This window comes from Mustelus asterias, chromosome 9 (assembly GCF_964213995.1).
Source record: "Mustelus asterias chromosome 9, sMusAst1.hap1.1, whole genome shotgun sequence".
Lineage (NCBI taxonomy): Eukaryota > Metazoa > Chordata > Chondrichthyes > Carcharhiniformes > Triakidae > Mustelus > Mustelus asterias.
In genome coordinates this window covers 100,251,303-100,395,481 of record NC_135809.1, presented here as the reverse complement: position 1 = coordinate 100,395,481, position 144,179 = coordinate 100,251,303, and the positions used below count along the sequence as shown (strand labels likewise).

The 144,179-nt window shown below is 42.7% G+C and overlaps 1 protein-coding gene and 1 non-coding gene across 4 annotated transcripts; both read left to right on the top strand.

Moving 5' to 3' along the window:
* The first annotated feature begins 58,219 nt into the window (after nucleotides 1-58,219).
* Nucleotides 58,220-111,584, top strand: kmt5b (lysine methyltransferase 5B). 3 transcript variants are annotated; one of them, XR_013498768.1, is made up of 11 exons: nucleotides 58,220-58,699; nucleotides 76,314-76,556; nucleotides 81,236-81,389; nucleotides 85,615-85,780; nucleotides 87,697-87,806; nucleotides 90,598-90,764; nucleotides 97,813-97,832; nucleotides 97,938-98,074; nucleotides 98,578-98,765; nucleotides 108,421-108,504; nucleotides 108,605-110,346. XR_013498768.1 is itself a non-coding variant. In XM_078220674.1 (10 exons), exons 2-10 carry the CDS (start codon nucleotides 76,397-76,399, stop codon nucleotides 110,221-110,223), a joined length of 2,721 nt encoding a protein of 906 aa, XP_078076800.1. In that variant the 5' UTR covers nucleotides 58,220-58,699; nucleotides 76,314-76,396; the 3' UTR covers nucleotides 110,224-111,584. The 3 variants fall into 3 exon arrangements, 2 of the variants coding, with proteins under 2 accessions (XP_078076800.1, XP_078076801.1); XM_078220674.1 differs by lacking the exon at nucleotides 108,421-108,504 and having other exon boundaries at nucleotides 108,605-111,584; XM_078220675.1 differs by lacking the exon at nucleotides 108,421-108,504 and having other exon boundaries at nucleotides 58,267-58,699; nucleotides 81,236-81,380; nucleotides 108,605-111,584.
* On the top strand, nucleotides 101,902-101,974 carry trnaa-agc (transfer RNA alanine (anticodon AGC)). The gene has a single exon. It is a non-coding gene; the product is annotated as a tRNA-Ala (tRNA).
* Nucleotides 111,585-144,179: the final 32,595 nt, after the last annotated feature.

Here is a 144,179-nt window from a genome sequence, read left to right as displayed (position 1 = left end):
TTTATCTATGTTTGATCATGGTTTGAGGTCTCAGTGGAAACCACAAAAGCACTTCTCAGAGGCCTTTACCGGTGGTGTACTGGGCAGAACTCCCAGGACAGCCAAGGAATTCCATAAATGCTATTTTGAGAGATTATGGGCAGAAAATCAGCCCATTCGCCCTCACTGGGATGAACAAAATGAGCAAAACAGGGTTCCACCTCAAATTCTGGATGTGCCTCACCTGCTGTCTGCTGCTGGGGTACTATCTTGTTTTTTTATCTTTCGGAAGAGGGTGAATACTACAAAGTAGGAAACAAAGCTACGTCTGCAAGCTGCATTGTAGGGAAATTATGGCTCTCAGCTGCTCCTTTTCTCTAAATCTCCTGTTTCACTTATCCCTTAATTCCTAGCAAGTCCCCTATTATTTAACCTTATTATGACCTAACCCTATCCCTACCACCCTCACCATCACCTATCACCATCCACGCCTCTTCCCATTGTTATGACCCCCGTAGGGATTTTAAAATAAATCCAAACTTCCAGTTAATAACAGAAAGAATTACACAAGATTTCATGTTTTAAGCTGTTTACTGTAACAAACAGACTAAAAGTACTATTAACTAAACACCATGGGCGGGATTTTACGGCCTCGCTCGAGCGAGACTGGGTATTCCTGCCTGAGGTCAACGGACATTTCCGTTGTCCGCCTCTCACCCACTCCGATTCCATGGAGGGCAAGGCGGTAGAATTCCCGCGTATGGCCAGAATTTTCTGGCCATTAACGCCAGCGGGATTTTCCCATCCCGCTGCAATGAATGGAGATTTGGCTTGCCGCCAAATTTTTAAAATTCATTTGAGGGACATTTGCATCGCTGGCTGGCCAGCATTTATTGTCCATCCTTAGTTACCCTTGAGAAGGTGGTGGTGAACTGCCTTCTTAACTCGCTGCAGTCCACATGCTGGGGGTTGACCCACAATGCCATTCGGGAGGAAGTTCCAAGATTTTGACCCAGCGACTGCGAAGGAAAGGCGATGTATTTCCAAGTCAGGATGGTGAGTGACTTGGAGGGGAATTTGCAGGTGGTGGTGTTCCCATGTATCTGTTGCATTTGTCCTTCTAGATGGAAGTGGTCATGGGTTTGAAAGGTGCTGTCTAAGGATCTTTGGTGAATTGCTGCAGTGCATCTTGTAGATAGTACACACTGCTGCTACTGAGCGTCGGTGGTGGAGGGAGTGGATGTTTGTGGATGTGGTGCCAATCAAGCGGGCTGTTTTGTCCTGGGTGGTATCAAGCTTCTTGAGTGTTGTTGAAGTTGCACCCATCCAGGCAAGTGGGAAGTATTCCATCACACTCCCGACTTGTGCCTTGTAGATGGTGGACAGGTTTTGGGGAGTCAGGAGGTGAGTTGCTCGCCGCAGTAGTCCTAGCCTCTGACCTGCTCTTGTAGCCACTGTGTTTATGTGGTGAGTCCAGTTGAGTTTCTACTTAATGGTAACCCCAAGGATGTTGACAATGGGGGAATTCAGTAATGATAACACCATTGAATGTCAAGGGGCAGTGATTAGAGTGTCCCTTGTTGGTGGTGGTCATTGACTGGCATTTGTGTGGCGCGAATGTTACTTGCCAATTCTCCGACTTCGTTGCAACGGAAGTGTGATGTGAACAGCCAGTAAGATTGCGCCCTATATTTGTAGTCGACTTATACTTCAAACTACAGAACAGAACTTTTAACACAACTGAACAAGAAAATCTATCAGATACATGTCACAGAGTCTTTTAAGTAGATATTCAATTATCCCAGAATCAATCCAAAATGATCCTTAGCTCTCAAAGGTTTACTTCTGATCTTTTCCTTTTCCAACCTGGAAACTTTTAACTCCAGAACTGTCTTTCATGGCATAAGTTTTCCTGGAGACTTCTCCTTTGACCTAAAGCTAGGCAAATCTTCCAGCTTCATTTAATTGCCTGTGTATTTGGCCTTTCTAATCCAAGCACCAGCTTCCACTTGCGTTCTGGTGTGGTGAACCATAAAGACTTTTGGCCACTAGCTGCTCTATCTTGGACCTGGCAGGCCAACTGGCAATGATAGTGATATTTTGGGAGAGTCTGTAACCCGATATCACAATGTCTTCTTATGTACCAACCGACACAAGAACAGCTTCTTCCCTGCTGCCATCAGACTTTTGAATGGACCTACCCTCCATTACGTTGATCTTTCTCTACACCCTAGCTATAACTGTAACACTATATTCTGCACTCTCTCGTTTCCTTCTCTATGAACATTATGCTTTGTATAGCACGCAAGAAACAATACTTTTCACTGTATGCTCATAAATGTGACAATAATAAATCAAATCAAATCAAAATGTACCCTTCCCATCTCAAAGCCTATCGCTTTGTGAATCATATGTGCGTTGTATCCAGATGCTGATTAGTTATCCTTGAGAGCTCAACTTTAATTATTTGAACTTAAATGGACAGTTTAAAGTACAACTGTTCACAACCTGACATTCTCAACACTTTTCTGGGATTTTAGAGACTTGCATTCTATCCACTACAAGCACATAGGCTCAGTAGCCTGAAAACCTTGCACTTTCCTCCCAGTAAAACAATCTGGGCCCCCATTAATCTCTAACAATCAAACCACCCAGCCTTGCTGTCAGGCAGACTTCAAAATAGGTCAAATGCCTCCTTTCATTTTACCCAAAACATAGTAATCTTACAAACCTCACAATTGTATCACCATTGAACTACCCGCTCAACTTCTGTATACTCTTCTCCCTGTTGCTCTGCTGCACATTGCAATTGGGAATTCCTGTTTTTGGGTGAATGCCTGTCTATAGTATACTGAATAACATGCAATAGGAGCAACATCTAGGTCGGACAGTCTGAACACTTGTTGATTGTTGTCACCAGACACTGACCTTCCCCCGTCGAAATCCTGATTGCCAGCATGAAACACGGATGATTGGCATGCGTGCACTGTCCATAACCCAATATGTAACTCAGCAGACCTGGTTTGCAATCTGTATTTCTAGCTGTACTAAAGATAAGCACGAATGAAAATTCCTCTGAGGTAGTTGCCTTTGATAGGTTTTTTGCAGACATGCTGTCTCCAGCGTGGAAGGGGGCTACCTCCTTTGGGGAGTACCCTGTGTTCAGTGGGGGCACCCACCCCAGATATTAGCCCACCTTTGTGATTCCACCCTGCCCTCTCCAGCAGCCTTCAAAACCCAACCCTTACTCCCCCCACCCCCATGTCCCCGATCCCTCCCCAACCAAGAACTTTGCTAGCTTCATTCTAAGTCCGCTCGACATGGATCTTCTTCTTGGAACTGCTTCTGGTTGCAGCAGCAATTAGGAAATCCCCTAATCACCTTGCTAAGGCCATCCTCAGTATATTACCGCTGTAGGGGAGCTTTTATAAAAGTCGGTCAGCTCTCAATTAACTTTTCTACCGGAGGGGGTAAGCAATACCCTCCCCTGTGAAATTCAGCTCCAAGTCCTGAACACCCATCACCACTGTGCTGACTGACCCAGGTTGGCTCCCGATCCAACTAGTTGATAAATTGGTGATAGAAGGTAGCATTTGAAAATTTTAATTTTATATTTTAACATTTTCATTCTTGTTTTCAAATACTTTCCTATCTTTGTATCCTCATCCAGCCATGTAATTCTTCATTTCCTGAATTCTGGTCTCTGGTACACCACCAATGTTAATCACTTTACAACTGGCAACTATACCTTCAGCTCCCTGGACCTTCAGCTCCAAATTTCTCTCCCAACCTCTAATTTCTCCTTTAAGATGTTTGCTTAAAACCTACCGCTTTGACGAGGGTTTGGTCATCTGATCTAATATTCCTTTTATGTAGTTTAGTGTTTTAATAACAAACCTATGAAATGTCGTGGGATGTCTGCTAAAAACATATATTAATATTGCCATTGTTAATGTGGTAGCTTCAGTGCGAGAGAATTGGAATCCTGACTTTTACTTTATTCAGCTTATAAATAGGCCAGTACATTCTTACACAAATTCATATAAATCCAGAACAATTTATTTTAATGAAAATTTCTAAATTAATCTCAAAATTGGTCTGATTTTACCATTATGTGACAACTGAACGAACAAAGACTAACCAACTTGGATTTTGTTTTAGAGTTTTCCACAGCCAAACAAATTGAAGTGCCTGTAAAAGGAAAGAACAAATTATGACTTTTTGGTGTGTACATTTCATCAGAATCTGAATTTGTCATTATCTGCCTTTTCGTGTTATAGATACAGATGACTTGTTGTACATTTCAACCATTATCTTTTTAAATTGTAGATTCCCACTATTTTCAATCTTTCCTTTTTAATTTACTGTGTCCCTCACATGGGAGTTTCAGCACAATTTGTCTCACTGGCCCATCAGAGATTTTAGCAACTGATAATGTATTTTAGGCACGCAAGATGAGTAAGTAAGAATTATTTTGATTATCCCACTTCAAAAAAGTGTTCCTATATGCCAAAAAAATTATGAAAACAGAAAATGAAAATGTATCGATAAAGTTTTTCAAATCAGTTCTGCTTTGTGTGCCTGTGCAGACTCAGTCCTGCGGAGGGCGAAAGAGATCAGTACAAAATCATACAAATGCTCAAGAATTGATACAGCATTAAGATTGGTGTGGTGGATATGAAACAAAAAGCAATCGCAACCTGAGTCAAAATAACCAATTTGCACGTCAGTAATAATGGCATCGTTAGTTATATCATAGGATCATGTGAATATTTTCCACTGTTGCCACCTAGACATAGAGTCTAGCCTGGGCAGAATGCCAAGAGGAAAATCACAAGACGAGGATTTCATATCTGTAACAGATCCCACCCAATGGACAAAAACCTGCCCTGTGGAATCTTGAAATTACAGCAAAGCAGAAACATTTGACTCATTTGTTGCAGCTAGTTCTTTAATTGAAACTCTAATTGCGTTGTCCTGCCATTTCTCTGTAATTCCTTACGGCCTTGTGCCTTCAAATGTTTATCTGATTCTCTTTCAAATGAAGTTGTAGTAAAAATGTTCTTCAACACTTCCATGTAAAGTGAGCAATATTCTAACTCTCCTTTCATCATTCTGGTAATGATGTTACCTTTTGTCACCAATTCACCAAACAATGGTAACAATCTCTCATTATTTATTCTCTCAAAATTCTTCATGATTTCAAAAATCTGTCTTTCAAAGTACCTTAGCCTCTATTCCAGTGAAAAAAAGCACAAACTTCTAAAACTTTTCCTCATGGTTACAACCTTTTTGATAGAATCATAGAATCACTGCAGTGCAGAAGAGCCTATTCAGCCCATTGAGTCTGCACCGACTCTCCAACAGAACATCTTACCCAGGCCCTAACCTCCACCCTATCCTTGTAACTCCACACATTTCCCATGGCTAATCCACTAAAGTACACATCTTGGGACATTAAGGGAAAATTTAGCATGGCCAATCCACCTAACCTGCACATCTTTGGATTGTGGGAGGAAACCGGAGCACCTGGAGGAAACCCACACAGACACGGGGAGAACGTGCAAACTCCACACAGACAGTCACCCAAGGCTGGAATTGAACCCAGGTCCCTGTGAGGCAGCAGTGCTAACCACTGTGCCGCCCATAATTCCAATTTTATTTTTGGAATTTTGTTCCGACTGCAATATCTGAATTGTGGCTTAACTTGGGTTTCAGCTGCGTAGAGAATTGCTTACGTTGACCAATCCATAGTGTAATGCTGTTCATGGAAGTTATGAATAAGGTTTTGATTACATTCAGGCGATATATTTATTATTCATATCCTTGAAAAGGAAAGTTAGGTGATTATGTGACAATGTACCTTCTAATTATGTTTGGAGCATGTGGGTAATATATTTAAATGAGCAACTGGTTTAAATGTTCCTGTGCTGCTGCACAAACACAGTAACTTGAAGGATCTGACTTGTGCCTGATCAGCGAGGAAATGTTCAGGTTGTTGCACAGCTGCATGGCTGCTCAGATTACAGGGAACATTGCTGTGCAACACAACTGCCCTTTTATAGGCTCCTGCCAAAGTTGAATTTCACATTCATCTTCTCCGAGAACCTGTGTTACCATTCAGTTACGGCTGGGGGGCTAGAAAAATTAAAAACAAAAATCAATCATGTGTCCGCAATATTCCCTAAACCATGAGAGGACTACACACATTTAATCACACACAAACACACACATTTGTACAGAAACGTATGTTCATACACACCTATTTCCATGCTTTTTTGTATTTCTCCCAAATTACTTTTCATTTGTAAGATGTTTATTTTGTTTTTTAATGCCACACATCATTGCACCAAAAATGGCCTGGTACATGGTTTGCTGCTTGGCTTCTTTCTCATTAACAACCCAGAAGGCCATGGCAGAGGTACTGGGGGGGCCAGATAATACACCTATCTATTTTACTCCATGCCTAAGATCAGAAAAGCACAGCTTGAGACTGTCACAAACACGTTAATCACTACACATTGGTCAATTAATTCTGGGCCTGTGCTAATAATTCATTATGAGCAAGACATGATCTAGCTATTGCAATTTTAGTTTTACAAATCTTAAATCTATTGTTTGCTATACCATTAATAATTACCTGAATCATTGGAGTCAACACCAAGCACATCCCCATAAATGCACAATGGCTGGGGGGGTGGGGTAATGGTGTTAAATATGTAAAATCATGTAAGAAGATCCTCTGCTGTATGTACCAACTGACATGTTTACAGTGGCGGGTTGTGCAGGGTTCTATGACTGGCTTTCGAGAGGCAGGATACTTTATAATGACATTAAAATTAGATTTCCACAGATGCATTTAGAAGCCAGGTTTAACAGCAGATAGCCAGGAAAATGGCAGCTGAATGGAGACGAGAGCAATTGGATGAAGTAGTTGATGTGGGACCGTTTTAAGGGACTAAGTGAAAAGTTACTGAAGACAGTGATGACAAGTCTCACATGACCTGGACATAGACCGACATAGTAACAGGTGTATAAATGTGCTCCTATACTTGTTTTTTTATATGTGCTAATTCCAGTTACAATAAATAACCTAACATTAATCATATATTGTTTGTATTCTTGTGATTCCTATAGCACAGTAAAGGATCAAATTAGTTCGTGCTTTTTCTAGCACTATTGATGAGTTTGGAAGAGCGCGAGTTCTCCCCTCCCTTCACTTTCTACTGATTCTGATCTTTCTCCGTAAAACCCAACACTGCTTCCCTCTCGATTACCATTCTGCAAGCCCACCCCAACATGCCCGATTATCAGGGACCATCCAAGGATACCCTGGTCATGACATTTTTCAATCTGTTGGGTGGGGAAACGGAATTAAAAATGTTAGAGGCCCAATGTTAAATTTGGCAGAACCTGAGCTTTCACGAAATCTCTGGGTATCAACTCCCGCAACTGCACTCCATTGCCACCCTGTGAATGCTGGGGCCATTGTACTTCAGACCTTATTGAATACATACACAATTTAACATTCAAATTAATTAGCTAAATGCGTCAATCAACAGCATTTTTTGAAAGAATCTGCAAAGCTCTGCTTCTCCACAAATCTGACTGGAAGTCCCAACACTAATTACCTGAATGTAGGTCTGGGTTTTCAAGAGCTAAAGGTTTTGGTATCTAGGTTTCTGAGCCTAATGGCATTCTCTTGTTATTCCATAATCCGAATTCCACAATAATTATTTTGCTGGAGGCCACCCTGTAACCATAAAATTAATCATGCGTATTTTTAATTTCACATCATTTGTCTTTGGAACAAGATGATAAAATAATGCAGTGGATTTCTTAGGGCTGAATTGTGCTTGTATCTGTGCATTGACACATATAGCAATAGCCTTTAAAGCATTAAAATTATATTGTTTCATGGAATGCTGCATTGTGCCGCAGGCAGCTGTGGCAATTGGGTCAGTTTTAAAGGGATGAAGATTAACTGAATGATACCTGGATCCAGTATTAAGTCAATTCCACCCTGTACAGTGGAACGAGCTGTTGGCTCAGAGTCAGAATTTGGTTTGGATTTGGATTTGATTTATTATTGTCACATGTATTAGTATACAGTGAAAAGTATTGTTTCTTGCGTGCTATACAAACAAAGCGTACCATTCATAGAGAAGGAAACGAGAGAGTGCAGAATGTAGTGTTACAGTCACAGCTAGAGTGCAGAGAAAGATCAACTTAATGCGAGGTAGGTCCATTCAAAAGTCTGATGGCAGCAGGAAGAAGCTGTTCTTGAGTCGGTTGGTGCGTGATTTCAGACTTCAGTATCTTTTTCCCGATGGAAGAAGGTGGAATGTCCGGGGTGCATGGGGTCCTTAATTATGCTGGCTGTTTTTCCAAGGCAGCGGGAAGTGTAGACAGAGTCTATTGATGGGAGGCTGGTTTGCATGATGGATTGGGCTACATTCACGACCTTTTGTAGTTTCCTGCGGTCTTGGGCAGGGCAGGAGCCATACCAAGCTGTGATACAATCAGAAAGAATGCTTTCTATGGTGCATCTGTAAAAGTTGGTCAGAGTCGTAGCTGACATGCCAAACGTCCTTAGACTTCTGAGAAAGTAGAAGTGTTGTGCACTTTTTTAACTATAGTATTGGCATGGGGGGACCAGGACAGGTTGTTGATGATCTGGACACCTAAAAACATGAAGCTTGCAAGATTTGAACTCTACTCCAGACCAGTCCAGGCAACTATTCACCCATATTCTGAATTTTAGGTTGACATCTAGCTGGATACTCACATTGAGTGGGTGTGGAAGCCCCCACCATGCTTTTTATGGGTTGTGACAGTCCATTAGACTCTGTGGGCGGGTATTAAGGTGGTTACAGCCTTGAAGAAGCAATCATGTTACAGACCGTGTAACTGTTAATCAGCTTGCAGATCCTTCCTAGCACTTGCCACTTTTCCCCAAAGGAAGTATATATTTTAAAACATCCAACCCATTCTTTGTATGAAACAACCAAATCCGCAAAAATTGCAGAAAGACACGTTTATGTCACAGAATGTAATAAAAACATTATTTTTAATGTGATCCTAGCATAAAATAAATGTCATTTGTTGGTCAGAGTTGACAGCAATTAAGAATGCAACAGGAATATGATCCAAAAATAACAAATAGTATTGTTACTGGCATACTAAATAATCTCAACATATCAAGCAGTGAATTCAAATTAATAGCTCTACAGTTACTAAATAATAAACCCAGATGTAACAGCAATTGTCCACTCATGCATATCTCACTTTTCAGAGGTGTATTTGAAATTCAGGGACAAAATATTTTTGCATTCCAATTTACTTTATCCTGATTTTAAATACCAAATGTAAAATAACATTTTAATCCATTCCTTAAAATTGGAACTTCTAACTGATGTGATCTTTTCATTTAACACAGCTTCTAACTGGAATTTAATATTAGTGGTTAAGACTTTGTGCACAGAAAAGGCTAAATTCGACAAGTTTTTACATTTTGATCAATGTGCATGTGTTCAGCTGTTATTTAGGTCACAAAATGTTTGCATCTACATCATTATCCAGTTTTAATATTCTCCCCCATGGGCAGGATTTTTGAAACTTTTAGTGTTTCCTGCCCCGCCGCCTGATGAGTTTTGGTGGGGAACATATCCCACTGATCGCAGCAGTCATGCAGCAACTAATGCTCCAAGGAGTGTTAACTGGCTGGGGATGGGGCTTCCACCCCTCCCTTGGGCTGAATTCCCACCTCAGCCAGCATCTGGCCAATCTGATAGGCCGGCAGCTCTGTAGTCCCAGCAGTGCCAGAAGATGCACCTGCAGCAATGATACGAGGTAGCTCTGGGTCATATTGAGCTAAATTATCAGGTGATATCAATTCATGATATCGGGCACAATCTTACCGGCTCGTTGATTGGCATAGGGAGCCAGTAAGAAAGACTGAGAGGCGAAAGATCGGGTTTGTGCCCAGTTTCTCACCTCTTGCGATGTTGCCGGCCCCATTTTGCCAGAAAGGGTGCCCAGAAAAGATGCGGGGCTGATTTAAATATTAATTAAATGATTCACATGTCATTAAAGAGCCCCGGATACTGTTGTCCGCATTCACTTGCCTTAGCCGCCTCGCTAGTCGAGGTCCTCACTGGCAAGGATCACAGACAGTCCCCACCAATGGGGACCAGATGTGATGTCCTTGTCAGTGGGACCAGAGGCCATGAAGCCCTCGGGTGTAAGGGGCAGGGCTGGGCAGTGCCAGCTTGGCACCCTGATACTGCCAGCCTGGCACCAGGCAGTGCCAAGGGGGCGGGGTCTGAGGGGGAAGAAGGGGGGGGGGAGGAACAGGGCGAACTCTGAAGAGGGGTTGGGCTGATTGGTGGGTCGGCGATCGTGGGGATTGGGGTGGCAAGCAAGTGGCGGGAGGTGATGTCTGAGGCCGCAATGGATTGGGGGCAATCAATAGGGGCGGTGATTGGCTGGAGTGGTGATCCGGGAGGGGGGGGGGGGGGGGGGTGCGGGGCGGGGCGGGGGGCGGCAATCGGCCAGGGTGATTCCACCCATCAACTCTCCGGCCATTCACGTCCCACCACCACTGCCAGCGAGAATGGAGAATTTGGCGCTCGGCCAAATCTCCTTCACTGCAGCAGGACCGGAGAATCCCAGCTGCGGGTGAGATCAGAGAATCTGGCCCCTAGAGTTTCATTGCAGATAGCTAGGTTGGGCAGGAATTTTCCAGTTTCTGCTCAAGAGTGAGCAACTCTGGTTCTGAATTACATGTAATGGGCAGGATTTTCCACCTCTCCCACGCAGCATGTTTTGCGGCAGCAGGGGTGGCCTGCCAGTGGCTGGCAGTGGGATCTTTTGATCCCGCCAATGTCAATGGCTATTTCTGTGGCTCATACCTTCCACCCACCAGGGAACCCACTGCGGGGATTTGCCATCTGTGGAACCTTTAGATCCCGTCAGTGGGAAGGGCTGGAAAATTTCGGCCACTGTTTCTGTGATTTATTTCTTTTAATATTGGAGGGTAGATTTCTATGATCTTGAGTTCTATCCTTCCCAGTCCAAACACCTTTTTGCATGACGGCTGAAGAGAACCTATCTCCAACTACAGTTTAGCATCAGGAAGATCTAAAAATGTTGCACCTGTTTCTAACTCAGAGGTTCCCAACTGGTGTGCTGTGGCACACTTGGTGTGCCACGAAGGCCTCACAAGTGTGGTGCAAAATAAGATTTAAAATGATTAAACATTAATGTAAATAAACTAAATCTAATCTTATTTTTTCAGCTTTGTGGTTGGGATCTCCAGTTCAGATGAATCTTGGGCCTCCCACGAATGCGTCAGCTGGAATGGGCCACACATACACAGTTCGGATCCATCGGTCAGGCCCATGCGCATGACCAATGTGAAAAATCAGAACTGCGCATGCATGGCCCTTTCCTGGCCGGCACACACACGTTTCAGATTCCCAATATAAAACATTCCAAATTGGGCCTGTGAAGCTCTTTCTTGGCCGACGCATGACCAGGAGATCCCATGTTCTGCAGGAATTGGAGATGCCGACCACAGGGTTGAAGTCAAAGGCCCCGTGTGCCTGCACAAAAACACAAAAAGGGTGCAAAAGTCTGGGAGGGGAAAGGGAGTAAGAAGTCTCACAACACCAGGTTAAAGTCAATGTGAGTATTGTCTGTACCTTTAAGACTTGATTAGCTGTAAGTATTCGCATTCCAATCATTATTCTGTAAATTGAGTTTGTGTCTTTATATGCCCTGTTTGTGAACAGAACTCCCACTCACCTGACGAAGGAGCAGTGCTCCGAAAGCTAGTGGCTTTTGCTACCAAATAAACCTGTTGGACTTTAACCTGGTGTTGTGAGACTTCTTACTGTGTTTACCCCAGTCCAACGCCGGCATCTCCACGTCAGGGGCAAGGGAGACAGGGAAAGGCTGAAAATAAACAGGAGAGAAGAGAGGGAGAAATTTTAATAAGTCCCCAGTAAGGGAAGAGTGATGTGGAGTTGCCGGTGTTGGACTGGGGTAAACACAGTAAGAAGTCTCACAACACCAGGTTAAAGCCCAACAGGTTTATTTGATAGCACAGGCTTTTGGAGTGCTGCTCCTTCATCAGGTGAGTGCAGAATTTGTTTCACAAACAAGGTATATATTGACACAAACTCAATTACAAGATAATGGTTGGAATGGGAAGAAGACAGAGGGAAGAAACAGGAACTAATAAAGTTAAGAAAAGGAGAAACAGGCTATTGTATTTGATATGCAAATTGTGATAAGGTTTTCATTGCAAACTACTTAAACTCATGAAAGTTGTATTAACTGGTGGTTTGACATGTTTTTAGGAAGTTTTAGAGATAGAAGGCTTTTGTGAGAAGCAGTCCAGTTGGAGAAAATAGAGCGTCTCAAAATTTTTTATAGTATAAAAATGTCATGACATAAAAATGGTTGGGAACAGCTGGTCTCACTTAAAGTGCAATTTGCTTCCCTCTACTATGATATCAGCATTCCACTTGGTTCCTGGATCTCTCTAAGGAAAGGTATCTCATTATCATGGATATCATTAACTTTATAGATCTTGCCAATTTTTGAAGCCTTCCTTTTGTGTGTATTCTGTACCAAGCTCCTTACTACAGCACACAGCCTAGAAGTCACCCATCTTTCTGCATAAATGAAATTTGGCTTTTCTGGCAGGGCGTATTCACACTGCGAGGGATGGGGGTCCCAAACCATGAATTGAGGCCACCAGGAATATCCTGGTGTCCTGACTACAAGCTTGGGGATAGGGGTCTCTCCTGTTTACACATCCCATGCCCACAGAGGGCCCCCCAATGGTGAGGGCTGCCCCCATTTGAAGAACCCTTCCCTCTATCCCAACCCTTTCTAATGTTCATCCTCTTAACCCCACCAGGGCCTACCTGACTGGCCCCAGCGAGCCCATCCCACTTACCTTTACTTCCAGCTCAGCACTACTCATGCTTTGGGGGCCTACTGCAGTCTCACTCCCTGAGGCACTTTAAGTTGCACAGTTGTGAGTTTTAATTTTTTTCTACAGCCTTGATGAGGCGTTATCAACATATGAGGGTTTGTCAAGGCTGGCACCGAGATAAACAGGGTGAATGTTTGGGCTTTGAAACGTAATCAGTCTGATGTCACATCTGGCTTTCTGTAGTCATGGTGACTGTGCCATGAGGCTATTTCTCTGGAGGGAGACAACTTAAGAGTCAGTTCAATGAAGCCATTGATAGAAGCACTGCTATTCTAGTGTCAAGAAGTGGAGATAAAACAGATTTCTGAATCCTACAAATGTTGCAGAGAAGATATTGAGAAACCCAGGCACATGGAAATGTTTGAATCTGCAAAAATGTTTTTGAAAAAGGACAGAGGGAAAGCAAACACTGTAACTGTAGGCTGTAAATAAAATGCTGGCTGCAGAAGAATGTGGATTTGGATAGGTAAAAATGATCCGATTAAAGAGAGATTCGTTTTAGACGTGCAAGACCCCTCAGTGAGTCCCTTCCCAGCAGCGTTCGGAGTCTTAACTATTGAAAAAGGACAAAGGAAAAGAAAACACGAAAGAAATCAAACACATAACGAAGGCTGCAAGTAAATACCGGGTGAGTGAACATGGCAAAATTTGTAAATTTTCCAACCACATCTCCAGTAAAATTGAAAGGTGAAAAATGGCAGAATTGGCAGTTTTTCCACTTACAATGGCAAAACTATGAGACTGCAAAAGACTTAATGAACTGATAAGAATAGGCACACTCCGAATGCTGCTGGGTGGGGGGGGGGGCGGGGGGGGAACTGCATGCAAGACCCCCTCGGGGATCAACTGAAAGATTAGAAACAAATGTTAAAGAAAGTGATAGACATGTGTCAAAACATGGAGATTGTGAAATATCAACTCGAACTACGTATGGGAGAGCAGGAGTTACATTTTGTTAAGATACATTCCAGGCCGAGAGAACAGAGCAATCACAGATAAAGGGCAGGATGCAAATACTACAGAGGTCATCATACAAAGGAAAAGAAGAATTGCCCAGGATAGGGAAAACAGTATTTTAAATACAAGAAGCCAAATCATTTTGCACACAGGTATTTGTCTAGAAAGAAACAACATAAGCCTATACAGGTGGCCACTGGAGAGATATCAGTGGAAGAGTCTGATGAAGAACCAAACACCATACAACAGTTGGTTCAGTCAAGTCTATCAGAGATAAATGGTTTGTGACTGTTACAATGATGATCCTAGGAGGAGAGTATTAAGCAACCATGAATTGTCAGATAGACACTGGTTCATCATGCAACATGATGACGTTCACAGACCTGTGTGAAGTAGCTCAACATGCTGCTCCAAAAATTAAACCCTTGAAAGTAATGTTGCAGCTGCATGATAGCACAATGTTCATACCGAGAGGACAAATTAGTCTGAGAGCCGAATGCAATGGCAAGAATGCAGATAAAGAGTTTCAGATCATGGATGGGACATAATGGCCACTCCTCTCAGCTGGAACAAATCTAAAACTTGGGCTGGTAATCCTAAATGTGCTAACTGAGATTTACAATGTGTCGCAGCACACAAAATCATTGACTGCGAGCAGATGTCAGCGGAGTACAAAAATGTGCTTACAGAGTTGGGATGTCTACCTGGAGTATATCATCTGGAAGTAGATGAGAGTGTAAGACCAGTTCAGCATCTGCTGAGAAGAGTTCCAGCTGCCCTCAAGCCTAAAAAACAAGCTGGAAAAGAGGGGCGTAATCAAGAAAGTGCCATCTCCCACAGTCTATATTAGCAACATGGCAGCAGTAAAACAACCTGGAAAGTTGACAGTATGCTTAGATCAAAAGTATCTAAGTAAAGCGCAGAAGAGATCTTACCACCCCATGCCGACCATCGAAGGAATTTAGCCACAACTTGCCAAGGCAAAGATCTTTACTTTCCAAGATACAAAGAATAGTTACTGGCAAATGAAGCTGAATGAAAGCCGTCGCTTTTATAATGATATTCTGGGTGTCATTCAGGAGGTACAGATGGTTCCGTATTCTGTTTGACATTTCCAGATAAGTATGAACACAGACAGCATGAGATAGTCAGTGATCTTCTCGGAGTAGAAGCCATACTGGATGATCTATTAGTCTATGGATGTGGAGACACAATGGAAGAAACCATGGTGGACAATGATCAGAATTTAATACAACTGCTCGCGAGATAAATCTGAAGCTGAACAAGCAAAAAATTGCATCTGAAGATGCCTGAAGCTATGTATTGATAGTTAAAGATCTCTGCCGAGATCCTGACAGCTGAGAGATGTAGCGGTGATGCAACTGCCAAAAGATGTGAAAGCAGTGCAACGAATTGTTGGGTTCGTGAACGACTTCACAAAATCTTTGCCTAATTTCTCAGTGCGAACCATTATGCAAACTCATTGTGAAGGAGGTGCTGTGGTTTTGGAGAACAGAACAAGAAACAGCGTTCACTAAAATCAAGCAACTAATGACGACAATGCCAGTACTGATGGTACCATGATGTCAATGCTGAAGTCACCCTGCAGCGTGACGTTAGTGAGAGAGGTCTGAGAGCAACTCTAATGCAGCAAAGACAACCATCTGGGAGAGGAAAGTCTTCTCCTCTCTGTCCTACATGGGAGATTCCGTATTTTAAACTGTGCCCCTGAATTCTAGATTCCCCTACCAAAGGAAACATCCTCTTTGCAGCAAGCCCCTTCAGAACCTTTAATGTTTCAATAAGATCACATCATATTCTTCTGAACTCTAATGGGGATAGGCCCAACCTGCTCAATCTTTCCTCATAAGACAACCCCTTCATCCCAGGAACTTTCTCTGAACTACTTCATATGTAAATATATCCCTCCTTAAGTAAGGAGACCAACACTGTATAAAGTACTTCAGGTGTAATCTCACCAATGCCCTGTAGAGTTGTAGCAAAGTTTCCCCACAATTATACTCCATCCACCTTGCCTTGATCAAACTTCAGTGTTGTCTCATCAAAGAATTTACTCAGTTTAGTCAGAGTTTTCTTTTATTCTTTCATGGGAGGTGGGCATTATTGCCAAGCCCAGAGTTTTTTGTCCATCTCTAATTGTTCTTGAGCTGAGTGGCTTGCTCAGCCATTTCAGAGGGTGGTTAAGAGTCAACCACATTGCATTTGTAGGCCAGATCAGTTAAGGATGGCAGATTTCCTTTCATAATGGATATCAATGAACCAGAGTCGTTTTTATGACAGGTGATAATAGTTTCATGGTCACCATTACTAAAACTAGCTTTATATTCCAGGTTTATTAATTGAATTTAAATTCCATCAGTTGGCATGATGGAATTAGAAATGTCATGCCCAGAGGATTAGTCTGGCCTCTAGATTATTGGTTCAGTGACTTTACCATTATGTCACCGTCTCCCTTATAGAATCATAGAATCCCTACAGTGCAGAAGGAGACCATTTGACCCATCAAGTCTGTACCGACCACAACCCCATCCAGGCCCCATCCCCACAACCCCATGCATTTACCCTGCTAATCCCCCTAACACTAGGGTCAATTTAGCATGGCCAATCCACCTAACCCGCACATCTTTGGACTGTGGGAGGAAACCAGAGCACCCGGAGGAAACCCAGGCAGACATGGGGAGAATGTGCAAACTCCACACAGACAGTGACCCAAGGCTGGAATTGAACCTGGGACCCTGACGCTGTGAGGCAGCATTGCTAACCACTGTGTTATATATACAAATCCAAGCTGTCTCTCTTTGATTAACTCATACCTTTCCAAATACAAATTTATTTTATTCCTGTTGATAACTTGATTTATTCCTCTCCTCTTTCTTGAATAGTGGCATGACAATTAGCAATCCTCAATTCCTCCAGCACCATTCCCATATCCAATATGGATTGAAATATTGTTTCCCATGCCTCTGCTATTTCTCCCTTTGCTTCATTCAACAACCTGGGATGCAAACAGGCTGAATGGCCTCCTTCTGTTTTGTGTGTTTCTATGATTCTATGAAGCAGGCTGACAAATCAGAAACAGTGGAAGGGTCAAGAGAGAATTGTGCTGAGGTAAAGGTGGGTATTGTCAAAATATATGTGGACCAAGTGTTTCTTGGATGTTGTCGCTGAGCAGCAGCAAGTAGATGAGAACTAGGAAAGGGTCAAGGATGGACCAAATCAACATTCAGATCAAGGTTTTCTCAAATAATGGCCACGGTCCTACCATTTCACCCGTCAGCCGATGGGTCAGACCAATTTCTTGTCTCCGCGATCTTACTGGCACCGGATATCCGGCGTGTTATAATCCAGGTCAGAAACTCCAAAGTGTTTGATGAACTTAGATCATAAGTTTTACATTCTGAATTTGGCATGGATAAGCTTAAGATGTTTGACTCCAGGTATGAAGCTTTTATCAAACAAAGTTTATTTAAGAATGCAGTTAACATATAACAAGAAAATTAACAATAACTTTTACCAATTACAAAAACACAACTGTAATATTGTGTAAACCTTAACTGCTAAGAATACTGTTCCAAGCTAAACAAATCCCACAGACACTCCGTTCAAGGCTTAGCGCAGCAAGCAAGTATGCTCACGTGATGCTGGAGTTTGCAGCTTTGCAACACCTGCTGTGAATTAGTCCTTTGGATATGGAATTGAAATGCTGAGGCTTTCCGGTCCTGAAACTTTCAGCACATCTCAAGAGACAGAGACACCACTTGCCTCGAGCTTTGAGCTAGCCAGCCACTGACAGCAGAATTTCCAATACCAGGAAGAGAGACAAGAACACAGCTTTCAGCCTGCAGTCCAAACAGTTTCTGCCAAAATGAAATTAAAGACCTTTGGATTTCTCCTGTGAGGAACAAAAAAATTATCCAAAAGCACCTGACCTGCTAATCAGTCACAAATCAAACAATTCCCAAAAGGGTCATAAAACTCCAGGACACTGCATTAGGGCCAGATTAAAAATAAATAAATTTGCCAGAGCAAAAATAAATATATTGCTTCAGCAACAATAAAAGATACCAATTCACAGACAGTTTGGTGCCAAAATCAAAAAGGAAAGGCCTGCTTAAAAAAATTACAGAGAACACATGATTAAAATACATTTCTTAAAGGCACAGTAGCATCACAGGTGAGATCAGCCTTGCGCCCTTTTCAGGCGCGAGGCTGATTGTAATATTAAATCCTATGTTAAATAGTGAGCCCAGGATTCAGTCATTCAGGCTCATTTGCCTCTGCGGCCTTGACGAAGAAGGTCCTCACTGGCCATGATCACGTACGATCCCAATCAATGGGGACCTGTTGTGATGACCTCACCGATAGGAACGAAGGCCTTTAAGGCCTCCCCGGGATGTTGGAGCAAAGGAGGATGCCCCTTGGGTGGTGCCAACCTGGCACTGCCAGCCTCGCACCCTGGCAGTGGCCACCAGGCATTGGGCAGTGTCAAGGGAATGGGGCCTGAGGTTGTGGGGCCAATTGGGAGTGGGGCTTGAAGGGGTGGGCCGACTGGTTTGGGGGGGGGGGAAACACAGCATATGCTGCAATCAGCAAACGGTCAATCCATGTACGTGGGTGTTGGGGGGACTGGCCACAGAACTCCGCGATAGTGGGGAGTGGTGTGTGCGAGGGCAGTGGGAGGGGCAGTCGGTCCGGGAGTGGGGGAGTGGGAAGGAAAACAGGAGGGCAACAATAGCCAGGGGAGGGGGGTGATCGGCCATGAAGGCCAGCTGTAGCTGGGAGAGGTAGTGAATGGCAGATCTCTATGTCCACAGAACACAGAGAATTGAGCATGTGCAATGGTGCCCTCTGCTGCGACATGCCGGCTTTTGGCAAGTTTAAGCCCCACCTCCTCCCCCTGCTGGTGGGAAACAGAGCTTGCATGTTTTTTCACAGAGTGAGTAAGATTCCGTTTTTGACTCACCCAAAAAACAGCACGATTCTCTCCCGTTTTCATGCTAGTTTGACACTTGAATTTTTTTAGCGAGATCGCCCCCAATGATTCCCCTGAAATAATCAAAAGTGTTTATTGGGATTTCTCCTTGTGTTGACTTTTTTCACTTTTATTTCAGTACTGCTAGAATCTATATGTAAGTTGTTAATACATTACATGTGATATTTCTCAAGGATCAATTACAGACAAACTGGGTGCAGTGTTCTTCATGAATGAAAATTGATAAACTAAGAACAATGGAAACTCCAGTTGTTAATTGGTTGCTGTATTAAGGATTTTAGTCAATGTTTGAAGATCGCCTATATTCAATATCACCAAATAGCTGTTTAGTTCAATTTAATTGTACAAGGTATATCATCTGCTGCCTTTGTCCAAGGATCTGCTGGATATTTTCATAATCCCCCAATAATTGCTTAAAGGGTACATCTGACTTTGGCCAGTGAGTTTAATTGAAATCATTGATTGGATTGGCTGGAGGCTTCTGTAATTAGCAATTGGTAGGATGAAACATAACAAAGCCAACACCTCAAAGGTATACTAGCTGGGGCCATCAAAGCTGGTGAGCCTTCGCTAATATCAAGATTTCATGCACTCAACCTACGAAGAACTATCAAGGTATTTTCTTCTTGTCTATAGCAGGGACAACCCTGATATGCATTCTCCCGAATCACCTACTTCCGGTGGCTGAGAAAATCCCCCAAGAGACTCAGGCCGGAATTTTACCGCCCGGACCAGGAATCGGAGCAGGTGAGGGGCAGACAATGGAAAGGTGTGTTGACCTCGGGCAGGAATTTACGGTTTCAGGACGAGCGAGACTGTAAAATCCCACCCACAGTGTGGCTTTAGATCTTTCAGAGGAACCTCTGACTTGATGGGCATGATTTTACCATCGCGTTGCGCCTGTTTTCGGGCACAAAAACTTGATAATGTCGGGCATGAGGCGAGTACCGTGATCCATGCCCTCCACGCCGGTTTCCCCTTTACCAAGGCCCGAAAATGGACATGATCGGGACCGCGCCTGAAACGGGCACGATGGCCATTTAAATACATTTGAATGCACTTAAATTGAATTAATGGGCTGCACGCCCAACTTTACCAGCACTTCCCCCTTTACCAGCACGTTCGCCAATCCGGAATCGGCACGAAACAGACATGCTCCATAAAAGTCCAATTTGGGCGCTCCATAAGTGAGGGTTAGTGAGGAGGTAAGTGTGTAGCGTCCAACGGTTCTCTGCTGCTCACGGGTGTCCTTTCATTGCACCCATTTTATTTCTCGGGTCGGTGTTGGCTCTGCGAGTGTGTGGGGCGTGGGGGGCTGTTGCTCAGCCGCGTTTCCAATGTCCAACTTGCAGCACTGACCCGGGTCTCAGCAGTGCTGCTGGGTCCTAGCGCACTCAGCTCACTTCCAGCTGAAGGATGTGAACAAAGCCCTTGCAAATTGCACACCTGCAGCCTCTCAACTTTTCAAAGAGCTGTGATTGTGAGGAGCATGTGGCTGGGGGAATTGGGGGGGGGCTGTGATTGTGGGGAGCATGTGGCTGGGGGAATTAGGAGGGGGCTGTGATTGTGGGGAGCATGTGGCTGGGGGAATTAGGGGGGGCTGTGATTGTGGGGAGCATGTGGCTGGGGAATGGGGGGGGGCTGTGATTGTGGGGAGCATGTGGCTGGGGAATTGGAGGGGCTGTGACTGTGAGGAGCATGTGGCTGGGGGAATTGGGGGGCTGTGATTGTGGGGAGCATGTGGCTGGGGGAATTAGGGGGGCTGTGATTGTGGGGAGCATGTGGCTGGGGAATTGGAGGGGCTGTGATTGTGGGGAGCATGTGACTGGGGGAATTGGGGGGGTATGGACAGTGACTGTTGATGTGCTAGGGGCAAGCAGCGTTCCTTAACCTCTACATGTGTTTCTCTTCATCTCACCCACCCCTTCAGACTGACGAGATGGCTTTTGTGATACAACCAATCGATCTTGCTGTTCTTTTGGTTGCTGCTGGAGCTGAGGAGGAGGAGCTGGAGGAAGAATTACGGGCACAGGAGGCCTGGGCCTTACCACTTGCAGGAGTAGAGGGAGACGACCACCAGAGGCAGGAGGTGGCTGCCATTCACCCGGAGAGAGGGAGATGGGGAGGGCAGAGAAGAAGGAGGGAGCAGAGACACCGGCAGTTCCGTGCACGAGTGTCATTTGAAAAGGTGTCAGACATCATGTGCCGCCGACATCTTCGCCTCAGAAAGGAGACAGTGCAACACCTGTGCAACCTGTTGCAGGACCTGGCACCTAAAGGCGAGGGGTGGGGCACCCACTCTCGGTGGCTGTCAAATTGACGGCCGCTCTGAACGTTTATGCAACTGGCTCTTCCAGACCCCTAGCGGAGATGTCTGTGGCATTCCCCAATCAGCTCTATAAATCTGTGTCAAGCAGGTCACAGAAGCCCTGTATGCCAGGGGTGGGCGGTACATCAAATTTTACCTGGACCAGGCCCATCAGGAAGCTTGGGCTGCAGGGTTCGCAGCCATTGTGGGGATGCCTAACATACTGGGGGCCATCGATTGCATACACGTCGCCCTCAAGGCCCCCCTACAGAATCCGTGGAGATTCATCAACAGAAAGGGGTTCCACTCCCTGAATGGTCAACTAGTGTGCGACCATAACATGAACATTATGCATGTCTGCGCAAGACACCCAGGTAGTGTGCACAACAGCTTCATTGTCAGGAGCTTGGACATCTTGGAGGCACTTGAGGAGGAGCCCAGGCTGCGGGAGTGGCTCGTGGGTGATATGGGTTACCCGCTTCGGACATGATGAGGCCCATGTAGCCCCTGCTTGATGGTGGAGATGGTGCATTGGGCTCCTCAAAATGCGATTCCGGTGCTTGGACTGATCTGGCGGGGCCCTTCAATACAGCCCTGTAATCTCTTCCCGCTTACTGGTCGTGTGCTGTGCCTTGCACAATCTGGCTCTACAGAGAGGTGACCTATTGAAGGAGGAGGAAGAGGACATGGAGGCTGACCAGCCAAGCGTCGCTGGGGAGGATGACCAGCAGGAGAAGGAGCAAGAGGAGGAGGAGGAAGAAGAGGTAGAGCACGCCGAGAAACACCACCCACAGGCTGGAGTGCTGGCAGCTCAAATGAAGCATGTGAGAGCAGCAAGGGAGGCCCTGATCACCAGGTGGTTCAGTCGCTAGGGGCTTGTGTCTGTCAAACCCCCCCAAATTCCTTCTATATCCTGTAACATTGTCACACCAGAGTGGTGGCCTGGGAACGCTGTGTTAGTGAGTTTTTTGGCAGGTAGGAGGGTGATGACGACTCGCTAAGCACCATTATGATGATGCCTTGGTGCAAACTAGTCTGATTCCTATCTGAGCTCCGCATGCACCCTGACACCCGGGCCCACGTCTGTGTAGTGGGTAAGGTATCTGAAATCCCCATACAGAGCCCTGGGGCAGGTCGGGTGGAGGACGGGAGAGAATCACTTGTGGAGTCTGGGGAACCAATGGCTTCCTTTTCTCAGTGACACAGCATTGAGGGGCCTCCCCATCTGACATCAACATGAAGCATCGTGTCAGCGATCATCAATGGAAGAGGATTCCTATTTGAGACAAATCTGAGACAAATTAGCCACAGGTGGGTGGTGAAAAAATATTTAATTGCAATTAAGGTGCTTAAATAAGACATTCTAACATAAAAACTTGTGAACAGAAAACTTTAAGGAGCTTAAATATCTTTCTAACTAGTGTAGCCCTTCACCCGTGCCATCTCAGTGCAACTACAACTTCCTAACCTTACGTGGCCTACCACTACGTCTCAGTGATTCCCCAGAATGTACATCGGAGGTGGAGGGGGCCAGCTGCCTACCTCGCCCCGTGGCCTGTGATGCACGTGGCGGGCGTCCTCTGGAGGCCCTGGACCCTGAGGGCCCTGGCCTGCTTCCAGGTGTCTGGGATGTTTCCATGACACCCTCTTCATCCCACTGCCCCTGAAATGCCCTGGTGTCAGGAAGGGGGGAGTCAGAAGTTATAGCCATAGCCACAGTTTCTTGGCTGGAAGGCCCCGGCATGGGCTCGAACCCTTCCTCCTCCCTTGGGGTTCCTGTGGGTCCCTGGGCCATTTCATGGGGCGGCGGTGCTTCTGCAGTGAGCTCCAGAAGCTCCGGCGTCACCAGTCCTGGGGACCACCTGTGTCTTACCCATGGTGGTTGAGCCCTCCGCGATGGCCACTTGAGTTGGGGGCCACCTCTCAATGGCTGCAGCCAGTGCACTTTGAGACTGGGCCATGCTCTGCAACCCCTCAGCCATGATCCTCTGCGACTGGGCTGCTGCCGTAGCCCACTGTGTCTCAGCGCTGCCCCGCTGGGTCTTCTGCAAGCTCTCGAGCCTCTTAGCCATGGGCCGCAGGACCTCGAGAATCCTATTCAGTCCCTCAGCTGTGGCCCTCTGGGATTCTACTGTGGCCTGCTGTGCCTTGGCCATCACTTGGCGCCTGCCGCTCATGGTGAGGATCCCCTGCCCCAGGCTTTCCACTGCAGATGGCACCCTTGCAGAGTTGGCCTGGGAAGCACGCAAGACAGGTAATAGCTGGTCCGCTTGAAAGCTTTAGGACTCCCCCCAACAGCCTCGCATTCGGTCCAGTGTGGCCGTCAGCCCAGCCTGCATTCCCTGGCGCTGTTGCTGCAATTCCAGCAGCTGAGAGAGAAGTGATTTAAGAGGCCCAATATGTAGCCTGAGGCCAGCTGAGTCCTCAGCTCCTCCACTTGCCAGAGGCCTTGGACGTTCCCTCCTCCACCCAATGTACATTATCAGATGTATCGTGCTCACCAGAGGGTGACCCAGAAGGTTCACCATTAACGGGACCCACCGACGTGTCAGTACCTGGGATGGTGAGTTGTGAGGTGGAAGCTGACGCCAAAACTGTGCCACCCTCGGAGGTCCCTTCACCCATATCCTCCGAGGACTCGTCCAAGCTATCTGGACCAGGATGGGTGGGAGCTGCAGTATGGGCCTGGAGTCCAGAAGGTCCGGGACATCTGGATGCATCCCTGCAACACAGGACACAAGCGTTAAGTGCAAGGGAGGGAGAGGAATCTGGGATGCCAAACACGTGATTCACATTTCTCTATTGAACACAGAACAAAGCACCAAGAAAATTACATCACAGGAACAAGCCCTTCGGCCCTCCAAGCCTGTAGCGACCAGGCTGCCCATCTGATTTGTCACCCCCTACCCTTCTGGGGACCATATGCCTCTATTCTCATCCCATTCACATAGCTGTAAAGACGCTTCTTAAAGGTCACTATCGTATCTGCATCTGCGACCTCCCCTGGCAGCGAGTTCCGGGCACACACTACCCTCTCTGTGCAAATAAGCACACCTTGTACACCTCCTTTAAACCTCCTCACACCCGAAACTCGTGCCCCCGAGAAGTTGCCTCATAGTGAGTGGAGGAATGACAGGTGCTCATGTCTTAACGGCAACCTGACCATGCTATTGCTGATAGCCTGCATCTCCCCTTCTCTTGAGAGCTCCAGCACCTGCTCCTCAAAGAGGGTGAGGACACATAGGTTTGGCTCACCACCCCCTGTCTTCACCTCTCACGGGTGTTATGGTCGGTCTTCTCCTGTGGAGATAGAAGGAGCCATGAAAGAAATGGTGGCGTGACTCCTGCAGAGTATCAGGTGGTGGCCCTTCGAGGGCAAGCGCAATGGGGCTCTTGGGGAGATAGGAAGGAGGTGCTTGGGGGTCAGGAGCTGGAAGCATTTAGGGTGCTGGAGATGGGAGGATCTGTGGGAGATTTTGGGGAAGATGCAAGATGGGGGGGCGGGGGTCCGCTGCCACTCTGCCTGAGGTCAGCGGCGGAGAAGAGGGGTCCGTTGCCACTCTGCCTGAGATCAGTGGTGGGGAAGGGGGAGGGGCCCGCGATCGGTCTGGGTGGTGGGGGGGCGGGGGGGTGGGTGGTGGATAAGGGGGTCAGTAATGCTGTAGGGATGGGGCAATGTCTGTGAGGTCCAGGGGGAGGCATTATCCAGCCTGGCAGGGGAGCATTATTCTATCCTTTTTTTCTGTGCATACATAGTTGGAGGTGCTGATTGGAGCTGCAGGATTTCGGGTGCAATAAGCCCCACCCACCGGCTTGTGCAGCGCTTTTGCAGGCAGAGTGTGTATGGGGGCGCCTGTGAACGGGTCTAAAAGCCAGATCTGAAACACTCCCAGTTTCAAGTCCACCCAGCACTTAGAATCAAAATAGGGTCCGATGTCTTTGTTACCAGACAAATCCAAGAAAAACATTGGAAACAACACCAGGAACCCTTCATTGCATTCATCAACCTGACCTGGCATTCTACTCGAGACAATAGGGTCCCTACTATAATAGAACTTGATGTTACATTTGGTCACCCTATCCTTCAGGTAGTGTATCCCAGCTCCTTGTCACTGCTGCGTGTGGGGAAAAGATTCTCCTAATTTCCCCTCTATTATTTTACCAACCATTTTAAAGCTATGCCCTCTATTTATGTGAACTTTCAGAAAGTGTTTCACATAAGAGATTTTTAGCGGAAATGAGAGTACATGGAATTAGAAGCAACCTATTGGCTTGAATAGGCAATTGGTTCATGGATAACTTTGATAGATTTGATAGCTGGATAGCTCCTTAACATTTCCTTGATAGCTGGACAATTCCTGGCCAACTGCTTGACAACTTGACATTTCATTGACAGCTGGACAGCTCTTTTACAGTTTAGCAGGTCCAATGAGTTTGTGCATGTTGGTGAGGTTTTCGAGATCAATTATAGATTTTCTTATCAATTACTTCCACCTTGCATTAGCTTTAAATCAATCATCTTCAATATACATAAATCAATGATTATACTTGTTATATACCTTAGCCCATGAGTTCCTCAAGAGGCCACTGCCAAACCAGATTAACACATTACTCCACATCTGGGCATGCAGTCATCTTATCTGGATAGTGAATAAACCCTATTCGTGAAATTTGATTAAGTGTTCTGAATGTTTTTACCATTAGAGACTCTGCTGATAAAACTTGCATATCCCCAAGGCTTTAATATTCCCTTAGAATATGGCTTTGCCCCAGTGCCCTTTAGCATGATGCTTTGCAGCAAACTGCCTTTGGCTAAAGTGAACAATGATTCTTAAAAATACATTAATACATTCCAAATATCAGCATATGTGTTTTTAAATCTCTTGCTGTATTTCATATATGTGTAAATTGCTTTCTTGTTAGCTTATAAATCTGTTTTAAAGTCATTTAACTTAATGCTGGTAGTTCTGTCAGTGTCTTAATGTCTAAATGTCTAATGGTTTCAAAATCTTAGTAACTTATTAGGATTTCCCCCTTACAGTGTGTACAAAGTGGATAATCATGTTCACTTTTATCAGTCCCAAAGGATGGCTTACCTTTCCCAAAGGATGCCCTACCCCTCCCAAAGGGGTACCCTGACTATCTGAATGCTTCCACCAAGATCTGACCTCCTAACTGTTGTAACCTGTACACTCTGGATCCTACACTCCTATTCTTCATAAGTCTCAGTTCAGTGAAGCCAGCTGATGATTTAGAAGGCCAATTGCCTCCGCAAATCATGCATGTGTGAACCCAAACTCAATTCTAGTCCTGCCCCCAGGAGATGGGAATTGTCTGTTTGGGGGTGGGGGTGGTGGTGGAGGATGCGGGGGGGGCAGGACTTAGAATTTTTGGCCATTTCTGGGATTTTCACAATGATGCAGAGGCTCTCTGTCATGGTAAATATCCAGGCCTAAGTTAGATGACACAGTAAGTAGTGTGGATAGAACAGAAAATTGCAAAAGGACATTGATTGATTGGATGAATGGGTAAAAATGTGGCTGATGAACTTTAATGTGCGCAAGTGTGCAGTCATTCATTTTGGATCTAAGAAAGATAAATCAAAGGATTTTCTCAATGACAAGAAGAAAGGAACTGTGAATGAGCAGAGAGATTTAAAGGTCTAAGTACATAAATCACAAAGCTAATAGACAGGTACAAAAAATAATTTAAAAGGCTAATGGAATTTTGGCCTTTATCTCAACAGGATTGGCAGACAAAAGGATGGAAAGTAATGTTACAGCTGTACAGTGCCCTGGTTAGGTTCCTTCTGGCATACTGCATTCAGTTATGTTAGTCTTGGAAAAAGTGCAGTGTAAATTCACCATAATGTTACTAATTCCATAGGGTTAAAATTATAAGTATAGCTTGCATAGACAAGGCTTGTATTTGCTTGAATATAGGAGATCAAGAAGTGATCTAATTGTGGTGATTGAAGAGTTGAAAGAGTAGCTAAAAAGAAACTACTTCCTCTGGTGGGGGACTCCAGAATAAGAGGACACAATATTAGAGTTGGCCCATTGAGGAGTGAGGTCAGTCAGCACTTCTTCATACACACTGTAGTGAAAGTCAGGCACACTTCAAAAAGCTGTTGAGGCGAGATCAATAGGAGATGTCAAAATTGAGATTGATCGATATTTGGTGGACAAGAATATAAGAATTATGGAACCAAGGCTGATAGATAATTAAGATGTAGATCAGTTTGATCTAATTGAATGGCAGAACGGACCCAAGGAGCTGAACTGTCTTTGCCTGTTCCCATATTTCTAATAGTCTATTTAGAGGGAGGTAATATAGCAAATGGTCATCTGTTTAAAGGCCCATAACTGAGAGAGAGAAAGTTTCACTTGTAATGTAAACTGTTTGGTACGATAGATTTTGTAAATAAAACCACTAAAATCTTTGCCTCAAATTGGTAAGAGTGTTTATCCAATTTGCTGTTCAGAGTGAGAGGAGACTTCATGTGGCATATTCCAAGAGCTGGCACTTGCTCCTCATTTGCCCAAATATTGGGCAGTAAAAGACACACTCTGGATTATAGAAGATGTACTTATGGGAGTAACTGCTGATGCTGAACCTGACAGAATGTCTTGTGCAATAACTCAAAACAGGAAAGACTTACATAAACAAGCTTCATGTTCCAGAAGATGTAAGGTATGACAGATGTTCATTTCCTGCTACACACATACAGAAAATGGAAACAAACATTTCTGCAGTCTTGCATTTTCTATTGGAATCACACACTATTTTTCATTACTTGCTGCAGCAATTCATGAATACATCCTCAAATGGAAACTATTCATACCCTGAACAAGCAAAAAAAGTAAGGCAGGTTCTGCTTTATTAGCATGTTCTAACCAATAAAAGGATTAATATTATAAATTTGTGACATGCATCTCTCCCGTGATTTTCCTGCAAAATATGAAATGCTTCTTGTTAATTAAAGGAAATATGGTCTACTTAAAGGGCAGATGACATGAGCCATTGTAATCAGTATTCCCTTTCCCATCAGTTGTATGTCTGTATAGAGTTTACAGTCCTGTGACCTGATAGTAAGAAACATGTATTCACTGTTGTTCTGAGGTAGTTGTGCTTATTTTGGCAAATTCTGAGGATCATTATGGACTGTTGTAAGATCTGTCCATGACGAAGAAAGTGAATTAAGTTCACTGTTTGCTGGTTGAATTTGAACCGGATAACATAGATCAGAAATACCATTATGCCTCTTGATGGCATAATTGTACCCCCTTTTCTCAAACTCCCTTCATCAGAGGCAGCCATGGCTCAGTGATAATACTCTTGTCTTCTTGGTCACTAAGTCATGGATTCAAGCCCCATGCCAAAGACTTCAGCCCATAATCCAGGTTCCAGCGCAGGGAGTTCCAAGAATTTGATGGGAGATGGCGCAAACTTGCATGGGTTGGAACTTGCCTGCCCTGATCAAGTAAATAGCAGAATTGGCTGCCAGGTCTTCAGCAGAGGTCCGTATGACCAGGAAGGGAAGCTTAAGATTTCCTTTTCACAGGTAGTAAGTTAGATATCAAATAAAAGTTAAAACTTCCCATCTCTGATCCTAATCTACATCCTCCTTAGCTTGACTTACGGAGGATCTAACTGTATCTTTCCCCTCAGGCTTCTGTGTTAAGTTGCAGCAGGATCCTAATGACTCCTTGCCATCCAGGTAGGATTGAAATTGTCCCATCATCTGCTCCTATCAATAGTCTCACCTCATTTTGAACAATTCTCTCCTTAGTCATGTTTTTGTATAGTACTTGGTGTTAATACTTCTTGAGATCATCTCCTCATACCCTTAATTTCCTTAATCTTGCTTTCTTATATTCTTGCTTTATAATTTATAATCATTTCATATCAATCGGCTCCATTGGTTCTTTTCATCAATTTAGTTTGTTTCTAACCTTTTTATTAATTCACAGTATCCTGAAATTTAAAGTACTCTGATTTTTATGGTATATATTTATTCTGTGCCTTTGCAATCTCCCTTCTTAAAAATCTGTTTTGATCTATGATCTTGTGTGGCAGTTTCTCTTTCTACCTCATTCCAACCAGCCAAAAGCTAATCTTTCTAGAGTCTGTTGAAAGTCCTTTTTGTCATCACCACTTCCACAATGTTCACCCCCACATTGAACTCTTCTTTCTGATCTACTTTGTCATTCATAAGTAAATCTAGCAACATCTCTCCCCTTGCGTATATATAAATATATTGCTTGAGTAAAGAGTCCTGCACACATTCTAGGAATTCCATTCCCTATTCACTCCCTGTTTTTCATACCAATGAGTAGTTAATTGAAATTTCCTAGAAAAATATTGTTATTCCTCCTCCATCTACAGATTTTTTCTTCTGCATCCATCACACAATAAGAGATCTGTAGTACAGCCATAATGAATGGAACAATTGTATTTTTATCTTTGCTCTCTTAACGTGGTATATCCTCCATGCACCTTGTATTCTCTCTATCATTAAAATTGCTATTGTTCTCCCCTTCTTACCTATTCTCTTCCCTTTTTACATATTCTTTCCGGCATGAAAATATTTGTGAATTTTCTGCCTGATGATCCAGTTAGTGGTCAAGCTGTTATTGGTAATTTTAATATGTTTCGTCTTGTGGCACAACTGTTTCTCATTTCCCCCACTGTAGTTCCCATACTTGCAATTATCTTTTTGTGTGCATACTTATTACTACGCCTTTTCCTTTGTTTGATCCAACCTCATTCCTTTTACCTTCATCTTTTCCCTGCCTGCATCTGGGCAATTTAATTTTCCTCCTCTTATTTCTTGTTCATGCCATTCCTTTTGCTATTTTCTTATTTGTTTATTAATCTCATCTTTTTATACCTTCTTTATTTTTTCGCTCGAATATTTTATTTTCCTCACCTCCCCTTCTTTCCTATTGAAATGCCACTTCACTTTCCCTATTATCTTTGCCAATTTGTTAGCTCCCCTTTCTGTTCCGGAACTTCACATCAAGACAGAATAGCTCTCATCCTCCCTCGAATGCCCGTAAAATGCAAACACTCTTGATGCCAGCTTTAAGTAATCTTACTATCCTTCCCCATCATAGCATGTGAAATCGTGCTCCCTAAAATTCTTTTGCAGAACTTCAAGTCTTTCCTTTCCCATATTGTTTCCGCCAAATGGGCCACAGTGAGGACAACTGCCCTCATCCGTTTCATTATCTTTTGCAGTTTTCCGATATGCAAGTATGACTAGATTGAGATATAGATCAGCATCATCCTGGAGGTGAAGGACAATCCAAAGTTCCTCTTCTCCATGTTTAGCTGTGTCTTCCAATTTTTAAAATACTCAAATACTGGGACAGAAAGTGCAACACAGCCATTGATTAGGGCTGCTATAGAATCATTGTTGTGTGTGAGGGTGAAGTGAATCTATGGAATATTAGGTATGAGTCGCGATTGATAGAGATTAGAATAGAATAGAATTTTATAGAATCCCTACAGTGCAGAAGGAGGCCATTCGGCCCATTGAGCCTGCTCTGACAACAATCCCATCCAGGCCCTATCCCCGTAACCCTACATATTTTTACCCTGCTAATCCCCCTGACAGCAAGGGGCAATTTAGCATGACCAGTCCACCTAACCTGCGCATCTTTGGACTGTGGGAGGAAACTGGAGCATCTGGAGGAAACCCACCCAGGCATGGGGAGAGTGTGCAAATTCCACACAGTCACCCAAGGCCAGAATTGAACCCGGGTTACTGACGCTGTGAGGCAGCAGTGCTAACCACTGTGCCACTGTGCCTGTTTCTACCAGATAAAATCAACCCCCTAATGGTTCTATTTTCCACTAGAGTTTTTGGTTTCTCTAAACATTTTGTTTTCAGTGCTTACATTTCAAGGTCTGTTCTTACAGTAAATTTGTGGTAATTCTGACATAATTTACCTGCTGAATGAGACTTGATGCAATCTCATGATTTTCTCTTGCGCTTTTGTAAAGCTTTTCTAATTGCTTACTGAGTGACCTGCTGTGAATAGTTTTACAGGGAATGGAGCATTATGAATGATTGGTTTACAGACCTGTGCAGTATTCCTAATCTTCAACATTAATTTTCTGTTCTAAAATATTTTTTACCTCTAGAGCTACAGATACCAGGATTGCCCAGTTACTAATTCCATCCCTCTCATTGGCAACTGACTGAGGCTGAACCAGACTATTCGCAACCTTGGTGTCATATTCAACTCCAAGATGCGTTTTCAGTCACTTATTCGAGCCATCACTAATACAGCCTATTTCCATCAATAACATTAATGACACGTAAGCGCCAAGCAATGACCATCTCCAACAAGAGGATCTAACCATTTCTCATAGACATCACCTAATACATCCACCATCCACATTCTGACCAGAAACTTAATTGGAACAGCCCCATCAATACTGCAGCCGCCAGAGCAAGCCAGAGATTGGGAATTCTGCTGAGAGTAACTGACCTTCTAATTCCCCAAAGCATGCCCACAATCCACAGGGTGCAAATCAGGAGTGTGATGGAATACTCTCCATATGCTTTGAGTGTGGCTCCAACCACATTCAAGAAGCTTGATACCATCCAGAACAAAGCAGCCTGCTTGATTAGGCACCTCATCCACCATCTTAAATATTCACTCCCTCCACCACTGATACACGGTGGCAGTAGTGTGTGCCAACATATACAAGCTGAACTGCAGCAACTCACCAAGGTTTCTTCGACAAACTCGCAGCCTTACCACCCAGAAGAACACCATCACCTGACAGTTCCCCGCAAAATCACACAATACCCTAACTTGAAGCACTATCATTGTTCCTTCGGTATTGCTGGATCAATATCCTAGACCTCCCTCCCTAACACTGTGGGTGTACCTACACCTGATGGACTGCTGTAGCTCAAGAAGGCAGCTCACCACTACCTTCTCAAGGGCAATTAGCTATGAGGAATAAATAGGAACAAATGCTGACCTTGCCAACGGCACTCATATCCCATGAAAGAAAAAATGCAACACAGAGACAGTAGCATAAATAGGTGATGCAGGGAAGGTCTTTTAATAGTGTGTGTCGTATGTACTTTGTCCAATTCTGGTCAAGAATCCCTACAATGCAGCAGAAGGCCAGTCAGCCCATCGAGTGTGCACCAACAACAATCCCATCAAGGCCCTATCCCCCGTAACCCTACATATTTACCCTGCTGGTCCTCCTAACACCAAAGGGCAATTTAGCATGGCCAATCCACCTAACCTGCATATCTTTGCAGCGTGGGAGGAAACCGGAGCACCCAGATGAAACCCACGCAGACACAGGCAGAATGTGCAAACTCCACGCAGTCACCCGAGGCCAGAATCAAACCCGGGTCCCTGGTGCTATGAGGCAGCAGTGCTAACCACTGTGTCACCGTGCCACCATGAAATTTTTTATCTGTCATTGAGTTGTTTATTTTGGGATTGTGGAGATGACATTTACTGCTTCAGCCATCTTCTTCAACTGTATTTTTACTGTGACAGAGAATAATCTCTCCTCCCATGTGACAGAATCATACATGTTTTGCCTTTACTGTTTCCATTTCAGCAGCAATGAAGTTTGATGCTTCTCAATCCTGTGGCTCTTTTGGCAGTCATAACTTTTAACACCCTCTGCTCGGCTGTTGTTTAAAGCTGCTAAAATACTCTATATCCTGTAGAAGCACCTCAGTTTCTGCCTCCACATGCAAATACACACAATCACTGGCAGACTTTCAGCAGAAGCCTGCCAATAATTATTTAAATAATTTACCCTGGGAAATTTGCCAATAGCAGCAGGCTCAATGGACAGACAAAATTATACATTCCCTGCACCTCTACCATCTTCACATCACATCAGGAAATCTATCATCAGCCATCTTAGTATATATACTCCAATCATAAAAAAATTCTTGGTCAAAGGGAACTTCCTGTAATTAAATATATGTATATAACTATATACCAATATTATGTTATTCATAAACCTGAGTGGATTTTGATAGGCTTGTGCAACTGGAGATGTCCTTGGATTTTTGATACAATTGGAGAATTCTTTGGAGATCCCCATTCTGAAAAATACCCTTCCACCGCTACTCTTTGTCTTCTATGACCAAGCCAGTTCTGTATCCATCTAGCCAGCCCATCCCGAATCCCATGGGATTTTAGACTTTGTACCAGTCTTCCCTTAGGGACCTTGTCAAACGCCTTACTAAAGTCCATATAAACTATACCCACAGCCCTTCCCTCATCAATTATCTTTGTCACCTCTTCAAAAAACTCAATCAAGTCGTTGAGACATGACCTTCCCCGTACAAAACCATGCTGCCTATCACTAACTAATCCAGTTTCTTCCAAATGTGCATATATCCTGTCCCTCAGTATCTTCTCCAAAAGCTTGCCCACAATTGACCTCAGGCCAACTGGCCTATAATTCTCTGGATTATCCCTGCTTCCTTTCTTAAACAAGGGAACAATATTGTTTATTCTCCAGTCCTCTGGAACCTTGCCTGTGGTCAAAGAGGATGTGAAGATATCTGTTCAGGCCCCAGCTATTTCTTCCCTTGCCTCCCACAGTAAGCTGGGATAGATCTCATCCTGCCCAGGGTCTTGTCTACCATTATGAAATTTAGGCTACCCAACACTTCCTCCTTCGATATATTGATATTTTCTAGAGCGTTCACACACCTATCCCTGACTTCAACTTCCGTCAGGTCCTTCTCCTTGGTGAATACCAATACAAAGTACTCATTAAGGATCTTATCCACTTCCTGTGGCTCCACGCATAACTTCCCTCCATTGTCCTTGAGTGAGCATACTTTTTCTCTTGCTACCCTCTAGCTCCTAATATATACGTGAAAAGCTTTGGGATTCTCCTTGACCTTGTTTGCTAAAGACATTTCATGGCCCCTTTTAGCCCTTCTAATTCCCCGTTTAAGTTCCTTCCCACTTTCACTATTCTTCTTAAGGGCTTCGTCAGTTTTTAGATGCCTAGATCTATTGTATACTTCCTTTTTCCTTTTGGCTAAGCTTACTATTTCCCTTGTCATCCATGGTTCCTGAATCCTGCCATTTCTATCCTTCATTTTTGCAGGGACTTGCCTGGCCTGCAATTCAATCAACTGGCCTTTAAAAGCCTCCCACATGTCAGATGTGGATTTGCCCTCAAATAACTGCTACCAATTCACATTCCCCAGTTGCTGTCAAGTTTGGATGTAATTAGCCCTCTCCAATTAAACACCCTTACCTGAGGGCCACTCTTGTCTTTATCCATGATTACCCGAATTATAGTTGCTAAGCCCAGATGCTCCCCCACTGAAACATTGATCACCTGGCCTGGCTCATACCCCAATACCAAGTCTAGTATGGCCCCATCCCTGGTTGGATTGTCAATATATTGTATTAAAAAGCCTTCCTGGACACATCTAACAAATTGTTCTCCATCCGAGCTGCTGGCTCCAAGGGAGTCTCAGTCAACACTCTCTTAATGAAGGAGCAGCACTCCGAAAGCTCATGATTCCAAATAAACCTGTTGAACTTTAACCTGGTGTTGTGAGACTACTTACTGTGCCCACCCCTGCCCAACGCCGGCATCTCCACATTATGGCCAGTCAATATGGGGGAAGTTAAAGTCACCCACCACAACTACTCTGCTTTTTCACACCTTTCCAGTATCTGACTACACATCTGCTCCTCTGTCTCCTGCGGGCTGTTGGGAGGTCGATGGTAGATTCCCAACATTGTGATTTCACCCTTCCTATTCCTGAGCTCCACCCATAATGCCTCCCTGCAAGATCCCTCCAATGTGTCCTCTCTCAACACAGCTGCTCCCGAATCAGCAATGCAACTCCTCCACCCCTTTTGTTTCGCCGTCTGTCCCATCTAGAACAACAATATCCCAGAATGTTAAGCTGCCAGTCCTGTCCCTCCTTTAACCATGTCTGCATAATTGCAATGAAATATAATTCCATGCTCCCTTACCTCTACCACCTCTGCTGAATGCTCTTCCTCCTGTTTATCACTGGAGGGGTCCTTCCGCTACCCACTGTTCAGTCAAGGTGACAATAGGATAGGAATGGAGAGATATGGTCCCCGGAAGGGTAGGGGCTTTTAGTTCAGTCGGGCAGCATGGTCAGTGCGGGCTTAGAGGGCCGAAGGGCCTGCTCCTGTGCTGTAATTTTCTTTGTTCTTTGTTTGATCAACTTCTCCCAGAATGCTCTTCTGCCGCCTCTGTTGGAGTGGTTGATTATCAATTTTAACAGTTGCAGGACGACCATATATAAGTCATGAAATTTCTGACAGGTGAAGATGATGGCAAAGAATTCCTTTTGATCTGTGCATAATGAGTCTCAGTGTCAGCGAGGGCCCTTGATATAAAGGCTATTGATCTGCCATTCTGAAGACAGACTGCACTGAGTCCCTGCTCAGTCACCTGCTGATGAGTATGGGTTTTTGAAAGTCAAAGTATTGTAGCACCAGAGGGGGCTGAAGTGCCTGTTTGAATCTGTTGAAGACTGCTGTATGGTGATCCTGCCAATACCATTCGACATCTTGGTGGAAGAACTGATGAAGAGGTCAAGTGACCTCACTGTAACAACAAATAAACTTAGAACAACAATTTGTATACCAAGGAAATGCTGTAAAGTGTGCTTGTCCATGGGAATGGCCACCTGTCATATAGTCATTGTCTTATTTGGATTTAGCTTTGTGCTATCGGCTGTGAGCAAGTGATCTGTTTCGGGAATCTGGTTGGCCATGAGTGGCATTTAGTAGGGTTGAGCTTTGCTGTTTGGTTCTGATTCTGTCAAGGACATGATGAAGATGTGCATCACATTCTTGCAAAGTACAACCCCAGATCAGGATGTCATTGACAATGATTTTGCAAAGAGCTGCTCCATGCACTGCTGGAAGACCTTGCTGCCAGTCAAGATCCAATAATGCGTGCGAAGAAGTCAGTTTCTGCCTAAAGGAGACATGAATGTGGTAGGTTTCAACGATTCTTCATCTAGTGAATTTGCCAGAACCCGCATTTTGCATCCAGGATGCTGAATACCTTGGCATTTGGCATGTCAGCTATCACCTGTTCAACTGTCTTCATCGGGTGATGAGATCTGAGCAGCGCCTTGTTTAAGTGCACTGGTCAATGCAAATCCTAACTTGCCATCTTTCTTTAGTGTAGTCACCATTGCTGAAACCCATCTGTGGCCTCTTCAATGGGACACCTGCGTTGGAATTCTACCGCCTCGCCCGCCACAGAATCGGAGCGAGTGAGGGGTGGACAATGGAAATGTTTGTTGACCTCAGGCAGGAATTTCCGGTCTCACTCGAGTGAGGCTGTAAAATCCTGCCCCTGGTGTTGCCATCTCATGCAATTCATTGATTATTTTCTGCTTCATGGCTATTGGTACTCTTCTCATGGCATAGACTATATAGTCTCATGTGGTATACTACTGGCAACTTGCCACTGACAAGACCTTGAAGAGGTCTTTATATTCCATAATTTCTAGGTCCTAGTTTTGCAGAGCATGTACCTTTGGGCCAAGTTGGATGAGCCCCAGTGTGATGTTGTCCTGAATACCTAATAATTACCTTACATTTTTGTCAACTATATGAAACGTGAAGCTGCCCTGTGTGAAATGGAGAGTGACCATACCTTCAGTGCAGATGGTTTGGCTGCCTTGGGCCACAAGGTCCATCTAGGTGTTGGGTCCGGTGCTGCATATGGGTCTAGTTCCCATACAGTGCATAAGCTAAACAAGCTACAGCTTAGGGCCTCACAATCCGCAGGGGCCTCACAAAATTTCAGAAGGTTTACAATGAAGAGAACATTTAAGAGCGGATACCAGAAAAGAAAAAGAAAGCACCAGCTTGAAGAGCAACTCAAAAAATTACCAAAATTACCAAAATCTATGAGAGAGATCAAGCCAGCCAAATGATAAATATGTAATCAGTAAATGCATTCATTTGAAAATAATTTGTATTTTTCACTTTAAATACCTTACTATTAAATAATTAATAGGCATAATTATGTTTTCAATTTTTTTGTGGCGACCCAAGGTCCTGTTTTGGTACGCACCTTTGTGAGACCTTTTAACTTTTTAACAAGGGGCCTCCAAGCTTTATATAGCTTAGGGCCTCACCAAGTCTAAATCCGGCACTGTTCCCAAAGCATTTGTCTGGGCAATACATTACACTTTGCTCCAGTGTCAATCTTTATCTTCAGTGTTATGTTGCTGCAAATCGTGTTCAGGGTGGTGAAGGTCTCACCCTTTTATGTGATGGTTTTCACACCCACAGTAGAGTGTTATTGGGGGTTCAGCTGTTTGATTGCTTTGGCTGATCTCCAGCTCATTCCCCTTGCTGATGCTTCTAACCTTGGAGGACTGACCAGCTGCAATGTGGCTGGGAGCAAAGGAAGGCTGTTGTGGTTTCGAGCTGCAGCATTTAGCAAAATATGTCCACTTGACACATTTATTGCAGCATTTTCCATACACCAAACCCATGCTGTTCTGTTCTGAGAGTGATGACCACTGCAGTTGGGGCAGCGTGCCAGAAATTAAAACTTTTGTTTCCCGCCTAAGGTCTTTGCTGCTTTTTCAGACTGTTCGTTTAACATGCAAATGCTCATGACTGTTTGTCGTGTTAAATCTTTCTCTTGCAGCAGCTGCTTATGGACTAGATCACTATCGACCCCACAAACGATTCGATCCCTAACTAAATCATCACTAAGAGTGCCAAATGCACATTTGTTTGCTAGGATTTTCAAGGTTGCTGGATATGATTGTCTCGATTAATCTGCTCTTTGGTTTGTAGTGTTAAATGTGTGCCTGTCGAATATTATGTTCTTCACGGGCAGGCAAATGTTTTCAAACATTTAAAGATTATTGCAAGGTCTGCTTTCTCCTCCTCCACTTGAAAAAGTCAATTCAACTTCTTGACGACCTCGGGGCCCACTAGATTTAGTAAGGTACCTTTAGCTTGTGCCTTTTTTTGATTTGTCAGATAATCCGGCACTGCAATAGATGTGCCATGTCTTTTCAAATTTGGCACAGTTGTCTGCAATGTTTTGTCAAACACAAGAGGGTGGATGCGACAAAGTCCTTGTGCCATACTGCCAACTCCTGACACCATGTACGAGGGCTGGGTTCCAATGACTGGTGACCAAGGCAAAGTGAAAGTTGATTTATCAGTCACAAGTAGGCTTACATTCACGCTGCAGTGAAGTTACTGTGAAAATCCCCTAGTTGCCACACTCTGGTGCCTGTTTGGGTACACTGAGGGAGAATTTAGCATGGCCAATTCACCTAACCTTTGGACTGTGGGAGGAAACTGGAGCAACCGGAGGAAACCCACGCAGACACACGGAGAATGTGCAAACTCCACACAGACAGGTCTAAGAACAACATTAGATTATTCAGTAGTCTGAGCAACTCTTATATGTTTCTACTCTGCCCGCGCTCTGGGGGAAAACACACAATTCCGTCATGTCACCCTTTAAGTAGCCAGATCATCATGTGATCACGTGAACACTCGGTCTACAATGCCTATGACTGGCAGTTGAATTCTTCCAAGACCATACAGTGGTGTGTCTGCTGTTTGTAACCAAAGGTCTTTTAACCATGGTTTCTGATCCGACAGAACTGTCACACTGGCTCCTGTGTCAAACTTGAAATTCATGAGATGACCACATACAGATTTGTCAGCATTCCAAAATGTAAATCTGTGATTGCTAATTTGTCCCAAGAAGCACTGTTGGACTTTTGCTTGGTCTGGCTCATCTTTGGCATGGACATGTTTAGGATCCTCCACACACCTTGAATTTTGGACTTCCACATCTTTCCAAAGTCATAGTGATAGAATTTTAGTGCACCGAAGAGGTCCTTTGGCACATTGTGTCTGCGCCAGCCATCAAACACCTATCCATTCTAATCCCATTTTCCCATCCCACTTGAAATGCCAAAGCATACAAGGCTATGGACCAAGTGCTGATCTAAATGCTTCTTAAATACTGTGAAGGCTGCCATCTCTACCACCTTTTCAGGCAGTGAGTTTCAGGTTCCCACCACCCTCTGGGTGAAAAAGCTTTTTCTCAAATCCCCTCTAAATCTCCTACCCTTACCTTAAATCTATGCCCCTTGGTTATTGACTCTTCTAAGGGAAAAGATTTCTTCCTATTTACCCTATCTATGTCCCAGGTGGTTGCATTGAAAGCAGTGCACAGCGATTGCTGTACGCTGCTCATGCCTGTGAGGTGTTTTGGCTCCACATGATCTGCCACCATCTTGTGCTTTGCATGGTATTGTTTTTCTTGCTCTGGAACTATTTTGCCCTTTTTTTTGCTTTATGAGTTGGACTGCTGGGGTGCTCACCAGTTTAACTTCACCATACATGCATCGATTTTGTTGGCAGACTTACAATCTGGATGGCTTTTTCCAAAGTTCTGTATGTTGGAGTACATCCAAAAGGGTATCATCAGATTCTCCCTACTATTTGGTCTCGTATGAACTCCAACTTAAGGTCATCATAGTCACAGCCTTCAGCTGTGTAACTTATTTTTGAAAGTGTCTAAGGATTCCCTGGGCTTTTGAACTTTCTTGTCAAATGCTGCTCACAAACTAAGCATCACTGGAATTCATACCCTCTTCCAAGTGGAGATTCATTTGTTCCTTTCTGGCAATTATGTTGTCAGCTATTGGATCCAGTGAATACAATCGCTTTTATTCAAGCCTGATGCTATCATATATCTTAAAATCTTCTTCTCCATAACAACAAGTTTTGCACCTGGCCTGACCCTTCCTTAGTTGTGGTGATTTACCACCATAGCTGTTGAAGCACAGGGAAATACAGTTTTTTTAAAAATGGCTCTGCAATGATCTTTTCTTTCTTCCACTTGTTGGAATTTGCCAGGCTCCCGTCTTGGTCAAGGAGCCGTTTTGAACCTCAGCGCTTCTGCAGAAAGTATTTTGAATGAATCATTTTGGCCGGCAAGTTGCTTTCCTGAGCTTAACAAATTGAATAAAGCCAATATTTTTGCTCTGACTTCTCTTTAAAATGTTTTTTTCCCCCTGTTTGTGCACAGTCGCCACATGTTATGGCGCCGACACTGGATCTGGGCTGCAGTGTTCTTCAAGTCGCTCTTATTAAAACAATCCGTCTGCCAGTGCTATCTGATCATTGTGCCAAATTTAAAAGCTTATTTTAGCCCTTTTATTTGGAGCTTGTTCAGCCTTTTGTGATTTGACTAGGTCCTTTAATTCTGCTTTTAATCGGGCCTTGCAACTAACGTACTCTGGTGGGGTTTCTAATGCTGCACAGTGGATCTGCCTTCCACCCTTCAACCTCCATGCCTGTAGTGTAGCTTCTTAGGCAATCCCTTGCTGTTTATTTGAGGTCTTTAAGTTAGCGCACTTCTCTCAGGTCAGATTGCAGTTTATTTACTTCTTAATTCTTAGGGACTTTGGGGTCCTTCACCTGCTGCCATCATGATATAAGGTTTTATATTGTCTCAGGAAACAGTCTAGAAGCTTGTATGGTTGAACAATGATTATATAAGAACATAACATAAGACCTAGGAGCAGGAGTAGGCAGTTCAGCCCCTCTGGGGTTTTCAATATGATCACCGCTGATCTTGTCTTGGCCTCAACTCCACTTTCCTGCCTGTTTTCCATAACCCCTCAACACATTCCTAATTGAAAATCTGTCTATCTCCTCCTTAAATTTACTCAATGCCCGGCATCCACCGCACTCCATGGGAGTGAATTTCACAGATTCACGAGTCATTGAGAGAAGTAGTTCCTCCTCATTTCTGTTTTAAATCTGCTACACCTTATCCTAAAACTATGACCTCTCATTCTAGATTGCCCCACAGAAGAAAGCATCCACTTGCCGTCTACTTTGTCAATACCATTTATCATCTTATATACCTCGATCCGATCTCCTCTCATTCTTCTAAACTCGAGAGGGTATAGACCTAAACTGCTCAACTTCTCTTCATAAGGCTTGATAGGTATGTCCCTGTCAGGCAGGGAGGAAATGGCCGAGTGAGGGAACCATGGTTCACGAAAGAGGTGGAATGTCTTGTGAAAAGGAAGAGGGAAGCTTATGTAGGGATGAGGAAACAAGGTTCAGATGGCTCGATTGAGGGTTACAAGTTAGCAAGGAATGAGCTGAAAAAGGGGCTTAGGAGAGCTAGGAGGGGACACGAGAAGTCCTTGGCGGGTCGGATCAAGGAAAACCCCAAGGCTTTTTACTCTTATGTGAGGAATAAAAGAATGACCAGGGTGAGGTTAGGGCCGGTCAAGGACAGTAGTGGGAACTTGTGTATGGAGTCAGTAGAGATAGGCGAGGTGATGAATGAATACTTTTCTTCAGTGTTCACCAAGGAGAGGGACCATGTTTTTGAGGAAGAGAAGGTGTTACAGGCTAATAGGCTGGAGGAAATAGATGTCCGGAGGGAGGATGTCCTGGCAGTTTTGAATAAACTGAAGGTCGATAAGTCCCCTGGGCCTGATGAAATGTATCCTAGGATTCTTTTGGAGGCAAGGGATGAGATTGCAGAGCCTTTGGCTTTGATCTTTGGGTCCTCGCTGTCCACGGGGATGGTGCCAGAGGACTGGAGAATGGCGAATGTTGTTCCTCTGTTTAAGAAAGGGAATAGAAATGACCCTGGTAATTATAGACCGGTTAATCTTACTTCGGTGGTTGGTAAGTTGATGGAAAAGGTCCTTAGAGATGGGATTTACGACCATTTAGAAAGATGCGGATTAATCCGGGATAGTCAGCATGGATTCGTGAAGGGCAAGTCGTGCCTCACAAATTTGATAGAATTTTTTGAGGAGATAACTAAGTGTGTTGATGAAGGTAGGGCAGTTGATGTCATATACATGGATTTTAGTAAGGCGTTTGATAAGGTCCCCCATGGTCGGCTTATGATGAAAGTGAGGAGGTGTGGGATAGAGGGAAAGTTGGCCGATTGGATAGGTAACTGGTTGTCTGATCGAAGACAGAGGGTGGTGGTCGATGGAAAATTTTCGGATTGGAGGCAGGTTGCTAGCGGAGTGCCGCAGGGATCAGTGCTTGGTCCTCTGCTCTTTGTGATTTTTATTAATGACTTAGAGGAGGGGGCTGAAGGGTGGATCAGTAAATTTGCTGATGACACCAAGATTGGTGGAGTAGTGGATGAGGTGGAGGGCTGTTGTAGGCTGCAAAGAGACATAGATAGGATGCAAAGCTGGGCTGAAAAATGGCAAATGGAGTTTAACCCTGATAAATGTGAGGTGATTCATTTTGGTAGGACTAATTTAAATGTGGATTACAGGGTCAAAGGTAGGGTTCTGAAGACTGTGGAGGAACAGAGAGATCTTGGGGTTCATATCCACAGATCTCTAAAGGTTGCCACTCAAGTGGATAGAGCTGTGAAGAAGGCCTATAGTGTGTTAGCTTTTATTAACAGGGGGTTGGAGTTTAAGAGCCGTGGGGTTATGCTGCAACTGTACAGGACCTTGGTGAGACCACATTTGGAGTATTGTGTGCAGTTCTGGTCACCTCACTATAGGAAGGATGTGGAAGCGCTGGAAAGAGTGCAGAGGAGATTTACCAGGATGCTGCCTGGTTTGGAGGGTAGGTCTTATGAGGAAAGGTTGCGGGAGCTAGGGCTGTTCTCTCTGGAGCTGGGGAGGCTGAGGGGAGACTTAATAGAGGTTTATAAAATGATGAAGGGGATAGATAGAGTGAACGTTCAAAGACTATTTCCTCGGGTGGATGGAGCTATTACAAGGGGGCATAACTATAGGGTTCGTGGTGGGAGATACAGGAAGGATATCAGAGGTAGGTTCTTTACGCAGAGAGTGGTTGGGGTGTGGAATGGACTGCCTGCAGTGATAGTGGAGTCAGACACTTTAGGAACATTTAAGCGGTTATTGGATAGGCATAGGGAGCACACCAGGATGATAGGGAGTGGGATAGCTTGATCTTGGTTTCAGCTAAAGCTCGGCACAACATCGTGGGCCGAAGGGCCTGTTCTGTGCTGTCATGTTCTATGTTCTATAAGGCAAACCCCTCATCTCTGGAATCAATCCATTGAACTTCCTCTGAACTGCCTCTAATGCCACTACATCCTTTTCAAATAAGGGGGCCAAAACTGTGTGCAATACTCAAGGTGCAGTGTCACCAATGCCTTGTATAGTCACAGCAACACTTCCTTACTTTATGTTCCATTCTTTTGGCTATAAATGCCAAAATTCCATTCAGTTTCCTTATTACTTGCCGTACCTGCATATCAGTTTTCTGAGACTCATGCATGAGGACACTCACATCCCTCTGCACCGAAGCATCCCAAAGTCTCTCTCCATTTAGATAATAAGTTGGCTTTCCATTTTTCCGACAAAAATGGAAAACCCCATACCTATTCACGTTATTCACTCAGTCTGCTACATTTTGGCCACTAACCTAACCTGTTAATTAATTAATTAATTAAGATTACTCTGTTTGTAAATTTCTTATTTCCTCATGACAACTTACTATTCCACCTATTTTAATGCCATCTACAAATTTGGCTATGGTACCTTCTATCCCTTGATCTAAATCGTTATGGATTATAAATAGTCCGGACCCGAGGACCAAACCCAGTGGCACCCCACTAGTTACATCTTGCAACCAGAAAAGATCCATTTATCCCAATTCTTTGCCCTCTGTCAGTTAGCCGATCTTCCATCCAAGCTCATGAATTACACCATACCCCATGTAATCTTACCTTGTATATTAATCTTCAGTGTGGCATCTTAGCAAACGCCTTACTGAAGTCCAGATATACTACATCTACAGGATCTTCATTGTCCATTTGGCTTGTTACATCTTCGAAGAACTCTAGCAAATTAGTCAAACATGATTTACCCTTCATAAAACCATGCTGACTCTTATGGATTGCACTGTGACTTCCAAGTGTCCTGTTATTACTTCCTTAATAATGGATTCTAACAATTTCCCAACAACAGATGCTAAACTAACTGGTCTATTGTTTCCTACTTTCTGCCTCCGACCCTTTTTGAATAAGGGTATTGTATTAGCATTTTTCCAATCCACTCGAACCTTTCCCACATCCAAGGAATATAACCAATAGATCCATTATCTCCAGTGCCACTTCCTTTAGTACCCTCGGATGTAGGCCATCAGGCCCTGCGGACAGTCTGCCATCAATCCCAATTGTTTTTTTCAGGATTATTCCCGATTGATGATGATTTTCTAAGTTCCTCCCTTTCTATTACCTCTGCATTACCTGTACTATGGGATGGTACTAGTATCCCCCACCATAAAAACTGAGGCAAAGTATTGATTCAGCATTTCTGCCATTTCTGTGTTCCCCACTATTAACTCCCTGGTCTCATGATCCAAGGGATCAATATTCACTCTAGCTACTCTCTTCCCTTTTATACACTTATAGAAGCTTTTTAAAAAATATTTTGTGTGAATTCACTTCCATAATTTACCTTTACTCTTTTTATTATTTTTTAGTAACCCTTTGTTGATCTTTAAGTTTCTCAATCTTCCAGCCTACCACTGGCCTTTACAGTAAGGCAGTATGTCTTAGGTTTTGTCTTTATGTTGTCTTTAACTTCCTTGCTTAGCCATGGATTTTTTTTTCCCCCTCATACAATCCTTCTTCCTCTTTGGAATATATTTTAGTTGGCAGGAATTAAATATCTCCTTAAATAACTGTTTATTAATAACACATAACTGTATACATACATACAGGATACAGTCCTGACTAGGTGCTATCTCCATGCTGACTTCTAACAGACTCGTTCCTACACACTACTACTCCCATGTGACTCTCTACATCATAATGTGGATGGAACTGTTTCCTCAGTCCAACATTAACGCTAACAGTCCCAAACATCCTAATATTACAACATCATCTTGCCAACACTTATGTGTACAGTGTTAACCTCTTGTATACTACTCTGTACCAGGACACCTACATAAAAATGCCATAACAGATCAATGTATTCTTCTACAGCCAGAGTTGGAAAGCAGTTCCAGCACAAAGACAGCTCCGAATCATGTCAAGGTTACAGCTGCGTTCAACATTTGTGTAGCAGGCTCCTTCTAGACAAGTGCGGGAAATTTTTGTCACGTCTCCCAACTGTCAGAACGTATTTTCATCAGGCAGGTCACTGGGGCATTGTTTGTCACGGCCAGTGATTTTGTTAATTTTCCTCTGGAAAACAGCCAACAATAGACAGACTCTCCACTTCTACCGTGTAATAGGATTCCAAAATGTACAAGGCATAACTGACTGCAGTTATGTGGCATTACGTATCATAATTCCCAGTACAACTGCAGTTGTGAGTAGAAGGAGCTACTACTCCACAACATCACATGTTCAGTCTAACGCACACCACACATACTCATAGGTTTGATGTACTTAAAGATAATGCACTTTTGCTGATTACAGTTAAGTAAGTGTCTGATTTATGATTCTTCATCTCCCGCATAGCAGGACTATGATTTCCTGAATGGTTTCAATGATTCAAAGTTGAAGTGAGAGTCTTGCAAAGGTAAGGATTCACAGCAGGTTGTGAGGTTTCTTGGAGTTGAATATCTAGGAGGTTGGTTCTCAGTTGAACTTTGAAACTGGAACATGGTTAAATACTTTGGTTGCTTGATGCCTTGTAGCTAGTTTTAGAGTCTGGTCTTCAGACTGGCTGATACTTGAAAGACAAAAATAGCACAGCCTTTTTCTGTGGATGTTGCCTTGTTGGTGTTATTCTGCAGTCTGCCCAGCTCTCTCCTGGGTCTTTGGATTAGAATGGATCTCAGTATGAGAAGCCAGTTTCAGTCGAATGGCCAACATCCCTGTCCACTCCTGTAGGGCTGGAGGAATGTTGTAGGACTTGGGGAAATTACAGAGATAGGGAGAGGTAAGGATTTGCAAACTAGGTTGTAAATTTTAAAATGAGGCTCTGTTTATGTAAGTGTCATTACAGGCAATTTGCCCTTCCTGGCAGTCTTGTTAGCTGATATTGTTAATGGCTTTCTTTCATCAAGTACTGTCCTCCACCTCTTTAAACCTGCTGTCATTGCCACTCTCCCAAACAAAATCAATCCAGATCCCCTCTGTCTTAGCAAACCACCAGCCAATCTCCAACCTTGCTTTCCTCTTGATTTCTTTAACATGCTGTTGCCTTCCAAATCCATGCCCATTTTACTCAGGATTTGATGTTTAAATGCCTTTAATCAGGTTCCCGCCCAGACCGCAGAACCAAAACAATTCTTATCAAAGTCACAAATTACATTCTATGATCCTAAGGCAAAGGCAAACTGCTCCTCCTGTCCTTTTCAAACTGTCTGCAGCAATTGAAACAGTTGACCACACTTCCATTCACCTGGGTGGGATTGAACTCACCTGGAGCCATTCTTATCTATCCAGTCATAACCAGAGAATCAACTGCAATGGCTTCTCTTCCTGTACCCATAACTTCACCTCTGGTGTCCCCCAAAAATCTATCCCTGGCCTCATTCTCATTTGAAAACACAGCAAGAGTTTCCACATGTGCACTAGTGACACTCAGTTCTATGTCACCGCCACCTCTTTCAATTCCACCACTGCCTCTACATTATCATACTGCTTGACCAATGCCTGCACTGAATGAGTATAAATTTCCTCCAACTAAATATTGGACAGGTCCAAGCCGTTGTTTTCAGACCCCTCTCCAAACGCCATCCCTTAGCCACTGACACCATTCCTCTTCCTGGCAACTCTCTGAGACTGAACCAGACTGTATGCAACCTTGAAGTCATACTGAGATGAGCATCCACACCACCTATTTCTACCATTATAATATCTATCATTCTGCCCCGTCACTGCTGATCTGATTCTGAAATGTTGATCCATGCCTTTGTAACCTCTAGGCTTGACTCTCATTGGTCAGACTCCTACACTCCAACCTCTGTAAACATAAGGTCATCCAAAACTCTGCCACTTGTGTCCTAACTTGCGATCACCCATCATCTGCCATTTGCCAGTTGGAGTAACTTTTTAACCCCTTCTGTTCATTTTCTAGTTTATAGCCAGATTGCTATCCATTCTGCTGCTTGTCTCCTGACTCCATATGTTATTATCTTCATTACAAATCCACCATGCTGTATCTTATCAAAGGATTTCCAGATTCCCAATATTTCACATTTACGCTTCTCTACCCTTTCTGTTACTTCTTCAAAGAATTTGTTACTTCTTTAAAGCCTTACAAATACTACTCACTTTCCAGTTGAATATTTGCCAGGACATATCAGCTTCAAGAGAGCATGAATGTAAAGTTAATGCGAGGTCATACAGGAGTGAAACCAGGAAATGGTGTTTCACACAGGTTTAGTGGAAATCTGGAACTCTTGCTTCTTCAGAAAGTTTTGGATGCTGGGTCATTTGAAATTTTCAAGGCTTGTGTGACCACACTTCCATTCACCTGGGTGGGATTGAACTCACCTGGAGCCATTCTTATCTATCCAGTCATAACCAGAGAATCAACTGCAATGGCTTCTCTTCCTGCACCCATAACTTCACCTCTGGTGTCCCCCAAAAATCTATCCCTGGCCTCATTCTCATTTGAAAACACAGCAAGAGTTTCCACATGTGCACTAGTGACACTCAGTTCTATGTCACTTTTGACATAGACTTTTGTTAAATTAGGGTGTCAGTGATATGGGGCAAAGGTGAGTAAATGGAGTTGATGTACAGATCGACTCTGATCAAATTGAATGGTGGAACAGATGCTGCCACACCTGCAGAGTGTTTCCAGCACTTTCTGTTTTTATTAAAGAGATTGTACAGTTCTCCCCATTCCTCATTGATGTCCCAGATGCCCTGTCACCATAGGTTTTAAGATGCAATTTGCAGCAAGTTAAAGCACAAAAATGTTGGGGTTGAAAGGTACAGGAAAATGTCTAACAGCATACAACATGGGAAGCCCTGTTCCAGCAATCTCTGGCTCATTACATCAACCTGCGGGATTAGGACTAAGGGATGAAGGATTAAATCATTAAAAGACAATCTGGGGTCTGATATTAGGAAATATTTATTCATACATGGAGGTGAATTTTCCGCTGGTGGGTGGGAGTCTTACTGGAAGTGGGTTGATCACTGACTCCCTCCCCCAGCTTTGAAGGCTGCCTGATAATTCATCCAATTAATGGTTGTGTAGGAAGCCGGCCAACAGCACAGAGGAAGGATTGTCAGCCTGCCCAATTAAGGATTGAAAGTCAGGACGTCTGGGGGCAGAAGGGTGAGGCTATGAACCAGAAGTCAATGACGGCCACCCATTTAAAGGCACCCTTGGCATGGGACTGTGGCAGCTGCACCAGAAATCATAGATTGGAGGCTGAAGCTTTTTCCCAGCATCTGCCATTTGATGGACAACTCCAGAGGCTCGTCATCAGACTCAGCACTTGAGTTGCCACCAACAATCCCCTGGATGCCTTTTCTATCTCAGTCTCCAACAACTGTGATGTGTTCTCACCATTGTGAATCCCTTCAAGTCAATGTGTGTTTCACCACCGAGGTGTGTATATAAAGAACAAAGAAAATTGCAGCACAGGAACAGGCCCTTCGGCCCTCCAAGCCTGCACCCACCATGCAGCCCGACTGAACTAAAACCCCCTACCCTTCCAGGGACCATATCCCTCCATTCCCATCCTATTCATGTATTTGTCAAGACGCCCCATAAAAGTCACTATCGTACCTGCTTCCACTACCTCCCCCGACAGCAAGTTCCAGGCACCCACCACCCTCTGTGTATCTGCATTATTGCTGGATTCAGAGGAAAAATGTGAAGTTGCACTCTCTGAGGCTCTGTCCTCCTCCTCCTCAGAGGTTAACAAGCATCCCTTAGAGGTGAGTTCGGAGAAATTTGCTTCCTCAGAACACACACTGGCCCCATTAAGAATTGATAGGCAGTGTTTGAACCTTAGACCCTTCCTCATTCAGACAGAATTGTGCAGGCCTCCACAGTCAAAAGCCATCAATGCCACCTTCCCAATAGCCTCCCCACTTTCCTATACAGTTGCCCTCACCTTCCCCCACCCCCATTAAACACAGTTTACAGGAGAGAGCATTGCATCTTTGGGATCTCAACACCCTGGGGCCTTCCTCCAACCTTGCATCAGCCAATGGATTGGCACCAGCGATGGGCCTCCAGCTCCAGGATCTCTTAGTCTAGCGGAGTGAGGCCAAATTGGGCTGACCACCTCAGGTCCTGGCCCTTTGCCTGTCATTGTGCACCCTCTTCTCCTGGAAATGAAAAGGACATTGTAATGTCTATGCTATGCTGCAATAACATATAGCCAACACATACTTTGTCAGAGATCAACAGTTATCAATGCCAGCTAACAGCTGTTGCGCTTGAGGATTCTCATCCCCTTCCCATGCCCCACTGCCCACCTCCCCACCTCCCTTCCCCTTGCCATGCAGAGTGGAATGCTGCCTTTAATGCTTGGGCAATACAGTGGGCAACCCTACATTTTAACCACTTTACCCCCTTTTATCGAGGCCCGTCTCTTAAATGGTTAAATGCTCATCCTGGCAGATCTCAAGAGGTCATTGAGCCCTATCTGGCACAACAGCCAGGTTCTCTGGATGACCTCACGGTTGCTGACCTCCACTGTCACCTCTATCAAGGCTGGTTTTCTCTAGCTGAGAGATCTTCTCTTCCTGTCTTCTGGTATGAGGTCCTCCCGCCTACCACATACAGCCTGGAGGAAGACTCACAGAGAATCATTGTTTAACTGTGGGACCACCCTGATTTCTGGACCCCTGACCAGCAGGTGGGTTCATTCTTTCCTCCACCTGTGGAGATTTACTACCAGCACAAAAGCCATACGTAGAATCATAGAATCATAGAATTCCTACAGTGCAGAAGGAGGCCATTCGGCCCATCAAGTCTGCACTGACAACAATCCCACCCAGGCCCTATGCCCCAACCCCATACATTTTACCTTGCTAATCCCTCTAAACTACACATCCCAGGACACACTGTAGGCAATTTAGCTTGGCCAATCAACCTAACCCGCACTTTGGACTGTGGGAGGAAACTGGAGCATCCGGAGGAAACCCATACAGACACAGGGAGAATGTGCAAACTCCGCACAGACAGTGACCCAAGTCGGGAAGCGAACCCAGGTCCCTGGAGATGTGAGGCAGCAGTGTTAACCACTGTGCCACCGTGTGCCCTATAATAATATGTTTGATATAATAAATTTGCTTTCCATGTTAATTTTGTTTTGGTGAGATAGACAACCACATTTAAAGGTTTAAGTGGGGACACAAATAAAGGCATGCAACAGTCCAGGAGCTAAAAGTACTGCCCAATATTATTACCAAATCACACCTGTATCTCAAGGCTGGAGTAGACATTCTCAAACACTTGGAGAGTTGACAGCCCAAATAATTTAGTGCAAGAAGCTTTAACTGGGCTGAACCACCATACTGTAGGGTAAATTTCCCGCTCCTACATTATCAGTGGGAGCTGCACTTATAGGCTTGAAGAATTAGCCTGACACCCTTTCAAGTGCAACTACTGTTGGAAATGTGAAAACACTTGTATCCCACAAAGCAAGTAGCCCGCTGAAAAGCGGCATGCAACACCAAAACTTGCATTCATATAGTGTCCTCAATGTAAAAAGAACCCCAAGTGCTTCACAGAAAGGAAAGAGACACCAGGCAGTGATGCAATATTTACCAGAGATAACTGAAAGCATGTTTGAATATATAGATTTTTAAGAAAACATCTTTTAAGCTGAGAAGAGAAATGAAATAGGGTTGAAATGGCTGGTTGTACAACACGAAGTACATGGAGATGTGACAGAGATTCCAGAAGGATTGCATGCACTGGCATGGACATTGGAGGAGTATCCAGGCTGTGAGAGCTGTGTTGATCCACTCTTCAGAACATATGGCTTCCTCCAATGAGGCGACTGTCGTGTACGGCCAAACCCAGCAGCTCACTGATGGAAGACTGGGTATATGTGCTGACCTGCACTCCATCACCTTGGCTCTGAGCTCCAGGGTCCAGAGCCAGGGTGAGACAGGGACAAGGAGCCTGGAATCACATTCAGGGTTTGGGTTCCTCTCAGAAAAGTAGGGAAGGCCAAATGGACAGAGAGCCAAAATGATGGTGGATGAGCAGTTGTTGCTGCCATTGGGGATACCTCTCAGGATGTTTTTAATGGGGACAACCCTTCCTACACCACTCTGCCATTGACTCAAATGCCTCTTGAGTGCTGCAGGGACAGATGAACCTCCTGCCTGTGCAGGAGACGCCCACCACACTAGGGTGCTTACAATCTCAGGTGACCAGAAGATGTCCACCAAAGTCCTTACAGGCAAAGCGGCCTATCTCCAAAATAGCTGGTAAAGAGATGGGAGCATTATACATAGCACCTGGAAACTAGTCAAGAAATTACACTGGACACTCATGGGTTCACATTGGTGATTTTCATATATGATTTCTGATGCAATTTGATTATGTTATTAAATGATTTGGATGGACTAGATGGTATTAAAGAAGTTTGTGTTTGTGTGGATCCCTCTCCGTGACATTATTTGTTGACTCTATGTAGCCCTAAGCAGATGCAGCCCCAGCGTTCATGTGAGGGCGATAACACATGAATGTGACAAGGGCCAATAAGGTCCACATTCAGACAGACCATCCACTCTTAATGTGCAAGCCTTCATAGTCAAAAGCCATCAAAGCCACCTTCCCAACAGCCTCCCCAATTTCCAAGACAGTTGCTCTCATCTCTCTCCACCACCCCCCCCCCCCCCCCCCCGCCACCCGCCCCCCCCCCCCCCCCCCCATTAAGCACAGTTTACGAGAGAGAGCAATGTATCTTTGGAACCTTGCCTCAACCAATTGCTAATGGAATCTTCTCATTATAAGTGAATCTCTTGTTTCCCTGACATTCAGACGCTCCAACAGACCGACATGCACACCTGGCTGGCATGGCTCTCCCCTCTTCACTAAAGAGATCACCAGAAAATGGGGCTGTCTCCATCAAATAGTCATCTGCCAAGGCTTCTCCCTCTCTGCAAGGCCAGGATTTGCAACACACAGCATACCATGACCCTAATTAACACTCGTGGAAGTGTATATTGCAGAGTGCCACCTGATCTATCAAGACATTGTAATAACATTTTGAGGAGACCAATGGTCTGCTCAGTGAGAACACTGGAGGGTCTGTGGCTTTCATTGAATCTCCACTCAGGCTCTGTCTGCAGGTTCTGTATTGGTGTCATCAGACATCTCCTTAGGGGGTATCCACTGTTCCCTGGAAATCGCAGTAAGAAGTTTAACAACACCAGGTTAAAGTCCAACAGGTTTATTTGGTAGCAAAAGTTTATTTGGTAACAACCTGGTGTTGTTAAACTTCTTACTGTGTTTACCCCAGTCCAACGCCAGCATCTCCACACCCTGGAAATCGACCATCCAAAGGATGTGGTCCATTGAAAATCCCTGGCACCTGGGAGGGCTTCGGTCTGTAGGTGTCATCCTGCTGCCCAGATAGCATGTGCAAACCTATACCAAAGCCTGTGGTGGCATACCAGCTGCATGTTCATTCTTATATATGAAAGCCCCTGGCTGTCCACAAGGCATTTTAATGACCATGTGCATGCAGTCTGTTATGCCTTGCATCTTTGGAAAACTGGCAATACTGCTGAGGTCTCAAGTTCTTTCAGCCTGACTTGTGTTGTATTTGGTAAATGAAATAAATTCATGGGCGCACATGAGCAGTATCATCTTGATGCAGTGATGCGCAGCCAATGCGAGATCCCGCACAGGTCTCCCGTGGTGAAAAGGCCACAGCCATCAGATGCCCAGCTATACAATGAGATGCAATGTCAGCAGCTAGCATGTCACATGTGACTACCCTGGACAGCTGGAGTCTTCAGAGGCACTGGTTCTCTATCATTTTTAAGTATATGAGCCTTGACCAGTAGAGTCTATTGGCTAGATAGTGCCTTCTCCTCTGTCTGCCTGGCACTGCTGTTACCTCTACCTTACTCAGCATTAAGTAAACCAGCTTGCTGGACCAAAAGGCACGCCTTATCTTGCCCAACTGCCCTCTACCTTCTTTTTCTCCTCCTCTCTTCCTCACTGGAGGTGGAGCCTTCCACAGAATGGACCATTCCCATTGGGTGCAGCAATGTTCACCACAAACCTGCAGTACATGATTTTGCCCACAACACTTCCCGGCTGATTCCCATCCCTCAGGAAATAATCCAATGGTGCTTAAAATTGAAAGAAAAATAAATGTAACTCACTTATTCTGGTAAAGTCAGCCACAGTCTCGCTTTGCAGCTTTAATACCAGCCTGTGCCGCACTTCCTGTTGGAAAACATAACTCCCACTGATCGTGTTTCTCGTGCATTATGGCGTGGACAAAGTATTATTCAGGTCAGTTGGCTTGTTAGCAAGTTCAATTGCCCTTTAATGAGGTTTTTAAAAATGGCGGATGGACTGCCAATATTGGCACCCGCTCAACAGCCATGTTATGGGAAACAAGTCCGTTGCTGTAGGGTGAGTGACCCAACATCATCACAGCGGATGTTATGCATGTGTGCGTTGGCAACAATCCCAATTTCTACATGTAAAATCCAGCCATGGGGAAATCAACATGTGCAATAGACCTCCAGGCAGTGGAGTGAAGGCAAAAACATTGGAATGATTTAAGAAACAATAGGATGCTGCAATATGGTAAATACAAGGAGATCCTGGATGGATAAATGAAGAGTGCCGAAGCTTTCTTCCTCATTTGTGGTCATCTTGTAATCAAAGTTACCTTTAATTGTGTCCATTAAGATCCAAAGTCAAGTGAAATGAATTTAGACAATATAACTGAATTCACAGTGAATGTGAGTCCACCAGCAAAACTACCAATAATTGAGTATAAATGAAAGATATCGGCATTCTCATTTGGAAAGTCTACATGGCTGTTGTGACAAATGAAAATGTTACTTTGATTAAAGAAGTGCTTTTCAGTAGGAATGAAAACACAAAAAGTATGCAAATAATAAACTTAATTTGCACCTTATCATGTGCAACTTAGCCGTTTACAATGAGTTACTTTTGAAATGCAAGTACTGTTTTATAGGCAACTATCGAACTAATCTTTGGACAGTAAATGAGATGGAGGTCTTGTGGCCCAGTGAGTAGTGTCCATACCTTTGAGCCTAAAGCTCAGGGTTCGAGGATTTGATGACCATGGAAGGGGCATTCATAACCTGGCCAAACAGATTTATTATCAGCCCATAACTCCTTCCAATGCATATGGCAAGTGCTAAGAGCGGAAGAGTTTCCTGGTCAGCTGGAATCCTGTGGGAGCTGTAGCACAACAGTCTCCCCATGTTAAAAGACTCCACTTGCAAGCTCTTGTCATGGTACTTCATGGCCAAGTGTCCTACTCGCTTTGAGGGATTGCTAGAGTGATAAATGACCGATTGATCTGATGTTGGTTGAGAAAGGAATATTAGGGAAGATGTAGGTGAACTTCTCATTCTTCATATACTGTCTTGGGATCTTTTATATCCACCTGAGCAGGTAGGTGAGGCATCAATAAAATGTCTCATCTAAAAGATGGTTTTAAAGTACATTGAACTTAAAGGAAGAAGATCTTCCATTCATACAGAACTTTTTATATTTTCAGACTGTCCCAAACCACATATTTTACAGCCAATGTTTTTGAAGTGTTATCACTATTGATTTTATTTAAGCAAACATGGCAGCTAATCTGTACTTAGGAAGGCCTTACAAACATCAGTGAGATGAATGTCCATTTCATTAACCTAACCTTTTTTTACACTGAGGTGCCAATCAGCAGGAGATAAAGTCAATTTCTTCATTTCAGTCTCTACATTGTGCAGTATTTTTCAGTTGAGCAGGGAAATTAAATGCCATACACCCAGATCTATTCAAAATCTAAGCTAAGGCTGAAATTTTATGCCCTCCACCCTGGGAATGGGTTGACAGGTGAGGAGAAGATAAAATTGTGGATGGCAAGGGTGTCCCACAACCCTTGGACCAATTGAGACCCTTAAGTGGCCAATATTGCCATGTGGCAAGGCCATTAGGTCAACCCAGTCCTCCATCCATGCCAATATATTATTCCCAACTCCATGATTTCTTATCTTGCTTAATAACCTTTCATGTGGTACGTTATTGAATGGATTTTGGAAACCAAATTATGATACACCTACTGGCTTTATCTACCCTATACATCATATCCTCAAAAATCGCTAATTGATTTTTCAAAACAAACAAAATTTGCGGATGATACCAAACATGGAGGAGAGTACACGGTGAGAGTAATATCAATTGACTGCAACATTACATAATTAGGTTAGCAGAATGGATAGACAAGTGGCAGATGAAATTTAATGCAGAAAAATGTGAGGTAATGATGCATTTTGAAAAATGGAAAGGGAGATGCTATATAGACTATGTAGCACAGCTCTAAAGAGTTTAGAGGGACAGAGGGACCTGGGTGTTTATGTGAATAAAGAGAATTTAGCAAAGCACATGAGATCTTGGGCTTCATAATTAAAGGTATTATGTAAAAAAAACAGGAAGTCATATTTAATTTTTATAAAACCCTGGGTAGGCCACAACTAGAGTAGTTTATCTAGTCACAACACCTTCTGAAGAAGAGGGTGCAGAGGAAATTTACCAGAATGGTTCTGGGATGAAGGATGTTAGCTGCAAGGGTACATTGGAAAAGATGGGATTGTTCTTCTTGGAGCAAAGGAGATTGAAGGAAGATTTGAGAGTGGCATACAAAATTATGACAGGCTTAGAAAAGCTGTTCCCATTAGCTGATGACAAGGAGACACAGATTTAAGGTTTGGGGCAAGAGACGCAAGGGGATGTGAGGATAAACTTTTTTACACAGCAAATGGGAATGACCTGAAACTTGTTGCTCACCAGGGTGGTAGAAGCAGTGATGTTGAATAATTACAAAAGGAAATTGGATGGGCACTTGAGGGAAATTAACTTACAGGTTTATGGGTATAGAGTAGTGTAATGGGACTAATTGGATTGCTCTACAGAGAGTTGCCATGGGCTGAATGGTCTCCATCTGTGCCGTAATAACTCCATGAATCTATAACATGATTTTCCTTTTGAAAAACCATGTTGACTCTGTATGACCATATTATGAGTTTCTAAGTACACTGTTAAGACTTGCTTAATAATAGATTCCAACATTTAGTTGATGGTTGATGTCAACCTATCTGGGTTGTCGGTTCCTATTTTCTCTCTCTCTTCTTTCTGGAATAGCAGTGTTACATTTTCTAACTTCAAATCTGCTGGGATCATTCTAGAAACTGGAGGATTTTAGAAAATCCATAACCAGTGTACCCATTATCTGTGCAGCTCTCTTTTAGAACTCTTAAGTGTGGCCATCAGAACCTGGGATTTGTTGGTTTCTTGATATTGAATACTTGAAATATCGCATTATTGTTAGCCCATTGGTTACTCTTTATTTCTTGCAAGTAATTTGTGTCTTTTATTGCGAAGATCGACACCAAATATTTGTTCAATTAACATTTCTGCCATATTTTCATTCCCTGTGATAATTTTTTTTGTCGCCTCTAAGGGACAAACATTTACTTTAATTGCTTCCTTTTATATCCTTTTAAAAGCTCTTATGGCCCATTTTTATATTCCTGGCTAGTTTGCTCCCCTCCCTGACCTCCCCCTCCTTTTATCAACTTTTTGGTCACCTTTTTCTGGCTTCTAGATATGCCTCTTCATCACCTGTCTGCCTCAGCCAGATAAATATTGAGCTTTTTTTGTAATGTATGCATTTATTTATTTGGATCAATCTCTCCATTGACTAATATCCTCTAACTTTAATAAGAGTTCCGGTACTAGGAAGGGAAGAAAGAAAAGCTATTCCTTTTCTCTTAAAACACGTTTCATTAACTTCAGGACACATCATGGAAGATATGAATGAAGTGCATTTTTGAAAACTGACAGCAACTTTATAAAGAAAGCATAAAGAGGTAATATTTATTTTAACAATACTACATTATCAATATTAGACCAAACCCATACACCTCGCTCGATGAGGAAATAACTCAATGTCACTTTAAAGCTCACAACAGTGCCCATTCCCTAAGATGTAACAGTGGCACCGATGACTAAGTGTGCGAGCTTCTTCGGTCACAGTAATTGTGTGAGCGTGTCCTAACTTATTTGCAATTTTAATTCGTTTAATAATGTAAGGACAAAACAAACCCCTTGGTTCTGGTGGACTTTCTTTGCTGTGATAATTGATTTCCCCCTTCCTCTAAATCCTGGTTCCCCATGAGACTGCTGCTGCTGATGGGGTTTCGTTTACTTTTGTAACAGTGCAAACCAACAGTGGGTGAGGAAGGAGGGAGAAATAATACCCTAACAGAACATATTAAAAATAGAACATAAGCAGTCTTTATTTGTTGACTCAAGTTTCCAAACGTGGCAATGGGGAGTGTGCTGCTGTAAACACCCCCCCACCCCCAAAATACTTGTGTTTTTAAATATATGGATGGACACATTTGAAGTGAAGGGATGTGTTGATGGGAAAGTGGGGAGAGGAGCTGGAGCTTGACGAGGAGCTGGGGCTTGAGGATGAGCTATCTTGTCATCATGGTGTGCGATGTTAAAGGGAAATGAATTGTTTGGAGAGAGAGAGAGAGGAGAGAGAGAGGGACTTTTTTTTGTATACATCCGCGGCTTGAATGAGAGGGGATTTAAATTGATAATTTAAAAAAAAGACAGGCAAGCCGCGCCCTGGCTTCGAACATCAATCGGTAAAAAAAAGAGAGAAAAAAAACAAATCCCCTTTTTATTTTCTGTGTGTTTGCCGGCCTGGGTATTGTAGAGTTGGAGGTTGTGTTTTTTTTGTGTGGGGTGGAGAGGGTGTGTGGGGTAGTTTGGTGGAGGGAAGGCGGGGGTAAAGAGGGGGGAGAGAGAGGTTGGAGGAGGAGGAGGGGAGAGAGAGAGGAGGGAGGCAGGCAGGCTGGAGGAAGGGGGAGGCTGCGGGATTACTTCGCCACTCGCTGCGGGAGCCGCTGTCAGCCCGCCGGCCGCCACCGCCGCCATGTTGGATTATCATGTTAATTTTCTAGAGATTGCCCCCACAAATTTGGACGGAGATTCCCGGCTCCTCCTGAGGAAAGGGAGGAAGATTTAAGAAGAGAGAGTGAGGAGAGAGAGAAAAAAAAAAGAAACGAGAGGGTTTTTAAAGAAATTTTTTATATAAAATTTTTTACTACACACACACAAGGAGGAAAAAAAAAGACGACTCGGGACTTTTTCTGTGTTGATGTTGGTTTGGCCCCCGTCTGGTCGCAGAAGAGCAGCCAAGTTGGGGTAAGGAAGGTGTGAGAAATGGTGGCCGGGTTTGTGTGTATTTTAAAAAACAACATCATCCTTGTGACTTTTTTTTTGTTTTGGTTTAATTTTGGCTGCCGTTTGAACGGGAGGGGATTGTTTTCGACGCCAGTGTGGAGGGAGGGGAGGGAGCTGCCAGCCTGTTTCCTGGAAATCACTTTACACCGAGGCTTTCCTCTCGGCCTGGATATTTTTTTTCCTCCTCCTGTTCCTCCCTCTTACATTTCTTTTTCATCTCTCTCGCTCCCCTCTTCTCCCCCCTCGCACAAAATGGAACCGCTTTTAACTTCACTTCCCATTCTTTTTTTCCCCCCCCCCCAGCTGTAATTTGTTTCTTCAGCGGTAACTTTTTTTTTGTTTCTCTCCGGCCAATTTTTTTTCCCTTCTTCGCTTCCCCCCCTCTTCTTTTTTTTGCCGTGTGTTTTAGTGACAGATGCAAGTTTAAATTTCTTGCGATCCCTTGTCATAAATATCTATATAATCTTGCCGATTTAAAGAGACTAAGCAATTTTAAAAGAAAGATGCGCCGCCAGGTGGAGGGAGAAGGGAAAGGTTGTCATTCTGGAAAATAGGATTAAATGCCGCTAACTCCGTCTTTTAACTTCTAGCTTTAGTCTTTTTAACATTTTATCTTTTTAAAAAAATCTTAACGTGGCCGTTTGCTTGTAAGCAAATTCCCGTTCAGGGTTTTTTATTCTATCCCCCTGTTTCTTTCCACTTGTTGTGAAGTGTCCAGAAACTAGCTTTGGGTTTTATTGCTGAGGATTCCTTTCCATTTCAGTCGGAAGGGGGCGGTGAGTTATCACAAGGGGGAGAAAAGAGAGAGAGAGAACTGCAAACTCTCAATGTTGGTGCGTCTGTGCTTCGTGCTTGAGGTCAAGGGTAAAACAAAAACCCTGCTGTAGTAAAGAGTACACCAGAGTACACCGGCGTACACCATGTAGCCAGCAATGTTGTCTGATCTGTTAGTATATTTATAAATGCCTACAATGAGTTTTTTTTCTGTCTCCTGCGGTAGGGTCAGCCAACTTTGCGGCTGCTGGAGAGAATTTCCCTGTGACTTTTCATTTTATTTTCTTGCCCAAGTGTTTGGAATATATGTATTGTCCCCTTCTATCCCCGATTATAAAACTGCGAAATGTGGCAGATCTGATCAACTCTTGAAGATGTACTTCAATGTCTTAATGTGTCTAAACTATTTTTAAAACGAAACTTGTAGGTGATAAAGAACATCGAGGTGAAGCATTTAACTAGTGGATTCATTGGTTGGTTCCCAGATAAGTGAATTGTTTGCGATTTCGTACCCGCTTGAGTTAACATTACCTTTTGGGTATGTCATACCCAATTCAACATGGGGATTTTACAATAGTTTGCGAAAGTCACGCTTAAATGTAATGCTTGGTCAGATTACCTTTTGAATGTCGTGTCCTGTAACTGACTGCTTTCAAGAAAAGCAACAAGATTGTTGCTGGCAGAAGACTTAATTGTCAACAAAGACTTGAACGATTTTATTTCTTTTCAACCCTTCAAAAACTCTTCAGAAGCTTGTACGTAAGAGTAAACTATAGAACAAATCTGAACATAGATGGCTACATCCTAAATCATAGGATAATCTTAGATGATGCACTGGTTTTATGAAAATATATTTAGGACTGATCTAGGTGGCATGGTGGCTGCCTCAAGCGCTAGGGACCCAGGTTCAATTCCAGCCTCCGGTCACTGTCTGTGTGGAGTTTGCGCTTTCTCCCTGTGTCTGCGTGGGTTTCCTCCGGGTGCTCCAGTTTCTTGCCACAGTCCAAAGATGTGCAGGTTAGATTGATTGGCCATGCTAAATTGACCCTAGTGTCAGGGTGATTAGCAAGGTAAATGTTTGGGTTTATGGGAATTGGGCCTGGGTGGGATTGTCATCAGTACAGGATCGATGGGCAGAATGGCCTCCTTCTGTACTGTAGGGATTCTTATGATCCTATGATCTCAGGAATTGTTCTGGAGAGTAAGGAATGCATCCAGAGAGTAATTACATGGAATCAACTTTACTGGAACTATTTAAAGAGCAGTTGAATGTTTGTGATGAATGAGTGGTATTCGGATCCTTCAGGATTGATGAGCGGTGATGGACCAAATAGCCTATCTGTATGTTTCTGTCTTGTGAGAACTGGGAATCATTGTCAGCCTTGGCTCAGTGGTAGCATTCTCCTGAAACAGAAAGTTGTAGGTTTAAGACTTTCCTCAGAGACTTCAGATATAATTCAGGCTGACACCCGAGAGCAGTACTGAGGGTGTGTGCTGCACTGTTGAGCCACCTTTCAGATGAGATGTTAAGCCAAGTCCGCTCTCTTAGGTGGAAGTAAGTGATCCATGGCAGTATTTGGAAAACAGCAGGAGTTCTCCTGACATCCTAGGCAACATTTATTCCTCAACTAACATCTCTAAAATAGATTATCTGGTCATTATCAGATTACTTTGTGGGCACTTGTTGAGCACAAATTGGCTACAGCATTTCCTACATTGTAAGAGTGACCACAATACAGCCATGAAGAGTTGTTGAAATGTGCTTTGGGATGTCCTGAGGTGGTGAAAGGCACAATATAAATGAAAGTATCTTTTATTTCTATATAGGTGATGTCATTTTAAAGAGCTGAATCCAGAAATGTTTGAGTTTTAATTATATAGACATTGTGGAAAATTATGCTTTTATTCATTCGTGGGACATGGATGTTGCTGGCTGGCCAGCATTTATTGCCCATCCCTAGTTGCCCTTGAGAAGGTGGTGCTGAGCTGCCTTCTTGAATCGCTGCAGTCCATGTTCCGTGGGTTAACCCACAATGTGGAGATGCCGGCGTTGAACTGGGGTAAACACAGTGAGAAGTCTCACAACACCAGGTTAAAGTCCAACAGGTTTATTTGGTAGCAAAAGCCACTAGCTTTCGGAGCGCTGCTCCTTTGTCAGGTAAGAGGGAGTTCGAACTCCCACTTACCTGACGAAGGAGCAGCGCTCTGAAAGCTAGTGGCTTTTGCTACCAAATAAACCTGTTGGACTTTAACCTGGTGTTGTGAGACTTCTTACTGTGTTAACCCACAGTGCCATTAGGGAGGAAGTTCCAGGAATTTGACCCAGCGGCTGTGAAGGAACGGCAATATATTTCCAAGTCAGGATGGTGAGTGACTTGGAGGGGAACTTGCAGATAGTGGTGTTCCCATGTGTCTGCTGTCCTTCGAGATGGAAGTGGTTGTGTGTTTGGAAGGTGCCGTCTAAGAATCTTTGGTGAATTGCTGCAGTGCATTTTGTAGATGGTGTATACTGCTGCTATTGAGCGTCGGTGGTGGAGGAAGTGGATGTGGTGCCAATTAAGCGGGCTGCTTTGTCCAGGATGGTGTCAAGCTTCCTAAGTATTGTTGGAGCTGCACTCATCCAAGCAAGGGGGGAGTATTCCATCACACTCCTGACTTGTGAGTTGTAGATGGTGGATAGGCTCTGGGGAGTCAGGAGGTGAGTTACTTGCCACAGTGTTCCTCGCTTCTGAGCTGTTCTTGTGGCCACTGTGTTTGTGGTGAGTCCAGTTGAGTTTCTGGTCAATGGTAACCCAAGAATGTTTACAGTGGGGGATTCAGTGATGGTTACACCATTGAATGTTATGGGGCGGTGGTTAGAGTTTCTCTTATTGGTGATGGTCATTGCCTGGCATTTGCTTTGCATGAATGTTACTTGCTACTTGCCAGTCCAAACCTGGATATTGTCTCTTCGTGGTTGTAATGTGCTGTGGGATGTCCTGAGGTGGTGAAAGGCACAATATAAATGAAAGTATCTTTTATTTATATATAGGTGGTGTCATTTTAAAGAGCTGAATCCAGAGTTGTTCAGTAATGGGCTAGTATTTGTTATTCCTTTACGTTGAGTTGGTTAATGATTATGAAATGTGAAACACATGCTTCATGCATTGATTTGGGTAGGGATGCAGATTTGAATGCTAGTTCTATTGGTAGACAACGCAAACTCCCCAGGTAGAATGTCATCTTAATTCAGTTAGCAGCACTCGACTCTGAATTAAAAGATTGTGTGTTCCCACTTTGCAATTGATCACATAGACTGATCTTTCAGGAGCAGTTCTGAGCCATGTATTAATGGTGCTAACTTGCAGATCAGATGTTAAATCAAAAACTAGTGTTCCTGCTTGGGTGGAAATACAAGATTCCATCATATCCAAAGAAGGGTGAATTCTGCCAATGCCCTGGCAAATTTTTCTCCTTTAACCAACACCATCAGAAATGTTGTATGGGTTTGCTATTTGTTGGACTCGTGTGCAAATTCAATAGCTGACACCACATCTATTAAACGCAAAAATTGTAGATGTTTGCTCATTTTAAAATCTGAGATTATTAGATTTTTGTTAGCCAAGTCTATAAAAAGATATGGAGCCAAGGTACATATCAGCTGTGAAAATGGACCAAGCTTGAAGGGCTGGATGGCTTACTCCTGTTCCTATATATTTGTTTATAACTGTTTGTTGAAATAAACTGCTTTCTAGTAAAGAATACATGGTTATTCAGAGCAATGTCCATAAAAAATATCAGTTAATGTTGCTTTAATACTCTGTTTAGCTGCAGTAACTTCAGGTGTGTGCTTAAAAAGTACACTTGGAAGTTAATAGATTGTGCTAATAGCCATCTGAGTTTTAATAGTTTAACCTGCTGGAGTAAAAATGTTATCGGCATCGATGTGTGACTTATGAAGAAGCTTGTATTGCAGCGATGCAAGCTTCTATTTATAATTATTGTTTTTGAAGTAGTTTCTTAGATTGTTCAGTAATACAGTGAACATGCACTGAATCTCTTGTTTCCGTAAAGTTAGAGTTGAAAAAATAAACATTGATTTGCAGTGTATGTTTGTGTAAAACAAGATATCTCATGACGAGGACAGGTATTTTAATGTTGAAAACAGTAATAATATTTCTCAGTTTAAAATAAAACATTGGCTGATTTGTAGAGGTCCTCTGAATCCAAAACTTGACAGGTGTACCAAAAAATGACACTGAATTTGTGCACCAAGTCGTCCCACAAGCAGTGAATGAATGATGTACAGTTTTCTGTTTTTGTTTGTAATTGGTACAAACCCCCACAAACAATGTTGGAGAAACTTCCTCTTCGGTTGTTACTTTTAAAAATGTATAAGCCAAGATTTCAAAAAGCTTCCCTTTTCACCTGGTTTCTGTTTTTTTCTATCCATTTATGGGGTCACTGTTTCGGCCAGCATTTAATTACCATCCCTAGTTGCCCTTGTGAAAGTGGTGGTGAGCTGTATTTTTTGAACTGCTGCAGTCCCTAATGTGTAGGTGCATTCACTGTGCTGTTAGGGAGGGAGTTTCACGATTTTGACCCAGCGACAGTGAAGGAATGGTGATATTTCTGAGTTAGGATGGTGAGGGGAACCTTCAGGTGGTGGTGTTCCCAGTTATCTGCTGCACTTGTCCTTCTAGATGGTAGCAGTCGTGGATTTGGAAGGTGCTGCCTAAGGAGCCTTGGTGAGTTCCTGCAGTGCACCTTGTAGATGGTACACACTGCTGCCACTGTTGGTCGGTGGTGGAGGGAGTGAATATTTAAATTGTAGATGAGGTGCCAATCAGGTGGGCTGCATTGTCCTGGATGGTGTCAAGCTTCTTCCGTGTTTTTGGAGCTGCGCTCATCCAGGCAGATAGAACATAGAACATTACAGCGCAGTACAGGCCCTTCGGCCCTCGATGTTGCGCCGGCCAGTGGAACCAATCTAAAGCCCCTCTAATCTACACTATTCCAATATCATCCATATGTTTATCCAATAACCATTTGAATGCTCTTAATGTTGACGAGTCCACTACTGCTGCAGGCAGGGCATTCCAAGCCCTTACTACTCTCTGAGTGAAGAGCCTACCTCTAACATCTGTCCTATATCTCTCACCCCTCAATTTAAAGCTATGTCCCCTCGTGTTAGCCATCACCACCTGAGGAAAAAGGCTCTCACTATCCACCCTATCTAATCCTCTGATCACCTTGTATGCCTCTATTAAGTCACCTCTTAACCTTCTTCTCTCTAACGAAAACAACCTCAAGCCCCTCAGCCTTTCCTCATACGATTTTCCCACCATACCGGGCAACATCCTGGTAAATCTCCTCTGCACCCTTTCCAACACTTACTTCCACATCTTTCCTATAATACGGCGACCAGAACTGTACGCAATACTCCAAATGCGGCCGCACCAGAGTTTTGTACAGTTGCAGCATGACCTCCTGGCTCCGAAACTCAATCCCTCTACCAATAAAAGCTAACACACCGTACGCCTTCTTAACAACCCTGTCAACCTGGGTACCAACTTTTAGATGGAGAGCATTCCATCACACGCTTGACTTGTGAATTGTAGATGATGGAAAGGCTTTGGAGATTCAGGAGGTGCGTCAATTGCCACAGGATTCCTAGCCTCTGACCTGCTCTTTTATCCACAGTATTTATATCTTTATGACCATACAACTGACCTGTCATGATTTAGTATAGTTAGAAACAACGTTGTGCCGTGAGAAAGCATAATGGTCTCTCTCCTGACCAAATAAGTGTGTGTATATATAGAGATAATTTCAAAAATATAAAATGTATGTAGATCACTTACTGGAGTTTCAGTTGTGTATTCAATAAAATATCTTTGTTGTTGAATAATCTGATAAAAATGTGTTATCACTGGGGGACATGACTGCACTTCAACCACTGCATGTTTAGTTGTCCCATCAGTACGTTCTTTAGTAACACATTGCAACTTCCCACATTACTTTAGCTCCTAAGGAAATATACATTGTGTTTTGAAGTAATTTGATTCTTCCCGGGCTTGCTTGCCTTGTAAAGAAGTTAGATTTTAATACAAGATGCTTAAACTCAAATTCCCTGATGTAAGGTACTAAATTCCTACCCTGTTATTTATGTTGCTTAATTTTAAATCATTGGCTATAAAATTGTTTCAGCTCTTTGAATTTTTGGGAGCAGATTGGTGTATTCCTTAATCTATTGGCAAATTTGAAAGAAGCATTCTGCAATAATAAAGGTCTTTGCAAATAAGAGGGAAAAGTCAGTCTAAGATTTCAAATCTGTATTTAACAGATTGTTGTGTGTACAATAAACATTTAGATTATGATGGGATGAATTTTGCAGTTTTTAAAATGAAAGCCATAGAATGCTAATCACTAGTATCCTGGTAGTGAGAGTGAGGAACTTTGTCTGCTTGTTAAGAAGAATAGTAATCTAGGTAAAGATGGAGTGGTAGCACTGTTAATTAAGGATGGTGTTGGTGTAATAGAGATAAGTTTGGTTCAGCAAATCAGGGTTTGAATTGGTTTGGTAGAGAAAGAAATTGGGTAAAGAAGTCCTTTGTGAGAGTGGTCTACAAGCACCTAATAGTAGCCACAATGTGGGAACTGGAATACAAGAAATAATATTGGGTGCTTCTGATAAAATGATAGCATGGGTGATTTAAATCTGTATATAAACTGCAAAAATTGCATTGGCAGTAGTAGCTTCAAGACAGTGACTTAGAGTCTCTCAATCTGGAACCAACCAGAGAGCAGATTACATTAGACTTGGTAATGCTAAAGGATTAATTCATGACCTCAGTAAAGGTATTCCTGGATGGCAGCGACCGCAATATGATTGAATTTTGCATCCAGTTTGAAAGGGAGAAGGGTGGGACTAAGTCCAATATTTTAAACTTAAATAAGGGCAATTGTGTGGGCATGAAAGCTGAGCTAGCTAAAGTGAACTGGGATGCAAAGTGAGAGGATAGGTCAATAGGAAAGTGGTCGCAGATATTTAAAAGAACACATCAGAATACACTCAATTTTTCTCTCAGTAATATATTTATTCCAAGGGACAAACCCAACATAGGGGATTAACTAAAGTTAAGGAAAGTACCAAACAAGGAAAAAACATAACTGTGCAAAAGATGAGTGGCAGGTCAGATGATCAGAAGAATGGCAGAGAATGACAAAAAGATTAATCAGGAGAAAGAAACTAGAGTATGAGAGAAAGCTAGCTTGAAATGTAAAAACAAATAAGAATTTCTATAGGTATTTAAAAAGGCTAAGTTTAAATAAAGTGAGTGTTGGTCCTCTGGAGAGTGACAATGGGGAATTAAGTCAACAATAAGGAAATGGCAGAATTAACAAATTTATTGCCTCTGTCTTCACTATGGAGGATGCAAAAAATATTCCAGTAATAGCTGTAAACCAGGAGGTGGGAGAGAGAGAGTGGAACGTAGTGAAATTACAATCACTAGAGAAGTGGTACTGAGCAAACTGACAGAGTAGTGGGGCTGACAAGTCCAGATGAACTTCATCCGAGGGTTTAAAAGAAGTGGCTGATGAGATAGATGTGTTGGTGTTCATTTTCCAAAATTTGCTAGATTCTGCAGAGACTCATTAGACTGGAGGGGAGTGATGTTTAAAAAACACAACATAGGCTAGTTAGCTTGATGTGTGTCTTGGGTAAGGTGTTAGAATTGATCATTATTGTGTGTAGCTGGTCAGTTAAAAAAACTCAAGGTAATTAGGAAGATTCTGCATGGTTTTGTGAAAGAGAAGTCATGTTCTTTGGGAAATCATGCGCTGTAAATGAAGGGGAGCCTGTAGATATACTATACTTGGATTTCCAGAAGGCATTTGATAAGATGCCGCATCAAAGGTTAGTGTGGAAAATAAAAGCTCATGCTATCGTGAGTAACATATCATGGAGAGAAGATGGCAGGTTGTCAGAAGAGTTTGCATTATGTGTCTTTTTTTGATTGGTAAGATGTGATGAGTGGAGTCCTGTAGGTGTCTATGCTAGGGCCTCAACATTTTACAGTTTGTATCAATGATTGAGATGAGGGGAGTGAAGGCATGGTAGGTAAATTTGTAGACATCTTGAAGATAGGAGGAATGTATGTTGTGAAGAAACCATGAGGTTGCAGATGGATATGGATGCATTGAGTGAGTGGGCAAAAGCTGGGAGATGGAATATGATGTGGGCAAACGTAAAGTTGATCACTTGGCAGGAAGAATAAAAAAAAGTTACCTATATGGAGAGCGACTGCAGAACTCCAAGGTGCAGAGAAATCTAGGTATTGCATTGCATGAGTCACAAAAGGCTGATATGTCGGTACAGCAAGTAATTATGAAGGTTGATTGAATACTGGCATGGATAGAAGATTGGCTGACTGGCAGAAGGCAGAGAGTAGGGGCCTTGGAGAGGAAAAGGAGGTTGTATATGGTGCAGTCATTTGCAAGGCAAGTGTGGCGAAGGTTTGGCTTTGTGAGGAGAGAGGTGATGATTGCACATTTGAAGGAGAGCGGGACAACTAAAGAGGACAGCTAACATGACTATCAGTGACATGGGAATAGGTTCAGTGGAACAGGTGGTGGGTGCTGTGGGCAAGATGATCTTTTGAAGGTATATAAAAGAAATTAGAAACAAAGATGTGAAATCAGGGAGGCTTAGAGACATTTTGGCTTGATGGGCAAGTGGAAGGAAAAGAAACAGCAAAGGCAGCTGATCGGCTGGCCGGTTTTGATTTTTAGTGACAAAGAAGTCCAAGAGCTCCTTGCATTTATTAATGGAGGTGACTTTGTAGGGGACAGGGGCTTACAAGGGCAGTTGACAGTGCAGATAAAAAGCCCCGGGGGTTACCTTTCAATTCTTGGATGGAAGAGCTAAATCGGTTGTCCACCATATCTCTTCAACTCTTTTCCCCTTGGATTAAGGTAGGGAAAAGAGGGAACCAGTCTGGGTGAGAGATTTTGTTTAGTCTAGGGCACCAAATATGGAGATGAGGATATAGTTGAGCAAATCAGTAGCTTCAGCAATTGCGATCAAAGGCAACACAGTTGGGATGTTGTAAGTGAATTGGAGTCGTTTTTCCAGGGATGACTAACAGAGAAGGTAGAGTTGAAACATGGGAGGAGGAATGTGGGTCGAAAGTGAGACAAGGAAATTACAAAAAGTTTGTCAGTATTGAAACAATACAGAAAAGATAAACCAAAATGATTGAGGTTGAGGGCACTGCGGATGCTGGAATCTGAAACAGAAAATGCTGGAAAACCTCAGCAGGTCTGACAGCATCTGTGGAGAGATGTAGAGACCTGCTAAGCTCATGTTTTCAGTCTGGATGACGCTTCATCAGAGCAAAGATGTTGGTGGGATTGGATATAATGGTAGGAAAAGATATAAACACACTCACAGCAAGGTTAGTTTGTCTCTTCCTTTTTGAATAAGAGTGCCACATTCGCACATTTCCAATCCACCGGGACCTAACCAGAATCCAAGGAATTTTGAAATATCACTAACCATCAATGCCTACATCCCATGAAATAATAAAAAAATTCTACAACTGTGTGCACCACCAATAACTTTTTTCAAGCATTAGCAATAAGTGACACCTTTTTTCTCCCAAGTGACAAACCTCTATAATCGTAATTCCTGCAATGTTACATATTTGCTGCTTTGTAAACATCATAACAGCAGGATTTGAGAAATATAACATTCCTGGAAAATATGTCACTCATAACTAAATCACTTTTTGAATAGAGTACAAAATCCAGGCTGACATTCCAGTGTAGTAGCGAGGGAGCACAACACTATTTTAGGTGCAATATTTTGGGTGAAACATTAAACGAAGGCCTCATTTACACAAGTGTAAAAGATTCTGTGCGCTATTTTGAATAGTTGGGGAACTATCCCTCATGGAGTTGGTATCCTTTCATTCCCATCCTATTCATGTATTTGTCTATATGCCCCTTAAATGCCGCTATCATACCTGCTCCCACCACTTCCCTGGGCAGCGTCTTACAGACATTCACCACCCTCTCTCCTCTAAACTTTTCGCCATGCACCTTAAACCTATGTCCCCCAGTACTTGACTTTTCTATGAAAGGAAAGAGCCTCTGACTATCCACTCTGTCCATTCCACTCAGTCGTGTAAACCTCTATCAGGTCACCCCTCAACCTCCATTGTTCCAGTGAGAACAAACTATTTTATCCAACCTCTCCTCATAGCTAATACCCTCCAGACCAGGCAACATCCTGGTAAACCTCTTCTGTACCCTCTCCAAAGCATCTGCATCCTTCTGGTAGTGTGGCGACCAGAATTGTACACAATATTCCAAATTAGGCCTATCTAAGGTTCTGTACAGCTGTAGCATGACCTGCCAATTTTTATACTCAATGCCCCGAACGCTGAATGCAAACATGCTGTATGCTGCCTTGACTAGCTTATCCACCTGCGTTGCCACTTTCAGTGATCAGTGGACATGTACGCCCAGATCTCTCTGCCTGTCAATACTCCTAAGGGTTCTAGCATTTACTGTATAATTCCTACATGCATTGGACCTTCCAAAATGCACTACCTCACATTTGTCCAGATTAAACTCCATCTGCCATTTCTCCACCCAAGTCTCCAACCGATCTCTATCTTGCTGTATCCTCTGACAATCCTCTTCACTATCCGCAACTCCACCAATTTTTGTCATCTGAAAACTTAATCAGACTTAATCAGGGGGACGTATTTTACACAGAGGGTGGTGGGGGCCTGGAATGCACTGCCAAGCAAGGTGATTGAGGCTGACACGCTGGGATCATTTGAGATTTATCTAGATAGCCACATGAACAGACTGGGAATAGAGGGATACAAACGAATGGTCTAGTTGGGCACATGAGCGGCACAGGCTTGGAGGGCCGAAGGGCCTGTTCCTGTGCTGTATTGTTCTTTAGCTACATTTTCCTCCAGATCATTTATATATACTATGAACAATAATGGTCCCAGAACTGATCCCTGTGGAACACCGCTAATCACGGCCTTCCGTTCAGAAAAGCACCCCTCTGCTGCTATCTTCTGTCTTCTATGCCCAAGCCAGCTCTGTATCCATCTTGTCAGCTTTCCTCTGATCCCGCGTGACTTCACCTTTCATACCAATCTGCCATGACGTACCTTGTCAAAGGCTTTACTGAAGTCCATGTATACAACACCACTGCCTTTCCATCATCTTTGTCACTTCTTCGAAAAACTCGATCAAGTTAGCGAGGCATGACCTCCCCTTCACAAAACCATGCTGTCTATAACTAACAAGTCCATTTGTTTCCAAACGCGAGTAAATCCTGTCCCTAAGAATCTTTTCCACTAATTTCTCTACCACTGACGTAAAGCTCACCAGCCTATAATTTCCTGGATTATCCCTGCTGTTCTTCTTAAACAATGGAGCAACATTGGCTATTCTCCAGTCCTCTGGAACTTCACCTGTAGCCAATGATACAAAGATTTCTGCCAAGGCCCCAGCAATTTCCTCCCTTGCCTCCCTCAGTATTCAGGGGTAGATCCTATCAGGCCCTGGGGACTTATCTACTTTAATGCTTTTTAAGACGCCCAACACCACTACCTTTTTGATTTCGACATGACCAGAATATCCACACACCCCACCCTTGGCTTATCATCCACCAAGTCCTTCTCTTTGGTGAATACTGAGGCAAAGTATTCATTTAGTATCTCGCCCATTTCTTCTGGTTCCATGCATAGATTTGTTTCTTCAGAAGGAACTCTTCAAAATGCAGCTAATGAAACAACAACAAAACTTACTCCAACTTATAAATCAAAGAAAGGGTTTAATAAAGAAATTTCATTACTCCAAACTTGGGGCCTCGCCCTGGGCCACTCCAAACTCCCACAATTCGACATAGTTCCTTATTTATAGTGAATCAGTTGGTCAGCTGATCATTACATTACTCTGTGATTGGTTCTGTGTTTTACTGGGTCAGTTGACCCTTGCATCTTGTTCCCATTGGTCACATTACATCCAAGACAAATTTGTCACTGGTTACATTCTAACAAGATTCCCTCCACTATCTTTGAGTGGACCAACCCTTCCCCTGGCTACCCTCTTGCTCTTTACATACGTATAAATGCCATAGGATTTTCCTTAATCCTGTTTGCCAAGGACTTTTTATGACCCCTTTTAGCTCTCTTAACTGCTTCCTTAAGTTCATTCCTACTTTTTTCTTTTCTTCAAGGGCTTCATCTGTCCTAAGCCTTTTAGACCTTATGAATGCCTTCCTTTTTCTTTTTGCCAAGGCTCATAATATCCCTCGTTATCCAGGGTTCCCAGTACATGCCAGTCCCGAATTCCAATCAACTGACATTTGAAAGACTCCCACATGTCGGGTGTTGATTTACCTACCCTTAAGCAGCCTCCCCCAATCTAAACACTCCAGATCCTGCCTACTGTAGTTAGTCTTCCTCCAATTTAACACCTTTGTACGAGGGCCACTCTTGTCCTTATCAACAAGCACCTTAAAACTTAGGGAATTACGAATGTTGTTCCTGAAATGCTCTCCTACTGAAACTTCAATCACCTGGCCAGGCTCATTCCCCAATACCAGGTCAAGTATGGCTCCTTCCTGAGTTGGGCTATTTACATACTGTTTCAAGAAACCCTCCTGGATGCTCCTTACAAATGCTGCCCCATCCAAGTCCCTAGCAGTGAGTCCCAGTCAATATAGGGAAAGTTAAAATCGCCCACTACAACAACCCTTTTGTTTTTGAATCTTTCCAAAATCTGTCTGCATTTCTGCACCTCCTGTCTCTGGCTGGCTGTTGCAAGGCCTGTAATAAACCCCCAATATTGTCACTGCATCTTCCTATTCCTGAGCTCTACTCATATTGCCTTGCTGTCTGAACCCTCTGAAGCGTCCTCCCTCAGTATAGATGTGATATTCTCAACCAGTCATGCAACTTCCCCACCCCTTTTACATCCCCCTCTATCCTGCCTGAAGCATCTAAATTCTGGAGTGTTTAGTTGCCAATCTTGTCCCTCTTTCAACCAAGTCTCTGTAATAGCAACAAAATCATAGTTCCAAGCACTAATCTAAGCTCTAAGTTCATCTGTTTTATCTGTTATACTCCTCGCATTGAAACAAATGCACTTGAACACAGCAGGGCTGCTGGTCTGATCAGCTACTCCCTGCCTGCTCTTCCTCTTAATCTTACTGTTCTTAGTCTGTAGCTCTCCCTCAGCTATTTCTCCTGCTGACCTATTACTCTGGTTCCCACCCTCCGACCACACTAGTTTAAACCGTCTCGAGTCATTCTCGCAAACCTACCTGCCAGGATATTGCTGCCCCTCCAGTTTAGGTGTAACCCATCCTTCTTGTACAGGTCTCACCTGTCCTGGAAGAGATCCCAATGATCAAGATATCTGAACCCCTCCCTCCTACACCAGCTCTTTAGCCACGGGTTTAGTTGCACTATCTTCTTATTCCTAGTCTCTGTGGCACGTGGCACAGGAAGTAATCCTGAGATTACAGCCCTAGAAGTCTTTTTTAACGTAGTTCCTAATTTCCTGAATCCACTTGCAGGACCTTGTCACTCTTCCTGCCTAAGTTGTTAGTACCAATGTGTGCCATGACAACTGGCTGTTCACCCTCCCCTTTCAGAATGTCCTGTGCCCTTTCAGAGATCTCCTTGGCCCTGGCACCAGGGAGGCAACATACCATCCTGGAGTCTCTTTCCTGGCCATAGAAACGCCTGTCTGCACCCCTGTCTATAGAATCCCTTATAACTATCGCTCTTCTGCGCCTTGACCCTTCCTGCTGAACAACAGAGCCAGTCGTGGTGCCACTGTCCTGGCTGCTGCTGTTTTCCCTTGATAGGCTATTCCACCCCTCCCCCCAAAACAGTATATGTGTTAGAGAAGGGGATAGCCACAGGGGATTCCTGCACTGACTACCTGCCCTTTCTAGCGGTCACCCATCTATCTATCTGCACCTTGGGTATGACCACGTCTATGATGCTTTCTGCCAATGCACTTCTCTCTCAGCATAAAGAGGGTCAATCCCCGCCCTCACATAGCAGTGATGCTCCTAAGTGCATGCTCTTAAGTGCATCCAACTGCTGCTCCAACCGATCCATGAGGTCTTTAAGGAGCTACATTTGGGTGCACTTCCTGCAGATGTAGTTGTCCGGAACGCATGAAGCTTCATAGATCTCCCACATCTCACGGACAAAGCACTTTACCCCACTGACTGACATTGAAACCACTAATGAATTTATTTACAAATAAAACACTTAAAATTTTAGGTTATAATTAGCTATACAGTCCCTGGTGGTAGATTTCCACTATAAATATTAATAGCAAAATACACTGGTCTCCTATACTATTTAATTAGTTTTTTTTAATTGCAGAAAGTTGGTATGCAGGTGCAGCATGTAATAAAAAAGGCAAATGGGATGATTGGAGTAGAGAAGTGTTGTTACAATTGTATAGGGTGTTGGTGAGATCACATCTAAAGTTTATTTATTAGTCACAGGTAAGGCTTACATTAACACTGCAATGAAATTACTGTGAAATTCCCCTTGTCACCACATTCGGGCGCCTGTTTGGGTCAATGTACCTAACTAGCACGCCTTTCAGACTGTGGGAGGCACCTGGAGGAAACCCATGCGGACACGAGGAGAACGTGCAAACTCCACACACACTAACCTAAGATGGGAATCGAACCCAGGTACCTGGCGCTGTGAGGCAGCAGTGCTAATTGTGTCCAGTTTTGGTCTCCTTATTTGGGGAAGGATGTGGTGGCATTGAGGGCAGTTCAGAGGGAGTTCACCAGATTGATTCCGGGGATGAAAGGGTTGATGTATGAAGAGATTGGGCTTATGCTTGCAGGAGTTTAGAAGGATGAGAGGGGATCTGATCGAGGTATATGAAATGTAGTCTGAATCGTTGAATGGTTTCAAAAAGGGGATGGATATATTTATAATTTAAATAAGGGAATATGGGGAACAGGTGGGGAGGTAGATTTGAAATCAGGGATAGATCAGCCTTGATCTGATTGAGCCCATCGAACCTGCTCCGCCATTCAATTTGCCTACTTCTGCTCCTACTTCCTATCTTAGGCCAGAATTTGTTGCCCATCCCCAGTTGCACTTGAGAAGGTGGTGGTGAGCTGCCTCCTTTAAATTGCTACAGTCTGTCTGGCATAGGTCTACCCACTGTACTGTCAGGAAAGGAGTTCCAAGATTTTGATCCAGGAACAGTGATTACAGTTCCAAGTCAGGATAGTATGTGTCTTTGTGGAAGTAGTGGTGTTCCCATGCATTTGCTGTCATCTTCTTTCTCGATGGCAGCGGTGGTGGAATTGGAAGGTGTTGTTGAAGGAGCCTTGGTGAGTTGCAGCAGTGTATCTTAGATGGTACTGTGTGTCGGTAGAGGGAGTGAATGTTGAAGTTGGTGTTTGGCGTGCCAATCAAGTGGGCTGCTTTGTTGTGGATGATGTCAAGCTTTTTGAATGTTGATAGAGTTGCACTCATCCAGGCAAGGTAACCCCAAAATGATGATAGTGGGAGATTCAGCAATGGTAATGCATATAGAGAGTAGCAAAAAAATAATATTCACCTTGAACTGAGTTCTCGGTACTGACTTCCTCAAAAGCAAGTTTTTGAATAAATGTAGAAACCTGACAATTTTAATTAGTTGTACATTTCAAGGTTTACAAGTATATCGCCAGGTGATCCCTCTTCTTTCTGGTTACTTTTTCCCTTCGATCTGCCATCTTGTTTACACATGCAGTTTAAAATATTCTGTTTTTCTTACTGCCAGTTCCCAATATTACTTCACTTCACTGTTACGAACAGTAAATGTGAACGAGACACTTCATTATATCTGGCACTCCGTATGCTTTGCATTCTACTATGAAATTGAGCTTCCTTTGAATCAATGTTCAACCTTCGTAAACTGAAGAGTTATAAGTTCCAGCTATAAAGTTACAGTTGTATACCGTAGTGTTTAGACAATTTGATGTACTGCTTTTGACAAAAGGATAAAAGTGCTGGATGGGCGTTAAAACAGGACATGGCTACTTTTAGCCCTAATACATTAGTCAACTTGCTCCCAGTCACAGTTACTGTAGTATCTTCATTGGTCTTTAACGTGAGAGGGAGTTTGTGCTGAAGCAGCATGGAAGAGAACAGGTTTTTATGGAGAGAGGTGGGGGAGGAGAGCTCTCATCAGGAGGCCTCATCTACCATGGATCTTCTGGGAGCATTTCCTTACCTGAAACCTGTGAATTAGGCAAAAATAGTTTTGCAAATGGTGAAGAGGGTGGCCATGACTATGATCTTGACCCGTGCATCAGCATGTTTCCAGATAGGAACAGGCAACATATGTAACATCACCCAGTTGACTATCCACTGCTATGTGAGGGTGGGGATTGACCCTCTTTATGCTGAGAGAGAAGTGCATTGTTCTCTCTGACCTGAGAGAAGGAGGTGTTGCTTTGCCAGGATAACAATGAATGGGAATGTGGAACTCTAAATGCAGACTGATTAGCTATGACCTTATTGAATGGCGAAGCAGGCTTGTGGGGCCGAATGGCTAACTTCTGCTTCTATTTCATAAGTTTGTCTGAGTAACACTGAACATTCATGAAGAGAAAATTCTTGGCTGTTCAAATTTTTGTGGGTAATTCGTAATAGTCTTTAACAAAATGTTGTGTCTGTTTTGTCGAGTATCGAACTAAGCTAGTTCCTATAGTAGTATTAATACAATTTATTTGCTTCAACAGAGAGAAGATCAGAATTCATTGTAAAGAAAAGCTGCCTTGTCCTGATGTAGACTAAATGCAACAGCTTCAAGTCATTTGTGGGTATGAAGTGGTTGGGCGAAACGAGGAATATGTTCGTAAATGGCAGCAGGAAAAATGCAGGAAGGTTCTCCAATGAACATCAAAGTCAAACCAAACTACAACACTCTGGAAGGGGAAACTCAAGGACCAACACAAGAATCGCACTTGGAAAACGTAGCACCCGTAAGTGACTTGATTTTTATGTGACTGGTTTAGGAATTGAACAAAGCCAAAGCAACTAACTACCTTAATGTATTGTATTTACAATTTATTCACTAATTTGAAGTGAAAGACTGCCACAAATTCTTGGGATTGTGATGAGGACAATTGACTATAAATTTGTTTCCCTCCTTTATATACAAAGTGGTTTTTAAGGACATAATTCTCCACTACTGGATCTTGTCCTTACTAATCTACCTGTTGCAGATGTATCTGTCCGTGACGATGCAAGTAGGAGTGATCACCGAACAGTGCTTGTGAATATAAAGTCCTGTCTTTACTTTGAGCATGCTCCCCCATTGTGTTGTGTTGTACTGCAACCATGCTAAATGGAATAGATTTAAAACTGTGACCTCACTCTTCATGGAACCAGGGTTGATCCTTTGGCTTGATGGTGCAAAGGGGCATGTCAGGAGCAGCACCAGGCATAGCTAAAAATTTGTTAACCAGATGAACTACAACTACTTGCCAGCCAAACAGCATGCGATAGACGGAGCTGACTATTCCACAACCAGTGAATCAGAGCAAAACTCTGCAAGCTTGCCCCACCCAGTTGGAATCATAGAATCTATGATTCTACCCAGTTGTGAATGGTAGTAGATGGTTTAAAAATTAATAGGAGGACATGGATCCACAAATATCCTTGCTGTCGCTGAAAAAGACAAGGCTGACGCATTTTCAACCATCTTCAGCCAGAAGTGCTGATTGGATGATCCATCTTGGCCTCCTTCTAAGGTCCCCAGCATCGCATGCCAATCTTCTGCCAATTTGATTAATTCCATTGATATCGAGAAACTGCTGAAGGCACTGGATGCTGCAAAAACTAAAGAGCCTGACAACATACTGGCAATATTACTGAAGATTTGTGCTCCAGAACTAGCCATGTCCCTAGCCAAGCTATTCTATACGAACATATAAATTGGGAACCTGAGTAGGCCATTTGGCACCCAATCTATTCACTAATATCATGGTTGATCTGATTGTGACCTCCATTCCACGTTCTGCCTATTCCAATATCCTTTGACTCCCTTATTAGTCAAGAATCTATCTATCTATCTCCCTTCCTCCACCTTCCTCCCTTCCTCCACCTTCCACCACCTTCTCTGGGGAAGAGAATTCCAAAGACTCACGACCCTCTGATAGAGAACATTTTTTCTTATCTGTCTTTATTGGGAGGCCCCTTACTTTTAAACTTTGTCTCCTAGTTCCAGTCTGTTACTCAAAGGAAACATCTTTTCAGCATCCACCCTGCCAAGTCTCCTCAGGAACCTGACTTGCTAGTGTTGTGAGGCAGTAGTACTCGCCATTGTGCCACCGTGTTGCCCAATAAGGTTCAATCATATCACCGCTCAATCTTCTAAACTTCAGCGGATACAGGCCTAGCCTGTCTAACCTTCATCCCTGCATCCCAGGTATTAGTCAAGTGAACCTTCTCTTAACTGCTTCTAATGCACTCTTAATTCTGCAAGATGCACTGCAGGAGCTCTCCAAAACTTCTTAGACATCACCTTCCAAACCACAACTATTACAATCTAAAAAGAAAAGGGCAGCAGATGTATTGGAACATCACCACCTGGAAGTTCTCTTCCCAAGCCGCATGCTCTCTTGACTGGGAAATGTATCACAATTCCTTTACTGCCGCTGGGTCAAAATCCTGGAACTCCCTTCCTAAGTGCACTATGGTTTTGCCTACATCATATGGATTGCAGGGGTTCAAGAAGACAGCTCATCACTACCTTCTTGAAGGCAATTAGGGATGGACAGTAAATGCTGACCGAGTCAGCGAAGTCCACATTCCTTGAATGAATAAAAAAAACAAAATCTTTAAAATAATTTCATGGGCACCATTACTCAGGCTAACTTTCTATTCTGGATTTATTTTAATTGAATTTAAATTCTACTAGCTTCCAAGGTAGGATTTGATTCCATGTCCCCAGGACATTAGACTGAGCCTCTGGATTACTAGTCCAGTGACATTACCAGTAGACCAATACCTCTTGTTTCAGTACAGCTGCAACACCACTATCTACCTGACAATGTGGAAAATTGCCCAGGTATGTCCTATTTGCACAAAGCAGGACAAATCCAATCCAGCCAAATACTGATGTATTATCCTCCTCTCGGTTATCAGAAAAGTGATGGAAGGTGTTGTTGGCAGTGCAGTAATAGAATCATCATAGACTCCCTACAGCGCAGGAGAAGGTCATTTGGCCCATTTGAGTCTGCATCGACTCTCCTCTGATAGAGCATTCCACCCAGGCTCGTCCCCACATACCCATGTATTTACCCCTCTAATCCCCCTGACCTACACATTTTGGGACACTAAGGGGCTGATCCACCTAACCTGCACATCTTTGGACTGTGGGAGGAAACTGAAGCACCGAGGAAACCCAGTCAAGTGGTACTTAGGAATAGGAAATAAACTGCTCAGTTAGGGTTTGGCTCCTGACCTTTTACAGCATGGCCCAAACATAGACAAATGAAGTGAGGTGAGAGTGACTGACTTTGACACCAAGACAGTATCTGACTGAGTGAACCATCCAGAAGCCCTTGGGGGGGGCGGGAGGGGGAGAGAGAAAGAGCCGTACCTAGCACAAAGCAAAATGGTTGTGGTTGTTGGAGACAAATCATTTCCGTCTCAAGACATTGTTGCAGGAGTTCCACAGGGTAGTGTCCTAGGCCCAGCAATCTTCAGCTACTTGGTCAATGATCTTTCCTCTATCATACGGTCAGAAGTGGGGATATTTGTTGATGATTGCATAAAGTTCAGTTCCATCTGGAACTCAGATACTTGATCTGTCTGTGTCCAGCATGACCAGGATAATATTGGGTCTGGGCTGATAGACCATACCAGTGCTAGGCAATGACCATCATCAAAAGAGAGAACCTAACCATCACCCGTTGACATTCAATGATGTTACCATTGTGAATCCCACACTATCAACATCCTGGGGATTACCACTGGCCAGAAACTGACTGGCCCATATAAATACTGTGGCTATGAGAGGAGATTATAGACTGGAAATTCTGAGAAAAGTAGTTCACCTCCTTGCTTCGCAAAGTCTGTCTGCCATCTGCAAGGCATAAGTCAGGAGTGTGATGGAATACTCTCCTCTGGATGAGTACAGCTCCAACAACATTCAAAGCTCAACGCCATCCAAGGCAAAGCAGCTTGCTTGATTGGCACCCCATTCACCACCTTCAACTTACACTCCCTCCACCACCAACGCACAGTGTCCGCAGTGTGTACCATCTCCAAGATGCACTGCAGCAAATCACCAAAGTTCCTTCATCAGCACCTTCCAAATCCACAACCTTCTTCACCTAGAAGGACAAGGACAGCAAATACTTGAGAACATCACAACCTGTAATTACTCTGCCCTGCCCCACACCATCTTGACTTGGAACTATATCACCATTTCTTCAGTTGCTGGATCAAAATCTTGGTACTCCCTTCCTGGGAAGATTGTGGAGCAGTACTAGTGTCATTTAGCTGGCAATCCAAAGCCCAGGCTCATGTTCTGGGATACGGGTTCAGATCTCACTATGGCAGCCAGTTGAATTTAAGTTCAATTAATAAAAGCTAATCTCAGTATTATGACCATAAAAATACATCTTGTTCACTAATGTCTTTGAGGAAGGAAATCTGTCTTTACCTGGTTAGGCCAGTATGTCACTCCAGACCCACGGAAATGTGGTTAACAGCCTAATTCCCCCTGAAGTAGCCGTACGAGCCTATTTCAAGGGCAACTGTGGGGGGGCAGCAAATGCTCTCCTTGCCAGCGACAACCAAATCCCATGAAATAATAGAAAAAAACTGCACTGGGAATTCCTGCAGGAGGTGGACTACAATTTGAGAAGGTAGCTCACTGCTATCTTTTCCAGGGCAATTGGGGATAGGCAACAAATGTCCTTGCCGGCAACGCCCACAACTCATGAAATAATTTTGAAAGCACTGTTGCAATCTTTGGTTGTTATCTGGTAGTTTTTGTGCAATGCTACTTTCAGCTTGGAAGCACCTTTAATGGAAAAGTGAATATTTTTTTCTGTGCAGAAGATCTGATTGGATGTAAAATGTGTATTAATTGATAGTATATTGTCCTTTTGATTACCTTATGTTGATGGATAAATCCATGTCAACAATCTGATGTTTAAAAGATTGTGAAACTAGATGGGATTCTGTAAAAATTGATAGAGCATGTTACTGGCAATTATTGACATTAATGCAAGTGGTTAATTCTTAAGTTTTCCTTTGACTTTGTTTATTGGAATATTTTATCATCAAGAACACCACTCCAGTTTGTAAAAATGTCATCCACTTGAAAGCTGATTCAAGGAATGGCACTGATGATGGAAATGAGATACAAGTTTTACAGGAAAGGCTTGTTGTATATAAACAAATATATATACAACAGTACTGGCTGAATTTAGATTTTTATTACAGCAGAAACATGTTTTAGTGGCAAATTGATTAGAATAATTCAAATTTAGCATCCTTGAGATTATTTAAACTGTCCACACTTCAAAAATGCTTCAGTGAAGCACTTTGTAACGTCCTGAGGTCATGAAAAGTGTGATATAAATGCAAATTATTTTCCTAAATGCCAATTAAGGCACAACCAACACAATATGTTTTTTTTTAGGCATGATGGGTTTTGAGGGTCATGGCTCTCGATATGTACCTTCCACTGGAATGACAGCCAAAGAGCTGTGTGAAAATGATGATCTAGCAACAAGCTTAGTCCTTGATCCCTATCTGGGTTTCCAGACGCACAAAATGAACACCAGGTATGTCAGGCAAGTATCCTCCACTCCAGTTTTCAAATCTAAATAGATTGCTGATGCATTAGCGGTAAATTGTAATCTATTTGTGGATGCGATACAAAAATTATTTTTTTTTTTCTCCCATTTTTTTCCTGTTGTAGGTTGCTCACCACCTCACATCCTCCTCCAACCAGGAGGGTGGGATGGTTTGGGCCGCGGACCTCTCGATGACCGCCATCAATAACGCTCCGTGTTTGGCAGGCAGGTGTGACTGAAATGGGGTGAGCCTGACGATGTCAGTTCCTCCTACCTCCCCCGAGATGGAACGCCTCGCTTCTGCGCGACGCTCTTGCAGCCTAGCCAAGAACTGACCAAACTGACCCGATTTGAGGTAGGGGGATTCAAGTAGCAGGCAGTCCTGGGACTCGAACCCGTGACCTCCTAATTGGGAGGCGAGTGCTATATAGGGCTGTGTGACTTAAAATGTTCAGTATATAGGTTCAGTCCTCACCTACTTCCAAAATCCAAGTCATTTTTTCCCCCTCCTCTTTGTTATTTTAAAAGCTGAGCTTTTTAAAAAATAAATGCCTTAAAGGTACCTCTAAGTACCTGTCCCACAATTTTATTTTGTTTTTTTGTTTTGGTAATAACAAGTTTCTCTGTTTCAATTGTTGTAAATGATGGGTAGCAAAAAGTCCGCCTATAATGGCAGATTTGAATATTTTCTTCCCAGTGTTTTTAAAAATAAGCAATGTTTAATTAGAGATCTGTCTTCCATCAAATATTCTGTACTAAACGTCTCAACCAAATTGAAACAACTGAAAATGTACAGGACTACTACCATCTGGAAAAAGGATGACAAATTGGAAAAACCTGTATGATAAAATTGATATTTTGCACACATTTTTAAAAACTTAGTGAAGAAAATATTAAAATCAAATATTTTATGCGTAATCATTTGATGCTAGAAATGGGACAAATTAAAATGAAGTGTCCCACAACGATGAAGGTTCGCTGGCGATAATTTGCGGAAAGAATACCTGGGGTCATCAGATAAGTAAAACAGAAATGGTAAGTTAAAGCTGTTATTGCAATAGACATCTTGGCAAGATGCACTGTGGTGTTTTCCTATGTGGTGAGTTCTTCATCTTCAATGTGTTAAGTGTATTCTTGTGGTAAGACAAACAACTGAGGGTGAGTCCTTGTTAACTACTCTTGTATACCTCAATGCAACTGATCTGCTGCAATGGTTGTAGGAAAGCTGATGGTACCTGAAAATGTAGCCGGTTCACTTGGGTGCCTGGCTGAATGTTCTTCTCTTCAGGAAATGCTAACCAGTTAATTTGCTTCATTTTCATTGTTCAAAGAAGAAGTCTGTTAATTTTTAAAAAATTATAGGATCATGCATCAAAAGCTTTTTTCTATTTTCCGTAAGAACCTAAAAAAATAAAGCTTTTCAAATGTGACAAATGCACATGTATGAATGTGGCATTCTCATGTTGCATTTCTTCATTTTTTTGGGTGTGGGCAGAATCCAACTTTTGTTAAATGACTAATTTGGACAGTGTTTTAAAATGAGGGGTAATAGTTGTCTAAACTCAGCATTTGATTTCCAGTGTAAAATAACTTGTCTTTCTAGTGTATCTCCAGAGGAATTACTAATACTGCCTGCAAATGGTAGACCTTGTGAAACATAATTTTCAATGACTACAATTTTAATTGGAATTTGGGGTACTGGGTGGGGGAGAATAAATTTACAGAATGTAGCTTCTTTCATCTGTCAGTTGGTAAGGGAAATGTTTAGCTGAACTAAACAGACCTAAAAGCCCCAGTTTCGATGGCTGGTCTGTGCTAATTAGAATATTCAACTGGGGTAGGGGTTGATTGGCCTTATGTAGCTAAATCTACGTGGGGAAGAGAATTAGACAGGCTTATTTCTCCTGCTACTAAACACAAAATTAGGTTTGACTTTTAAATGACCTCTGAACCAAGGTTTTCACATTACAAATGACTGCTTGGCCACAATACTGAAGGTGGTATCACATCTCGCCAAGAATTAGTTTAATTAGGAAATGGGGAGGGGGGCAAAAGAAACTTGGTAAAAAATAAGCAGTGAATAACTCCTAGTGCTTGTTCAGCTTTCTGTTTAACTGACCAACTTAAATTGTAATCATGGTCATCATAGCTTGTCCAAAACTAAAGTCTGAATCTAATATTGCATTTTACCTTGTTATAGTTCATGAGGAGTGCAAGATGTTGACAGGGGAACTGCATAAGCAATGTTTAACATTTTGCATTGACTCTCTACATTTATAATCTTCTGATCACTTCTCAGCTTCCGTTTGGTTATAACGTAACCAGTCTTTGCTGCCCTACTTGATTTAGAGTGCACATATTTTTTTGAGGTAAATGCTTAAACAAGATTTGCGGGAACTGTAGCCGTAGTATTTTATATAAGGGGTTTTCAAAAGCAAAGCCTTTATAGGCTATGCAGTGGGTTTCTAGGGTCATAAACCTGTTTTGTCTCACCTCCGTTTTACTGAAAGGCATTCAACTGAAGGCTTCCCACCTTACCAATTACTAGTATAGCAACAGTGTGGCAGTTTGGAATACAGGGTGTGGAAGTTATATCAGTTATATCGATCTCTGGTTAGATTCCAGTTAGAATCCGGCATTCCAATTCCGGAATGATGTATTTGGCTTTGACGGGGTGCAACACAGATTCACCAGAATGATACCAGTGTGAAAAGAGGTCAATTATGATCAGTTGCATAGGTTTGTGTTCATTTGAATATAGAAGATTAAAGGGTGAGCTAATTGAAGCCACTGAGATTTCTTTCTCTGCCTGATCAACTGTACCCTATCATTTTGTGAGTGTGTGAGTCCTCTAAACCTTTTGATCCGTCACGCACATGTTGCTTAGCAGGGCCAACTTGTGCACAGCTTATTTGGGAACTTTAGGTTGAGGCTGTGTAACTTAAAGGGGAACATTGCACCTGACTTTTCAGTGATCGAGCATAAATGAACTTGATAAAATTTGAAATAAACAAAGATTCAATGTGCCATCATTTTTTTATTCAAGCTTTTTAATTAATCTCCTGAACATAATTTTCATAGAATCACAGGAGGTGGCCATTTTACCCGTTGTCTGTGCTTGCCCTCTGCAGGAGCATATCATCTAGTCCTACAATCTACTTTTCCCGATAGACCTACAAATATTTTCTCTTCAAATAATTATCCAATTTTCTATTGAAAGCCTCAATTGAATCTGCTTCCACCATACTCTCAGTGCATCCCAGATTCAAACCAATTGCTACAAGTGCTTCTTTTGCCAATTGCCTTAAAGTCAATGTTCTCTGGTTCTTGACACTTCCACCAACAGCAACCTTTAATCCCTATCTACGTTGTCTAGACCTATCCTTGATCTGGAAGACCTCTATCATATTTCACTTGTCCTTCGCTTCCTTAAGAAGAACAGGCCAGCTTTTCCAATTTATCCATTTTGAAATTCTCTGGATCACTAATATAATATATAAGAAAAGCAGTTGTCCTAACACTGATCCCTGAGCAACCCCACTATATCCCTCCTTCAGACTGTCCACCATTACTGTTTTCTGTCATTCAGCTAATCCACGCTCTCGCTACCCCTTTTAAGCCATGAGCCTTATCTTTGCTGACAAGTCTGTTATTTGACACTTTTAATCAAACCCTCTATAGAAGTCCACAAGCATCACATCAATCACATTACCTTCATCAGCTCTCTCTGTTACTGCACCAACAAACTTTAAGTTCGATTAACAAAATTTTCATTCAACAAATTCGTGATAGCTTTCCTTAATCCGTATTTGTCCATGTAACTGTTAATTATGTCCCAAATTATCATTTTAAAAACACTCCACCAACAAAGATAAACTGACTGACCTGAAGTTGCTGGACCTATTCTTACTCCATTTTAAGGATCATAAAATTTGCAATTCTCCAGTCCTTTGGCACCACCCCTGTATCCAAGGAAGATGGCCAGTATCTCCACAATTTCTGAAGCATTCCCATATGTATTTTTGTTTAAAAATTCAAGTTCGAGGTGGACTTTAAGACTGGTTATGTTGTAACTAAGAGGCACAGCATACTTATATGGTGTGATTTTATAATGGATGTTTTTCAACTGCGTTTGTATTTCATTACTATACTATCACTGATATTGGGTACAACTTTGTACTGTGCATGATATTTATTGTTCAACTTCTTTTTCCCAATTAAGATTTCGACCCATAAAAGGAAGACAGGAAGATCTCAAAGAAGTAATAGAGGATTTCAAGAAGAAGGAAAATTTAGAAAAAGCCTTCAAAGCACTAACAACGGGAGAATGGGCGCGACACTATTTCCTCAACAAAAACAAAAGTCAAGAAAAGTTATTTAAGGAGCATGTACGTGGAGTTTTCTCTTGTTTTTTTTCCATGAAAAATTTTCCAGGAAAGCAGAGTATATGCTTAAGGGTATGAAATGGTTCCAAGTGCTCCAGCTCTCCAAAACATTATTTTGAAACAATTTGATAAAGTCTGAATGAAGCATAAAAGCCTTCCAAATCTTTCAAGATTTTGTGCATTGCACCTTGAGTATAAACCTCCTGTTAAATTTCACAAGGACAGTTTTGGAAATCTAATGACTTCTGTGTAAAAGATTTGTGTGCGTTCTTGCTTTGATATTTAATAAAATGTTATGATTGTATAGCCTGCTGTTCTGCATTTTCCATATGGCCCAATTTACTCTTTCTTTGGGTGGGCGGGAACTGTTCCATGTTTTAGAATATAATTTTCTTGAAGTGCGCGGTCATTTAAGAAAGCAGTTCATAAGGCATATGGGAACTTGGGAGTTTATAAGCGGGGAAATATAGTACAAAAGCAAGGAAGTTGCAGTGAACCTTTTATAAAATGCTGGTTTGACTTCAAATGGAGTATTGTATCCAATTCTGGGCACCACACTTTATGAACAATGTCAAAGCATTGATGAAGATGCAGAAATGATTTGGAGATGAAAGACTTCAGTTGTGTGGATAGATTAGTGAAGCTAAGTTTCTCCTTAGTGAAGAGAAACTTAAGAAGAAATTTGACAGGTGTTCAAAATCATGAGGGGTGTGGACACAGGGTTAGATCGGGAAAAACTGTTCCCATTGGTCAAAGAGTCGAGAGTAATTGGTTAAGAGCTGGAATTCAATGTCGTGATGGAGGCAGATTCAGTCGTGGCTTTCAAAAGGCCAATTGGATAATTGCCTGAAGAGAAAATAATTGCAGGGCAATGGGAAAAGGACTGGGGAGTGAGACTAGCTGAGCTGCTTTTGCAGAGAGCTGGAATGGATGCAACAGGCAGAATAGCCTCCTGCTGTACTTTAATCAGTCTATGATTCTACCTTTTTAAAAGGAAAAATTCTGGGCAAACTGAGCTGCCTGAAAGCTTTATTTTGGAACAGTCATCTTGGCTGCCAGGAAAGTTTATGTTGTCTGTGAAATCTATAGCACCACAACCTCCTGTGGAGTGGGGTTGCATGTGTGTAGGTTCATTCTTGACAGCAAGGCTCTTGCTGATGGAAATAATCTAATTGTCTTCCATGTATAGTTTTAAGAAGGGTGAAGTCTAAACTGCAGGCATTAATATTGTGGGGAGGAATTTATAATTTTGCTGTTTGAATGGAATCTTATCTTGCACCAGAGCAGCACAGAGAGAATTGTTGTATTTCCCACTATAGTTTCAATTTTGACCATTTGTATGGCTGCCATTAATTTGGTGGGGGTGTGCAAGAGATCACTGCCTCGAATATTCCCATTGTGCTCCTAATTCATTGGACTATATATCACATTATTTTACCATGATAACAGTGTGAATATGATATGGTAAAGACTTCTTATTGATTATTTAACTAAATGTTGCTAAGCACCTGTTTAAAATGTGGTTCAGATCAGAAGAATTACTGGGTGGGAGTGGTTACCTGGCATTCACACATTGTGTTCATCTGCCTGAAACACCAGATCTGAAGGGAGGTGAGACCAGTTTTTTTAATGCACCTGAAGAAAATAATGATGTAGCCAACTCCCTGTGTGATGTGGCCAACTCCCTGTGTGTGTGTGGGGGGGGGGGGGGGGGGGGGGAATTCTTGGACCAAATCAAAAGTCAACAAGGGCAGTGCAGTCCTGGGTTGTGGTTCAATAATCTGTCAATTGAATATTTGAATCTGTCATTTATATGATATTGTGATTTAGTGCAACTTTGTTCCTCCAGTTCAACTGTACAAGATTATTACATAAATGCAAAAAATATACCTACAAAGTGTTTAATGTATTTTGGGCAGGTTTTCATTTATCTGAGAATGTTTGCAGCCGAAAGTGGATTTGAGCTCTTGCCTTGTAATCGGTATTCATCGGAGAAAAATGGAGCCAAGATAGTTGCAACCAGGGAATGGTAAGAAGTGGACTCATTGTAGGTCGTAGATTTATTTTGGACCTGTGATTATGTGATGCTCGCATGGCATGGTGGATCTATGTTCACGGAAAAGTTAACCATAAAAGCAGTGGTAGGACCTATGGTCTCTAACCTACATTTATTTTTTGAAAAATCTGTTCTGATTCTGTGGAATTGAATCATTGTATTCCATACAGAATGAATGCAGTATTTTTGCTACTTTTACCCCTGCAAGAGGTGTTTTTATGGACATGCACTTTATTTAGTGTAATGATCATTGTGGATAGACTGATAACTACATTTTACAAATTAAAAACAAATGCTGGAAGTATTCAACGGGGCGGGCAGTTAACATTTTGAGTTGATGATGTTTTGTTAGAACTGAAAGAGTTTCAGATGAGTAGCTTTTAAGCAAGTGAAGAACCAGGGGAAAGGGGATTGTAGTGGTGGAAGTGGCATGCACAAAAATAATAGTTTTATTTGATGCGATGGAAGGCAGAAGTGATTAAATGTAAAACATAATTACACTGCAAGGCAAAGGGAAATGATTGTAAGGCAAGAAACAAATGATGGGTTGCAGCAGAATGCAACGGAAGAAGGGAGTATGGAAAATCTGGCAAAATAGAATGCTCCCATTGACCATCCATGCCAAATAAACGCCTTGTGTATGATAAGATCTCCAGTTTATAAGTTAATTTTTGACATTGGAATCACAATTGATGAATAAAATTAATTCTATTATAAATGTGGAAAATTGGTGCATCTGAAATAGTAGATATCAAAACTTAATGAGTTCAAATATGCAACAGCAGCTAACTTTAATATAGTTATTTTAAAGGAGGGCATTTGGCAGAGGTGTAGCCAAAGAATGAGATGTTGTCAGGAGTGACCCAAAGCTTCATCAGAGTTGGGTTTTCAGAGGTGTTCTAAAGGAGGGGAGAGAGTGGTGGGAAAGTTTAATGATTTGAGTGGCAATGCAAATTCAAAAACTTTGAAGGGGAAAGGCACATTGGTGGAAGGTTGCAAGAGTAGAGGGGTCCATTTGTAATTTTTTTACAAATTGGGGCGATAACCAAGAGGGTCAGTCCAAGAAGAAAAGGAGACATTTAGAATGTCGGCTAGCATGGGGACCAGGAAGGGAAGTGGAATCTAATTTAGTGGGAATAGGATCAAGGGAGCAGGGGTGAATCCATGGATAAGGTGATCTGAGGGAGGATAAGAGTGATAGAGAAATTCAGGACTTCGATGGAGGGGAGAATAGGGGAGGTTTGGCTTGCTGGGCAAGCTGAAGCAGCTGAACAAATGGCCTAAGTTAGGAGCAAATGAGCTCCTCACAGTTGTCCATGAAGTTGGGGCAGGGAAGAGATGTTTAACATGCCAGTTGTGATAAACAGGAAATATGTAAATGAATAATCCATTATCTGGCTAGAAGTTTGAAATAATGTTTAACTTTAGTTGTTCCTAGTAGTTGAGCAGCAGATACAAAATCTTTCAATAATGGTGCTAAGAAACTTCATAACACACGAGTTAGGTTGTTGGGTCCTGCATCTTTTCGTTACTGGCTATTTTCTTCTGGGTATTATTACACAATTTAGTTTCCACACGAACTGATTCCAGTTTGCTAAATTCATGAAGGGTAAACTCAAAGGCATTTGATTACAGAACAAGATGGAAAGAGATATCCCTTTTCATTCTGATGCTTTACTTAGACTGTAAATATTCTAAGTATCTTTTTCGTTACACATCTATGCCCTTGATCTCCTCAGATGTAGAGGTAAAATCTGCACATTCTCCCCGGCTCCGTGTGGGAAGTTTCCTCCCACAGTCTAAAAGATGCATTGGTTAGAAGCATTGAGCATTCTAAATTCTCCCTCAATGTACCCAAACCGGTGTCAGGAGTGTGGCATTAGGGGGTTTTCACAGTAACTTCATTGCAGTGTAAGCCTACTTATGACACTAAATTTAAAAAAAATCTTTGTTCTTGCTTTGCCTTGGTTGTGAACTGTATTTTGCAATGAAAGGCAACTCTGCAAGTTGTGTTCTGGTACATGAATCGCAAAGCTAGTATCCAAGTATCGAATGTTGCCATTTATTGCAAAGGGGGTAGAATATAAAAATAGTATTTTGCTCCTGTTGTACAGGGTATTGGCGAGCCCACATCTCAAGTACTGTGTTTAGTTTTGGTCTCCTTATTTATGAAAGGACATCATTGCATTAGAAGTAGTTCAGAGAAGGGTCACTCGATTGATTCCAAGGATGAAGGAGTTATTTATGAGATAAGATTGGACAGGTTGGGCCTGTATCCTGTGAAATTTGGAAGAATTAGGTGTAATGTCTGGAACCATACAAGATCCTGGGTGGACTAGACAAGGTGGATGCTAAAAGGATGCTTCCCATTGTAGAAGAGACTGGAAAGAGGGGGCACAGTTTAAAAATAAGGGGTCCCCCATATAAGACAGATGAAAATTTTATTTTCTTGGAGGGTCACGGGTCTATAAAATTCTCTTCCTCAGAGTGCTGGAGGCAGAGTTGTTAAATATTTTTAAGGCGAGAGTGAGATTCTTGACTAACAAGGGAGTCCAAGGCAGGAGATCATAATCAGATCAGCCATGATCTCATCAAATGGCATAGCAGGCTTGAGAGGCTGAATGGCCTACTCTTCCCAATTCATATGTTATGATAAACTCCCCTTTCACTCTCCCAGAAAAAAATATTACTATAGGTTCTAATGGCATTATGTATTTTGCAGACTAAAGATCTTACTTTTGTACAATATTTGACTTGTACATAGGAAGAAGAATGACAAGATCGAATTGTTGGTTGGCTGCATTGCAGAGCTGTCAGAGATGGAAGAAAACTTGCTTCTTCGACATGGAGAAAATGATTTTAGTGTTATGTTTTCCACAAGGAAGAACTGTGCTCAACTTTGGCTTGGACCTGCTGCATTTATTAACCATGGTATGGAATCCTTCTTAAGGGTTGATTTGCAATGAATAGTGGTTGGGATAGTTAGTACATTGAATATTCAGGTGCAGTCGTCTTCTGTTAATTCCAAGTCATTTTGTTTGCCTGAAGGAAATTCAAATTATCCAGTACTTCAAATTAAAGATTTTTATGAATCAACCCAACAAAACACTAAGGACAGTAAAAACTTCATAATGCAACCTATTAAAATGCACATAATCAAAACTCCACGACAACAGCACAAATTCAAGCCATTTTGAAAAACATTCAGTTTGTTTTCTGTTGACATTACAACAACTTGCATTTAATTTTTGTCTTTAACGTAGTAAAACATTCCATGGTGTTTCACGAGATTATCAAACAACATTTGACCCTGTGCCACGTATGACCAAAAGGTTGATTAAAGAGTTAAGTTTTAAGAGTATCTTAAAGGAGGAGTTTAGGGGAAGAATCCCAGGGCTTAAGGCATGGGAAGCTGAAAGCACTGCTGCCTATAATATTCTTGGTATTGTTAGAGTAACATAGAATATTTACTGAGTCTGCAGAACTTAAAATATTGAGACGCACCTTACATGAGACTGCATGAGAGAGAGGGAGAGAGAGAAAGCAAAGCATGTGACACTACATGACTTCCTGTGATGTATGGTAACTGAGTAGCATAATACAGTTAGAATTAACCCCTCATACTAAAACTCCCTTCCAAGTCTCTGACTTCCATTTCTATATTTCAAAAGATCAAATGAGCCACAAGCCACAACCTTAAACTGTGTTGTAGTACTTAATTTTGTTTTCTTCCCTTGGGTCCTTTTTTTTTCTTCCCGCCATTCCTTATTTTCTATAAAGATAACCTCTGTGGCAGTTTCATGATTCTACAGAATAGATCCTTTTTGAGGGGATTGGGGGTTTGAGTTCTCTGAATGATGTTTCAGATTCTGCTGAGCAAGAGGAGTTTAGCAGATAACTTGGATTCACCAGTATGGTTGCTATCTGGGTTGGTTGGATAAATGCAATATCTCTGGCTGATCTGGTTGGAAAGATGATTGCATCCGCTGGATGGGAGGTTACTTCTGTGTGGCAACTGTTGCTCATCTGTTCTGTCTCATTGTACAGTGTTATGTTTGAATGAGAGAAGACCATAAATGTGATGCCTATTCAACCGCTTGTCCATAGTGAGCTTGGTCACTGATTCAAACTGGCTCTCCTGGGTGGAGATCTGGCAGGTTGTGTGCTGGTAACATTTGTCATTGTTCCATATTTGGCTGGAACAATGTTTTGTTTTTCTGTCCCTCCCATTTTCTCCAAGTCACCAGGTTGTACTTGTGCATGCATGCGCGCGTGCAGTCAGGTCCCAATTAGGAGTTCGCATGGTGACAGACTCTTTTGGAGTGGATAGCTCAAGTCCAAGTTGTTGTTCCTTAACAATGCTTTCTCTACGCACTGCTTTTTCACCTTTGCTGTTGACTTGAGGATATTTGAGAGTTAGTCGGATGGGCAGATCCATATGATGTAGTGAACTTGTCGAGGTATTAATTCACAAACTTTAGGTCCATTGTCTGAGATTGCAAGGTCTGGGATTCCATGTGTTACAAATATCTTCTTGAGCGCGATTCTCTGTTCGAAGAGATTCATCCCAAGACATTTCCACGGTCGTGATGGGAAGGAAGATGTCATCAATAGTTTCCTTGTCCCCTGATAAACGGCACCGGTAATACAGCTTGATATCATTCCTTTGAGATGCCTGGCTACCAAACAGAATATCTTGCTGTGACTCAGCATTTTGTGACACCCAAACATCCATGATGCAATTGTAGGATGTTGAGTCTCTTAGAATGAACTCTTGGAATGACCACTATCTTTGTCATAGATGAATTAATCATCAATTGTATTGAGATGCCCTCTCAGTTCATAGTACTGTCTGAGAATGGGATTCTGTGGCATATATGCTCGTCATCTTTTGATGTGGTACTCTTTGAGCTGAACATGTTGTTCATCAGATTTTTGTGCATCTTGAATTCATTTAGATGCTGACTTGTTGCTGGTACATTTGTGGTTGTTGTGGATATAAAGGTTTCTCCCTCTTGCAAGAGCCCATTGGTTGTGAGACAAAGCATCCAGTTTATTCTGCTGCTTTTCCTGGCATGTAGTTTGCATCAAATCTCACCATTCTCGGTTTGAATTATTGTACCCATTGAGGCATTTTTTTTTCTGACTCATTAGAATTTAAGAATGCCACTAAGGGCTTGTAATCATGAAGTGGAGACCAATAACATCTGAAAACGTTTCACAAGCCCATCTAGCAGCTAATGCTTCTTTCTCTATCATAGGAAATCTTGTCAGTAAACTGGTCTGTGCTTTCCATCTGTCTGTATCTGAAAGAGTACAACTCCCAGTCCTGTAGAAGATGCAGCTGCTGCAATGATAGTGGGTAGCTCTGGGTCAAACTGAGCTAAAACATCAGTTGATATCAGCATCTGTTGATTTTCTCAAAAAAACCCTTGTATTGTGCTACCTCCCAGCACCATGTATTGTCCATTTGGAACATCTGACGTAATGTTTCACTGACGACAGCTAGGTTGGGCAGGAACTTTCTGACTTGGTTTGCTATATCCATCAATCTTTGGATCTCCGTCAGGTTTTGAGGAGGTGGCGACTCCTTGATTGCTCTTTTATTCTATGGAACAACTCTGACACCAGATGCATCCACAATATGCTCAAGGAACCTGACAGCTGCAAGAGTTCTCAGTTGTTATAGAGCTTGCACTCTAGTACGATATTCTGTCTCAGTGGGTCCATAGATCAGGACATCATCCATGTGACATCGACTCTATCCAGTCCTTCTAGGATGCTTGATGTTATACCCTGGAAGATTTCTTGCACAGATGTCAAAGCATAGTTTGAAGCAAAACCTTCCAGAGGGAGTAATCAAGTTTGAGAGTGATGATTCTTCATTTAGGGGTAGTTGTCAAAAACTACTCATTGCATCTAGCTTTGTGACGCTTGAACTCTTTCCCAATTTAGCTAAACTCTCATTCACAGGTGACCTAGTAGTTGAACATGAAGTTCATCCTTTGTTTAGCTGTTTAAGACCCACCGATATTCTGACAGATCCTTTGGATTTTGGCAGCAGGACTATTCCTGAACACCAGCTTGTTGGTTTTGTGACAGGCAGAATAATCTCCTGCTTCAACTTCGTCGTTTCCTCCTCTTCCTTTCTGGACACACGGGCTTCGTTTTTTGACAGTTACATGGTATGCTGTCTTCCTAATGCTGTGAACAGCTATGCGAATTCACCTCTGATGTTTTTGGGATTAACTCCATGACTCTTAAGTTCCTACACTCTGCAAATCAGATGCTAGTCGATATAGACTTTCTGCTCAAGAGTGAGCAACTTTGACAGACGGCAAATTGGCACAGTGGTTAGCACTGCTGCCTTACCATGCCAGGGACCTGGGTTTGATTCCCGGCTTGAGTCACTGTCTGTGCAGAGTCTGCACGTTCTCCTTGTGTCTGCATGGGTTTCCTCCGGGTGATTCAGTTTCCTCCCACAGTCTGAAAGTTGTGTCGGTTAGGTGCATTAGCCATGATCAATTCTCCCTCAGTGTAACTGAACAGGGCCAGAGTGTGGCGACTAAGGGATTTTAGAAGTAACTTCATTGCAGTGTTAATGTAAACCTACGTGTGACACGAATAAATAAACTTTAAACTGGTTCTGAATCATATGCAATGTTTCCATGATTTTCTTTTCACTCCTCAACTGGAGGGTTGTGTTTAGTGCTCCTAGGACCTTGAGTTATATCGCTCTTGGCCCAGATACTTTTTTTGCATGAATACTGAAGAGAACACTCCAACCGCGTTCAGCTTCAGAAAGAACCAAAACTGCTGCACCAAGTGCATGATATCAGCATTCTGGTAGCTTATGCTTGGTTCCTGGATCTGCCCAAGGAAAGGCACTTCAGTATCATGGATATCATCTACTTCATTGATTGTGCCACCTTTCAATCACTTCCCTTCTGCGTATTCTGCTTCTTGCTTTGATGCACAGTCTAGAAATGGCCATCTTTCTGCATAAATGGCATCTGGCCCCTTTGGCAGGGCAGTTTTCACGCTTGTGTTTTTCCATTTGCAGTTAGGAGAGTGTCCATCAACAGCCCCAGATGTCACCCTTGCTTTTTTTGCAACAGTTTCTCTCTTAAATTTGGCATACTATACTGACTCAGCTGCTTTGAGATAGTGGTTCCACTAGCACCTCAAATCACAGCTTGCTTTTGTTTACTGACCTCAGCTTGTCTGCTCGGTTGGATTACCTTTGCTAAGGTTATATCATCACTTGACTAAAGTGGTCAAACAAGGCATCATCCAGAAATCCCACGACAGTTCTGTCTCTGATCAGTTCCTCTTTTGAGCTGCCATTCGCACAATTCTCTGCAAGTCTATACAAATCATTTATAAATGCAACACTTCTTGACATTGGATTTGTTTCTTAAACTTAACTGGCTCAATCTTAGATTGAAATATATATCAATGGCTTTGATTACTTCATCTCTCATGGCTTTGTTCTCATGGATGCACACACTGCCTGCTGATATCATCTGCCCAGCAGCATACTGACCTCACTGCATACCTTTGCAGCGTGGCACCATGTGGTACCAATTCATCAATGCTTCGGCTTGGGGCCTGTAACTTTCTTGAAGCTTTCTGGTAATACTTTCTATAAATACTTTCACTTGGCTGCCACCACATAATATTTTTGGTATTGTTAGACTAATACCACTGCAGACTGAGTAAACATTCTGTGTGTAAACAGAGGCTTCATTGAGGCCTGTGCTGGCTACATCTTATCCAAGGCTGCATGAGAAAGCAACCATGTGATGTTACATCACTTATTGTGGTGTACACAGAGTATCTGATTAGCATATTATACAGTTAGAATTAACACTGCCAATGGTGGACTGAAGAAATTTGGGAATTCACAAATGGCAAGTATTGGAGAGTGCCGCAATATTGGAGGGTTGTAGAACTGAAAGAGTTAGAGATTGGGAGGGGGAGTCCTGAATAAATTTGAAATGTGAATTTTAAAATTGGGTATTGTCAGACTAGGAGCCAATGTAGATCAGCACACATTGGGGAATAGAACTTGTACGAGTCTGGGCACTAGCAGCAAAGCTTTGGGTGAGGTCATGTTTGTGGTGGGTACAAAGTGGGAGGTCAGCTTGGAAGAGCGTTGGAACGGTTGAATCTAAATGCATCAAAGGCACGAATTGACGGTTTCAGCAGATAAGTTAAGGTAGAGATGGAGGTGGGCAATGTTAAGCAGGTGACACATTTATTCATCAAGTATTTAACGCAGAGAAAAGTTCTGTCGCTCTCTTTGTAGCTGCCATCCATTTTCACAGATTAGATATAATGGCTGTGGTGAAGGTTGGTTCCTTTAATTCCATCTATTCACTGGATCCACTTGCGTGGGCCTTTGAACACTCCTATAAGCAACAGTATCCTCTTGAACCACATCATCAGTTGGGCTATTGTTCCTCATGTTCTTCAGTGAATTTATTTGTCTTTTTGCAGTGAGACACAGTTAGCTTACTCAAAATATTTAGCTTCTTGAACCTAGTTTAATTAAAAATAAACAACAAATTTTACTGGCCAGGACCGTTTGCGATGGGAATTTGAATTAACCATTAATTCATATTAAGAGGTTAGAACTAAAAAATACCCTTTACATTTGGGCTTTTTGTGCAAAATGGATATGTTTTAATCAAAGAGAGAGAATCCTGTTTAGTTTGCCAGTCTACTTTTTCACATCCAATTTTCTATCCTCTCCTAATTTGAAGATTTAGGGTTTATATTGTAATATAACTCCACAGGCCTGTGGCATATGATTAAAATACCCATTTTCCAGAAACCAGTAAAGTATTTGCAGATTCAACAACAGAAAATGCTGGAAAATCGCAGTAGGTCCGACAGCATCTGTGGAGAGAGAATAGAGCGAACAGTTTGAGTCTGGATGACCTTTCATCAGCGTATTTGCAGATTATTTGATGATGGGGTTCCATCACAACTAACCCCAACCCATTCCACACACACACCTGCTTTAAACAAGATGATTCACTGCACAATTATTGTAAATGGGAATCTAGCTGTAGCTAAACTTTTCCTCTGTCTTATCCAGCTGCCTTCATTTTTTAAAGAAATAAACTTGCATGCATATTGTGTCTTTGATGTCCCCAGAATATTCCAAAACACAGCACAGTTAATTAATCACATCAGTATAATCGTTATTGTTATGTAGGCAGTAATGCTGCAAGATCTTTACATCCACCTGAGCAATTGAGCCCATCTTTTTCATGTGAAAGCCAATGCCTCTGTTAATACTCTAAATATTATACTAGAATGCCATCCTAGATTATGCACTTAAGCCCCACAATCTTTTGTTTCTGGTGAGAATACTGTCAGCCACTGCCATGACTGAGAACAGCTACCTAAACTGATCATTTATCTGGGACGGGGAAAAACATGCTATCTGCTTCAGCCTGTTAGCTGCTGTACCTCTTCTTGAAATATTCGAACAGTTCATCAGGATTATATTCTGAATCATGCTTCAAACCCATGCATTTATGACTGATAAATATTGGCAGGTGTTGCAAGTGAACCTGATCCTGCCTTTGTACGTGCATTTTCCACTACACTTCACTGGATAGCAATCGCAGTAGGGACCCTGGCTGACTTTTGCCTCCTCATCCCTGGCCTATATAACTTAGTTCCACACCAATGAAATATTGGAAATTCATCAGAAATATAATTGAAAAACAATGCAGTTTGAGACATTTGGGAGCATTGGGAATTTCATTCTTGGAACCTAATAGCCACATGAAATACTCAGAGGGTGATCTGACAAGGGTATTCTGATCTATATTGACTAATGATGCTGACATATTGTTTTGTGAAGCAATAAATTATTTTTAAATGCTTTTGTTTTAAATTGAGTTGATAAAATATTAATTGTTTTATTCTGTCTCTTTCTTCCCAATTTAATCTTTTTAAGACTGCAGGCCAAACTGTAAGGTAAGCTATAATTTTGCTATCCTCAACTTGTATTTTTTAATGAAACATGATCAGATTTGCACTGAACAAAAATATATATATATATTTTATTTCTTTTAACCTTAGTTTGTGTCAACTGGTCGGGATACAGCTTGTGTGAAAGCATTACGAGATATTGAACCAGGAGAAGAAATCTCATGCTACTATGGGGATGGTTTCTTTGGAGAAAATAATGAATTCTGTGAATGCTATACTTGTGAAAGGTAAGAATTTCTTAATTTTCGTTATCTAATACACGGTTGTGTATCTGAATGGGAACTCTGCCCTATTTGTAAAATAGCAAATTTGATTTCCTCATGCGCAAACATCCCCAGTGTGTTCTCACTTACTGCTGTGCTGTAAATAACTTTAAATTTGTAATGTTGCACTTTTTTCACCACCAGAGGATGACGCTACTTAAACCTGTCCACAAGGCAATCTGGGTAGGATGCCAGTGGATCTTATGGTCATGCTAAACAGTCTTTTTTCGCTTTACACACACAATGGGCATTTATTGCTTTTATGATCCAAAATTTGATATATACACAGATTTTAGTTTGGAAAATGGGGTGGAGTTCCTTTTAGGAATTTATCTACATTTATAATTGAGATTATTATGAGTTGATACTTTATTCAAATAAAACTAATTTGTGACTGGAAAACTTAATACAATCATGAAAAATATGTGTTAGGAGAGAGCTTAAAGTGGCTTATGTTCTTTCTCCAGACGTGGGCAAGGTGCATTCCGATCAAAACCTGGACTCCCTGACCCTGTACCAGTCATAAATAGCAAGTATGGACTCCGCGAAACAGACAAACGTTTGAACAGGTTAAAAAAGCTGGGAGATAATGGAAAAAACTCTGACAACCAGTCTGTGAGCTCAAACACTGATGCAGAGATTACTCAGGAAAAAGGTATTGCATCTTGTTTTACTTTCATCATTTTCTGCCATTTTCTCCCAAGCCTTTTTTCATCACAGCATTTATTCTTCTGTAGGAGTACATTTCTGCTGACTTGCCTGACTCCTTGGAAATAATAGCTTGATCCTTCCCTTCCCAAATCCAAAGAAATTTTAAAACCAGTTGTAGTGTTTGAGTGGTTGCCCCAACTGAGAAAATTTCATACAAGAGACTGACCTAGGTCCGAGAACCCAAGAGATTTGCAAAACGAGCTATTTATCTCGTATGTGTATTGGCTTTTCTTTCAAGAGTAGTCAAAAACCCCATTCTTCTGCTGTCTACCCATATACTTATACCTTCCTCTGCTTCCAGTGTTTACTTACTCCTTTCTTAAAAGGTCGACTAATTCTAGTGGCAGTTATTCCATGTTTATTGCCAAAACTTCCTCTTCGTTCATTCTCTCTCTGACAATATTAAATTAATTACACCTTGTAACTACTTCCTCAGCAAAAGAAAATTATTCTTTCACTTTTAACTGCGTTTGTTCCTGGGATGAAGACACGTTGACAAGGCATGGAATCATAGAAATATGGAGCACATAAGGAGGATATTTTGTTCATTGTGTCTGTGCTGCCTCTTCAAAAAGATTTGGAATGCACGGCCTGCAAAGACAAATTCAATCATGGCTTTCAAAAGGGAATGGGATAACCATCTGAAGAGAAGAGGGAAATGGCATTGCAGAGAGCCAGCATGAACATGATACACCAAGTGGTTGTGCTATAACCATTCTGTGATTCTAAACTTTCAGTAGGACTTAGTCCCACACCCCTATTTTGTCTACAACTCTGAAGTTCCTCATCCTTGATTATATATTTATCTACCTTTTTAAAAAAAAAATTATGGAATCAGATTCTACCACCTTTTTAGTTAGTATTCCAGATCTAAACAACTGAGTCGAACCATTTTTGCTCATCTCCCCTCTAGATCTGTTGCCAATGATCTGTGTGGCTTCTGGTTATTGGCATCTTCTCGCTGGGAATAGTTTTTCTTTATACCTACTGTAGGAGCTTTTCATAGACCTATGTATTATGCTTTCATGTGAGAGATTTCTCTTTATTAATTACAGCTCAGCAGATACAAAGAACTCACGGAGACAGTAATTCTGGTTGAAGATGTACTTTATTGTCCGGGCCTGGTCCACATGTGTAGGAGAATGATTTTGGGCAGCCCAAATTATTCTAAATTACATTGTTATTGGTATCACAATTATACATTTTCAAAAATAATTTGCCCGCCTACTTTGCTCATCCTAGCCGGAGTGAACCAATCATTTTAGTATGAATTATTTATTGTGGTCAATAACATTCTACTCTCTGGCAGCATGAGAATTAATTGGTCCGGAAAATCCAAAAGATCTTGCCCACTTTCTCCTAGCAAGCTCAATTACATACGTCGTAGAGTTCGATCCCTTACTGGAAAAAAATGAATTATTCTATTCCTTCTACTGTCTGGGAAGCTTGTACTTTCTAAAGCCCACATTAATTAGAGAGTTCTCAGCTGTATTGTTTTCGAGGAACATGGTTCATCTCGCTCGGCTATATCCCATCATGCTTAGAGCAGTGTGCAATTGGCCAAGATTTAATACAGGGCTTTAATACAGAATATAATGTTTTTCAAAAATACATGTTTAAATTCTCTTAACAGTGGTTTTATGTGTTTCTATGCAAACAGTACTTTTGTAACTTCAGGTACTTTGTGCGTTTTCTATACTACATTCACTCTAAATTAACCTATTCTGATCTATTAGTCCTTTTAGTCCCAGGTTATCCTAAACCCCTCTAATATCTACCTAACCCTCCCATCATCTTGAAAACACCTCTTAACCTTCTTTATTCTAAAGGAGAATATAGGCCTAACTTTTCTTGTAACAAGTTTCTCATCTCTGCTAACATTTTGGTAAACCTTCTCTGTACCCTTTATACGGCCTTTACATCTTTCCTGAAGTGTACCCAGGATTATGCTCAAAACTCCAGTGATTTGTAAACCTCAAGCATTATCTATCACCGTTTATGCATCAATGCTTCCATTTATTTATAAACCCAAGTTACCCATCTGTTTCATTGACCACCATATCAACTTACTATGCTACTTTTTTAAGGATTTATGCATATAGGCACCAAGGGTTCTCTGCTCATCTTCATTTTTTTCGAAATCAGGCCGCTTATAATATATTGTCTTTCCATATTAGCCCTCCCAAAGTGCAGCAGTTCACAGTACTCTGCATTCCACTGCCATGCGTATGTCCATTTCCCTATCCTGAAGTCAACAACTATCCGAATTACTATATTTTACATTGCTAGCTTTTGTATTGTCGGTAATTATGGATGGTTATAAATTTATTATAAGCAGTCCCTATATCTTAAATCTCTCCTCAGAACATTACTTTCTCATTCCTGATATCATCTTGATGAATGTTCATTGGATCCATTCTAAGAAATAGTCCCCATTTTGACTGCATGCGTCATCTTTATCCATCTATTTTTATATGGTCAATATGGCTCAATATTACAGTTGTTCTTGAAAATCATTCCTAATTACCTCACTTATCCCTAAGTAGTGACCACTACATAGGATGGACATTCTAGGAACTTTCCATACTACCATACGTAATGCAGCATCCTTAATCGCTCCTCAGACTTAGAAATCATGAACTCTACTGCAAGTAATCTGAGTTGCTTCCTGCATGTATGATTGTTCGGATACCCAAAGCATTCCAGAACACTTAAATTACACAGCTAACATGCATCATATCATGGGCTCCAGTTGGTCAATGCTAATTTTTTTCCCTTAGAATTTAAAATAAAACAAATACAACTTGGTAATTTAACCCGTTAATTATAAATCTTCAGGCTAACTGCATTTCAATGCTGAACCCCTACAAAGGCAGAATTTCGTCTGAGACTAATCTATTCGCATTCCTGGTTGTTCACACTCAGTTGATCTGATTGATTTTCCTAATCTTCACTGCTCCACTATCTATTGTTTTAGATATGCCACAGCCCTCATCAATGTACTTTGATTCTCCTTAATGTTCCAGCTAGTCCCTTGAGTACAGATTTTCTGGGAATTCTTCCATTAGCTTTCAACTAACGGGGAATTAGCTCAAATGGTAGAGCGCTCGCTTAGCATGCGAGAGGTAGCGGGATCGATGCCCGCATTCTCCAATGCTTTAGGAGTGAAAGTAACTGGGTAGTTGTTATGGGGGACTTTAACTTTACAAATATTGACTGGAAAAGCTACAGTTCGAGTACTTTAGATGGGTCAGTTTTTGTCCAATGTATGCAGGAGGGTTTCCTGTCACAGTATGTAGATAGGCCAACAAGAGGCGAGGCCACATTGGATTTGGTACTGGGTAATGAACCAGACCAGGTGTTAGATTTGGAGGTAGGGGAGCACTTTGGTGATAGTGACCACAATTCGGTTACGTTTATTTTAGCAATGGAAAGGAATAGGTATATACCGAAGGGCAAGAGTTACAGCTGGGGGAAAGGAAATTATGATGCGATTAGGCGAGATTTAGGATGCATAGGTTGGGGAAAGAAACTGCAGGGGATGGGCACAATTGAAATGTGGAGCTTGTTCAAAGAACAGCTACTGGGTGTCCTTGATAAGTATGTACCTGTCAGGCAGGGAGGAAGTGGTCGAGTGAGGGAACTGTGGTTTACTAAAGAAGTTGAATCTCTTGTGAAGAGGAAGAAGGAGACTTATGTAAAGATGAGACGTGAAGGCTCAGTTAAAGCGCTTGAGAGTTACAAGTTAGCCAGGAAGGACCGAAAGAGAGAGTTAAGAGCCAGGAAGGGACATGAGAAGTCTTTGGCAGGTAAGATCAAGGAAAACCCTAAAGCCTTCTATAGGTATATCAGGAATAAAAGAATGACTAGGGTAAGGTTCGGGCCAGTCAAGGACAGTAGTGGGAAGTTGTGCGTGGAGTCTGAAGAGATAGGAGAGGCGCTAAATGAATATTTTTCATCAGTATTCACGCAGGAAAAAGACAATGTTGTCGAGGAGAATACTGAGATACAGGCTATTGGACTCGACGGGATTGAGGTTAATAAGGAGGAGGTGTTAGCAATTCTGGAAAGTGTGAAAATAGATAAGTCCCCTGGGCCGGATGGGATTTATCCCAGGATTCTCTGGGAGGCTAGGGAGGAGATTGCAGAGCCTTTGGCTTTGATCTTTGTCGTCATTGTCTACAATGACACCAGAAGACTGGAGGATCGCAAATGTTGTCCCCTTGTTCAAGAAGGGGAGTAGAGACAATCCTGGTAATTATAAACCAGTGAGCCTTACTTCTGTTGTGGGCAAAGTTTTGGAAAGGATTATAAGAGATGGGATTTATAATCATCTAGTAAGGAATAATTTGATTAGGGATAGTCAACACAGTTTTGTGAAGGGTAGGTCGTGCCTCACAAACCTTATTGAGTTCTTTGAGAAGGTGACCAAAGAGGTGGATGAGGGTAAAGCAGTTGATGTGGTGTATATGGATTTCAGTAAAACGTTTGATAAGGTTCCCCACGGTAAGCTATTGCAGAAGATACGGAGGCATGGGATTGAGGATGATTTAGCTGTTTGGATCAGGAATTGGCTAGCTGTAAGAAGACAGAGGGTGGTGGTTGATGGGAAATATTCATCCTGGAGTTCAGTTACTAGTGGTGTACCGCAAGGATCTGTTTTGGAGCCACTGCTGTTTGTCATTTTTATAAATGACCTGGATGAGGGCGTAGAAGGATGGGTTAGTAAATTTGCGGATGACAAAGTCGGTGGTGTTGTGGACAGTGCGGAAGGTTGTTGCAGGTTACAGAGGGACATAGATAAGCTGCAGTGCTGGGCTGAGAAGTGGCAAATGGAGTTCAATGCGGAAAAGTGTGAGGTGATTCACTTTGGAAGGAGTAACAGGAATACAGAGTACTGGGCTAATGGTAAGATACTTGGTAGTGTGGATGAACAGAGAGATCTCGGTGTCCATGTGCATAGATCCCTGAAAGTTGGCACCCAGGTTGATAGGGCTGTTAAGAAGGCGTATGGTGTGTTCGCTTTTATTGGTAGAGGGATTGAGTTGCAGAGCCATGAGGTCATGTTGCAGCTGTACAAAACTCTGGTGAGGCCGCATTTGGAGTATTGCGTACAGTTCTGGTCACTGCATTATAGGAAGGATGTGGAAGCGTTGGAAAGGGTGCAGAGGAGATTTACCAGGATGTTGCCTGGTATGGTGGGAAGGTCTTGTGAGGAAAGGCTGAGGGACTTGAGGTTGTTTTCGTTAGAGAGAAGAAGGTTAAGAAGTGACTTTAATAGAGGCATACAAGATGATCAGACGATTAGTTAGGGTGGATAGTGAGAGCCTTTTTCCTCGGATGGTGATAGCTAGCATGAGGGGACATAGCTTTAAATTGAGGGGTGATAGATATAGGACAGATGCTAGAGGTAGGCTCTTCACTCGGAGAGTAGTAAGGGCGTGGAATGCCCTGCCTGCAGCAGTAGTGGACTCGCCAACATTAAGGGCATTTAAATGGTCATTGGATAAACATATGGATGATATTGGAATAGTGTAGGTTGGATGGGCTTTAGATTGGTTTCACTGGTCGGCGCAACATCGAGGGCCAACGGGCCTGTACTGCGCTGTTATGTTCTAAGTGATCCTTGAATTTTCTTTAACTCAACTATGGATTCTTCAGTTCAAAATTTGTCTTCACTGCTTTCTCGGTTCGGGATTTAAACTTGGCAACATCCCCAGTTCTTAATGGCCCTTTATGCACCCACCGATTCTGTGTAGGTAGAAGTCCCACAGCTGAATCCCAGCTCCTGGCAGATGCAATTCAGACTAAGAACCCCACCTGTATTCCATGTGGTGAACGATTAAGTTACCATTGTCATTTTTTTTACACACCATTAACTCCGACCTTTGAAGATAAATGCAAATTACCTTTTAAAAGAGCACCAAACCCATACTTTATTGAATTGAACCTACATCAAAGCTATTGTCGGTTTCTCAATAAGAGGTCTCCATTTTCTACAGTTAAAACTTCAATTCCTAAAAGCAAAGGTTACATTTAAAAACATAGTAATTATTAACTAGATATTCACAACAAGAAGGCAAAGTTATTCCCACAGTGCTGCTAGGTAGGGAGTTTTAACCAACAACGTTCAAGGAATGATTACGCATTTTCAACTTGGGATGGTGTAGCACTTAGAGATGGTGGTATTATCGCTGGACTATTAATCCAGAAACTCCGCTAATGTTCTGGGGACCAGGGTTCGAATCCCGCTAGGGCAAGTTGTGGAATTTGAATTCAGTAAAAAAATATTTGGAATTAAGAATCTGCTGATGACCATGAAACCATTGTCGATTGTCAGAAAAACCCATCTGGTTCACTAATGTCCTTTTAGGGAAGGAAATCTGCCATCCTTATCTGGTCTGGCCTACATGTGACTTCAAAACCACAGCAATGTGGTTGACTCTCAACTGTCCTTGGGCAATTAGGTATGGGCAATAAATGCTGGCCAGCCAGCAACATTCATGTCCCAGAAATTACTTTTAAAAATTCTCATTTAGAATATCCAGCCTCTGACCTGTTCTTGTAGCCGTAATCTAAGTGATAATCTAAGTTTATGGTCAATGGTGATGGCACGGGTATTGGTGATAATGAATTTGATAATGTTTTTGAATATCAATAGATGGTTGGACTTTCTCTGGTGATGATCATGCTTGGCACTTGTATGTCATGAGTGTGTGACCACTTAACGCAAGCCTGAATGTTGTCCAGGTCTTGCAGCATGTGGATATGGACTGTTATGTTGTTACTATGGAGTTACGGTTGGAATTGAACACTGCACAATCATTAGTGAACATTCCCATTTCAGTCCTTATAATGGAGGGAAGGTCATTAAAGCAGCTGGAGATGATTGATCCTGGGATATTGCCCTGAGTTGAGAAGCTGGAATAATTTGGCCTGTAACAACACCACCCATCTTTCTTTGTTTTGGATATAACCCCAGCCAATGAAGATTATTCCCACCAATTGTCATCAACTTCAATTTTGCCACAGCTCCTTGATATCACACTTGGTCAAGTCAAATCCTGCCATGATGTTAAGAGCCGTCACTTTGACCTGCCCTCTTGACTTCGCCTGTTTTCACCAAGGCAATACTGAAGTGGTCCTGACAGAAACCATGCTGAGCATTGGTTAGCAGGTTATTGATGAATAGATGCTTCTTGACAGCACAGTTCATCTTTTCATGGAAGACTGCATCAAAAGTACAGAGCAACTGTCATCACCACACTCCTGTATGTAGTGAGAGCTGTATCAGTGACATATAATAGCATTCGGGGAAATTTACAGGATTCAATGGTTCATTTGGAGGACAGTCAGACAAATTCTAGTGTCCTTGAAGCAAATGCTGCAAGCATTTGGGCAAAACTCTTGCAAAATCAACTTTATAGATAGATGAGACAAGTTTTTGGATGCCTAAGAACTGTTTCCTCCACCAAGGCTTGTTTTCTCAACTCTCAGCCAATGTTTTAGGGGAGAACAAATTCTTCAGAGACACCTTTGGTTCTCTTTGAAGCATGGCAGCATTGCAGTTAATGACTGTGATGAGCTTGCAACCATTTGTTCAGAACAGCAATAACTTGTCCATCAAGCTGCATCATGCTTTGAGTCATAACATCTTAATGATGAACAGGAAGCAAATCCAGTACGCCAGATACTACCTTGTGGGATGTCCTTCCCTATGAGGCCAAAGAAATGTCACAAATTGGCCTGTCATGAAGATCCGAGGCAGAAACTGACACCCTGAGTAGACATTATCATCGAATTGAGGCACAACCGATAGCAATGATACCTTCCATCACGTTCATAATGATTTGAGAGCATTGCCCCAGTTGGATTTGTCTTGTGTTGTGTGTACAGGTTATAACTAGGCAATTTTCCACATCACCAGTCTGGTAGCTGCCTCAGTACAGCTTAGCTCGAGGCTCTGGAACACCTGTTTTGTACTGCAAACAAAATGTTAATGGGCCTCGTAGCCTTGGCTCTATTCAGTGCCTTCTGCCATAACTTGTTATAGGGTTGGAACCTCAGAAGGAAGCCGAGATGGATCATTCACTCGGCAGTAATGGCTGAAGGCAGTTGTACTCATTTTAACCTCGTCTTTCGTACCCAAATTGGACTGGGATTTTTATGGAACTCCTGTTAGTTGCTTAATTGTTCAATATCGTTAATGACTGGATGTGGCAGAACTACAGGGCTTTCATCTGATCTGTTGGTTTGGGCATCACTTAGCTCTGTCTACAGTATGCTGCTTTTGCTGTTCTGTGCTGCAGTTTCACCAGGTTACTTGATGCCTGTCCTGGCATATTCTTCTCCATGACTCATTGAATCTGGGTTGGATCCTGAGTCTGATCGTGATGATAGAGGGAGGAATATCCCAGACCATGAGGTTACAGTTTGTGATGAATATAATCCTACTGTGGCAGACTTCAACACCTCATGGATGACCATTTTTGAGCTGTTTTGAATTTATCCATTTAGCACGATGGTAGTGTCTCAACATGATGGAGGGTGAAGATGAGACGTTCTCCTCCAAGAACTCTGCAGTGGTCACTCCGGCCAATACTGTCATTTGACAGGTCGGGAATGAGGTCAAGTAGACTTTTTTCCAAGTTGGATCATCTGTTAGTTTGTTTAATGTAACTGAGCAAGAATATCCAACTTGTATTTGAGAAAGGTGTTTGTGGTTTTCAATTTAACATGTTTGGTAGCAACTGATTGAAGTTTTTAAAGTTTATTTATTAGTCACAAGTAGGCTTACATTAACACTGCAATGAAGTTACTGTGAAAATCTTATTTATAAATTAAAGTCAGTAAACCCTATCATTTGAAAATGTTTCTTATGGTGATTTCTATGTTAATTATGTCCATAACCTTGGTGCATTTGTAATAGTATATGATGCCTGTAGGTGGTGTACTAGTAAGATTTTCCCATTTAAAGCAATCAACCCTTTGTCATGTTTTCAATCACAACAGCTTGTGATTCTACAATTCCCTATTAAAATGCTTGGTTTTAGTCTGTAGTTTCATGCTCTGGTCACCAGAGACTGCTGTGGTACAGGCAGTTAAGTTTTCCCTCAACTTCTGCCAACATGTTTTTTTTTACATCCAATAATTAAATCATATACTTAAAATGTTTTGCAGGATTTACATCCAATGGTGTCTTTCTCACTTGTACAAGCCTTATTAGGCTGGCACGAGTTCTCCCCTTTTCACACTGGACTTTGTTTCTCATTTCCTCTCAGCCCATTTTACACCTCTACTTTTACTGTATTTTTCCTTTGCCATCTTCCTCCTATTAAGTGTTGACTGTATGCTTGTATGTGTATATGTCCTAATTAAAGTGGTCTCAATGGCAAGTTTGCATCTATTTTGCACCTCTGGATACATTTTTGACGCTTTTTTAAAAATCCAAACAATTTTTGAAGTAAGATGTTTAATCAAAAAGCTGTGACAGGGGAAACTCTGATTTAAGAGCTAAAACATCAGCAAGAGTTAAACAATTTCGAGCACAATCAAATTGTTGCTAATTTACCTCCATTTCCTACAACTACATCCTGTAGGGTACTTGAGAGATGAAATGCTAGATTGGTGAAGAAGTTGAGGGAAGTGCTACAGGAATCAGTGTTACCACTCATTATGCTTGAGTATGATATTTTTGGTAATCTTGTGTACAATATTTTCTTGTGTTTTTGTTTAGAAAATATTATTGCAAATTACAATATAATGATTATATCTATCTTTCAGCTGCAACTAGAAAATCAATCAATATGAAAAAGGATAGCAAAAGCAGAACAAGGCAAACTTTACCCAGAACATCAGCTGCCTCTGGCTCTACCTCATCCTCTTCAAAAATATGTTCTGTAGGTAATTCCAAGGTACCAAAGAAACTAAAAACCTCAAGGCCGGTTCGGTCTTTGGCCTCAAAATCGAGGTTAAGAAATGAATCTAGAAGGTCAGAGCAAAAGACCACTTTTAGAAGTCTTGAAATGGACAATTTAGTTCTCAAGGAACCTAAAGTAGTTCTTTATAAGAATTTGCCACTTGAAAAGGACAAAGATTTAGAGGGGCCATCAAAAGTTGAAGCGTCAAGTCGGTGTCTAACCAGACATGCTATTCGAGAAAATGATACAAATTCTATAAAAGAATTACATAAATTTTCCCGCTTGCGAAATGGAACAGTATCTTGTACGTACATGACCCGGCGGGCAAAAAGAACGAGACTTGCCCAAAAAGAGTCTTGTGATGTTGCTTCTTCATTGGAGTGTGAACCAAATACAATGGACAATAAAAGTCTTCATTGCAGAGAAGAGAGTGAACTTGTGGACTCCATTCAACATGTCTGTGATGGCACTCATGTAAATACATTGATCCAAGAATCTTTATCTGATATAGGGACAAATTGCCAAAATAATGGCATATGTTTGAGCAGAAGGAGGTTACCACAAGGAAAACTAGAAAATATTGCTGCACAATTAGATGAATGTGAACACACATTATCTTGTTCTGTAAAAGAGAACGTGAAGGGGGAAACAATACCAGAATTGATAAGTCTTCCTCCAATTCACAGTCTTAATGGGAGTGATAAAGTTAATTTGGTGGATGTGTCTGGTGTATACCACGACTGTGTAGGTTCATCAAATGGTGGCACTTCAGATTCCTTCATGGTTTCTCACAAATCAAAAAGTTCAGAATCTTATAAAATGAAAGATTCCAGAGCAACAGGTGGAAGAAACAGAAAGAAACGACGAATCACAAGGTATGATGCACAATTGATACTTGAAAACAGTACTGGGATTCCCAAATTGACTTTGCGCCGAAGGCGTGACAGCAGCAGTAGTAAGACTAATGACCAAGAAATGGATGGAAAGAAATCTAAGATTAGTATCAAACTGAGCAAAGACCATGAAAATGACAAAAGTAACAATTATGTAGCAAAGCTCAGTAATGGGTTTACCACAGGCTCAGGAAATAATTCTACAAAACTCAAGATACAACTGAAACGTGAGGAACAGATTAAAGGAATTAAGCGATCACACTCCCTCATGGAAGACCTCTGTAACAGTGCTGTGTGTTGTGATGATTCTGTTTTGGTGAGGTCTAATGGAGAAGTGGATGAGCACAGACAACACAGAGATGATGAGGATGATGATGAGGAAGATGATTCATCATCATCATCTTCATCCTCATCATCATCCTCATCTTCTTCATCATCATCTGAGGAGGATTATGATGACGAATTTGAAGATGACTTTATTCCACTTCCTCAGGCAAAAAGACTAAGACTGATAGTTGGTAAAGACTCCATAGATATAGATATCTCATCAAGGAGAAGAGAAGATCAGTCTTTAAGACTTAATGCATAAGTTTTGGTTCTATACTAACCATAATGTACAGTACTTTCCAATCAATTCCACATTTGAATGAACTTACTGTAAATTTTGATGGCACTTCTGTATTCATTATCAACATAAATATTGTAGAAAGTGTACAGTATATTGACTCTTGATTTTTTTGCAGATTTTTATTGTACTATTAATAGCCTTACCATGTGCAATTCTGAGTTTTGGAGGGTGTTAACTCTCTGTGGTAGAATTAAGGTATAAAACAGAATTGTTGTACATAAAGACCAGGTTTTCTTTTCATTTTTTCTTCTCTTGAGCCTCAATATTTTGAAACACAATTATGGTGGATATTTTAATTTTTTTTTAAACGAGCATTAATTTGCTCTCCTGTATGAATGAAGGTTAAAGAATACAAGAATCGATAGTGGCAGCAAGTACAAACAACAAATTTCTACTAGCTGTTCTTATCACCAGCAAGGAATTGCAGCTTTTTAGGCTCGTTTGCTAGGTGTTTTCCCCAGGTTATGTCAGTTTTACACTGTATGCTGTCCCAGATGTACTGTTTGTGGCCTTTGTCAGTAGCCAGCTATTGTTTGGAAGTTTAAATAAATGGAGTTGTTTAAATAAAATAAGTGTGAGCTGTTCGCTGACCTTGTAATACAGAATATGTGCAGGGTATAGTATTTCACAGCATAAAAGTATGAATATAGTTTAAATCTCTGTGTAATTTCTGGATCCTTGTACTCACTCTTGACTGTTAAATGACGCAAACAATATTTGTAGGTTTCCTGGAAAAAGACTGGTCATGTTTAATTTTTTAAAACAAAAGTCAACACCTTTTTTTGTAATGAGTTGGTATTAAAGTATAAAAGCTGAACTTAAAGAAAAATGTATATGTAATTTACAATGGTGGCAATGTTCATCCAATGTTTCCCTTCATCTACCATCTGCAGCCCTCGGTCTGACAGATGTTTGGGCTTACTTGTGATTAGTAAAATGAGTATAGGAGACTGCTTAAGTGAGTCCATGAAAATATTTCTTAGCTGAATTTATACCTCATGTTTTGTATATACGATTTGAGCTTCCATTGAGGCACTGCTCGGTTTGCTCATTTATTCTGGGATGATAGTGGTTTACTTTATAAGCCTCTTGCTCTAATGTGTCTCATTTTATGTTTTTGTCTTAACAAAACAATTTTGAGTCAAAATCACTTTAGTCTAGTTCTTAGGTCACTGTGCATTACTCTAAGTGCTTTGAAACCTGTGTGAAACCAATGTATAGCTAATCAAAATGAATGTAAATTGAAAATTTTAAAGCTTTTTAATACAATAGGAAATAAATAGCAGGGATTGGTTTACATAAAAAGAATGTGCCCTGAGTTGTTAACCAGATAGTCCCAATGATGTGTAGTTCTTGGTTTAATTTGCATAATTGCTAGGTATGTATATTTTACTTAAAAATACCATCTCTGTTATGGATGGTTGAATGGTGTGCTTAGACAATAGTTATCCTTCACTGAGCATAATTTGGAAAAGCTACATTGTCCTTTTCAACTTTTGTACAGATGCTTAGACTGTAAGGTTTGTGATCGGATATGTTTTTACCTTATTCTTTCGCTGTGTCTTTTGATTTTGTTATGGTCTGGATGTTTTATATGTGCTCTTCATTGTTTCTCTCATACTTCACCTATGTGTGTTTGTCTCTGAGTCTACATTTCTTTCTTTGTGTGAATCTCTCATTGTGCTTTCATGGTTGGTATCTGTTTTTCATGCTTGACTTCCACTCATTCTTCCACTCATTATTATCTTTTTTTTACTCGCTTCTTATGTTTCTCGTGCCCACTATTTTAAGACAGCTTTCTCTTAGATGCTTTTCCCCTAAATCCCCCCTCTGTGTGTCTCATACCTGTTTTGAGTTATGTTGATACCCGCTTGTGATCTTTTATAGCCAACTATTCCCCTCTCAGTATTCTAGTATCTGTTTCTTGTTTCTCCATCATGTATTTCTCTCTAATGTATAACAAACCGACTCATCTTTTTTGCAGCATTCTCTCTCTCTCTATTCTTCATTTCACTTTTGTGTGTCCTTTTCTCCACTGTGCCTTTCTAGTTCTTGCAATTTTTACAGATTTGAATTTTTTTAAGTTAAATGCTGTTGTACTTGTTTGTCTAGACTGCCTTTTAATACCCTTTATATTTTTAAAAATCTTTCCTCCCTTTTTAAAATTCATTCCTGGGATGAGAATATTGCTGGCATGGTCACCAGCATTTATTGCCCAGCACTAATTGTCCTTGAAGGTGGTAATGAACCTCCTTGCAGTCAATGTTGTATAGGTATACCTACTCTGTTAGAAAGAGCTCTGGGATTTTGATGCAGCGACAATAATGGCAGGGCAATATAGTTTCCAGTCATGCTGTGTGACTTGAAGGGGGATTTACAGGTGGTGATGTTTCAATGTGTTGTCGCCCTTGTTCTCCTAGGTGATAAAGGTCATGTGTTTGAAAGGTGCTATCCACAGAACCTTAGTGTGTTGCTGCAGTGCACCTTGTTGATGGTACTTGTTAAATCTCTGGCAGTGGAGGGGTTGGACGTTTAAAGCGGTGGGTGGGATATCAAGCAATCTGACTGCATTGTCCTTCATGGTGTTGAGTTTTTCAAATTATGTTGGAGCTGCATTCATCCAGGCAAGAGGATCCATCAATCTATTGACTTGTGCCTTGTAGATGGTGGAAGGCTTTCAGGAGTCAGGCGATGAGTTATCTCACAGAATTCCCAGTTTCTATGCATGCACATTCCACAACAGTATTTATATGGTTGGTCCAATTAAGCTTCTGGTCCATGAGAATGATGGTGTGGAATTCAATAATGGTAACTATTTTGTCCTCTTTTGCTTTCCCTTTGTTTCATGTTGCTCTAGTTTGCGATGGTGATTGTTTTATACAGAGCTCCATTTATTATCACTTTTTTTTCCTGCATTTTGTTTCACCCTATTTTATTGCCTTCACATCACTTGTTACTTGGAATAAAAGTAACTGTTGAATCTAGTTATGATTTTTTTCCTGTTAAAAGTATTTATCTTAGTGTTTGTGTATTTATGCATTTATAAAGGCAAACAGGGAAGAGGAAGATCAGACTGGCTATAGGTAACTGGTGGCATCTGAGGATCAGAAATGTGATAAATGTGCTGTAGGGTTAGTTGACTGTGATTCATGGACAAATGAAATGAATTGGATAAGATTAATGGTTTGTGGGCCAGGGTAGCAGATGGAATGGGTTTGACATTCACAACAGAGTGGAGATAATTGAACTTGCTAATGGTTTGAATCAGAACATATCTCAAACCCCCTCTAGTTACAGCCAAGATCAATACTTTCATAGATTTCTGAGAGAGGTGAAAGGAAAGTGGTCACTGGATGATCATTTTTATAACTTTTAAATAGTTCTGACAATCGATTTATTTTGTTTTATAAAATTATTTTGCATTGACCTTAACCAGCATGAAAAGTGAGGCAGAAAATATGTTTATAATTTTTTATTTAACATCTTACGTAAAAAGGTATATCTAACATCCAAAGAGCACAGCACCTTGAAAGAAATATGGCACTGTTAACAATGCAATCATTCCAGATGAAAGCAAATTGCAGCGGATGCTGAAATCTGAAACAAAAACAGAAAATGCTGGAAAATCTCAGCAGGTTTGACAGCATCTGTGGAGAGAGAAGTCTGGATGACCCTTCCTCAGAGCTAAAAAGTAACAAACTGAATACAGCACACAATAGGGAAAAGAATATTTAAATTAGAGAGTTCCCTGAAAAATATTGTGTTAGTATAAATATCAGTGATGTTTTTAAAATGCATTTTTGGTCAATCCAGGAATACAAATATTATGCATTGGAATTGTCATACATTTGGTGGTTATTTTATGATGGACATTGCCAATTATAATGTGAAAGAATTGGCAGGTTTTTATAATCCAATCGCTAAACTCCTCATAACTTTATCAATTATATTAAAAGTTTATCCAGTTAACCCTCAAAACTGCTGCTGAATCCAAGAAAATTCTTATGTTGGGCAGTGTTCATAAAGCAGGAAAATAAATAAGTCTTTTCTCATTCTACCATAAGCTCTATGCAACTTGGAACACTAAAGCATGATTTTATATAAAAATGAAGATAAATTATATTTGCCATGTGTTTGAGATTCCCACCCATTTTCTGCACTACTTTTAACATTGATAAAAGTGTTTGAATAAAATTGTTCAATAGATTTTAATTGCTTTTGCTAGTTTTTAATTTATTTTGTTTATCCTTCAGTGTTTCTGTATTTATTCTGGATTTGACAGTAACTTTAAGAAAAAGCATGTTACTTGATTTTGCTTAAAAGATAAAGCAAAGCTTGTGTTTTTTTCCTCTTCCCAACCAATTGAGAACAAGGTTCAAAAATGAATATTGCTGAAAAAAGAGACATGTTGTTGAGGCTCTTCCTTGGGAACAAATACAAGAAATCCGAATTTTAAATGTTCACAAAATTTATGCTACAGGAGGAATGTCATGATTGGTTGGCAAGTTGACTCTGGCTGAGATGTTGCCATGGAGAAAACAACGAGGCTCTATAGGCTTCCCAAGTTCTTGATAATTTAAGAAAGAGATGAGGCTTGAACATAACATACCTGTTTTGTTGGCAGTGAATGGGTCACTGGCAAGCACAAAGTTTTAAGATAACTATGGTGAAAGATAGGTCTGGCCCAAAAATTAAAATTCTAAATAGGGGCAAGACCAATTTTGATGTTATTAGACAGGAACTTTCAAAATTTGATTGGGGGAGTCTGTTGGCAGGCAAGGGGATGTCTGGTAAGTAGGAGGCTTTCAAAAGAGTGTTAACTAGAGTTCAGGGCAAGCACATTCCTTTTAAAGTGAAGGGCAAGGCTGAAAGAAGTAGGAAATCTTGAATGACTCGGGATATTGAGGCCCTGGTCAAGAAGAAGGAGGCACATGACATGCGTAGGCAGCTGGGATCACATGGATCCCTTGAAGACTATAGAGGGTGCTGGAGTGGAGTTAAGAGAGAAATCAGGAGGGCAAAAAGGGGGATACAAGATTGCTTTGGCAGATAAGGCAAAGGAGAATCCAAAGGACTTCTACAAATACATAAAAGGCAAAAGTGTAGCTAAGGAGAGAATAGGGCCTCTTAAGGCTCAACAAGGTCATTTATGTGCAGATCCACAAAAGATGGATGAGATTCTAAATGAATATTTCTCATCAGTATTTACTGTTGAGAACGGCATGGATGTTCGGGAACTTGGGGAAATAAACTGCTGTCTTGAGGAGTATACTTATTACAGAGGAGGAGATGCTGGAAGTCTTAAAGCACATCAAGCTAGATAAATCCCCAGGACCTGATGAAGTGTATCCCAGGATGGGGAGGAAATTGCGGGTCACCTAGCAGAGATATTTGAATCATCGACAACCACAGGTGAAGTGCCTGAATATTGGAGGGTAGCAAACCTTGTGCCTTTGTTTAAGAAAGGCTGCAGGGAAAAGCCTGGGAACTACAGGCCAGTGAGCCTAATGGCTGTCGTGGGTAAGTTGTTAAGAGAGACAGAAGCTTACAGGCATTTAGAGAGGCAAAGACTGATTAGGGGCAGTCAGCATAGCTTTGAGAGTGGAAAATCATGTCTCGTGAACTTGATTGAGTTTTTTCAAGGGATAACCAAGAAGGTAAATGAGGGCAGTGCAATCAATGTTGTCTACATGGACTTTATCAAGGCCTTTGACAAGGTACCACATGGTAGTTTGTTGCATTAGAAACCCTACAGTGCAGAAGGAGGCCATTCGGCCCATCGAGTCTGCACCGACCACAATCCCACCCAGGCCCTACCCCCATTAGGTTAAATCTTACGGGATCCAGGGTGAGGTAGCCAATTGGATACAAAATTGGCATGAAGACAGAGACAAAGGGTGGTTGTAGAGGGTTGTTTTTCAAACTGGAGGCCTGTGACCAGCGATGTGCCTCAGGGATTGGTGCTGGGTCCATTGATATTTGTAATTTATATTAATTATTTGGATGAGAATTTGGGAGGCATGGTTAGTAGGTTTGCAGATGATATCAAGATTGGTGGCATAGTGGACAGTGAAAAAGGTTATCTAGGATTGCAATGGGATCTTGATCAGTTGGGCCAGTGGGCTGATGAATGGCAGATGGAGTTTAATTTAGATAAATGAGAGGTGATGCATTTTGGTTGATCCAACCAGGGCAGGACTTAGTTAATGATAGGACATTGGGGAGAGTTGTAGAACAAAGAGATCTAGGAGTACAGGTTCATAGCTCCTTGAAAGTGGAGTCACAAGTGGACAGGGTGGTGAAGAAGGCATTTGATATGCTTGTTTTCATTGATCGGAACATTGAATACAGGATTTGGGACGTCTTGTTGAAGTTGTACAAGACATTGGTAAGGCCACACTTGGAATACAGTGTACAGTTCTGGTCACCCTATTATAGAAAGGATATTATTAAACTAGAAAGAGTGCAGAAAAGATTACTCGGATACTACCGGGACTTGAAGATTTTAGTTATAAGGAGAAGCTGGATAGACTGGGACTTTTTTTCCCTGTAGCATAAGAGGCTTTAGGGTGATCTTATCGAGGTCTATATAATAATGAGGGGCACAGATCTGATCGTCAATATCTTTTCCCAAAGGTAGGGGAGTCTAAAACTAGAGGGCATAGGTTTAAGATGAGAGGGGAGAGATGCAGAAGGGTTCAGAGGGACGATTTCTTTTCATACACGGTGGTGAGTGTCTGAAACGAGCTGTCAGAGGTAGTAGAGGTGGGTACAATTTTGTCTCTTAAAAAACATTTAGACAGTTACATGGGTAAGATTGGTATAGAGGGATATGGGCCAAATGCAGGCAATTGGGACTAAATGGTAACAACTGGGTGGCATGGCTAAGTTGGGCCCAAGGTCCTGTTTCCATGCTGTAAACTTCTATGACTCTATTTTACAAGCTGTGTTGTTTATAATAGACACTGAGTACAGACCATACTCAACCAGATCATGCTTGTAAAGCCCAAAACAAAAGGTCGACTTTTAGATGTGATTCGGCCACTGGACACTTGCAGAACAATCCTGAGTACATTAATAGCTGCACTAACAATCAAGTTGTAATCAGTCAAGTTGTAGCATGGCTATAAGCATCATAAATTAATATGCATTTACCCATTCTCTGCAAACAAAAGGGATATGTTCAAGCCGTGCAGCCTTTTTTATATTATGCACTGCCTGGGAAGGTGGTAGAGACGGGTTGCCTCACATCCTTGGCTATGGGCCAAGTTCTGGCAGATGGGATTAGGCGGGAGTTCCAAGTGTTTCTAATGTGTCAATGCAGACTTTATGGGTCGAAGGACCTCTTCTGCACTGTATGATTCTGCGGTCCCAGTTCTTGTACCATCAGCTTGTGGGAATTTATTTTCCTTGTCTACTCTTCATAATCTTTTGCACCTCTTTCAGATTTACCCTCGATCTAATTTGTTCTGCAGAGAAGAACCCAACTTCTGGATTTCCAAAAGGCATTTGATAAGATATTGCATAAAATGTTACTGCACAAGAAATGGTGCAGGTGTGATCTATTAATAAAGAGAAACATGATAAATGGGTCTTTTTCAGGATGGGAAACTTAGTGCTCTGTCTTGGGGGTCTCAACTATTTATGATATGTGAATGATTGGAATGAAGGGGCGAACCACCCTGTAGCCAAATTTCCACTTAAATTAAATGTGGGCAAAAATTTGCCAGAAGGCGTATAATGTGGGGAAATGTGAGTTTGTCTGTTTCAGTCGGAAGAATAGAAAAGCAATATTTAAATGGAGAGAACGTTCTGTAGAAGCAGATGGATCTCGATGTCCTTGCACATGAATCACAGCATGCAGGTACAGCATGTAATTAGGAAGTCAAATGTAACATTGGTCTTGTAAGAAGCTAAGATATAAAATTAGCCAAGTCTTGCTACTTGTGTAGAGTACTATGTACAGTTTTTGTCACTTAAAGAGGGGAATACTTGCATTGGAAGTATTTTAGAGAAGGTTCACTCGACTGATTGCTCAGATGAGGGATTTGTCTCATGAGGAAAGGTTGGGCCTCTACTCATTGGAGTTTAGAAAAATGGGAAATTAATTGAAATGCACAATGTTCTTAGGGGGCTCGACACGGTGACTACTGAGGATACCTCCCCTCGGGGAATCTACAACAATGGGGCAACATTTCAAAATAAGGATTCTCCCATTTAAGACCGAATAAGGAAGAATGTTTTTAAAAGTTGTTTGTGTTTGGAAATCTCCCGGTGAACAGTGGAGTATGGGTCATTGAATATATTCAAAGCTGAGTTAGTTGATTGACAAGGGAGCCAAAAGTTAATAGGAGTACCTGGGAGAGCATTATGGCCACAATCAGACATTGATCAAAAAATCCATTAACACTGAGTTTACTTGGTAAGAATTACGGAACAATAGAAATGAAGACTTCCAAGTGTATATATCCTTTTGCAAACATAGGATGCCACAGCCAATGAAGCACTTGTTGAAATGTAATCACTGGAATGTAGGAAGCAACGGGTAGGATAAGTAAGCTGGCAGTGAGTAAGAAGACAAAAGGTGTGAGAAACGTCTCCTATTAAAAAACTATACGAAGTGAAATTACATAGGTCCTGTGCTGCTTTTGAGTTTTTTTGTGAAATGTGTCAACAGGAGTCATTGCACTGCTGGGTGAATGCAATAGGTAACCAATAGTGGGAATGTAATGGAGCAAATTTAAAGCTAAGTTACAGAAAGGTGCAAGAGCTACCAAGCAGTAATAATGGCAGGGGTTCATTTATCCTTCTATAAACTGGGATTGTTACAGTTTCAAGATTGGGGGGGGGGGGGCGGTGGTGGTGGTTGATTTTCTTAAAATGCGTACAAAAGTACCAGAACACTGACTAAAGATGTAGAGATTAAAATTTAGCAAAAAAAGGTGACGTATGGCAAAAGTATAGTTGATAACATAGTAGATGACCAAATTGAATGCACAAAGTACAGAAAAGATCTAAAAGTGGGAATAAGAAGGGGGAAGAGAGTATGGGAAAATATCATCTCGCATGAATGGGAACCAAAAGCTTTTTATAAATGCGTACTAAAAGGTTCGGTAAAGGTGGGCCAACTGGGAACCATAAAGGAGATATTCTTGCTGAGGCAGAGGCCATATTTGAGCTCCTATGCTCATATGGACTTTGGATGGAAGGAGCCAGTCTGCCTGTCATGCATGTGCTGCCTCTTTGAAATCATCATCCTTAGTCCCACACCCAAACCTTTACTCTATAACCCAGTAATTTAAGTTCCTCATTTTCCAGTAACTCCCCAACTTTCGAAGTTATTCATTAAATCCACTTCCACCACTTTTTTGAGGACTGTATTCCAGATCCCAACAACATTCAACGGAAAGAATGATCAAAATCCTCGCTTAGATTTTTTGTGAATAATTTTAGACTGCTGGCCTCTTATTGACCCAGTTACCTGTAAGACTAGCTTTTATTTCTATTATGACCACAACCTCCCCTTATCTTGGAAAACTCTAATTTGGTCACTTTCTGTTCCAAGCAGAACAATCCTAACTTTTCTAACCTCTCCTCATAACTGAAGTTTCTCAATCTTCATAAACCTCCTTTGTACCCTTTCTAAGGTTTTGTGATGTGCCAAAAATGTACACAGCATTCCAGCTGAGGGTTAACCAGTGATTAATAAAATTGAATACTGATCACTTTGCCTTTATGGGCAATGCCTCTATTTACAAATCCAAGTAGCCCATACACTGTTTTAGACACCTTTTAAGGATGTGTGTATGGGCACTTAAGGTCTTTCTGTTCACATTCTTTTGAAAACCATGCCTTTTATAATAAATTCCCTTTCCACATTAATTCTCCAAATGTGTACCACTTTATACTTTCCTGCATTGAACTCCATCTGTTATGCCTCTACTCATCACCATATACTAGACTGGCAAGTTTGTACTCTTCTGCAAACTTTATAATGCTGCTCCTTACACCCAAGCCTAGGTTGTTTAATAATTGAAGAGAAATGTACGCAAAACCAACCCTGAGGGTTGGTTTTGCATCCATGCACTACCACCTTCCCTTTCGTCTGCAGCACTTCATAGAATGCCTTCTGAAGCTTCCCATAAACAACATCTACTGAATTACCTTGATAAATGATCTGTTATCAAAGAATTGAATCTAATTAGTCAGACACTATTTACCTTGAACAAAATCTATGCCCACTTTCCTTGACTAAACCATGTCTTTGCAGATGGAATTTTATTTTCTGTTTTCAGTAACTTCACTTAGGTTAGGCTGACTTTTGTTTATTTCTCTCCTCTTGAAGAGTGTTATAATAGTACTCCTGTATCCAGTGAGGATGCTTTCAGCAACCTAGGATATATACATCTGGACTAGGTGACTTACCAACTTTAATAATGTTCATCTTTTTAATATGTCTTGATGGTACTTTCCTGTCCATAACTCTTTGTCCTATCTTCGTGTTACCTTCATTTCATCTTCCTTTGTGAAGACAGAAGCAAATTACTCATTTAATACTTTAGATCTCTACCTCCTATGAAGATTTCACTTTGTGTCCTCAGTATGCCCAAAAGTTTCCCTAGTTAACTTGTATTTTAGAGTCATGGTGATTACAGCACAAAGGATGCCATTCTACTCCACCTATGTCAGTTCTCTGTAGAGCAATCCAATCGGATCCACTCTCCTGCTCTGAACCTGGAGTTCTGCAAGTTTATATCTCTTGAGCATTATCCAATTTTCTTTTGAAATTATTTAATGTCTCTGTTTCAACCACCTCATAGGCAACATGTTCATGCCATTACTACTGGCTGCTTTTTATTTTAAATAGAACAATTCTGACCACAATCTTCTAATGCTCTCTGCATTTTTAAGATATTCTTTCATCACATGTCAGCATCGCTAGCAACATGAGCATTTATTGTCATCTGCTCGTTTCCCTTGAGAAGATGGTGAGCTGCCTTCTTTGAACTGCTGCATCCATCTACTTTAGGTACACTCACAGGAAGGGAATGCCAGGTTTTTAGCTCAGCAACAGGTAAGGAGTGATGATGCAGTTTCAAGTTAGACTGGTGTGTAAATTGGAGGGGAGCTTGCAGGTGGTGGTGTTTCCATGCATCTGCTGTCCAAGTAACAGTGGTTGCAGATTTAGAACTTCTGTTGAAGCAGGCTTGGCAATTTGCTCAAGTGCATAATGTTTATGATGCACAATGCTGCCACTGTGCACCAGTGGTGGGGTGAATGAATGTTGTTGGCACTGCACTCTTCCCGGTAAGTGAAGAGCATTCCATCATACTCCTGGCTAGTGCCTTATAGATAGTGGACAGGTTCTGGGTAGTAAGGATGTCAGTTGCCCATGTGGAATTGCCAGCCTCTGACCTTTTGTCGTCACAGTATTTATGTGGCTACTTCAGTTCTGGTCAGTGATAATTCTCAAGATGTTGATGGTGTAGGATTCAGCAGTGGTAATGCCATTGAATGTCATGGGGGCGATGGTTAGATTCTCTCTTGTTGGAGATGGGGATTGCCTGGTACTTGAGCGTACTTACTAGTTAGCCCAAATTTGTTGTCGTTCATGTCATGCTGAATATGAATGCAACCTGCTTTAGTTTCAGAGTTGGTGAAAATTGTGCAAACATAAGCAGACATCACTCCTTATGAAGTAGTGTAAGTCAATGATGAAGAAGTTGAAGATAGTTGGGTCTAGGACACAATGCTGAAGAACTCTGCAGGCTGAGAGGATTGGCCTTCCACTGCCAAAAACACAACTGTGCTAAGTAAAACTCCAACCATCTGAGTTTTCTACCTGATTCCCATTAATTCCAATTTTGCGAGGACTCCATAGAATCCCTCCAGTGCAGAAGTAGGCCATTCAGCCCACTGATTCTGCACCGACCACAATCCCAGCCAGGCCCTATTCCCGTAACCCCACATATTTAGCCTGACACTAGTCAATTTAGCATGGCCAATCAAAACCTGCATGTCTTTAGACTGTGGGAGGAAACTGGAGCATCTGGAGGAAACCCAGACAGACACGGGTTCTACTTGATGCCAGACTCGCTCAACTGCTGCCTTGATGTAAAAGGCAGTCAGTCTCACCTCACCTCTTGAGTTCAGCTCTTGTTTATCCCACATTTGGATCAAGGCAGTAATGAGGTCAGCAGTTGAGTAGCTCTGGCAGAATCCAAACTGAACACTGGGATGGTGCCAGAGGACTGGAGCATCGTAAATGTTACACTTTTGTTTGTATAGCAGGGGAGAGAGAAATCAGGAAGTGACAGATCGATCAATTTAATGTTGGTGAGGAAACTTGTAGAGAGACAATAATTGGGGACAATTGATGTTTTGGAACTAATAGAAGTTCAGGTAAGATATGAAAGGAGTTCTACATTGGATAACAGAATTGGTGAGTTGACTGCATTTTGTGTACATGTTGTCTTTCATAGGTTGCTTGATGAGGTACCACATAATACACTTGTTAACAAAATACAAGTCCATGGGATTAAAAGGGCAGTGAAAGCTTGGATACAAATTGATTTAAGGAGTAGAGAGGTGAACAGCTGTTTTTCAGATTTAGGGGGATGTATAATGGTTTTTCCCCAGGGTCGTTATTAGGGCCTCAATTCTTTTTGTTCCTAATTAAAGTTTCGAGTTGAGGGCACAATTTCAAAGTTTGTAGGTAACCTGAAATTCGGGTAGTAACAGACTTCAGGAAGACAGACATATGGCAGACGAAATTTAACGCTGAGAAGTGTAAAGTGATAAATTCTGATAGAAATGGGAGCCAATGGCTTGAATTATCCGAGGAGTGGCAATCACCATTAGATTGTTGGTCTGCTCTTTCTTTTCCGTGTTACCTGGAATTCTGCGTTTCCAGCCAGAGCTTCCAATCCTGGCATTCTCCAAGAATGTGGAGCATATCTGAAAGTGCTCCTTCATAGCATTGAATCATCGGGGGAGGACGTGTCCATCCCCATTCTTATAGCACTAGCTACCACATTCTTGTAAGCAAGTTTAAATGCCCCAAAGAAGCTAAGAGGACGAAGGAATAGGGTGGCAGGTGGGTGAGTGGTAGGATAGGTGACTGGGTAGGGGGGTGAGTGGGAGGGTAAGTGAAGGGATAGGGTGCAGTGGGTCAGGTGGTTGTGGGGTGGGTAGTGGGAATCAGGATGGGGAAGGAGGTGGCAGAGTTCAGTTGTTCAGTTACCCTGGAGTTAGAACTCTCTTTGTCTATCCAGGTAAGTTGGTCAAAACTTAAGGTTCCGACTTAAACTCCAGGTTGGAGACTTTTTCAAAGGGTACCAAGGAGCAGGGGCAATTCCCACTGATGTCCTGAGTTGGGACCTCTTAAAGCACACCTTCTGGGATATGTCCAGTTGACCATCCAGGGACCAGAAGATCTTGGCGAATAAGAACAAATGTACAATTTAAAAATGGATGCAAGAAGAGAGAGACCTGGGCGTATATGTACACAAACCCTTGACAGTAGCAGGACAAGTTGAGAAGGCCGTTTAAAAACAAAATCACATGGAATTTTGGTTTTATTAGTTGATGAATAAAACACAAAAGCAAGGACTCTCTGCTTTTTAGAGTCATAGAGGTTTACAGCATGGAAACAGGCCCTTTAGCCCAACTTGTCCATGCCGCCCTTTTTTTTAAACCCCGAAGCGAGTCCCAATTGCCCACAGTTGGCCCATATCCCTCTATACCCATCTTAACCATGTAACTGTCTAAATGCTTTTTAAAAGACAGAATTGTACCCGCCTCTACTACTACCTCTGGCAGCTTGTTTCAGACACTCACCACCCTCTATGTGAAAAAATTGCCCCTCTGGACACTTTTGTATCTCTTTCCTCTCACCTTAAACCTATGCCCTCTAGTTTTAGACACCCCTACCTTTGGGAAAAGATATTGACTATCTAACTGATCTATGCCTCCTATTATTTTATAGACCTCTATAAGGTCACCCCTCGGCCTTCTACGCTCCAGAGGAAAAAGTCCCAGTCTATCCAACCTCTCCTTATAATTCAAACCATCAAGTCCCAGTAGCATCCTAGTAAATCTTTTCTGCACTCTTTCTAGTTTAATATCCTTTCTATAATAGAGTGACCAGAACTGTACACAGTGTTCCAAATGTGGCCTTACCAATGTATTGTACAACTTCAACAAGACGTCCCAACTCTTGTATTCAATGTTCTGACCAATGAAACCAAGCATGCTGAATGCCGCCTTCATCATTCTGTCCACCTGTGACTCCACTTTCAAGGAGCAATGAACCTGTACCCCTAGATCTCTTTGTTCTGTAACTCTCCCCAATGCCCTACCATTAACTGAGTAAGTCCTGCCCTGGTTCAGTCTACCAAAATGCATCACCTCGCATTTTAATAAACAAAAAGTTAGGCTTCAGTTGGAGTACTCCATTCTGAACACCATACTACGAATATCTCGGCCTTGGAGAGGGTGCAGAAGAGAACAGGTACTTGGGATAGGAGACCTCACTTATGAGTAACATCTTAAACCTGTTTTAATTTATTTATAGTCTGTCTGTAGTCTTATGCTGTGTATAATGGGAGATTGACTTGGCTGCACAAAGATTACACTTCTGAAATCTTTCTCAGAATTGTTACAGCACAGAAGGAGGCTATTTGGCCCATCATATTGGTGATGGCTCTCTGAGCAATTCACTTCGTGCCAGTTAACAGCCTTCTCCCTATAACCCTAAACGTTCTTCCTCTTCAGATAATCCATTTTCCTCTTAAAGACCTCCACAGGAAGATTCCCTCTTCAAGGCCTCTTACAGGATAAAGGCAAGTAAAATCACTGGCACCAATGCACCGTTCCCTGATGAGCTCAATGCATCCTATGCCCGTTTTGAGCAAGAGATCAGCAAGAGCACGTCCTCCACCCGGAAGATTTGGGTGAACCTGTATCCGAGTCACCATTGCATATGTCAGAGCAGCCTTTTCAAAGGTCAACCCACGGAAAGCAACTGGCCTGGATAGGGTACCCAGATCCTGCGCGGACCAGCTGGTGGGGGTATTCACAGACATCTTCAACCTCTTTTTAGAACAATCTGACGTCCCTATCTGCTTCAACAAGACGACCATCATCCCGGTACCAAAGGCAGGCAGCGTGCCTTAATGACCATCATCCAGTGACTCTGACATCCATCATTATGAAGTTCTTCGAAAGGTTAGTCATGCCACAAATCAATTCCAGCCTCTCTGATTGCCTGGATCTACTTCAGTTCGCTTATCGCCACAACAGATCCATAGCAGACGCCATCTCTCTCACCCTGCAGTCAACACTGGAATACCTAGGTAACAAAGACAACTATGTCAGACTCCTATTTATCGACTACAGCTCAGCCTTCAACACCATTGCGGGAAAGCTCGGGTGATAGAGAGCACCCCGGTGGATGTGCCCCTTCACAATAAGTACTCCTGTCTGAGTACTGCTGGGGGGGACAGCCCACCTGGGGGAAACAGAAGTGGCCGTGTCTCCGGGGTGGAGTCCGGCCCTGTAACTCAGAGGGCTAAGGAAAGGAGGAGGAAGGCAGTATTAATCGGGGACTCAACAGTAAGGGGGTCGGACAGGCATTTTTGCGGAGGCAGACGGGAGTCTCGGATGGTGGTCTGCCTCCCTGGTGCCGGGATCCGGGATGTCTCTGATCGCGACCCAGATATCCTGAGGTGGGAGGGAGAGGAGCCCGAGGTCGTGGTACATATTGGTACCGCTGACATAGGTAGGAAGACGGAAGGGGTCATGAAAAGAGAATATAGGGAGTTGGGTAGACATTTGGGAAGGAGGAATGCAAAGGTAGTAATCTCAGGATTGCTGCCTGTGCCACGGGAAAGTGAGAGCAGGAATGGCGTGAGGTGGAGGATGAATGCATGGCTGAGGGACTGGAGCGGGGGGCAGGGATTCAGGTTCCTGGATCATTGGGACCACTTTAGGGGAAGGTGTGACCTGTACAAAAAGGACGGGTGGCACTCGAATCCCAGGGGGACCAATATCCTGGCAGGAAGGTTGGCTAAGGCTACTGGGGAGACTTTAAACTAGAAAGGTTGGGGGGGGAGGGAATCGTGATGAGGTGACTGAGAGCGAGGAGGTTAGCCCGCAAATAGAGAAGGATTGTAGACAGTGTAGGAGGGAGAATAGACGGGTGATGGAGAAGGGGAGAGCTCAGACCAAAGGTATGAGATGTGTCTATTTTAACGCCAGGAATGTAGTGAATAAAGTGGATTAGCTTAGAGTGTGGATCGATGCTTGGAAGTGTGATGTGGTGGCCATTACGGAGACTTGGGGACAGGGACAGGACTGGATACTTCAGGTGCCGGGTTTCAGATGTTTCAGAAAGGACAGAGAGGGAGGCAAAGGAGGGGGGGGGGGGGGGGGGGGGGAGGATAGTGTCACAGCTGTAGAGAAGGTGGAAGCTATGGAGGGATTGTCTACAGAGTCTCTGTGGGTGGAAGTCCGGAGCGGGAAGGGGTCGATAACTTTGCTGGGTGTTTTCTACAGGCCGCCCAATAGTAACCGGGATATTGAGGAGCAGATAGGGAAACAGATCCTGGAGAGATGTAGGAATAACAGGGTTGTCGTGATGGGAGACTTTAATTTCCCAAACATCGATTGGAATACCCCTAGGGTAAGGGGTTTGGATGGGGAGGAGTTTGTTAGGTGTGTTCAGGAGGGTTTCCTGACACAACACGTGGATAAGCCTACAAGAGGAGAGGGTGCTCTATCTGATACTGGCTAATGAGCCTGGACAGGTGTCGGATCTCTCAGTGGGGGAGCATCTTGGGATAGTGATCATAACTCTATCTCCTTTACGCTAGCATTGGAAAGAGATAGGATCAGGCAAGCTAGGAAAGTGTTTATCTGGAGTAAGGGGAAATATGAAGCCATCAGGCAGGAGATTAGAGGCGTAAATTGGAAGGAGGCATTCTCAAGGAAAAGTACTGAAGTAAGGTGGCAGATTTTCAAGGAATGTTTGTCTGGAGTTCTGCACGACAACGTTCCAATGAGACAGGGAGCTGTTGGTAGGATATGGGAACCGTGGTGCACGAAAGCTGCGCTGAACCTCGTCAAAACGAAAAGGAAAGCGTACAAAAGTTTCAGAGAGCTAGGCGATGATAGGGATCTAGATGAGTATACGGCTTGTAGGAAGGGACTTAAGAAAGAAATTAGGAGAGCCAGAAGGGGTCACGAGAAGGCCTTGGCAGTTAGGATTAAGGAAAACCCTAAGGCGTTCTATAAATATGTGAAGAGTAAAAGGATGAGACGTGAAGGAATAGGACCTATAAAAGGTGAAGGCGGGAAAGTCTGTACGGAATCAGTAGAAATGGCAGAGGTGCTTAATCATAGAAATCATAGAAACCCTACAGTGCAGAAGGAAGCCATTCGGCCCATCGAGTCTGCACCGACCACAATCCCACCCAGGCCCTACTCCCACATATTTCCCGCTAATCCCTCTAACCTACGCATCTCAGGACACTAAGGGGCAATTTTTAACCTGGCCAATCAACTTAACCCGCACATCTTTGGACTGTGGGAGGAAACCGGAGCACCCGGAGGAAATCCATGCAGACACGAGAATGTGCAAACTCCACACACACACTGACCCAAGCCGGGAATCGAACCCAGGTACCTGGAGCTGTGAAGCAGCAGTGCTAACCACTGTGCTACCATGCAATGAGTATTTTGCCTCTGTTTTCACAGAGGAGAAGGACCTGGGTGAATGTACTGCGGGCTTGCGGTGGACTGAAAAGATTGAGTATGTGAACTTTAACAAAGAGGTTGTGCTGGAATCTTTGAATGGCATCAAGATAGATAAGTCGCCGGGTCCGGATGGGATGTGCCCAGGTTACTGTGGGAGGTGAGGGAAGAGATTGCAGAGCCTCTGGCGATGATCTTTGTGTCACCGATGGAGACGGGAGAGGTGCCGGAGGATTGTGGATGTGGTTCCTATTTTCAAGAAGGGGAATAGGGATAGCCCTGGAAATTACCGACCGGTGAGTCTAACCTCAGTGGTTGGTAAGCTGATGGAGAAGATCCTGAGGGACAAGATTTATGAGCATTTGGAGAGGTTTAGTATGCTCAAGAATACTCAGCATAGCTTTGTCAAAGGCAGATCATGCCTTATGAGCCTGGTGGAGTTCTTCGAAAATGTGACTAAACACATTGACGAAGGGAAAGCGGTAGATGTGGTTTATATGGACTTCAACAAGGCGCTCGAGAAAGTGAGAGGGCATGGGATCCAAGGGGCTGTTGTCTTGTGGATTCAGAACTGGCTTGCCTGCAGAAGGCAGAGAGTGGTTGTGGACGGGTCTTTTTCTGAATGGAGGTCGGTCACCAGTGGAGTGCCCCAGGGATCTGTTCTGGGACCCTTGCTGTTTGTCATTTTCATAAATGACCTGGATGAGGAAGTGGAGGGATGGGTTGGTAAGTTTGCCGATGACACGAAGGTTGGTGCTGTTGTGGATCAGTTGGAGGGATGTCAGAAGCTGCAGCGTGACATAGATAGGATGCAAGACTGGGCAGAGAAGTGGCAGATGGACTTCAACCCGGATAAATGTGTAGTGGTCCATTTTGGCAGGTCAAATGGGATGAAGGAGTATAATATCAAGGGTAAGACTCTTAGCAGTGTAGAGGATCAGAAAGACCTTGGGGTCCGGGTCCATAGGAATCTTAAATCGGCCTCGCAGGTAGAGGAGGTGGTTAAGAAGGCGTATGGTGTGCTGGCCTTCATCAATTGAGGGATTGAGTTTAGAAGTCGGGAGATAATGATGCAGCTTTATAATTCCCTCGTCAGACCCCACTTGGAGTACTGTGCTCAGTTCTGGTCGCCTCATTACAGGAGGGATATTGAAAGGGTGCAGAGAAGATTTACAAGGATGTTGCCTGGATTGGTTGGCATGCGTTATGAGGCTGAGGGAGCTCGGTCTTTTCTCCTTGGAGCGACGAAGGATGAGAGGTGACCTGATAGAGGTGTACAAGATGTTGAGAGGTATAGATGGGGTGGATTCTTGGAGGCTTTTTCCCAGGGCTGAAATGGCTGCTATGAGAGGACACAGGTTTAAGGTGCTGGGGAGTAGGTACAGAGGAGATGTCAGGGGTAAGTTTTTCACTCAGAGGGTGATGGGTGAGTGGAATCGGCTGCCGTCAGTGGTGGTGGAGGCAAACTCGATAGGATCTTTTAAGAGACTTCTGGATGAGTACATGGGACTTAATAGGATTGAGGGTTATAGGTAAGCCTATATATAAGCCTAGGTAGGTAGGGACATGACCGGCGCAACTTGTGGACCGAAGGGCCTGTTTGTGCTGTATTTTTTCTATGTTCTACCATTATTCCTATGAAACTCCTCTCTAAACTCCATGGCCTGAGGCTTGGCTCTTCCCTCTGCGACTGAATCCTGAACTTCCTAACCCACAGACCGCAATCAGTCAGGATCGGCAACAACATCTCCACGATCATCCTCAATACCGATGCCTCACAAGGCTGTGTCTTTATTATAGTCTTTATATATATATATATATATATACATATATATTATATAAAGCCCCTTTATTATACTCCTTATACATCCATGACCGTGTAGCCAAATTCCCCTCCAACTTGATTTTCAAGTTTGTTGATGACCACAATGTAGTGGGTCGGATCTCAAACAATGACATGATGGAGTACAGGAATGAGATCGAGAATCTACTGAACTGGTGCGGCAACAATAATCTCTCCCTCAATGTCAACAAAACGAAGGAGATTGTCATCGACTTCAGGAAGCGGAGAGGAGAACATATCCCTGTCTACATCAATGGGGACCAAGTAGAAATGGTCGAGAGCTTCAGGTTTTCAGGTGTCCAGATCACCAACAACCTGTCCTGGTCCCCCCCCCCCCCCCCCCCCCCCCCCCCCCCCCACCCCCCATGCCAACACTATAATTAAGAAAGCCTGCCAATGCCTCTACTTTCTCAGAAGACAAAGGAAATTTGGCGTATCCACTATGACTCTCACCAACCTTTACAGATGCACCATAGAAAGCATTCTTTCTGGTTGCATTACAGTTTAGTATGGCTCCTGCTCTGTCTAACACCACAAGAAACTACCAAGGGTCGAGAACGAAGCCCAGTCCATCACGCAAACCAGCCTCTCATCCATTGACTCTGTTTACACTTCCCGCTGCCTCCTAAAAGCAGCCAGCATAATTAAGGCCCCCATGCACCCCGGACATGCTTTCTTCCACCACCTTCTGTCGGGAAAAAGGTACAAAAGTCTGAGGCCACGTACCAACCAACTCAAGAACAGCTTCTTTCCTGCTGCCATCAGACTTTTGAATGGACCTACCTCACATTAAGTTGATCTTTCTCTACACACTAGCTATGACTGTAACACTACATTCTGCACCCTCTCCTTTCCTTCTCTATGTACAGTATGCTTTGTCTATATATCGTGCAAGAAATAATACTTTTCACTGTATGTTAATACATGTGACAATAATAAATCAAATCACTGTAACTATATCTATCTCACACTCAGGCAATGCATTCCAGATCTGAGAAATTGATCCTCGTGTCTCCATTGCTTCTTTTGCCAATTACCTTAAATCTGTGGCCACTTGCTCTCAATTATTCCATGAGCATTCTAAATTGTGGCCCCTAGAACTGGACACAATGCTGCAGCTGAGACCTAACCAGTGTTCTATACAAATTTAACATAACTTCCTCCTTGTACTCTGAACACAAGAACAAAGATTTATTAGTTATTAACCTCTTTCGGAACATCTGAGGCTGTGATAAAGTGAGTTGCATCTTGTGCCTATAAACTATTGTTGTATTGCTGCCAAGGGAAGCATTCAACTTTTATATAATACAATTTTTTCTTCATGTGGTCATGTATTAAATGATAGTACTCAATATAAGTGGCAAGGCAGTAATGAAAGGATTCAGATTATGCCCTGACACTCGAGATTTTTGTGGGTTCCAGTTGTTCTTTATAACCAAAATTAAAATGCAGGGTTCTATTGCTGAATATGTTGTGGTCTAAAGGTTGTCAAGTTATAATTTGATAGTAGCATTGAGATTACAGTTCATCCGTTTAAAAACAGAGTAAATCATGATGAATAATTGCAGTGAGTTACAGAAGATGTTAAGTGAATTCGTAGCCAAACCAGAGTTTCAAGTGCTTATTACAGAAAGCAGGGTGAATTAAGGGGCAGTAATCCAATAAAAAGGTTCAAATTGATCGCAAGCAAAAACTGTGATAATTGATGTACGTAATTCTGAGGTTAGACAGTATTTCTGAATGTTTACATTTTGCCAGTTAGAGCAGTCTCAACTGATGTCACCGGAATTGATCTGAATACTTGATATTTCACTCTTTAAAAATATGGCATTTTCAGAACCACTCCCAATCAAGAAATCACCCCATGACTATTTCCGAGGAGCTCCAAAACTGTGCCTTTGGATAGTTCTGTGTTTCATTCCCTTGCCCATTTTGTTTGTTGAGGAAGTAGCTGACATTTACTTGAAACACTTGTGTACAGTGCGCTTTTTGTGTTGGAATTAGCAGAGAACTACTTCCATATGTCACACTACCTCTTCCGTGTTTCTTTTCTTCAGTTGGTGATTGCTTTAGGGACTCACTAGGAATGTGTGTAGTATGGAGTACTTGAAGGAGAGGGGAGTTTAGAGGAAAGGTCCAGGTGGATTTTAGATAGTCTTCTTGGATGAGATGTCACTTCATAGGCTGAGTCAGTAGAAGTTAATTGCTTCTTTTTGGAGATTGCATTGCTCTAATGAGAAGCAGCAGAAGTTGTTATATATCAGGCAGTGATGAAGCAGTAGGTGATGTATTATGCTGCTGCCATGCATGTTGGGTTGGGATGTGTAGCTGAGAGGAGCTACTTTTGTTAGTTGATTTTATTATTGTCGTATGTATAGGGATATAGTGAAAAGTATTATTTCTTGCGCACAATACAGACAAAACATACCACTCATAGAGTACTTGGGGAGAAGGAAAAGACGGGGTGCAGAATATAGTGTTGCACTTAACGATGCAGTTGAAGAGAAGGATCAGCTTAATATGTGATAGGACCATTCAGAAGTCTGATAGCAGCAGGGAAGAAGCTGTTCTCGAGTCAGTTGGTACATGTTCTCAATTTTGTATGGTGGTTTTCATCCAAATGAAGCTGTAGATGGGGAAGGTTTTAGTGGAGTAGATATTTTGGTTTGGCAATTTGAAGTGATAGTTAGTTGTGGGGAGAGAAGGTTTCATCAGTGGGGCAAGAGGAATGGAGAGAACACTAGAGATGTGTCGGATGAGAGTGGATTTGCCAAGGATAATCCCATTTGTGTTGGATCCGATAGTTGAGCAGTTTTTGCATTAACTGCGCCTGAATCAAAACCAAGATAAATTGTGGCCCTATCCAGGAAGATCATGAACAATTATGATGATGGGGCAGGATTAGCTGAGAAGTAATGTCAAGTGGTGAGGAGATCAAGGCAGGCACTTTGCATTGGGGTTGGGGGCAAGTGAGAGGTGATAGGACTAGGAGATGGAGAAATATTTGAATGTAGATATGGAGTGGCAATCAATGCATGCATGGAAATAGATATACAGGCCATAGGGAAAACCATACTACATGGGTAAACAAAATCCTTAAGGAGTCCGAGGAAAGTGGTTGTGACTTTTTTTAAGATTCTGTCTTTTGATTTGGTGGCAGTCTCTTATAAAACAGGTGCAATGTACCAGATTTTAAGAAAAGCCACCTGCATCCTCAACATTTTTATGTTGGAGGTTGTTAGCTTTGTTTCTCCCTAGAAGCCAGGCCTAAGCCCCAAATATCTTTAAAATTTGATGGATTGTAATTTTTCCCATTCAGGTAAGTAGCTTTCTTCAAGAAAATAATAATCTAAAGAGCACTACAGTTTTAATTGTCACTGGACTAGTAATCCAGATGGAGCTCCAGTTCCCGCCATGGCAGATGAATTGGATTTGAATTTGAATTTCAGTAAATCTGGAATTTAAAAAAATCTAGCCAATTGTTGTAAAAACTTGTCTCGTTCACTGATCTTTTAGGGAAAGAAATCTTACCTTGTCTGGCCTACATGTGACTCCAGACTGCTGGCAATGTGGTCGACTCTTGCATGGCCTAGCAAGCCACTCAGTCCAAGGCCTGAGGTAATTGGGGGTGGGTAATAAATGCTGGCTCAGCCTGCAACGGCCACATCCCATACAAGAATAAAAATAAATGTGGCATTATAACTTGAGTTCAAAGAAAATGACTTTGCATTTTTCCATTGAATATTAAAGCAACTGCTCAAAGCATGGGGAAACTCAAATATCTTGTTTTTAATTTGGTATAATTAAGCACAAACCTGTTATGGGTGAGGGATACTGTATTTTGAATAAATCCTATCTTGTTTTCAGTTCTCTATTAGTACAACTCACCTTGTACGTTTAGGTAATCCTTCAAAGTGAATGAGTCAAAACATATGCTTTGCATACACGATTCCGAGGGGAAAAAATCTGTTTCAACTCATTTATTTTCCCAGTCTCTTGGCTTTGCAGAGGGAATGTTTTTTGTCCTAGAATTACTAACACATTTCCTCATCCTCCAGGTCCTGTAGCCTTGTTAATAAGAAGATTATGTATTCCTTTTCCTGAGTACTCATTAAAATATGGAAGATTGAAGAAAATGGAGGGGTAGGGGGGAGTACACTGTGAAACATGATGTGCCTCATGGCTAGAAGATGTAAATCATGGCCAATTTAACCAAAACAATCATTGCATCTAAGCTTTTGCTTAGATGCAAGATTTTGCACTCAGTTCTTATCTTTGGGAGAAGGAGAATTACAGTTCTGGTGTTTACATGAGGATGACACAAATGTTGCAAGTTTAAAAAATAATTATAGTTTGGATTTTTACAGTCTGATGAATCGCATTTGTTGTTCACGTTGCTGATCATTGCCTGGCAGGTTTTTCCATTTAAAGCTTATTCATTATTGCAACATAACTTGCGTTCACACTGCAATGAAGTTACTGTGAAAATCTCCTAATTGCCACACTTCGGCGCCTGTTCGGGTACACTGAGGGAGAATAAAGCATGGCCAATGCACCTAACCTGCGGGAGGAAACCAGAGCACCCGGAGGAAACCCACGCAGGCACGGGGAGAACGTGCAAACTCCAAACAGACAGTGACCCAAGCTGGGAATCGAACCTGGGTCCACGGCGCTGTGAGGCAGCAGTGCTAACCACTGTGCCAGGTTTTTGACTGGCACAGTGCAGTCTTAAATTTGCAGTATAAATTTACAGTGCCAGTGAGGTTTGATATAATTATAAACTGTTGCACTGTTAAAAATGCACTCACCCAAATATGCCAACCCTAATCTCTCTCTCTCTCCCCCCCCCGCCCCCCCCCCCACCCCGTGTTTAGAGAGTAAGTTGTGGATGAGTACAATAATTTCCTTCCCTCAGATGTACTTTAGTGGCGAGTCCATTGGCATCGTGAAGTTCACGGAGGAGCCAGGTAACTCGGACAGCAACTTCTGGATTTACATATTTAACTGTGTGTGCATGCCCTGGAAGTTAATGTATGATTACTCCAAAATAACAGTGAAAGTTGATAGCCTCACTTAATCAGAGCCATTGTGACACAAATACCATCAAGACAGATTGAAGAATTAAAGATGGCCACAATCACAGCCCTCAAAGAATATTTTAGTCTGATGTTGCCATCTAGTAAACCCTACTGATGTTTTCTGTCTGATGTGCAGGGAAATCTGTTGTCCGGCACGCTACTAAACAGAATCCTCCCATTCCCAGGGTATGCTGGATAACAGAAATTTCAGCGTTTATTGCATCAATGTTGTAACGTGACCAGAATTTTTTCACATTGATTAACATTTGTATACATTGTTATGAACTGCACTGATCTACAACTGTCAACAAGTCTCTTCGCCAGCTCAAAATGTTTTTATCATTATTGGAATAGTGATTTGCAAAACTGAAAGGGCAGATTTCTGACTTTGGTGTACAATGGATGACATAATTTCAGCCACCCTTAATACATCCCTTTATGGATTTAATTAGAAAATCAGAAAAGATGCACAAGGAGTGGCTGAATTAATATAACCCCTTTTCCTGCTGCCAGTTCATATTACCGTAAAAATAATGAGAAATATCACTTCCATTGATTAGTAACTGGGGGTAACTCGGGATTAACATGAGAAGCAAAGGATTCCTATACAAGAAATCTTTTCCCACAAACAACTTAGAGGAGATCTGACTGAAATGTATACAATTCTAACAGGGCTGGACAGACCAGAAGTAGGGAAGATGTTTTCCCTGGAACCAGGGAAACACGGGACACAGTCTTAGGATACTGGATAGACCATTCAGATTGACTTGAGGAAAAATTTCTTCACTCCAGGGTGGAATTCTCTGCCATGGAAAGCTGTGGAGGGCAAGTCACTAAATGTATTCAAGAAAGAGAGATTTTATAAAAAAGTTTAATGACATCAAGGGTATGAAAAGAAAACAGTAATTTCACATTGAGATTGAGGATCAACCATAATACTGAATGGCGGAACAGGCTCAAAAGCTGAATGGCCGCCTCCTAGCTTCTATAGTCTCTGCACTATTTATGAAGCTCAGGATTCCCTTTTCATTATTACCCACTTTTGCAACCTACCCCGTCACATAATTTGTGCGCGCACTCCCAGGTACCTCTGCTCCTGTAACCCTCTTAGAATTGCACCCTTCACTATCCCTCCTTGTGCTTCTTACAATACTGTATTAATTGACACAACTCTGCATTAAATTTCATGCGTCATGTGTCTGCCCAATCCAACAGAGTGTCTCTGTCCTGACGTTTATTACTATATTAATTTTTTTTATTGGATATGGAGCAGAATGAGGCTATTGGCCCTTCCTGCCAGCTCGGCTGTTTGCTAAGATCAAGGCTAATCTGTTTGTGTTTCAAGTTCCACATCACAGAATGTTCCTACCCCAAATAACCTTAGCTTCTTAAATAAAAGCAAAATACTGCGGACGCTGGAATCTGAAACAAAAACAGAAAATGCTGGAAAATCTCAGCAGGTCTGACAGCATCTGTGGGGAGAGTTAGCTCTATGCTCTCCCCACAGATGCTGTCGGACCCTGCTGAGATTTTCCAGCATTTTCTAGTTTTTTTTTAACCTTAGCTTCAGATTAGGCAAGGGTATCAATCCACCTCTATCTTAAAAATATGAAATGATTCTGCCTCCCTCGCCTTCAGAGGCACAATGTGCCAAAAGTTGCACGACTCGAGAGGAAAGCATTTCTCTCCATCTATAAGGGCAATCTCTAATTTTAAAAAAGTGCCCCATGTTCTTGAATAGAGGGGTTATATTTGCTATTTTCTAATGGAACTTTCCAGAATCTAGGGAATTTAGGAAAATTAGCCCTAACACATTTTCTACCTCACTAGCCATCTCTTTTCAGACCCTAGCATGATGTGCAACTGGACCCAGATACTTGTCAGCTCTCAGTTCCTTCAGTTGCTCAGTACAGCTTCCCTATGGTTATAATTTCATCAGGTTCCCCTCTCCCTTCCATCTCCCGATTTACAGCTATTAATGGAATGTTTTTTGTATCCTCCGAAGCAAAATCAATGTTCATTTCATCTGCCATTTCCTTATTGTCTCCTATTAACTCCCCATTATCACTCTCCAGTGGACCAACGCTCACTTCACTCTTTTCTTATTTTTTGATTTATTATTGTCACATGTATTAGTATACAGTGAAAAGTAATGCTGCTTGAGCGCTATACAGACAAAGCATATTGAACATAGAGAAGGAAAGGAGGGTGCAGGATGTAGTGTTACAGTCATAGGTAGGGTGTAGAGAGAAATCAACTTAACATCTGGTGGGTTCATTCAAAGGTCTGATGGCAGCAGGGAAAAAGCTGTTCTTAAGTCAGTTGGTATGTGTCCTCAGACTTTTGTATCTTTTTCCCGAGGGAAGAAGGTAGAAGAGAGTATGTCCGGGCTGCATTGGGTCCTTTATTATGCTGGCTGCTTTTCCGAGGCAGCAGAAGTATAGACAGAGTCAGTGAATGGGAGGCTGGTTCGCATGGTCGACTGGGCTTCGTTCACATCCCTTTTTAGTTTCTTGTGGTCTTGGGCTGAGCAGGAGCCATACCAGATACAAGCAGAAAGAATGCTTTCTCTGGTGCACCTGCAAAAGTTATGAGAGTCGTAGTGGACATGCCAAATTTCCTTAGCCTCCTGAGAAAGTTGGTGGGCTTTCTTAACAATAGCATCAGCATGGAGGGACCAGGACAGGTTGTTGGTGATCTGGTCACCTAGAAACTTGAAGCTCTCAACCATTTCCACTTCATCCCCATTAATGTAGACAGGGACATTGATGCGCGATTAATTCACTCGGGAGGCTAGATCGTACCCGGGAATTAAGGCTTTTATTCGCAACAAGAATAGAGCATACTGCTTAACAATACAATCCCAGACTAAAGGGTCACTAGGAAGTGCAGTGACCTTTATACTCCTATAGGAAGGCGGAGCCAACCGGAGTATACCACAGAACAATGCCAACAGGTGGAACACCCCAACCCTAACCCCAACAGTAACAAGAGTAACATATGTACAAGTACCCATAGTGATAACCATCAATGGTTCAGTACCCATAGTGGTAACCATCTATGGTTCACCACATTCACCCCTCCTTTAAAAACAAAGGCCGGTGGGGCAAAAAAACAGTACAAACTGTCCATATATTCACAAGTTCAGTCGTATCGGAGGTCCGCACCGTCTCTGCGACCTCCGCAGCACTGGCGGTAGTGCCGGTTCTGGTGACTGTGGTGTCCCTCTCTCCAAGGTGGTGTCCAGTGACTCCTCCAGTTCCTCACGCACGGGTGGACCTCGAGGTGGCGACAATCTCCTGGACTCAGGCAAGCTGTACACGGGAGTAAGAGGATTAAGTGGAGGTCCCGATACTGCCCGCGCTGTGTTAGGAGGGGAGAGAATGGGCAAAGAAACACTAACCAGGGGTGCGGGAGCGACGGGTTTCCAGGTCCCCTGCAGGCGCCAGATCTCGGATAGAGACCGTGTCCTCTCGCCCGTCAGGATATGCTACATAGGCATATTGAGGGTTGGCGTGGAGGAGATGGACCTGTTCAACCAAAGGGTCGGACTTGCGGGTCCTAACATGCCGCCGCAGGAGGACAGGTCCTGAGTACGTCAACCAAGACGGCAGTGAGGTCCCAGAGGAAGACTTCCGAGGGAAGGTAAACATCCGCTCATGTGGGGTAGCATTGGTTGCCGTACACAGGAGGGACCGGATTGAATGGAGCACATCAGAAAGTACCTCTTGCCAACGGGAGACTGGAAGACCCCTAGACCTTAACGCCAGTAAGACAGCCTTCCAGACTGTAGCGTTTTCTCTTTCGACCTGCCCGTTACCCCTGGGGTTGTAACTCATAGTCCTACTTGAGGCAATCCCTTTAGAGAGCAGGTATTGCCTCGAGTCGTCGCTCATAAACGACAAACCCCTATCACTGTGGATATAACTGGGGTAGCCAAACAGGGTAAAAAGACTCCGCAGGGCTTTGATGACTGTGGCAGCGGGCATGTCAGAACAGAGAATGGCAAAAGGGAATCTGGAGTACTCGTCAACCACGTTGAGGAAATACACAGGAAGGAAGGGGGCCCTTGAAATCAACACTGTCGTTCAAAAGGGCGAGTGGCCTTAATGAGGTGTGCCCTGTCAGGTCGGTAGAAGTGCGGCTTGCATTCAGCACATACCTGGCAGCTTCGAGTTATCGACCTGACATCTTCTATGGAGTAGGGCAGATTCCGGGCCTTTACAAAATGGAAGAGCCGAGTGATCCCCGGATGGCAGAGATTATTGTGGAGGGCCTGTAGCTGGTCCTCCTGCACACTGGCACATGTTCCACATGACAGAGCATCTGAGGGCTCATTGAGCTTCCCCGGACGGTACATGATATCATAGTTGTAGGTGGAGAGTTCGATTCTCCACCTCAAGATTTTATCATTCTTAATTTTTCCCCTTAACGTGTTGTTGAACATGAATGTCACGGACCAGCAGGGTAAATCGTTTTCCAGCCAAATAATGGCGCCAATGCCGTACGGCCTCCACAATGGCCTGAGCCTCTTTTTCCACAGAGGAGTGCCGAATTTCAGGGCCTTGGAGGGTGCGAGAGAAAAAGGCGACGGGCCTGCCCCCCTGGTTAAGTGTGGTGGCCAGGGCGAAATCAGATGCATCACTCTCCACCTGGAAGGGGATGGACTCATCGACCGCGTGCATCGTGGCTTTCGCGATGTCAGCTTTTATCCCTTTAAAGGCTAAGCGAGCCTCTGCTGCCAGGGGAAAAGAGGTAGATTTTATGAGCAGACGCTCTTTGTCCGCATAATTGGGAACCCACTGTGCGTAATACGAGAAGAAGCCTAAGCATCTTCTCAGTGCTTTGATGCTAGTGGGTAGGGGAAGTTCAAGGAGGGGACGCATATGGTCTGGATCGGGGCCGATGACCCCGTTTTCCACCATGTATCCGAGGATTGCTAGGCGGTTCTTGCTGAATACACACTTCTCCCTGTTATAGGTCAGATACAGGCGAGACGCAGTGCGTAAAATCTTTAGGAGGTTGGCGTCGTGGTCCTGCTGGTCATGGCCGCAGATAGTGACGTTGTCCAGGTACGGGAAGGTAGCCCGTAGCCCGTTTTGGTCCACCATTCGGTCCATCTCACGCTGGAAGACCGAGACCCCATTAGTGACGCCAAAAGGGACCCTTAGGAAGTGGTAGAGACGGCCATCTGCCTCAAAGGCCGTGTATTTTTGGTCCTCTGGGCAAATGGGGAGCTGGTGGTAGGCTGACTTCAAGTCGATGGTGGAGAACACCCGGTACTGCGCAATCTGGTTGACCATGTCAGATATGCGCGGGAGAGGGTACGCGTCCAGCTACGTGTACCTATTAATGGTCTGACTATAGTCTATGACCATCCGGGGCTTGTCTCCAGTCTTGACCACCACGACTTGTGCTCTCCATGGGCTAGTGCGAGGTTGAATGATCCCTTCCCCGAGGAGCCGCTGAACCTCAGATCGAATAAAGATCCGATCCTCAGCGCTGTAATGCCTGCTCTTAGTTGCGATGGGCCTGCAGCCTGGCGCGAGATTTTCAAATAAAGAAGGCGGGGTAATTTTGAGTGTCGAGAGACTGCACGTGGAGCGCGCTGGGCAATTTGGAGGCTGCTGTTCTCCCACTGAAAGTGGAGGGAGTGGCCCATCGTACTGCAGGGTCACACTCCTCAGGTGGACCATAAAGTCTAGCCCCAGGAGTACCGGAGCGCAAAGGTGCGGTAACACGAGGAGACTGAAGTTCTCATAAACTGTGCCCCGCACCATTAGAGTTACCACGCAGCTCCCAAGAACGGTAACAGATCGGGACCTCGACGCCATAGAGATTGTCTGCCTGACAGTTTGTACGCGGAGAGCGCACCGTTTCACGGTATCCGGATGAATGAAACTCTCCGTGCTCCCGCTGTCAAACAGACAATGTATCAGGTGTCCGTTTACCTCTATGTCCATCATGGACTTGTCGAGTCTGTGAGGCTTGGACTGGTCCAGGATGATTGACGCCACTGTTGGATCCCGAGTGCAACTGCAGGCAGCTGAGATGGTCGACGATGAGGACCCCTGCTGGCCGTCTGCGGCCGGTGTCGACCAAAATGGCTGCGCCCATGGATCGCATGTGGTCGATGACGTTGAAAATGGCGGCACCCGCAGTTCGCACGTGTCTTGCGTCGTTGTCATCAGGAATGGTGGCGCCCGTGAATCTCACGTGGTTGAAGACATCGACGAAGCTGGAGACGAGGAGACGGATCCTGGGGAGTCACGCGCAGCACTGCTGGGCTTGGAAGGGGGCTTCGCTCGGCACACTTTAACATAGTGCCCTTTCTTTCCACAAGCGGAGCAAAATACCATCCTGGCCGGACATCTCTGGCGAGGGTGCTTCGCCAATCCACAGAAACATCACCGTGGGCCTCCTGGAGCTGCCGCAGCCGTCAGGTCCGAGGTTGAAAGCACAATCGCGCAGTTCCTAGGAGCCACTGGGTAGAGTTGAGTCGGTGGCTGTACTTGCCACGATGTTCCCACGTGGTCGGTGGGGTTAAGTTTCAAGACTTCTGGAGGCCGTTTCCATCGCATCAGCCAATTCTACCGTCTTAGCCAGGTCCAAGTTACCTTGCTCAGCAGCCGCAGGCGAATATAGGATGAGCCGCTTCCCGCCACGAACGCATCTCGGATCAGATCGTTAGTGTATTGAGTAGCCGACACTGGCTTACAATTGCAGGCTCTGGCTAGCTGCTGAAGTTCGCGCAGGGACTGTCCCGTCGTTTCGCCGGGCTGCCGCCGTCGAGTGGCTAGTAGGTGACGAGCATGAATCTCGTTTGGCGGTTTATGGTACAGCTTCTTGAGTAATTCGATGGCCTCTTTGTAGTCTTGGGAATCACGGATTGTTGCATACAGTGTCGCTTACCCTTGCATGGAGGACCCGCAATCTGTCGGCGTCATTTTGGACTGCTGTTGAGGCGTCGATATAATCCTGGAAACACTTCAACCAATGGTCGAAAGTGTTCGACGCTCCAGCGGCACGCGGATCTAAGGTTAGCCGATCGGGTTTCATCATCTGCTCTATTTTTTTTTCAGAACAAAATTTGTTGCGAATAAAATTGATGCGCGATTAATTCACTTGGGAGGCTAGATCGTACCTGGGAATAAAGGCTTTTATTCGCAACAAGAATAGAGCATACTGCTTAACAATACAATCCCAGACTAAAGGGTCACTAGGAAGTGCAGTGACCTTGATACTCCTATAGGAAGGCGGAGCCAACCGGAGTGTACCACAGAACAATGCTAACAGGTGGAACACCCCAACCCTAACCCCAACAGTAACAAGAGTAACATATGTACAAGTACCCATAGTGATAACCATCTATGGTTCTGTACCCATAGTGGTAACCATCTATGGTTCACCACAGACAAGTCTTCCATTACGCTTCCTGAAGTCAATGACGATCTTCTTTGTTTGTTGACATTGAGAGATTATTGTCATCTCACCACTTCACCAGATTCTCTATCTCTTCCCTGTACCCTGATTCAGCATTGTTTGAGATGTGACCCAGCATCTTTAGTTTTGTCTTTTTGTTGTCTTAATGCCTATCCCGAATTGTCCTCGAGAAGATGGTGGTGAGCAGCCACCTTGAACTTCTGTGGTCCATGTGGCATAGGTACACCCACAGTGCTATTGGACCAGCGACGGGAAAGGAACAGTGATTATAGTTCGAAGTCAGGATGGTGTATGGCTTGAAGAGAAAAATTCAGGTGGTGATGTTCCTATGCATCTGCTGCCCTTTGTCCTTCTGAGGCTATGGGTTTGGAAAGTGCTGTTGAAGGAGCCTTGTTGAATTTCCCCATACATCTTGTAGATGGTAGCCATTGCTGCCACTGTTCTCCAATGGTGGATATTTAAAGAGGTGGATGAAATGCCAATCAAACAGGCTGCTTTGTCCTGAATGATGTCAAGTTTTGTTGGAGCTGCACTCATCAAGCCAAATGAAGAGTATTCCATCGTACTCCTGAAAATCAGTGGTCATTGTGTTAATTGTTAGTGAACATCCCTTTATATCTTTCTCTGGTGTTTTTTGAACTGCACTCATCCAGACAACTGGAGAGGAGTCCATCACATCCCTGACTTGTGTCTTATAAACGGTGAGCAAGCTTAAAGGACTTGTGGAGTGAGTTACTCAGAACAGAATTCTAAGACTCTAACCTCTTGTAGCCACTGCAACACAGTGGCACAGTGGTCAGCACTGCTGCCTCTCTGCACCAGGCACCCGGGTTCAATTCCTGGCTTGGGTCACTGTCTGTGTGGAGTCTGCACATTCTCCCCGTGTCTACATGGGTTTCCTCCAGCTGCTCTGATTTCCTCCCACAGTCCAAAGATGTGCGGGTTAGGTTGATTGGCCATGCTAAATTTTCCCTCGGTGTACCCGAACAGGCGCCTGAGTGTGGCCACTAGGGAGATTTTCACAGCAACTTCATTGCAATGTTAATATAAGTGTACTTGTGAAACTAATGAATAAACTTTAAAACTTTAAACTTTATCTTATTGGTCCAGGGTGTTGATGGTGGGGAAATTCCTCAATGGTCATCCTGTTGAATGGTATAGGACAATAATCAGATTTTCTGCTTTTGGAGATGCCTGAATTGGTGTTGAGGACAAGAGGTGGGCCTCATCAAAGTGAGCTTGCAGATGGCATGAGGAGAAATGGGAAAGAATCTAGAAAAAGATGCAAAGTCAAAATTTGGACAAGGGAGAAAGCATCTTTCAAAGAAGGTGGTCCAGTGTATGAAGAGAAGGGAGTGAAGTAGCGAATCTGGTGGTCCTGATCTTTGTAACAAAAGACAGTTCATGAGCTCCTCATGTTTATTGAGCAAGACAGGTGGAAGGTGGAGCTATGCAGGGAAGTTTCATTAAGAGATGTTATCGCCTTTCAGCTTATGTCACTGCTGAGGCCAAAATGTCAATGCGATCGTTCACAGTGAGTCTGCAGATGGCAAAGGCTTTAACAGCAAGTGAACATACATTTTGGAAGTTGGTTTGGAGAAGAGCGATGATGGCCAGTCTACAGACAGATTCCTGTGTCAGCTGGGAGTGATAAGAGGATACAGAAGAGAAAAGAGGCATGATAGCAAAGAGGAGTAAGGAGAAGAGAGGGTACAGGAAAATAGAGCGGCAGCTAAAATGCACACAGAGGACCTGAAAAACCTGGCTATTTGGTTATCTAGATACAACTTGTAACCTCG

Coding starts and splice junctions, on each gene's coding strand:
- kmt5b (XM_078220674.1), top strand. CDS start 76,397: ATGAAGTGGTTGGGCGAAACGAGGAATATGTTCGTAAATGGCAGCAGG. Junction 81,390..85,614: donor ATGAACACCAGGTATGTCAG/GCAAGTATCCTC, acceptor TTCCCAATTAAG/ATTTCGACCCATAAAAGGAA. Junction 85,781..87,696: donor AAAAGTTATTTAAGGAGCAT/GTACGTGGAGTT, acceptor TATTTTGGGCAG/GTTTTCATTTATCTGAGAAT.